The sequence below is a fragment of the Haliotis rubra genome, unplaced genomic scaffold (genome assembly GCF_003918875.1).
Source record: "Haliotis rubra isolate DU_JTF1 unplaced genomic scaffold, ASM391887v1 Scf146, whole genome shotgun sequence".
Taxonomy (NCBI): domain Eukaryota; kingdom Metazoa; phylum Mollusca; class Gastropoda; order Lepetellida; family Haliotidae; genus Haliotis; species Haliotis rubra.
The window spans coordinates 1,567,819-1,699,731 of NW_025765403.1; the positions used below are offsets into that span (position 1 = coordinate 1,567,819).

The window sequence follows — 131,913 nt, forward strand, 5'->3', positions numbered from 1 at the left end:
ATGGGTCCTAACGCCCACAATAACATCCTGCCATGAAGTGTCGTCCACGCAAAGCAAACCTTCCCCTCCCCTTATAAATAACAAATATAAGCGATTGACGGAAGATCTGATGTCTGACATTTTTTCGCGTGAGGGTATCCCTAACCTGCTTTTTTGTCTCGTCCAAACACAAGACTACGATAGGGAGGGGAAATCTTCGCTATTTCATCATGACTTAAATGTATATGTAATTATAATTCATAATTCATATGGCAAATATGGATTTCCTGTGAAATTACCTTATTAAGCTAATTACGATCGAAAGGTGAATATGCCTTTGCTGTAATACATCCAACAATTTTACAAACGATGATTCACGAATCTTTGTGAGTAGAAATGACATGGTTATATTGTGAGCAGCTATAGATTAAGGCCGTGGGTTACGTTTGACCTAGACAAACGCCTAGTCTCTGAATGCATATATCTGAATGCATATAATTTTGATAGTAACAAATAAACCCATTCAAACTGAAAAGGACTGCAGTGAGTAGGGAGATTCAAACCTGAGGAAATCTAGACTTGCTTCTTTTAGGGCTTTAGCATTGCAAGGAGTGCTGGGCAGTACGGAAAATACTATGTTTGAGGGACAGATCACTGCATTGTCTGGTCCAGACTAGATTATTTACAAAGCGCCGCCATATAGCTGGGCTATTGCTTAGGACGGTGTTGAACAACCAGCAAAATAGTAGTGTAACTATCTAACATCTAGTCTCTGAAATGAACATATTTTACAAAAGAAATGTTCATAAAAAACAATCATAGAGTATAATGAAAAGGAGCCCATGAAGCAGATGAATCTGTCGTTAAAAAGTGATAGGGCTAATTTCAGAGGTCATCGACCTAACAGTCGACGAAGCCACCATCAGTGAAACGCAAATATCATATGTCAAATATACTGTTCTTTCCTCAGGTTGAAGGTAAATGGAAATATGTTATGAAAATAAGCGCCAGGCTGACATTCTTGCAAGGACGTTTACCGAGATATCTATATGATATTTGCGTACAAATTCAAGCATCAATCTCTCAAAGATAAAACCAAGTCATCGTTTTGCAACCAGAGTTGTAAGGCAGCTACAGGGGTCGGTGTCGGCTTATGACCGTTGCGATAGCGCCGGTCTGCTCTCCTGGAGCGGAACCTGAGATAGCGGCAAGTGGGCAGAGGCAGGTGGAAGTGTCAGGGACGGGCATTCACCCGCACACACAGGATATGATGCAACTCAACTCGGTGGAGGTATATAAGGCGGAGAGAGAGAGGCCATCATATGCTTGTATTTTGATTATGGTTCATTTAAATGTGAACTAAGTAGTTCGCCAATAGACCCATGTTATGTTCTTATATGTTCTTATTATAACTCGTTCATTTGTCTTGTTAATGCACAGATTCTTCGTAGAACAATGAATACATGTGACATACCGCAGCGGCATGTTTGTGTGACAAGTGACAAACCGTAACGGCATGTTTGTGTGACAAACCGTAACGGCATGTTTGTGTGACAAAACCGTAACGGCATGTTTGTGTGACAAACCGTAACGGCATGTTTGTGTGACAAACCGTAACGGCATGTTTGTGTGACCAGTGACAAACCGTAACGGCATGTTTGTGTGACAAACCGTAACGGCATGTTTGTGTGACCAGTGACAAACCGTAACGGCATGTTTGTGTGACCAGTGACAAACCGTAACGGCATGTTTGTGTGACACACCATAACAGCATGTTTGTGTGACAAACCGTAACGGCATGTTTGTGTGAACAGTGACAAACCGTAACGGCATGTTTGTGTGACAAGTGACAAACCGTAACGGCATGTTTGTGTGACAAACCGTAACGGCATGTTTTGTGACCAGTGACAAACCGTAACGGCATGTTTGTGACAAACCGTAACGGCATGTCTGTGTGACAAACCGTAACGTGACAAAAACCGTAACGCATGCATGTGTTTGTGTGACAAACCGTAACGGCATGACAGTGACAAACCGTAACGGCATGTTTGTGTGACAAACCATAACGGCATGTTTGTGTGACCAGTGACAAACCATAACGGCTTGTTTGTGTGACAAACCATAACGGCATGTTTGTGTGAAAAAAAGTAACGGCATGTTTGTGTGAACAGTGACAAACCGTAACGGCATGTTTGTGTGACGTGTGACAAACCGTAACGGCATGTTTGTGTGACAAACCGTAACGGCATGTTTGTGTGACCAGTGACAAACCGTAACGGCATGTCTGTGTGACCAGTGACAAACCGTAACGGCATGTTTGTGTGACACACCATAACGGCATGTTTGTGTGACAAACCGTAACGGCATGTTTGTGTGAACAGTGACAAACCGTAACGGCATGTTTGTGTGACCAGTGACAAACCGTAACGGCATGTTTGTGTGACCACTGACAAACCGTAACAGTGACAACACGTAATGAAGTGTTTCTTTTTCCAGTGACAACATGCTTCTTGGACCAATGGACAACCACCGGTACCGCTCGGCTGGTGAATAGAAAACAGATTCTACAAATTACTATAATTGAGGAGCATAGAGAATCTCACCCAAGTGTTTACTGATATCAATTTATCAACGAGTGTTGATATAATTGATATCAGTAGACACGAGGGTGAGATTCTATTTATCATCAAAAATCATTCTTCATTAGTTTTTAATGAAAAATGTACATCTCTCAACACTGTACTACCATTAGACTTGCAGTGCAGAGATGTCAAAGCATTGTGAGGTCATCAAGTTGATGACGTCATAGCATTGTCAGGGCATTGTACAAAATCTACTGTCAAACCGATATCTCCTAGGAGATATCATTTGATCTCACACAAGTGATATCTCCTGTGGGACACAGTTTTGGATGATAAAAAAACCTGAACGTCTTCTATGTGTGGGAGGGAAGATGCCACACAAACACAATGATACGTCTACAGACTGTACAAATATATGAAATGATTACTTTTCTAAATGCCGGAAAGATACAGATTGGATTTCGTGTATGTCACGTGATATAAAGAAGTTATTAGGTTTTTTTTTAATCTTTTGGCAAATAAAAACAAAAAGCCAAGAAAAAGGCAGAGTCGAATGGATAATTCCGACAATATCATGAGCTTATGAATCACTATTAAATAGCGACATTACCAAGGCCCGGCGGAAAGGAGAACGTATCCTGCCCTACCGGTGGCACCCGGTATAAAGATAAACTAATGATGGTCAGTTGTTCACCTGAAATATGTAAGAGGCGACTAATGGGATCGGGTGGTCAGGCTCGCTGACTTGGATGACACATGTCATCGGTTCCCAAATGCGCAGATTGAGGCTAATGCTGTTGATCACTGGATTGTCTTGTCCAGACTCGATTATTTACAGACCGCCGCCATATAGCTGGAATATTGCTGAATGCGGCGTAAAACTAAACTCACTCACTCACTCACCTGAAATATAACTCGAACCTATAGTATATGTCAATATAATGAATTGCCCAAGACATAATTTGTGTCACTGATGTCTCAGATTTGGTGATACCCTCCACCTATCTACCATAAAACTTTATGAAAGATTTACCGGGGCCTTGAATGTTGTGAACTTGATCGACCAAATTCTGTGCCACTGTTTAGCGTGAAGGTCCCGGATAGAATGTACCTTCAGTAACCCATGCTTGCCGTAAGAGGCGACTAACGGGATCGGGTGGTCAGGCTCGCTGGCTTGGTTGACACATGTCATCGGTTCCCAATTGCGCAGATCGATGCTCATACTGTTGATCACTGGATTGTCTGGTCCAGACTCGATTATTTACAGACCGCCGCCATGTAGCTGGAATATTGCTGAGTGCGGCGTAAAACTAAACTCACTCACTATGCCACTATTTGAAATTGTGATAAAATATCACGCTCAATTGCTCGAGTGTACCTCAAAAGCTGTGAAATATAAACAACAAAGGCTAGAGCTGTTACGTTATTGATCGACTCAGAGGGAAGGTTTACTATTGGAAAAGTAAAGTCATCCCTCTTGTCACAGCTATTTGTGTAATAGCCTTGTCACAGCTATTTGTGTAATTCATATCAAATTGGCATCTGCCCAGGTTTGCAGAATTTGTTGTACTCGAGTCATTTTCGGTACATTCGAGAGATCGAGACATTTGACTAATCTGGTTGGATGATATTATGTCAGATTTTTATGGTTTTAAAATGTACTCCCATTTCAGTGATTAAAAATATCAATATTTTTCAATATTCGGCGGTGTTAACACGGTCACATATGTTCAAAGTGTTCACAGACATTTTCACGTAGAGGTCATTTAGTGCAAAACTGCAATTGGCGTGTTCAGCCTTATGCTAAAAAAAGGGCTTGCATAAAAATGCCGTTTTAAATCGTGACTGTCCAGATATGTGCATGTGATAGTTGTTGACACCATTGTTTTGTATTTGCAAAAAAACAACGTTATTACAGAATTCTGTGGCACAACTTTCGGTTTTGTCTATCCTACAGGGCTACAGGGATCGTAGCGCTAATCATCGACCCGATAGCGCTTACGATCAAATAGTGCTGTGGTCGTTTTTTTCATCAGGGCCCGGATCTTCCAGTGCCGACCAGATTACTCGTTTCAGAAGGGTGGAGGCACAATTAAAGTTATGGAAGCCAATCTGGAACCCAAGCCGGAGGACCAAGCTCGCTCATACTGACTGTGTATGCTCCTCGCAACTTACTGCATACATAATTTTTAATAGAAATAAGTTCGATTCGCCTCTCGCTATAGTGCAAAGGCGGAAGTCGATGCAGATGATAAGAAATATTTCGTCTCTGCTACAACAATGGGCGGATCCAGGAATTTTGAGAGGGGGGGGGGGGGGGTTCCGACCCCCTGGCTCCGCCAACGCAAAACATAATCTTCAATGTGGTCTTAAGTCATTTTCAAAAGGGGGGGTTCGAACCCCTGGGGACCCCGCCCCCACTTGGATCCGCCCATGGCTACAACAGTCTTCCTGGTTCGACTACGGCTTTGTTTACAATGTTTAACATCCCCGGCTTAACCACGGCAGTACATATGACGTCCGCGAACTGGCTGATGGATAAACATTCTGCCACTGCACTCGTTAACCAGTGTTTTGCCATAGTTGAACACCTACATAAGAGAAAGTCGTAGGTATGCACTCAGACACCCACACTTACGTATGGTGTAGCTCGTGACTCAGCACTCGGTACCGCGGTCCGCCCACGCTCCCTAATGTTGGTAAACACCACAAATTCGGCCAATGGCCACGAGGGCTCGAGGGACATCAAAGATACGACAATGAGAATATGCCTTTACCATCTGGAAAAGGTCAGTTACATCCGTCTTGAAGGTTCGCCTACACTGTTTCACATGCAGCCCTTCAATGTCTATTGCTTAGGGCATGTTATAATTGGTCTTCGTTCCAAAACATGCTGGCAGTTGATGATTTAAAAAAAATATTTTTGTTTGTTTTCAGTAATTTTGGGAGTGGGCATAAATTATTAAAAGCGGAATATTTCTTCAACTGGGTTCGGCTTGAATAATGTCTTATTTACAGTTGAAAGATGTACGATCAGATTCAGTATCTGAGGGAAGTAATCCCACAGCAGGCGACACGGAAAAAAGCGCCTCTCCTTCTGTAATAATGAAATATGCTTATAATATACTTCCTTTCAAAATTTTAGACTCACTGAAAACACTCACTATATGTTATATACATGTATATGGTTACATCGAAGAATGATTTATCCACTAACCTAGGGGAACCAACTGAAAACCTTAAGCAGATGAATTGCACAAGGATCATGCATCAAATTGCTGAAAAGCAAGTGCAAATATCGTGCATGTGAAGAGCTCCGTTTTGGTGTAAAGTTTTGTTAAGAATTCGCCAATTTTCACAGATTTTGGTCATTTATTGAACTCATGACAATAATCTTTTCACCGTTACGAATTTGTTTTACAATACATACCTTTAAACAGTATGGAATATTTTGTAAAATTTAGTTTAGAACAGTTGCCTGAAGTAGGTAGCTATATTTACACTAGTGAGTCTAAACTTTTGACAGGAAATATACGAGTTAAACTTTTCATTCCACGGAAAATATACGACGTTATCGAGCGGGGCGGTATAATGGTTAAAGTTCGAATTCATTCCCCACGTGGCCCCGCCGTGATGTTGCTGATATTGCTAAAAGCGGCGTAAAAACCAAACTCAGTCAGTCAGTTATCGTGCGTAGTAAGACTGTTATAGTGTGTTGTGTGTCGTATATAGTTTAAACATACGTTGTATATAATTAAATAAAGTATAATCTACGTAGATATCCATATTAATATTCTATCCTAATAATGAATAATGAACAATAACAACCATTTACCTACATATAACCGACATTTATCACAAACCGAAACCTACCTGTCAACAGTAAAGATTTCAAATACTCTGACAAGTTTCAAATCTCGCTTGAAAACGAATCTTTTCAACAGCAGTTATTGCTCACTCTTTTAACCCTCGATTGAACCAAAATGTGTTCCCGTAGATGTGTATCGTAGTCTATAGATACATGCGACCCCGCTTGAAATAGGTTGGACCCGTGAAGGTCCGATTTAGAATGAATCTTCAGTAACCCATGTTTGTCGTAAAAAGGCGACTAACGGGATCGGGTGGTCAGGCTCGCTGGCTTTGTTGACACATGTCATCTAGATCCATGCTCATGCTGTTGATCACTGGATTGTCTGGTTCAGACTCGATTATTTACAGACCACCGCCATATAGCTGGAATATTTGCTGAGTGCGGCGTAAAACTAAACTCACTCACTCACTCTTTCGAGCGTGTTTCAATCCGTGCAGGAAGAAAACAAAAACTGTGGCCTCATAGACATACTCAGTTGTTCCTGCAGTGGTGCCTAATGGTTAAAGCGTTGGCTCGTCACGACGAAGACCCGGGTTCGAATCCCCACATGGGCACAATGTGTGAAGCCCATTTCTGGTGTCCCCCGCCGGGATGTTGCTGGAATATTGCTAAAAGCAGCGTAAAACCAAAACTCAGTCAGTCAGTCAGTCCTGCAGTGGTTAACGTGGCCTGGGATTTCTGCAACTGTTCAGTGTAGATCTACAGAAGAGAATACGTCGATATATATAATATTCTATCGTGTACATTAAAAAACATTTCCCCTATATATAACCGACTTTTGTCACAAACCGAAATATACCTGTCAACATTAAGAATAACAATGAACAATATTAGAGTAAATATTGTTTTACGCCTCGGCCAACAATTCACTTATATCCCCATCGTATGGAGACGATATACCCGAGAACAGAATGCGAAAGAAGTATATCTTTAATATCTACATATCACTCACTCACTCATATCTGAAATGCTTCTATTTTAGGATACTTTTTAAAGTACTTCATGAGGAAAAACATGTGGAAAATACAACATGGATCTTTATGTGGAACTATATACTGGGAAAAATATGTTAGGGATATTGGCATTTTTATGATTAATATTTCATCAGTGTGTCAATGAATAAATAGATCAGTATTCATAATTTCAAAATTTACATATATCCCTAACTATTTTTGTCCAGTATATTCGTTGATTCGTAAACGACCGGTAACCATTTTGAACTTGGATGCGTGTATTCCCAGTGAAAAAAGTGTATTATATTCAGGGAAAATTTAAGTTTGTGTGTGTAATGCGTATCACGTTGAAGGTGATAATGAAACTTTAAGGAATCTTACTCCTTTTCACGTCAATGATGTTCTTAAGAATAATTATCAATGCATGTATTTGTATGTATATAGAAATAAATAATGGCAAATAATAGCCGTTTCTTTAGATAATGCCCGTAGACAAGAAGACATTTTTACGATTGGGTAATTCAAGTTTCATGATAAGTGAAAACAAGTTTATGCGGAAATACCCTTGTTCGCTCATGGCCTCAAGTCCTCACAGAGTTACCCCCCTTACACCGCTTCAACCGGCAGCAAACTACGCAATATTTATCTTCTTGGTGGAAATGTGTTGATGCTGTTGTAAGTGATACACTAAAAACACTATGACGTTTAATGTCCTAACTGTTTAATATTACAGTTTATAAAAGACTACTTTTATAACTAAAAATTATGTTGAAGGCAGAAAGTCAAACACGACATCGGGGTTTAAGTATACTCAGATTATAAACACAGTAGACGGTAATATGTGACTTTTGTTACAACAGTAAGATGTTTACAGTAAACACACAGCAAGGAATGGTCATCACCAGAATACAGGGCAATGCCAGAGAAATTGGTAGGCTTAACTGGCATTATGCTAAAGTTTAACTATGAAAATTGAAGGGGAATTTTGACTTTCCTAACACATCACAGTAGGGATTGTGAATACTGCCACACATCTCCGGGGGGTTAACGTCACTGTTTGAACGGACTGCAGCTGTAAGTCAGTGTGGGATAAGTCTTGTTGTGGATGTGTTGCTATGTCTTGAGATATATCCTAACTCGAAATCATTATATGGAAATGAGTTGCTAAAATGCAACACAGCCCATTGCATTATTTCGATGGATAAACGATTTAATACTTGTGAGGTGGATCATTTCTGAAAATTGTGTATATGATAAGGACCAATATAAATAACATCGATGGCTTTGCACATTCACAAAACATGACATCTTATAAGGTTGACTGTTTTCTGCACAAATGGTATGTTCAGTGCTAACTGACAATACTTGGTACGGATTCTTGGAGATGAATGAACATGTCCAAGTAGAAATATTTGCATTCGTTCATATAGGAAATTGAGAAATGTGGGTGAAGGGTTGTCACATCTAGTATAGCATGGGTCCACACACACACACACACACACACGCACGCACACGCACACACACACACACGCACGCACGCACGCACACACACGCGCGCGCACACGCATGCACGCACACACACAGCTACAACACGTGATGAACGTTTCCCCTCTATTGGAATATTGGTAAAAGCTTCCAAAGCCTCTCAAACTTACCCGCTCACCCGACCGTGCCGACACCTTCCCCGTCAACCCACATACCCACCCAGCCACCCACTCACTTACGTGGTCACTCTAACCTTATTTTTAACACACTTTTAATAACTTAGGCTGTATTTTAATAAATTTAAAGAACGGCTGAACACACTTTTATGCTTGGCGAGACAGGACGTATGTTCACGGGTTTTCACGATTTGGTTTGTGTGAGGGAATGCTATATTAACATAGTAATAGTTATTGCTCTTTTAGCAGAATTTGTAACGAGAGAAGAGTCTTCCTAGGACGGGTGCAAATCAAAACCAAAACATACTTTTATGTTTCGTTTGGCGTTGAGCTTTTTTCAAAATGTATAACTCAAATGTGTTCCTCAGTTATGACATGCACCAGCAAGATATTGTTGAAGGTCACATAATAAAAAAATCAGACTTTTAATCATTACAACATGCACATTGAAGGCAAGTGATCCATTAATTGTACACCAATTATTATCAAGATGATTAATATCAATTTTGTATTAATTTGTGAAAACATACATACCTCAAAGAATTGTAGAGCAGCAATCTCTTCAAAAGTTGAATATTATTTTATCAACAGCAAATATGACCACTATCAAACACTTAAGCATGTTTGCCTTCCATGCAAACGGTTTGAGAGATGATTTTTAGTTTTGGTTTTGACTCCCAATAGAAGTCTGTTGTATATGATGTACTTTGTCAACCGCAGGGTAATGATATTTGTACATATTAATATGGACTAACATTGTGAATGTTGACCAATGTTGTATAAAGGCTACTATCTACTTGTGTGTGTACCTACATGGGGTACCTGTGACGATCCGGGTTAGAATTGGTCTTCAGCAATCCATGCTTGTCGTAAGAGGCGACTAACGGGATCGGGTGGTCAGGCTTGCTGACTTGGTTGACACATGTCATCGGTTCCCAGTTGTGTAACTCGATGCTCATGCTGTTGATCACTTGATTGGTCCAGTCTCGATTATTTACAGACCGCCGCCATATAGCTGGAATAAGGCTGAGTGCGGAGTTAAACAACAAACCAGACAACCGACCTGCGTGAGAGGAGAAGTGTGAAAACAGGTTCGGTCACAGTTCCAGCACAGAGTTACTTCCCTTTGACCGCACTGATAGTTTCGTTGTGAAACATCCAAGGGCGACATTTGAAAACAAACTGTTATGTACAGCAGTTTCTTACGGAGAATAAAACCACGCATGCTGGCTGTATTTGTTACCTGAACAGAGTATCTATACCTCACCTGCACATTAAGCTGATATTGTATGTTCAGATGTACAAGGCGACTATGCTTGTCGTAAGAGGCGATCGGGTAGTCAGGCTCGATGACTTGGTTGACACATGACATGTCATCGGTTCCCAAATGCGCAGATGGATGCTCATGCTGTTGATCACTTGATTGTCTGGTCCAGACTCGATTATTTACAGACCTCCGCCATATAGCTGGAATATTGCTGACTGTGGCGTAAAACTAAACTCACTCACTCAGTCAGATGTACAACAAACACGAAGAGACAGTTAGCACAATTAACAATTAAACAAATCTCCGAAATCCCGATCGAATCGAGACTTGCATCACTTTAGTTTCTCTACCGACAGGAAACCAACACGCAATAATAAAACAGGGTTGGAGCCGGTGTTATATCAGATTCAGTCGGGGCGGTGGGGTAGCCTAGTGGTTAAAGCGTTGGCTTGTCACGCCGAAGGCCCGGTGGGCACAATGAGCCGGTATTGCTGGAATATTGCTAAAAGCGGCGTAAAACTAAACTCAGTCAGTCAGTCAGTCAGTCAGTCAGATTCACTCATGATCACATCACTAATAACAATCATAATTAATAAATTACACCTGATTCCATGCTGGATGTTTACACAGACTTTGGCCACATTCACAAGCCGACTGTTTCATGACTGACTGGTCATAGGTGTATAACCATATGTTTTAGGTTCGTTTTTCCAACAAACTTTTTCCAAGTCGTGAATCTATTCATAACAAGGCAGCTGAAATCCAAGTATTCCGTTTGCCTATCGATTGTCGCTTCATTCAGATTCACGCTTGACCTGTTTTGTACAGCCTGCTTCAAATACATCTCTCCTTCACTAAACAGTATTGGAGAGCTACTGGTATTGTTTGAGAACACGCACAACAAGTAGATGATGACACTTAACTTTGCTCTTCCCTGTACATATGGTTGTAACACACCGATGTTAGTACTGATGTCAGGATCACACAAATGACGACTGTGTTTCATTATTGACTGTTTGTGTCCTTGTCGACAGACAACTAATTACCTGTAGTGTTAGAACAGTCATACCTGTAGTGTTAGAAGAGACATACCTGGCATACCTGTAGTGTTACAACAGACATACCTGTAGTGTTAGAACAGACACACCTGTAGTGTTAGAACAGACATACCTGTAGTGTTAGAACAGACATACCTGTAGTGTTAGAACAGACATACCTGTAGTGTTACAACAGACATACCTGTAGTGTTAGAACAGACATACCTGTAGTGTTAGAACAGACATACCTGTAGTGTTACAACAGACATACCTGTAGTGTTAGAACAGACATACCTGTAGTGTTACAACAGACATACCTGTAGTGTTAGAACAGACATACCTGTAGCGTTAGAACAGACATTTAAAATATGCAATTTCTGCTTCACTGACCCATCTAATTAGGGAAACAAAACATTCTGCGAACTTGATTGTATTTCGGAATATGCGTCTCACCATGTACACGGGGACATTCTATGTCCGCTTCAATCACTTTCACCACATCTCTTCACTGACATCAAATGTGACGTATGTGGATTCACAACTACAATAATTTCATCACAACTGTTCATGTGGGGATTTAAAACATTTACATTACAGAGTAGAAACTAAACATGGCAATAAATTCATGATTTGAAACAACTTTTGATGAATTTGTGGATTCAGTTATTTGTTGTGACATTTCCCAGACATGTATGAAATGTATGATAAACTGGTCAACTACTGCAGAATAATAATCATAACAATAGTCATGTGTGGATGTAAAATGTTTGTAACATCCCCCTGAATCCAGTCAAGTAGAAAAACATCACATTTAGCTGACCTCGTTACATTCTTGTACACAACAAACAGCACATAGACAGACAACTTATACGTCCGCCTCAATCACTACAATTACATTTGACAGTTTAAATAAATAAGTCACACTTACAAGTTTACACAATGTCATGTTTATTTTATTGTCTAATTCAAGGCGTCATAAATAAGTGACTTCTTGGTGTCAGTCATGGTGATATCTGCCCCACTTATCACCTTCATGTTGACTGTGTAGCGATCTGACCGCCCAACACTAAATATGGGAAGAAGAGACTCGCTCCACTCACCATCCACCTTGGCTAAAACAACCTCTCTGTCGAGGTCTATGAAGGCGAGTCTCCCCCCTCCCCACATCCAGCACAACGCCATAGTGGAGGGTGGCCTGTGTGCCGGGTGTGTCAGACATTGTGTTACTGTAACACTTCCCCTCCTCCCCTGCTGCCACACCCTGGTACAGAGACTCCCCTGGTGTGTGTTACAGCTCCATACACTGACACACCAGGAGCGGCGCTGTTCACAAACATACCCCACTCACTGTCTACCTGGCTCTCCTCTCCCACACCCATCTCCAGGACAAGCTACCACCACCCTCTACCCACCACACCCACCACACCCACCCTAGAGTGTGTCTCCCAGTATCGTGGTGTGTGTGGGACAGGGGTGACAGTAGAGGGGGATGGAGGAAGGGGGATGGGGGTGGAGGCACATGTACCCTGATATTCCCGTAACCTGCCGCTGTGTCTGTGTTGTGTGGCGGGCGGCGAGTTCACCAGCTCACCGCCTGTAGTTACGTGGCACATGTCTGTGTTGGCTCGATCAGCGGACAGTTGTAGTTTAGGACCTGGAAATATACATTTTGTTTACAGTTTAACAAATTTCCCGACTTCAGACAACAAATTAGACATTTTATTGTCAACTTTGTTTCAATGTTTACAAAACAGCGCACTGAATATCGGCTGCCATTTTCGTCTGTGTGTGAATTGTGTCATAATTGTGCTTTAAATAGAAATTATAAAGCTGTAAAATCATTTGTATGGGTATTCTAAATGTTTTTCATACATTTTTATATTGATTGACAATGAAATAAACACTCTATGAAACATTTCGTCAGAAATTGTCAGTTGAGCTGGTTAGCTGTCAGTAGTCAGAAAAAGACACTTGCCGCCTGAAAACACATATGTATAAACTTCATATCATGATAAAACTATCATTGTTAGTATTCTAAACTCTTCTTATACGATTTACGAAACAATGAGACCGACAAAGTAGTTGTTTGACGATATTTTTACATCTGTGTGTTCAACAGACACATTGTCAACAGGTAACTTCTACGTCCGCTTCAATCAATCTCGCTGTGTTGGGAGCTGATCGTGTTTTGTGTATCGGCTGTGGCATGTACTCTCACATATTCTGTATCGACTGTGACATGTACTCTCACATATTTTGTTTTTATAACACAGTTCTCAAACTTGTCATTTTCAGGTATCATTAAGCTTTTCGGTACAGATTAACCAAGAAATAAAACATGTTTCATACAAGTTTTGACTTTGGTAATGGGTGATCATTCATCTGTAACGATGTTGTATGAATCATCTTTCCTTAACAGATCTGAAATGTAGTCACACAAATCTTAATACACGTTTACATATTTGAGTAAATATTTAATTAAACATATAAAACCTTTTATATATAATTTCCATCGGTGAATAATTATCAAGCACTTCCAGAACTGTTCCTCTGCAGTAAACTGTGTTATCTGCCTCATTGCTGAGCGGAATAATATAACTCCGTGGATGTAATATGAGGACATATTTTGTTAAATATATTTTCTGCTTATTCATTACAGCATATCATTTTCCCCCGCATCTTATTGTTATAATTGTAGGCTTTCATCTTACACATTTCACTGACATTATACAAAATGACACTGGAATTTGATAAGTTTATGATGAACAATACACATTATAAGCTGAGAATTTATTCTAATTGTTAAAGATAATTTAACGAATATTCTGTGTCAGGCCGTTTGTTTAGACATTGTAAAAGTGGAACCATTTTAAACTTAACAGAGCCAGTTAAGTTATGAATCGTGCAGAGTATAGACGGTGAGTATCGAGAGCCAGATAGACCCTCCGGGTGCTTGTAACGTGAACCTCCAGTCGTCGGTGAGCAAAATCACGGCTTGTGTTCCTGTTTCGTGTAGTTCTCGTTTACTAACAACTAATGTAATACCTCCGTTTATTGTTTTTGATAAAACTCAACAAGAGGAGGATGAGTTTTAACTGAAAATATGGTTGTCTGGTTGGTTTGTTGTTTAACGCCGCACTCAGCAATATTCCAGCTATATGGTGTCGGTCTGTAAATAATCGAGTCTGGACCAGACAATCCAGTGATCAAGATTATGAGCTCGATCTATGCAATTGGAATACGCTGACATATGTCAACCAAGTCATCAGATCCGGTTAGTCGCCTCTCACGAGCGAGTCTGACCACCCGATCCCGTTAGTCGTCTTTTACGACAAGCATGGGTTGCTGAAGACGAATTCTAACCAGGATCTTCACGGGTACACTGAATATATGACATGTTTAGGCTTTTCTAGCCCACAAACGCTATACGTCCTCAACCATTCTATGACGTGCAGTGAGGCACCGTGTAAGCAGATTCCTATCAACCTGCAGACGGGGACATTATCTAACATTACTCCAAATGTTGGCATCGGCCCCACCGTTAGCGTTCACGCCCACTCCGAAACACGGTAAAACACTTTCTTTTAATCTTGAAAATACCATTCCAGTGGGTATTAACTATATTACATCACACGCAGAGAATTTAATACCAAAGATGTCATCTCTCAAAGCACCCTAAAATAAGGGTCCCCATATTTGTATACAGCATGTGTATATGCGATTACCAGAAGAGCTGCCATTTCCCAGCTCAAAGATTATTTTCTCGAAATCCACCATTGGGGAGGGGTGTTCTCAAATCAACAAAAATATGTCACACGCGTGTGATATGCCATGGATTCATGTTAACTGGGCATGCAGAAATAGGAACAGTTTAAGTTAATCCTGTCTGGTGAATAGGATATGTGAATAATGAAAACAACTCTTTGAATTGTTTGATGGCCAGTGATCGATGTTATGAGCAACTCTCTTTTTTTAAATGTCATTTGACGACAATCATCGTAAAGTATTGCGTTATATTTTTTTCGGGTAATTCTTAAAAAAGGACAGCCGACTACTAATGAGGTATATGGTAAATATGACGGTTCATAAGTCTTATGAAATATGGTGTAGCTTTCATTTCTGAAAATATCTCCTTTTCCAACTTCATTCGATCTGAGATACATCTTATTTCACGAAACACACAATATATTCTCTACAGATTGGGGTAGCCTGGGGGTAAAAACATTCGCTTGTTACGCCGAAGGCCCGGGTTCGATTCCCCACATGGATACAATATGTGTCTGGTGTCCCCGCCGTGATGTTGCTTGAATATTGCTGAAAGCGGCGTAAAAACATACTCACTCACTCACTCTCTACATTGCATATAAAAGTCCAAGTAGATCGGCAGTTCCGAATGTAAACATGCGTCACCTGAATCATTAATGCACTAACTATATATTGGATTGTGGGGGCCGGCCATTTTTGACGAGAAATCCGGCTGAGCCATTGTATTACGTTTTTAGACCATTACACACATACCACATATTCTAAGCGAACTATCAACTCACATTTATTAAATCATCCGACAATGAATGCTCGTATCTGTGTCCGTTAAATGACACCAATAAATAAGAACTTTGATCAATGATCTAAAAGAATCATTTAAAAAATCGAAATCAGATGACAAACGTGTGAATGGTCATCTATCAATAGCATTCCTGTACCTGATGTCTAAGGATAGTTTTAGTGAGTGAGTTTAGTTTTATGCCGCACTCAGCAATATTCCAGCTATATGGCGGTCTAAGGATAAGTCATAATAGAGTATACCTACTACCAAGCCCAAGAAACGAGGATAGTTCTACAAACCCAGTTCAAAGTCATATCTTTAAATCGTGGAAAGTATTTCTACAAACCAAGTACCAAGTTCAGTGTTTATAAAGCTAAGAACACAACAACACACCATGTCTTGTGTTCGGGCCGTGATCTTACTGGAATATTGCTAAAAGCGGCGTAACATCCAACTCACTCACTCAGTTTTGTGTTCAAAGGACAGACCATTACACCACAGTATAGTGGTGCAACCAGGTATAACTAAACCGCATCTATTACTATATCAGACTTAAGGCAAACACCAAGTTTGGAAGGGATTCAGCAGCAGCGGGTTCATCATCCCATGTACAGCACGCACAGTACAGCCAACTGTGTACAGCATCCCGTGTACAGCACGCACAGTACAGCCAACTGTGTACAGCATCCCGTGTACACGCACAGTACAACACAGTACACAGCCAACAGGTGTAACTGTGTACAGTATCCCGTGTACAGCACGCACAGTACAGCCAACTGTGTACAGCATCCCGTGTACAGCACGCACAGTACAGCCAACTGTGTACAGCATCCCGTGTACAGCACGCACAGTACAGCCAACTGTGTACAGCATCCCGTGTACAGCACGCACAGTACAGCCAACTGTGTACAGCATCCCGTGTACAGCACGCACAGTACAGCCAACTGTGTACAGCATCCCGTGTACAGCACGCACAGTACAGCCAACTGTGTACAGCATCCCGTGTACAGCACGCACAGTACAGCCAACTGTGTACAGCATCCCGTGTACAGCACGCACAGTACAGCAGCAACTGTGTACAGCATCCGTGTACATGTACAGCACGCACAGTACAGCCAACTGTGTACAGCATCCTCGTGTACAGCACGCACAGTACAGCATACAGCCAACTGTGTACAGCATCCCGTGTACAGCACGCACAGTACAGCCAACTGTGTACAGCATCCCGTGTACAGCACGCAAAATACAACCAACTGTGTACAGCATCCCGTGTACAGCACGCACAGTACAGCCAACTGTGTACAGCATCCCGTGTACAGCACGCACAGTACAACCAACTGTGTACAGCATCCCGTGTACAGCACAGCACAGTACAGCCAACTGTGTACAGCATCCAACTGTGTACAGTGTACACGCACGCAAAGTACAGCCAACTGTGTACAGCATCCCGTGTACAGCACGCACAGTACAGCCAGCTGTGTACAGCATCCCGTGTACAGCACAGCACAGTACAATCAACTGTGTACAGCATCCCGTGTACAGCACGCACAGTACAGCAACCGTGTACAGCAAACTGTGTACGGCATCCTGCGTACAGCACGCCAAGTACACCATCCCGTGTACGGGATCCCGCATTACAACACGTCCAAGAGAGCATCCTGTGTACGGCATCCCGCGTACAGCACGCCCTGTACAGCATCCTGTGTACGGCATCCCCGTGTACAGCACGACCAGGAGAGCATCCTGTATACGGCATCCAGTGACAGCACGCCCAGTACAGCATCCCGTGTACAGCACGCCCAGTACAGCACGCCTGTATACGGCATCCTGTGTACAACGGCATACCGCCGGTACAGCCATACAGTGTGTACGGCATCCCGTGTACAGCACACCCAGTACAGCATCCTGTGTACGGCATCCTGTGTACGGCATCCCGTGTACAGCACGCCGTGTACAGCATCCCGTGTACAGCATCCCGTGTACAGCATCGCCCAGTACAGCGTCCTGTACACGGCATCCCGTGTACAGCACGCCCAGTACAGCATCCCGTGTACAGCACCCGTGTACAGCATCCTGTGTACGGCATCCTCGTGTACAGCACGCCCTGTAAAGCATCCCATGCACGGCATCCCGTGTACAGCACGCCAAGTACAGCATCCTGTACGGCATCCATGTACAGCACATCCTGTACAGCATCCCGTATCATCCCGTGTACAGCACATCCATCCTCTGCAGCAGCCCTGGCATCCGTGTACGGCATCCCGCGTACAGCACGCCAAGTACACCATCCCGTGTACGGCATCCCGCGTACAGCACGACCAGAGAGCATCCTGTACAGGATACAGCATCCCGTATACAGGCATCCCGCGTACCTGCACGCCCGTACAGCATCCCAGTATAGCGTCCTGTATCCCGGCATCCGTGTACAAGACGCCCATTACAGCATCCTGTGTTCGGCATCCCGTGGACAGCACGCCCAGTATAGCATCCTGTGCACGGTATCCCGTGTACGGCATCCTGTGTACAATCCAGTGATCAACATCATGAGCATCGACCTATATAATTGGTATACGATGACATGTGTGAACCAAGTCAGCGAGCCTGACCACCCGATCCCGTTAGTCGCCTCTTTCGGCAAGCAAGGGTTACTGAAGACCAATTCTAACCAGATCTTCACGCCTCGTCGGGTATCCTACCTATGAAGTGCGGACAACGGCGACTCATCAAGTGTTGAAGACAGTTAGCATCTGATTGTACTCACACTGCAGAGTCACCGGCGTCATCGTCCCTGTTTCACGTTTGTAGGTTTCACGCCCAGCATCTGCAACATACATCCTGGCTACATGTCGAAGGATCACAGAAAGAACACGTGCTAATACATATTTAAATGTAAAAACTGAATTTGGTTTTAAGAATTATACAATTATGTAGATGGTTTAAAGATCGGGGTAATGCTCTTTTGAACACACCATAACATCTACCAACACAAATTCTCAGTCCATTTAATTTCCGAAGTGGTTTTCACTGGTCATCTGCAGTTCAACTTGCTATTCATTTCAGCTGCTGACCATTTCTAAACGGTACTGATGATGTATAAGATTACAATGTAGCCTTATCAAAATGTCGTGTCAAAGTGAAAGCTAGTCTTACACTGAAACAGCTTATAATGCAATTTGAAGTCCATTCACAGCTATTTCTATTCAAATGATATGGCTGCGTCCTTTTGTTATGTCCTTTTGAAATATTTGTGAACATTTATCCAGTCTCAAACATTGCTCCTTCTACCCCGAGAGGAATCTTTGTCTGACCTGAATCCAGGTCCTCCTGAAACATATCACTTGAACACATCCAAGTTGTCACCATCCCATTGTTGTACTGGGAACACAACAAACTCAAGAATCCCGTGCGCCCTTTTATCTACGAGACCTATTTCTGTCATTGCCTTTTCAAGCACAACCAGGGATGAGTATGCTGACACAGTGCTTTTAGTGCGATAAATTGCCCTAAAGAGTGAAGTTTCTAGGAGGGAATGGTCTCTGACTCTGATTCAATCTTGTTGATGAAGCAGTCTTTGAACGAAGTGAAGTTGTCTCTTGAGAATTGCTGAATCGGTTTGAGTCTGAATATGTTTGCTTCCAGATGGATGTCTGGATGATGAAGAAACTAGCCAATGGGCCTGATGACATGGGTGGAAATGCACAGGAGCACTTTCCATTGATATTGGATCCTCTGAATTATGAGTCGGAGATGTGTCTTGAATAACCACACTCTGTGAACTCATGTAGCGGCAGCAATCAGAGCCTTTGCTAGAGAATTGATGCCGCTGGAGGATAGTAAAGACGACTGAGTCCTTTCATCCCGAAATATGAGAAGTGTCGACCCTACCTGACGAAATACCATACGATCCGCCCCACGTTTAGGCTGAAGATAATCTAGGCTTTACAATAGTCGATAATAGGCTTTATCTCATGTATCATGATGATTAAAAAGACGAGGGTCGTCTCAAATAGACGATCGCGATCTTCTCGAACCTGTTTCTCCAAACCATATATGTATCTTCAAGCCCGTTTCGCGAAAATCATGGAAGCTTTCACTTCCACAACAAGTGATCTCCGTCTGGAAATGGGAGTCAAATCTTTGGTAACGATAACAATCGTTTTCATGGCGACATCTGGGATGTGTCCATGTGATGTGTTTTTTCAGAGCTGGTACATGTCAGACCATTATTTCCTATCTAAGTGTCATCAAAATTATTCTTACCAAACCCTGGTGGTGGTGTTGGATCGGTAGGGACCTCCAAGAATTCAAGCTTGAAACAAAAGAATGGACATTAATGTCACAATTCAAGATTCATACAACCGTAGGTTTGTTCGAAATCTAAGATACAAACATTAGTTTAATTTACAGACAACAATGACATTATATGTCGTCGGAAGATCGTAAATTGTTTTTGATAAATACTTATGAAAGAACAAAACATATATACTCATGTTCACTAATTAAGAAGTACTTACATGCTCGCGTGTTCTCTCTGCATCAGTTAGATGACTGTCATCTGTCTGTGTACCTTTGTCTGTAAAATGACCAACAACAATTACAAATCAAACAGTTTACGCTTCACTGAGTTGTTGTAAGAAATATATAGATAGAACCTCATCATACCATCTTAAAGTGACACTCAAGTAAAAAATCCACAAGAAGGCCATCAAATATTTACTCTTGATATATTTTCGACAAAATTTCAATCAAAAGTTGACATATATCGATATATTGTCAGAGCAAGTAAGTACCTGATGGTAATGAGCCATAACCACTAATACATCCGAATTCGGAAATTTCGGATTTCAGCTTATCCAGTCCACTCGTGTTGAAAGCGGCTGCAGGTGTCCTGTGCGTGTCTGTAGGTAGTGACGTGAGGTGCGTTTTCGTTGTGTCTTGTATTGAACTCTCCAGTGTCAGAAAGTCCGAGTTTGAAGCATATCTTATCACTGTATTAATGTAGTCTGAGGTCCACTTGCATCTTTGACTCTCTCCTTCAGAGGTAACTTTTTCAATGTGTAGATTTGACAGTTCCTGCTTCGTTTTATTCTCAAGATCGATGATCAGCTCCTTCTCTCTTTGATCGAGCTGTGTCCTCAGAGAATGGAAAGTGTGGTGGATGGCCTCCTTCAGATCACTGCTTGTCTTCTTGGTGTCATTCACGGCTTTGCTGATGCTGTTCAGATATGCTTGATGAGAAGTATGATGTGCAGTCACGTTCTTCCCATGTTGTTCTATCCGTCCTCTAGCAGCATCAGCAGCCACACCTAAATCCGCAACGTCGTGATCAGCATGCTCGCCAAGTCTGCATTTGGCACAGATTACACTGTTGCAGCTTTTGTCAAAATATTCAAGAGGATAACGATTGTGCAGTTTACAAACTGATTCAGCATACATACTTCCCGATGTTGTATCCGTAAAGGTTTCAACAACATGTCTTCTGGTAGCTTTAAAACGATTGTGCAAGTTCTGGCAGTATTCACAAAGGAACTCTTCACACTCTGGACACCAACACACAGCCTGGTTGCCGTCATCATTTGTACAGAGGAGCTCGGTGTGGCGATGTTTGATTGTCAGGTGGAATATTTCCTTCTGTCTCACTGCGTCTTTCTGGAGGCTTGTGTCTGTGAGGTTGACCTCCCTCTGACATGTGGAGCATGATATCACACCACCAGCTGCAGATGTCACACACGTCTCACACACGGCGTGTAGACAGGGCAGTAGGTAGGGGGCGGGGCCCTTCAGGGTAAACTGCTGCTGGCAGACAGAACATTTGGGGAAGGCGTCCATTCTGAAACAGATAATATAGTTGTCTCTATTCCATCTATTGCACTTCACAAGAAAGGCATATTGATTCCAGGAAAATGCGCTGAATCGAAGTACCTGATCAAAATTGCATTTAAATTATATATTCACATGCGGTTAATGTTTTTTTAAATTTTGAATAGTTTCAAATGTTGCTAATATATTTCTTTGATTGTCCTTCTATTCCGGTGTCTGCATTATATATAAGAAATGCATCGCTCATGAGGGCAATTATAGATATAATGATCGTGGGATACACAAATGTTAAAATTACAGGCATTATGCATACTTTTTTTGCCTTTTTGCCACATTGAACTGATGAGAAATATCTTAATGAGTTGGTTTTATGCCCGATGCGATCATCATTTTATTATAGCCTGGATCATATTGACATTTTGTAGTTTGCAGGGATATTGCTACACCATGCATAATTGCACCACCCGTATGTATCTTTTCTGGTTCTCGACGCAGTATATACTATTTACTCAACCGTATCTCTAACGCCTTCTGCTTTCAACAAATATGCACTAACTTCACTGTCCCAATATCCCACACTATATCATATTTTTGTCTGCATTTAGAAATCGCCTAAGAGATATTTATTTCGAAACATGAAATCGCAGGTGTCATGAGTCGTCTACTTTATAAGTGAATTATGTCGATATTAAAGTCTCTTCTGTAAGCCGTTACTGTTATTGTAACCCGAGACAAATGATCAGTTAGAGCAATGTGTAAACTTCGAATATCACCTCACAACTTTAGTGTCAACATTATTTGTAAACGATCATTGTTTAATATGCCTCATACAGAATTTGTATTAAAAAAACTGTGACCTTCATTCCGTAGAGGATGAATACAATGTCTTTTTATGTGTAAAAATACCTCGTTACAGAAATATTTATAAATGTAGAATTGTGTTCTAAAAGTTAGTTAGCTTCTTTGATATTAACGTACTACGCTCGATAACTTTATCTTTTGATATGTTATTTAAAATGAGATCGACAGAGATGTAACACGCTGGATATGAGACCTAAATATGCTTTATCTTACAACTGTACTACGGGCCATATTGCCTGAATTACGAAATAAACTTGATGTTGATGATATCTCCCACACCCTGCGTCATCTGCCTGCAGACGCTACTCATTCCACCCGCATCTCCCACACCTTGTGAAATCTACCAACAGACACTATTCACTTCATCCGTATCTCCCACACCTTGTGATATCTACTAGCAGACACTATTCACTTCATCCGTATCTCCCACCATCTTGTGATATCTACTAGCAGACACTATTCACTTCATCCGTATCTCCCACACCTTGTGATATCTACTAGCAGACACTATTCACTTCATCCGTATCTCCCACACCTTGTGATATCTACTAGCAGACACTATTCACTTCATCCGTATCTCCACCATCTTGTGATATCTACTAGCAGACACTATTCACTTCACCCGTATTCCCCACACCTTGTGATATCTACTAGCAGACACTATTCACTTCATCCGTATCTCCCACACCTTGTGATATCTACCAACAGACACTATTCACTTCATCCGTATCTCCCACACCTGTGTTATCTACTAGCAGACACTACGCACTATACCTGTATCTCCCACACCTTGTGATATCTACTAGCAGACACTATTCACTTCATCTGTATCTCCAACACCTTGTGATATCTACCAACAGACACTATTCACTTCACCCGTATTTCCCACACCTTGTGATATCTACTAGCAGACACTATTCACTTCATCCGTATCTCCCACACCTTGTGATATCTACCAGCAGACACTATTCACTTCACCTGTATCTCCCACACCTTGTGATATCTACTAGCAGACACTATTCACTTCATCCGTATCTCCCACACCTTGTGATATCTACTAGCAGACACTATTCACTTCATCCGTATCTCCCACACCTTGTGATATCTACTAGCAGACACTATTCACTTCATCCGTATCTCCCACACCTTGTGATATCTACCAACAGACACTATTCACTTCACACCTTGTGATATCTCCTAGCAGACACTATTCACTTCATATCTATATCTAGCAGACACTATTCACTTCATCCGTATCTCCCACACCTTGTGATATCTACTAGCAGACACTATTCACTTCATCCGTATCTCCCACACCTTGTGATATCTACTAGCAGACACTATTCACTTCATCCGTATCTCCCACACCTTGTGATATCTACCAGCAGACACTATTCACTTCATCCGTATCTCCCACACACCTTGTGATATCTACTAGCAGACACTATTCACTTCACCCGTATCTCCCACACCTTGTGATATCTACTAGCAGACACTATTCACTTCATCCGTATCTCCCACACTTTGTGATATCTACTAGCAGACACTATTCACTTCACCCGTATCTCCCACACCTTGTGATATCTACTAGCAGACACTATTCACTTCATCCGTATCTCCCCACACTTGTGATATCTACCAGCAGACACTATTCACTTCATCCGTATCTCCCACACCTTGTGATATCTACTAGCAGACACTATTCACTTCATCCGTATCTCCCACACCTTGTGTTATCTACTAGCAGACACTACGCACTATACCTGTATCTCCCACACCTTGTGATCTCCAGACACCTTGTGATATCTACTAGCAGACACTATTCACTTCATCCTTCATCCGTCTCCACACCTTGTGATATCTACTAGCAGACACTATTCACTTCATCCGTATCTCCCACACACTTGTGATATCTGCTACCAACAGACACTATTCACTTCAACCCGTATCTCCCACACCTTGTGTTTCTACCAGCAGACACTATTCACTTCATCCTTCATCCGTATCTCCCACCCTTGTGTTATCTACCAGCAGACACTATTCACTTCACTCCGTGATATCTCCCATATCTCCCACACCTGCTATCTACCAACAGACACTGTTGAGTTCACCTGTATCCAATGTTCGAAATAGTTAATCTCCAATCCGACCGACTGGCTAGAGACTTTTCATGGAGTCATTTTGTAAATATATAACTTCCTCCGACTTGTAAAGCTATAACACGTTTAAATCATTCAAGAATATGGCTTAATAAAAATGTCCAGCATAAAAGCAGCTTAATGATGAAATCCGTGTCTACATTCAAATTATTTTGCGGGCTAGTAACTTTCAGCTAGCCTAAATGGCTAGAAAAATGTGGAAAATATTTCGCACACTGCCTGTATCCCCACACCTGCTATCTACCAGCAGACACTATTCACTTCACCCGTATCACACTCCTTGTGGTATCTACCAGCAGACACGATTCACTTCATATAATCTCCCACACCTTGTGTTATCTACCAACAGGCACTATTCACATCACCCGCATTCACATCACCCACCTTGTTATCTACACGATTCACTTCATCCGTATCTCCCACACTTTGTGTAATCTACCAGCGGACACTATTCACTTCATCCGTATCTCCCACACTTTGTGTAATCTACCAGCAGACACTATTCACTTCATCTGTGTCTCCCCAACGTGTGTTATCTATTATCTGCCATACCCGGTACCCGCTATCTTAATCAAATTTGCAAGAAATGGCAATACATTCCTCAGGTCGGAGGCTAAAATGTCGAGTTTTTCAATGGACTAACCATGTATTATATTCAAAAGGAGTGACTGTAAATTATGTCCAAACCGTCAAAGACAATACAACCTTTTAATCATGAAAGAATATCATATTACACTGTTTCATCTATTAGTCACATGATCATAAAGGTCCGGGTATTGAGACGGGTACACAGGTCCAACTCATTACCCACCCGTCCCGGGTATCCGGGTTACCCGTCCCATTCCTACCACCCACCCCCGCATGTACCCAACCCGGCACCATCCACCAGTACACACCATTTACTACACACGTAACTCCCACAATTTGTGCTCCCTAACAATAAAAAACTATTAACCCCAACCAATTCTCATAACATTCTGCTATCAACCATTTTACATTATGTAAATCCACCAGTATCTCCACTAAACACTGGTCGAGATCGTATCACCCGAATCTTCCAATATATCTACTACTCCACCCGTATCTCCCACACACCTTGTGCTGTCACCCGACTCGCAACTCCGACCTACATAACCTACTGCACAATCGCCGGGTGTTTAGGTCATCGTGACATGTCTCCAGCATTGTTAATCCTCTAAAAATAGCCTGTCCTACCTGTCGCGTTGCTACGTTTACGCCCCTTGAAAGCATTCATAGCGACGATATTGAATACTTCAAAGTAATTTCACAACTAGAGGTTTCAGGTTATTCCTTGTAAATTATGTCCAAATCAATACCCTGTTTAACTGCCACAAAGTCAGACAGATCTGTTCTTGCTTTTTAAGAGTTAAATTACACGGATCGTGCACAACACACTGCGAGTAATGGCGTCTGAAGTAGGACTGACAAGTTTTAGGTTTTACTTGTTTGATTTGACGCTTTAAGCATGGCCAAAGTAGATAATTTATGATCTACCATCTCCGCGTACATATGTCTCTGATTTCCACTGCAACTATATCTATATCAAGACAGATTTACTGAGAGGTGTTGAGACAGAAGAGGACACACCTACCTGGAGGTTCGGCTTCCTTGTTGTACATGTCACTTCCGGGTCAGATCTTTATGCGCGAGTTTTATCGGAATAGAATTGCAACCTGTTGCATAATGCATTGTCATGGTCGCCGTACAAACTGAAGCATTTGATGACACTGCGCGTTATATTGAGATAAATGTCTGCCAGTTTTACTATGGTCTCATGGCGGGTCCATGTGGTAAGAAAGTCATGTACAATATGTATTCCAAGCAAAAATCTCTACTGATGTATGCACTCTGTGACTATATGTCAACACAATGAATTAATTTTATTACTAAATAAATTGAAAATTGTGAGATGAATATTTTTTTCTAAATATCTACGTTGGATGCTGGCACATATAACTTCCCAAGCTTTGTACATTTGTAATAACTTTTGACTTTAACCGTTTCATATGTTATCCGCTAAAAGTAAACATTTTTGTTGTTTCGTGGTACATGGCAAGATACATGAGTATATTATCCCTGTGTTGAAATTCCCAGCAAAAAGTATTCAGACATTTTCTCCTGTACATCCTCAACGGATGGCAAACTTGTTTATGCGTCAGCTCGTCACGAATACGTCCCTGCTTCTATTCCTTTAAAAAGGGATGCAACATGTGAAGTACATTTCATCTCTCCCTCGCCGTGATCGGATTGGAAGATGTGTAAAGCGCATCACCCTGCCAGCTTTCTCTCACTCTCACTCACTCACTCAGTCACTCGCCAGCTAAATGTTCGACTTTTGTTCGCATATAAGTTGTAAATAAACATTAGCACATTTCTGCAAAATAATTCTATTATGTTCTAACAGTGTGTCTACGTACTTTAATCTCAGACTGAGAGAATTGCGACAGTCGAGGCTACCCTCACAGAGTTACCTCCCTTCGGCCAGAAGCTTTCTCGACAAAATGTGGTGTGAATCTTGAGTGCCCTGATTGGGCAGTTTTATCGACTGTCATAATAATGTTTGCGCGGGGAATTACATCAGCTGACGCCACCTTTTCGCAGAAGACATATAGCTTGGGTGATATCAGCGATATTTCATGAGAGACATCCCAATAGTGTAACTACATCACAAGGCTTTGGAGAGGATAAGGTCACAGTCATGACTGACCTAAATCACTGACTTTGTGTGCTGGCGATTGGCGATTCACCCTGAGGCAGGACTCAGCCCAAAGTATGCTCTAGAATTTATACTTTACTGATAAAGTATATTCCAAAACAATGCATATATTTCATTATACTCCTTACCATTTCACCTCAAACGGACATCACTATTTTCATATACTGTGAACCCGTGAAGATCCGGGTGGTCAGACTTGGTTAACAGTTGTCATCGTATCCCAATTGCGTAGATCGATGCTCATGATGTTAATCACTGGATTATCTGGACCAGACTGTCATAAAGCTGGATTGTTGCTGAGTGTGGCGTTAAACAACACACATACAAACAAACAAAATATATACTGTGAGATCTCCTGACACACAAACAAACAAACAAAATATATACTGTGAGATCTCCTGACATGACCATCATTTCGTCCACCCATGAAGATCCGGGATAGAAGTGGTCTTCAGGAACACTTGCTTCTCATTTTCTTGTAGTTTTAAACTAGCGGCGTTAAACAAACAACAAACAAACAAACAGATCATGAGTTTCGTCTTTATGTTGCTTAAAACGATAGTAAGTCTTGATCCGGACATGTTATGTGGAATTGAACAGATGTCTTCTGGCCACTTGTCAGCTTCTCTTTCAACCGGAGCAGTCTCCCCTCAGACTCTATGTACACCTTCTTCCTGGATGGGGGAGCGGCACCTAAGTCAATCTGCGTTATTGTAGCGCCTCTATGCCTTGGATCAGGCCCGCAAATTGGTACAGGTTTGGGTGCTGATGTGGGAGACTTCTGTTCACACGAGCATGAGAGCCCTCGAAATTGTCGTCGTCAACCCATGTCGTCACCCTGTAGTCATTGAAGTCTTGGCATACTTGGCATGACTTGATGATACATCTCCAGTGTGTGGTCTGGCCGCTGGTTCTTTTCTTCGAGTAGGTGAAGCCATCAAGAAGTACTTGTGGTGTTCCTCTCTGAGACTTAATGACTTCAACTTTGGGTGTACCAGCCATTGCAGCCATATCTTACTGACTTTAGTGTTCATGTTATATAGTACTTGTGAGATTATACTTATGTTTTGGAGAGGTTCAATCCATTTAAGTAATAAAATAATGCAAAACAAATTCAGTTTAAACCTTATTGATTAATCTTTACTGAGCCTCACGTACTTCCTGTATTCCATATAGTTGTACAAACTACTCCAAATGTCGTTACTGCAACACAGGCAACCCGTCACACTGATTAAAAGCAACTTACAAACACAATCATAATCTGGTTAATCTGTATCACTTATCGAACTTGAGAGCAGGGAAGTAGCCTACTCTGTTCACAGTTTGGAGCAGCTCATTAATTAGTGGGTAAGTCCAGGCAGTTACACTGGTCACACTTGACTGGTCTGTCTGATGATTGGGCCGTCTGACAAATGGGACGTCTGGCAAATGGGAGTGAACCGTTCTCCTCATCACAAATTATTGAAGAAAGTGTCATCCCAAATATAACATATTTTACATTTGAAAGGCTTTCTAAAAATGACATTATGTAATCATGGCTTTCGGCCGTGGGAGCCATGCCAATTTACACTTCTCAGAGGGGTACACAAAGTCCGCAGTCTAGGCTACCAGTTGTCCGACTTCCAGTTTTTGGGAAGTCTGACTCTGAGGGTGTGGGTTCGAATCTCGGATGGGACTGAACCCAAAAGTGTGGGTTCGAATCTCGGAAGGGACTCAACCCATAAACGTACTACAATTTGTGCTTTACAAAGAAATTGTCATCACAACTTTAACATATGTTACATTTGACCATTTTAAAAAAAATTGGCAATGTTCAATTATTGATATCCCGATGAAAATAATAATGAAAATAATTGCATCGATATTCAGAAACCTGTGCACTGAAACAACAAGCTGCAATTTATGTCTTGGTGTGATAGAAACGCAACAACTCTTGTGAATAGAGACATTAATACCGACAGTGTCAGGCCGGAGTTCAGGGCAGTGACTAAAGGTTGTGTTGCATTTCCATGTCAGAATGTTTATTGATGATCGCGATGATGTTTAGCCACAGTAGACAGAAGAATGGTATGGAGATTGCCCACAATGGTGATCAATTATCTAATTCAGGGCAGTCAAATGTCACGACACCAATTACATCTCCGGTTCGTGTGAGCGTATTATGACGTGATTCAAAGAGCAGCATGGTTGCTCAGATCCTGAAACGTGGGCAGACAATCTTTCCGATCGCACAGCTTATACAGGGGTAAGTTTCTGTTTTATCTCATCTCGTTCAGGACGGTCTTCCGCCGCTAAATAGCAATGCTTTTGGTATATTTTGTGTCTAGATTTAGTCCTAAAAAGAAAGGCGATACCACCCCTCCAGACTACAAATATCGTCTAACATCCCAGCAGCAAAGTTTGTGAGAATATATTGAGTAAATATACTGCATAAAAGGAAACTTGACATGCGTTTATGTCACAAACATACCCATATATGACAAAGTGTGCTGCAAGTGGATGAGCGTGCACTAAAACAGTATTATGCATTAAGGTGCGCTTGGTGCGACCTGCAGAGTGAATAGTGATAGGATCACTATAATAACCGAATATAATATTATATAATTAATTTCTCCAAGTGTTAAGTTTCAGTATATATCCACATAGTATTGGGCTTCGTCGATTGTAGTTGACTGCATTTCATATATGTATATCTTAAATGTCGACGCCACAGAATGATCGATCCGAAACAAATGACAATGGGCATGGAAGGCAAAACACTGTCGAATAGTATTCCAGTGGGATCACTGAAAGTAAGTGATGGCAACATATGGAAGCGACCAGTGAAGATCCGTGTCAGAATTGATCTTCAGTAATCCAGGCTTGTCATAAGCGGCAACTAACGGGATCGGGTGGTCAGGCTCGCTGACTTGCTTGATGCACGTGATCGTGTCCAAATTGCAGGTTTTAAAGGTTCTCTGCTTACGTGTGATTATTAAGTTGATATAAACGGTGTCCATTTAGGGATCATTTGCCGGTAAATAAGAATGCTGGAATGCTTGGGAAGTACTACTTTCACTCATTACAAACAAATATGACCTCCCCTCTTATTGTATATTGGGCCAGCTTTCTCCATATGGAAACTGAAAAAGTCGTGTAACGATAACAGGAAAACAAGAGCTATCAGATTCAAAATAATAATGTAGTGTACCTATCCTCAGCTTGTGGAATAAGTTTCCATATCTGTGTTGATTGAAAACACTAGACATTTCAGGCTGGTTGATTTTCGCTGAGTTTCCATTTTGACACAGTATGATAGGTCAAACTGTTCCCGAAGAACTGACATAATCTCAGTATACGGAGCTCAGCGACCGTCTTGTCGCTGTAGGGAGATTGCACGTTATAAGACTAGAGTAATTTCCCCTTACCAATGTCACTTGGTTGAGCTAGTGAATCACGGAGAGTGAAAAGGTACGCAGCTGTCTGGACCTGGGTTGAGTTTGAACTTTATAGGTTGTAACTGTCAGACTGACTAATCTCTGACCTTATGACGTATTATAATTATGCTCACATTCCAGATACAAAGTTAACTTTTTATGTATCGTGCGTGAGAGACAAAACTCTTGCGACGAAATAATTTCACTTGACATTGTGTGAAAAAACGGTTATCATGTTTTAGTGTTTTTGAGATAGTTAACGTCTATTAGAAACAAACACCCCATATATTAAGTGTACCATTTGTCACTGGATATGATTTGTCACTGCGAACTAACTGGTAAATTTTCCTCTGTTCCCATTGGTTACATTCCCTATACACCAACAAGGGGCGTAAACCAATGACGTGCGCTCTTCTATGAGTCTTCTATTTCTCGTCCAGCATGCTTGTGGGATGAGCAAGTGGGTCAGGAGTCACGCGCTACGAAGTCTTAATCAAAGAGACCCAGGGTTAAAATTGATTTTCAATAACCCATGCTTGTCCCAACAGGCGACTAACGGGATGGGGCGGTGAGGCTCGCCTGTCGTATCCGAAGGCATGCGGACTGAAGTCACGTCATACCTTTGTGATGGCGTGATGTAGTTCACATGTCTAGTGTTACAGAATCTTCACTGACATACAAGCATCAACTTCCTACAAATATAACGTGATAGACTCGTTAGGTCAAGCCATTTAGCAAATTGTACTTACATTCCTAATATTAAATGTTTACCATACTATACCATACTCCCATGAAAACCTTCTTTCACCTTTCTTGAAATTGGTAAAAGTTGAAGCTGGAAAGCTAAGAATCAGGGAGACAGGCAGCAAAGATCCGTTGTGTAAATGTGCAAAATAATAACCCGTTTCTTCTCACATCAAGCATTTTTAGAATATAAGACAACAATTGAGACTGTTTCTGGAGTATTTATTTGAATTATCTTCGTATTTATCCATCGTGGACATTTACATAGTAGATTGAAGTAGTGGTATCAAAACAAATCAGTTATATACACAATGAAACATTGATTGGAATGGGAATGAATGGATGATATCCATGCATGTCAGTTTAATGAAACTCTTCACATTAGCTGTTGAAAATAGCATGATTTATTGCTGAAAGAAAGTCACGCTTAATAGAAATATACCATGAGATGACAATACGTCGACCGTTCTAAAGCAGAATTTGTAATCAATAGCTGATAACCCAAAACTTATTCGGCACGTCCCTTAGAATAAGAAAAACAAAAACAAAACAAAAAAAACAAACAAAACAAACAAATAACCAAACCAACAAAACACAAAACTTTTCCAGCTTGTACTGATGTGGGGAATAGAAAGCGGATCTTCGGGCGTGACGAGCGACTGCTTAAACCACTAGGCTACCCCATCGCCCCTATTTGGGGGAGAACTGAACTGAACCTGAAGGCTTGAGGAATGTTTGATGCATGGTGTAAAAAAGCACAGAACCATCGATGTACTGAACGTTTGATATTCCAGATACACGAAAAATAGTTTTATGATTACAGCAATTATAATCGTGTTATTTAGAGAGAAAAAATGTTTATTCACATCAGGCACAGATTTGATAATAACGTTGATGAAAGCTGAGGTATTGTTTGATCCCAACTTTGTGTAATGTAATCAAAACGCATCAATATTCGTTTGTCTGAGCCATTGGTGAGGATAAGAAAGTCTGATTAGTGTATCTTAACGTCAATGTTACACGATGTTACAATAATCATACGGAGAGGACGATACGTGACAGTGAAGGCTTTGGAAGTCGTATATGTATAAAATGGAAGATGAATAGTCTCTTGTATGTTCTCAAGGAATGGCGATAAAACACCTTCATTTGATTGTCAACATCAGAACTCACAAACACAACTTATTCATGTTTATAACATACAATACCACACCTGCATTCGTTCATACAGAATCGACCCGTGAAGATCCGGGTAAAAATTGGTCTCCAGTAACCCATGCTTGTCGCAAGAGGCGACCAACGGGATCCGGTGGTCAGGCTCGCTGACTTGGTTGACACATGTCATCGTATCCTAATTGCGTAGACCGATGTTCATGCTATTGATCACTGGATTGTCTGGTCCAGACTTGATTATTTACAAACCGCTGCCATATAGCTGGGATATATGGCTGAGCGCGTCGTTAAACAACTATCAATCAGTCAATCAATCAATCAAACAACATCATTAGTGTACACATACACAGCTACATGTATTCATGTGACCTTGATAGCAGATTAACTGTTCAATGCTTTGACCTCTTCCTCGTTGGCGTTGGTTTTCCTGGAAGAGTCCCATCTTCTAGCAAGAGGCTCGAAGAGCAGGAAGACAGACGATATTATGGCGCAAGCACCAAGTAGATGAGAGGATGCATGGTATGTTCCCGTGATGTCTCTTAAAGCTCCTGCAAGTAAATACAGTGATGGGTAACAAAAGGCAGCACAAACTCCTGCAAGTAAATACAGATATGGGTGACAAAGGCAGAACAAACTCCTGCAAGTAAATACAGAGATAGGTGACAAAGGCAGCACAAACTCCTGTTAAGTAAATGCAGAGATGGGTGACAAAGGCAGAACAAACTCCTGCAAGTAAATACAGAGATGGGTGACAAAGGCAGCACAAAGTCCTGCAAGTAAATGCAGAGATGGGTGACAAAGGCAGCACAAAATCCTGTAAATAAATGCAGAGATTGGTGACAAAGGCAGCACAAACTCCTGCAAGTAAATGCAGAGATTGGTGACAAAGGCAGCACAAACTCCTGCAAGTAAATACAGAGATGTATGACAAAGGCAGAACAAACTCCTGCAAGTAAATACAGAGATGGGTGACAAAGGCAGCACAAACTCCTGTAAGTAAATGCAGAGATTGGTGACAAAGGCAGCACAAACTCCTGCAAGTAAATACAGAGATGTGTGACAAAGGCAGAACAAACTCCTGTAAGTAAATACAGAGATGGGTGACAAAGGCAGCACAAACTCCTGCAAGTAAATACAGAGATGTGTGAGAAAGGCAGAACAAACTCCTGCAAGTAAATACAGAGATGGGTGACAAAGGTAGCACAAACGCCTGCAAGCAAATACAGAGATGGGTGAGAAAGGCAGCACAAACTCCTGCAAGTAAATACAGAGATGTGTGAGAAAGGCAGAACAAACGCCTGCAAGTAAATACAGAGATAGGTGACAAAGACAGCACAAATTCCTGCAAGTAAATACAGAGATGGGTGACAAAGGTAGCACAAACTCCTGCAAGTAAATACAGAGATGTGTGAGAAAGGCAGCACAAACTCCTGCAAGTAAATACAGAGATGGGTGACAAAGGCAGCTCAAAGCTACCGCATGTGAATACAAAGATCTGTGACAAACTCAGCTCAAAGTTCCTGCAGGTAAATACAGAGATGGGTGACAAAAGTAGAACAACCTCGCTCAGTGTTGTGCTATGAAATATTCCTGACTGATACTGTTTGTCAGAAGCACATTATGAAAATCATTGCAGATGCAATGTCATCACAACTGGATTATGCTGGCATACTTTGTCACAAGAGTATAGATCCTAATCTGGCATTTCATCTCAGAGGAGAGAAATTAAGTTTGTTTTATAACTGACTGAACAATATTTGATTTATTTAACAGTATGAATATTATAACATATTATGGCTTCTGTGGGGAGACTCAAACCTAAAACAATCTGCAAAGGAACATGTGCGATACAACTAATACCTAATACAGGGACCCTGGTCGAGTTGGATCTGCAGCGAGCTGAACATCTTGGTACAGTTTATGTACCTCACTCTTCCTTAGACACCAGAAACAGTACATTCTGTCCTAATGTCTCAATTTCATCCAGACTAATTAACATTACCAACAAGCTTGATAGTAATAAGCTTGGTGGCTTGAAAGGTTGTTAAAAAGTTCAGAACTTCACATCGAGATATTGAATTGAAGAGATTCAAATGACGTATCTTAATATCCTAATCCCCTTCCTCCCTGACATTGACGTCTGGTCATCGAGGTGGCATTTCATCCTCTTTTTTGTAGAATACCTCCTCTTAGCAGTTCAAAAGGCAGCTGCCATAACATCATCACCCGAGTGGAAAGCTTCATTTATATTGGATGATAGATCGAACAAAGACAGGATGCTGGAGTTCAAAGCCAAAGAACTGAATTGTAACCTTGGTAATGACTGATTTGTGCAATGGTGAATTGTCCCGATGGATGAGCAAACGTTTTCCCATGCTTGTATTGTTTTGTCACCGAATAATTACCTTGAAAGAGCAACATAATAACCGCAGTTTATTGTGTGGCTTTTTAGAAGATACTTCAGCATGATGACTCCCTCTGAATCCTAGGCACGGAGGCCTAACCTTTACAGCTGGAGATGTCAAATACTTCCACTGTGTTTTGGGAAGTGAATTAAGATATTTATCCACAGTCATAAATCGTTGCATGAACCTTTCTGAATCAGCTTCAAACAGAGCTAGATCATAATGAAACATGCCACGGTACTTAAACGTTGCACTTAGCTCAAGATTTTTCTTTTAACAAAGCCACCGTCCCTGACAAGTAGTGGCTCCAAACCACAACTCAATCATTACAAAATCCCGTCTTTTATGAACCTCAAATCTTGATTAAGTGTCATATCGTATACATGCATCAACATAAATGGTCTAAAATGAAAATACTCACCCAGCACAGGATGTATTGCAGCAAGAGACACACCAGTGAAGATCTGTACAAATCCAAGAGCTTTAGGAAAGGTCTCCAAGCCAAGAAGGTCAACCATCACCACAGGATTCATTGAAGGGAAGCCACCAGAGAACATTCCAAAGAGCACAGCATACATGATCAGAAGGTTGAAGGAGGTATAATATTTAGTCAACTGGTACAGCACACCTGTAGCAATCATGAATATAGCAAGTAAATGCTGAGCCTTGATTTTTCCAGATTCAACTATAATTCCTGATAAAAATCTGCTAAAACAATCGACTCCAGCATATATTGTAATCAGCAATGCAGATTCCACATTTGTAAAGCCAGCTTCCTCTACGGCAGCTGGGAGGTAGGCAGCATAGAGTGAAACTGCACAGACACCGAAAAAGTTGAAAAATGCAATCAAATAAAAGGTAGCTCGTCTCAAAACAGAGAAATCTAGTGATTTTTTTAACCTTTGTAAAACATGACACATTTCCTTCATATTGTTTCACATTTTCAGAACAAGTTATGATGTTATTGAGACTGAGGGTTGAGATCATATTAATGTCGGCATTGCTGGCATATTTTAGATAACTGGACTGAGACAGTGTGTCAATGAAACTTCCAAAATAGTTGGCATGTCCTTTGTCTGTCTGGCGAAGACGGTTTGGAGACCGTGGGTCCTCATTATCCCCAGGAGAACTGCTCTCGTCGGAAATGTTTGTTTCACTTTGCGAAATTTGGACACAGTCGGCGGATCCATTGGCAGGAAGATGTTCATTTGGAACACGAAGAGAACGTTGGAAACGTTTATGAATTTGAATTGTTGGGTCAGATTCTGTTCGGATACGGAATGGTTCCTGTTTCTTCATGAGCATTTTCGCAACAGATGTGTTCGCATTGGGATGACTGTTCACAGCGGCAGTTTCAGTGTGGCCATTTCTGATACCATTTCCAATGTGGCCGATACGTGACAGAGTGACTGGTGTAGGAGGAAGGGAAACATTGTCATTTATAGACTCTATAGACACAATTTCAAAATCACTTTTAATATGTTCCTTAAACTTCTCCAGTGCAGCGATTCCGTTAATGTCTTGGGGTTCGTGACTCTCCCTACATGGCGCAGGTCTGTATAGAAGGACAAAGATCAGAATTTCCATAAGTAGACCTCCACTTATCAGAAGTGTGCCTCTTAGTCCGTACTCGTTCAATAGAACTCTTATGAGTTGTGGAACGATCATTCCCCCAAGGCTAACTCCACAACTGCTCATTGCCTGAGCAAGGGCTCGCCTCTTCTCGAAATACAAGCCAATGATGACTAGCCCGGGACCATAGAGCAAAGCGGAACCCATTCCTGAAAGAGACAGGTCATGACAGAAGATATCTGTTAAGTAAAATGAAAAGATATGTCACTAAAGGAAATTTGAGAGTAATTTACGAATTTGACCCTTTTTGAAAACTAACACATCATCTTCTCTGCTGATCTCGAACGAATAGGTAATTGCTTATGTTTTACATTGTATTAAATTCTTAAAGGGATATTTCAAAATGTTTTATGAGGAGGTACAGGCTTGCAGCATGGGCTCACCTGTGAGGATACTTTGAGCGAAGATGAGGAACTCAATGTTCATGGCGAAGAAGCTGAGGATGCCACCGAGGGACATTAACATTCCACCAATCAAGCATGTTGCACGGATGCTGAGCCTGTCCAGAACAATGCTGAGTCCGAACAAAGCTGAAATGAATATTCATTCAAAGTTTACATGTCTCATATTTCAACTAAGGAATGTATCAAAAGTTAATTATAAGAATACTCAAGACTTAACTATAGAACACGGTATCACCTATGAGCGTGTTACAATTTAAGAGACCCCGTCAGTTTGGATTTCTCAAGTCAGACAAGCGACATGCAACAAACTTCGCCATTCTTTCGGAGAACAAACAAAGCAAGACGAAACCTAATGGAGTCAATGCTACTGATCATCAACATTGCCTGTGCAACGCATGTGCACATGGGTGCCACGTGTTAATGTTCCTGAAACATTCTAAATAAAGCCAATAACACAATATTGAACAGTTTCAACAGTGTGTCATTTCAACCTGAAATGAAAGATATTATAACAGCTTCCCATGCGTAGCCGGGGTGTTCGTCACGCCGAAGACCTGGCAAGACAGTTCGATTCCCGATCATGGGAACACAACCCTGCTTGTTTAACGCTAAAAAATAGCGTCGCTCGACATAATAACCGTTTGCATCATGATTGCCATATATTTGCTGTGATTTTGTTTTCACTGACGGGGTCTTAGTACTATATAAAGGAAAGGGGTATGTAACGAGGTCTATACACCAGGTTCGCTTCAAAGGACGAAAACCAACAATACTCAATGCATTTATCCCATTTAAAGTTGCACACATACGTGTACATTGTGAATTATTTATTGAAGAAAAACATAGCAAATCACATAATTCCATTATATGTGCTGAAGTAATGCAAGTAATATGTTGTAAATAATGTATTGACCAATACATCTTTCGATTCAACTCTGGAGGAAATAAATAAATTCACTTATTTATTCATTATTGCAATCTAGAAATCCAAAACGTTAACACAAAAAATCGATGGCATATGTTTACATCACAAATAAATAGCCAATTATGCAGTACGGAGCAACAATATGCAACAGAAAACTGCTTTGGTCATTATTGTATATTTCTGCCAACTATAGCATTACATATTGAGCGCGCGATGTCTAATAAAAATTTTTTTTTCACATTTTATGACTGTGAAATGAATGATATTTATTACTGAACACATGCAAGTGCAAGGCTCTGTACTACGTTAAACTATTTCTTTCAGTTTAGATGGGCCACAGTCCCTGTGTAATTCGCACAAACCTGTTAGACTATAAGACGCAGAGTAGATCCCCATGATTAATGACGTCACAGATGTTGACGCTTTGAATTCCTTCAGGAACTCCACGAAAAGGATGCCAAACGACCGGTACATGCCAACTTGAATCAGGTTGATGCAGAATGTAGCTGTTTAAATATAGAAAACAATGGCGGTGAAGTCAGTACATACATCTGATACACCACTGGATCAGATATACCACACTGAAAAAGAATGTATGAATTTCATCTGTGTCACACAGACTGCAAGACCCCAAATTAGAAATACGTATGGATCTTCTAACTGTGTAGCTGTAGAAATGTGCTGACATCGGCTTCACTCTCATGAATGTCTTTAAGATATACATGACGCCAATATGTGCCTTAAACGTGGACATTAACACACACTGTCGGTAGGCTAGCGTTAACATATGTACTTTTCAACGACATAATATTGCTCTGGTGAGAAAGGGTGTACAATTTTCAAAGGCGGAGAGATATTCGTCCCTTTCGAGTGTCATCATCTAAACGTACAATATGTCTCTCTCTTATCGAGTTGACACTTCAGGGTACCATTGCTTCTATATCAAAGTCCGTGTTCATGAACTCTCTCAGTTTCTCAATTATGTTCCGTATATATAAATAATTGTCTAACTCGTCAAACACGGTAACTACTGTTGGGACGAAGTACAAACCATTTCAGCTGTCATTGTCCGAGAGAACAATCATTGACTTGGGACGAAGTATATTAATGTGCCTATTAGCGTTGTTAAGATACCACTGGTTCTACATTAGAATATGTTGTCTACTGCAACATTTAAGAATGACACCATTACTATTACTGCACGGTATTACCGGTATACCGGTATATTGCAATACGCTTTTCAAACGGTACGTATCTTTTTCTGAGGACCGGTATATTGGGTAAAGTACAAATATGAACATTTTGTGATTATCTTTATGGTTGAATTTGAAATCTACACACTTTCATTCACAACAAATATTTTCCGTCGTTATTCAATCACGAAACGGCATATTGTAATGAAATAATTTGTATAAAAAATAAAATAGAATCTAGGATTATGCAACCTAATTTTGAGATTGTTGTTATCATAACATGTATGTTTAGGGACTTACAATGTAGAAAATAGGATCGACATGTACAATTAGTGTCACTTACTGGTAAACACTTAAGTTCCAAATATATCGCAAATACGTATCGCAACAGGGTACCAGAATCGCAATATATTGCAATACAATTTATTTGCCAATACACAGTCCTACTCAGTACAGTACTTATATGACGGACAATACACAAAACTGTTCTCTAAAACTTAACTGTATTTAAAGCGTAAGTAAGCAAGACAACCAGTACAATTCTCGTTGGTTTGGGTGTCTAAGGATCATATTCTCATTTTACCCAACCTGATAATTGCCGCAGCCAAAAATACTACATTTTATGACCGCTTCGACTAATATCTCCAGCAAATTTGCCCATATTGGTGTGCAACTTTGCTTTAAATTGTAATCATAGGGTCTCCATAGGTTTGTTACAAATAGTTTAGAAATTTACGGAATATGTTGGTTGTTGGTTGGCTGGTTGATTGTTTAACGCCCCATTCAGCAATATTCCAGCTATATGGCGGCGGTCTGTAAATAATCGAGTCTGGGCCAGACAATTCAGTGATCAACATCATGATATGATATGATGAATCCCTTAAAAATGGCCAAAATAGCAGTTAAATGAAACAACAGTAGGGAAATGTATTTGGAACATGGAGGTGTTTTCTGCGCACACTCTGACCAGTTTCAATGTATGGGCGTCGACTGAGTCCCATTTACATTGAGTTGAGGCTATTACCCTTTCCCTTTCGCTCTTTCCGTGGATAGAATATTGTTATTGTTTTTTTCGACACCCCTCTCGATTTGTAAGGGCTTTCCGGTTGACAGTTATAGGTCATCGGATAGATATTCTCTTAACCTGAAATAACCATAAAGTCAGCATTAGGGTGGTTATAATATAATTCTGAGATAATGTCGAATGTACGTTCCCACGAGCTATCACATTATCTGCAGCTCTTGCTATGGTTTCCAGGGACGGTAGGGTAGCCTAGTGGTTAAAGCGTTCGCTCGTCACGCCGAAGACCCGGGTTCGATTCCCCACATGGGTACAATGTGTGAAACCCCTTTCTGGTGTCCCCTGCCGTGATATTGCTGGAATATTGCTACAAGCGGCGTAAAACCCAACCCACTCACTCACTCGCTATGGTTTCCAAACGAAGACACGTGAAACACCCATGGTGCATTGTGGTCGGAAATGACGTTTCAACCGGATGTGGACATGTAGGGGATAATAGTAGGGTACACTTTCCGGAAATATGTTGAGATATGCATCAATCAACATACCAACCAACGTATGAAAATATAATGTAGGTCTATGATGGAAATAAATACGAACGGATTTCGATCATCGAGGACTGATAAATATATACATAAAAGACAAATTGTTGATAAATACAGAAAAGAAATGAGAACTGAAATACCAGAAACTGGCAACAATTAAAGTATAGTAGACTTGTGGGAGTTTTCGGTTATTTGTGTATCGGGTCTGTATAAAAGACGAATAAGGAACTCGACGGCGAGACCGCAGCAGGTGTTACTCTGAGAAGGGAGCTAACTCTGCTTGGCTTAGTGCAAAGTGGGCCGAAACTCCAAACAACACGTTGCGTCTCGGCTATATACTGCGCCAAAAGACGATAATTACGGACTACTATTTTGTCAATTTAATGTAAGGTAATCTTTGTTTAAATTGCGTTGGAACGTACAACACTTCGAAACTAAAAGAGAATTCACATAGACGAACATCGCAAATCAGGCTGTGGATGTTTGAACAGTTTACTTTAATTGAACAGTTTCCAGAAGGGAATTAGATTGTCGCCTTGTTTCGCGACCGATATATATATATTCAGGTTTATATATAGATTTCTTGTTCATGTGGATTCTAAGATTCAATTAATTTGTTGTTTTGAGAAAGGTGTACAAGGTGGCCTCTCGAAATTGAATTTTAATCAATTTTCCCATTGTGACTGGTTTTGCATTGAACGTGAGCGATCAGCTGGTGACACTATGTAAACGTCATAGATTTTGTTCACCTATCGTGGACCTCATGTCAAACTGACAAATTTTTAAGGCATATCTTATCTAAAGCCCCATGAAGAAAGGCTAAGAATTGGTCCCTAGCAACCCATGCTTGTCGTAAGAGGCGACTAACGGAATCGGCTGGTCAGGCTCGCTGACTTGGTTGACACATGTCATCGTATCCGAATTGCGTGGATCGATGCTCATGTTGTTGATCACTGGATTGTCTGGTCCAGACTCGATTATTTACACACCGCCGCCATATAGCTGGAATATTGCTGAATGCGGCGTTAAACAACAACCAAACCAAACCAAATCGTATCATCTGCTTGATAACGGCGTTAGAATCTACACCGAAACGTCGCATCTATTGCAATAAAGAAATTGTCTATCCATAAAAAATTTCCTCTTGAAATCTTATCAAAAGAACAAATCGAGAAATCAAAATGCTGCTCGATACCTATGGGAAGAGTCGATGTTACTGATGAAACAAAACAACTGATCACTGGAATGTCGGCCCATTTTCAGCAATCTCAATTCAGAAAACTCATTTTCTCGACCTTTTAGATTAATTAGCAAAACTATATTTGTTTTGTTACGGAGGTTACGGACGGAAAGATGAAAATTGAATATTTTCATGCACTTGATCAAGGAGTCTGTTGATCTCCCTAATTTATCCAAACAAATGTAACAATAATATTCTACTCATCAGTTTTGGAACACCAACAATTTAAAGGCTGTATCAATCGCTATTTTGTATGACAGATTTAGAATGCATATGACGAACGTTTTGAGTACTATCATCACATAATAATACAATAGTCAGCATGGGCTGACGCCATCTTGCGCAAATACGAAATTTATGGTGATAGCTCTAGGGTGCCATTTGAGTGACCTCCCTTTCCCAACAGTAACCACCCATGATGCGGTTTCGAAAACTGACATTTCGATAAACAACATCAGTATATTGCAGTACAAGGTTAAACTATTGAGACCAGAGTATAACCTCTTTCTCTTTTTGGCACAACAGGGCCTGTTGAAAATGTATCAAATGTAATGTATTCAGTACCAACGCACCTCCAACAATGACCCATGCCCAGCCGCGATCTATTGGTAGCTTGTTCTTTATCTTCCTATCCACATCGTGGTCTTCTATGGATGCTCCTCCGTTCTGCTCCCTGACCTTCGCCATTGCGCTGCTGAGACGGACTGGAATACAAGAAGATGACATAACATATTTTGAGAGCCAACTTATCTTCATCAATGGATGAAGTAATGGTTTTAGTTAGAGGACAACACGAGTAAGTGAGTGGGTTGACCACAACTCTCATCTGTATTTCCCGTGTTTAGCAGACTCTCAGAGTCTTGTGGAAAACAAGCCCATCGAGATGACAGGTCATTGACATGCACTTCGTTGTGGAAGTCAGTTCACATCATTGTGGTCATATGATACTGACAAGTTCAAGGTCTTTATTTAACTCAACAACGCCACCAACTGTGGTTCATGAGCTATAGTATTATATCATAAAAAGATAAGTTACAAGATGGAAAAAGGTAAAAAAGTAAAAGATAGGTTAAAACAAACAAAACAAACTAAAAACAAAACAAATAAAGGCCAACAAAAAACATAGTGCAGTGTAATAAAATTTAAGGAAACACATCATGATTAAAGAAATTGTCTTAAATGATCTACAGTATACATACAATTACGATCAATTATCGTGCAATCAAATTCAAATCAGGAGTTTTTGAAAATATTTATATATTTTGCTAGATTGTTTAATTCATTGATATTCTTAGTAGATATAAGTTGTTTTGTTTTTTAAAAAAACCCAGATTGGGCCAAACAAAGTAATAATCACAATAATCATCGATCACACCCGGAGCAAACTGTGGATTCGACTCAACGATCTGTGATTTGGACGCCAACTAACGGGCAACTGCACATTGACACACGTCATATCAAACATCAGATTGACGTACGCCACATAATTTCAGGGTTCGTTTGCATTTCTTAGCAATATTATATAGGAATATTATGTCACATTTTGGCATTTAATTTCTAATACTGTTCATTGTGTAAACGTCGAATTCGAATGAATTCGCTTCAGTGGGATTAGTATTATAGTTTATAATGGGCGATGTGATAGCCAAGTGGTTTCTATATTCGTACAGTCGCCTATCAATATCACGGCGGGGACACCAGAAATGGGCTTCAACATTGTGTGTAAAGTTGTTTGTTGTCTCCCGTCATGATATTGCCGTATTGATACTTATGCTCAATGGTGTGTAAATGTCTACACTGAGTTTTACAGATCCTTTTGCATGATTTTTTATTTTGTTCTTAAATAACAAATGAATTTCTGAGGATAGTAATGCCTGAATAGTAATGCCTGTGTATTCTTTTGCCCAGACGTGTTATGCTTGGAGATACATCTATCATAACTTTTGATGGAAATTGTTATATATATATAAAGCGAAAACGGAATAGATTGCTCAAAATATATTATTGCTATTTATCTTACATCACTCATAAATGTCGTTTTCTGATTGGCGCTCTTCTATTATTATCAATGTACCGCGCTTACAAAGGAATAACATTTTCTATGTTACCCGCTAGGAATGCCGAACTGTGGGAATTCATTTGGTACTTTGTGCTGGTAATTTGGAATAATTGAGCCACGTATGATGTACGGAAATTACCGACGTTTTGCGAATGCAAATCGATGGAAGGGAGATAACTCTCACTTTGTTTTTCTTGTCGCCTGATGTTCTCGGTATTGGCAAATTACCTAACTCTGGTACTCCTTATAACGATCCAACACCCGTGCTTCAATCAGTTAAAAATTAACATTCAGATGTAAGCCAGAATCGAATTCAAGATCTTGACCATTGTGTTCCAATGTCTACATGACCTAGCGCCTCAGTACCTCTCTGAACTCATCTCAGTGTACACACCACCACGACAGCTGAGATCACACCAACAGTTTCTCAACACTATCCCTGTCCATCTCAAGAACTATGGTAACGATCAAGCTATACTGTCCTTCACTGTGAACAGTCTTCCCATAACCATCAAAACAACATCCCTTTACAATTGCATCTATTCAGGAAATATACGAGTGAAAATTGCGCAGGTTTACGCCATGAAAATGGTGGATACGGCGCCATACAAATTTATTATGATTATTTACTTGTCTCGCTCGTGACCAGGAACAACTTAAAAACGCATCGAATCGATTAAACGAATTCGCATCAAAATGCGATAGGTCATTTAAACACATGCGTTGGGCAATCCTTTGAGATAATTATGTGATCAATAGTATAATATACAATAAAAGCATGCATCTCTAATTACCTATTGTGTTCAAACAATCGTCAAAATATTGTTGATAACATGATTTTACACTTGCACAAGTTAAAATCGGCCTGAAAATGGTGATTTTGATGAGTTTCACAGGTCAAACAACGCAACAAAAGTCACCTTCCAGCCAACAAAGATCATGCACTGTCTGGCTAATCGAAGGAGTTTCAAGGTCAAATCACTCGCCATTAAAACACGAACATCGCATGAACATGTGCACGCTGGAGATTACGGATATTCTATCGCCAGGCGTCTGAATGTTGGTCTGAGCACGATATCACTGCTTGCAGCTCGTTACAACCATGCAGCTATAACAAATGACCGTCCCCGTACAGGCAGACCTCGAGTCAACACTGCAGCCCAAGATCGGTACATCCGGGTACTACATTTGCGTGTTCGTACTGCCACGGGTGAGAGCACAGCAGCCAGGGTGCCTGAACTTCCGAGGATATCCAGTCAAACTGTACGGAACAGGTTAAGAGAGATTGGACTGAGAGCCAGGAGACCCGACTTCGGGACCGTGCTACGCCGTCACCATCGCGCTCAACGTCTCAGTTGTCCAAAATTATCCACTTGGTAGTATAGACATTTCCTTGTTCTAAACTGATTTAAAAAAACATACACTAAAGTCTATTTGTGGACGAGTTATACACGTTTGAAAACACAACATTTTCCCAACAGATTTCTGGCCTATGCGTTTCTTTTTGGGGATAGTACAGCTGATTATTACAGTTCCTACTGGCCCGTAAGAAGGTCACGAGACCTTGACACTCCCGGTAACAAACAACGTACACTTGGTCCGGTCTAATAAAGTTATATTAAGCGGTCGCGCAATTTGGAACCAGAACTGCTTTTTGAATATACGCTTGTTACCGGAAATCTTGTACCGGAAGTGAGCTGGTCCCCGTCTCCCATGTCGCAAGTTGGCGCGCGCAAAGGGAGCAGGGAACAAGTTTAATACCGGAAGTAGCGCCTCGCGAGAATTCCAGGGCATTCATATAGATTAAGCTAATCAGAGTCAGTAGTTTAACAAGTAGTATTGTAGCCTTCAACACAGACTGAATCATCTGACAGTCGTGATTGGATGATTTTGTGTAAGACCTTGGTGTTTTACAAATGTATATCCATCACAATAAGTAAAACTTACCATATTTTTCAATATTTGGTGTTTCCTTTCTTAAACATGATGACTTAAGCATGTACATGTGCATGTAATAGCTATTGGGGACTCAAAGTTTAAAATAATAAAATGTAGCGTTACTATAGAGGCCATTAGGGAAATATGGTATTTATTCTATAGTTATACATGGTGATGTAATGTTATATTTTTGACCAAAACCACAGATGGAACAGGATACTTTCCTTTCGTGAACAGGTATTATCAATTTTTAATAGTGATGCAAAGTTCATGATCATCACCATCACCGTCATCACCATCATTACCTGTTGAATAATAAATTATGCTAACATTGAGTAAGTGAGTATCGCTTTAGTCCACTTTTGACAATATTTCGGCAATATTACGGACGGGGACACCAGGAATAGACTTCAGACATTGCGCCCATGTGGGGAATCGAATCCATTTCTTCGGCATAACGGGTGAACATTTTACCCATTAGGCTAGCTCACCGCTCCGCTAATATAAGTCCGGGAATTCACATAATGCAAGATAAGCAGGTGAACATAGATAACTCTGTGTAAATCCACAGTTGTGCCTTAAGCCAAAACCAGGACGCGATTTCTTATATGTAATTGTAAAGGGACGGCAGGGTGGTCTGATGGTTAAAGCAACCACTCGTAACGCTGAAGACCCGCGTTCGACTCCCCATATGAGTACGAAGTATGAAGTACATTTCTGGTGTACCCCGCTGTGATTTTGTTCAAATATTGCAAAACACGGCATTAAACCTCACTCATACCATTTTGTATGTAAATATCAGCTAAAAATACAAATTATCAATTTATTATTAGCTATTGATGTCATGAAACCTACATAATGTAAATGCTGAATTCACTGATTCATCCCCGCAGCGTGCCTCAATACTGAAAGAGGGCATCAACTGCTGTCGATATTGTTCAAATAAACATCTTTCGCAATCGGTTGGAGAAAGGTGGATAGAGCTGGAGTTCGGATTTCCTTTCAAGGTGACACAGTGACGCTAGCTGTGCTTGTCAAGCCACCATCCCTTAAACATCCATGTTGACACAGTCTAGAGGGCCATGACATTTTCAGCAAATATTTGTAGTGGAGTTGGATGATACCCGTGGCCTACATTGAGCGATTAGAAAATGGCCTACCAGAAAAAGGGGAGTTTGAGACACTATCGTTTCTGGCACTGATCTCATCACAGAATGTAGGATTATGAATGTTGACATCAGAGAAGGTCTTTTGATATCCGATCAAAGGTAGGAACTTTATAATAATGCTCATAATATGTTCAGGAAAGAAGAATATAAAAAGAATTTAAATTTCAAATGTTTTCAAGCACACAAATAACGCATTTTTTATTGAAATGTAGTTTCAGATCTATTTTTAATTGTTGTAAACTATTCTTTTCAAATTCAAACTGCACCAATGGTTGCGACATATGTGTTCATCCGACATGCTGTGTTGTATGTCTCAGCGTGATTGTTTGGCTACACGTGTATAATAGATCACATTTGTTTCCACTTCATCATGTCCATAAATCGCGCATGAAATATATATACTAGTCACACCTTGCTAAGGATCAAATCATGGATTCAGCAGAAAACTATGATGTGGGATCAAATTTGGTTTTAATATCTAAGCTTATTGTAAGCATGGTTCCTAGGTTTCAGTATGTCATTGCATCTTGTGGATCCCATACCTGCTATTGACAGGTGTTGTGTACTTGTCAATGACTCGTTCCATGATTTTGAAAATGGTTGATTGGTGCCATGAAAACCATTTTTATGGTTACTCATGTATCAAGTGCGTGAGGTTAGATTAAAGTGGCTGTTTCCATAAAGAGGGGTTACCATATTATTATTTAACCAGTTTTAAATGGATACAATTTCAAATTATAAATCTACGTTTAAGTAAAATTGTGAATTTTTGTGATCCTTATCGAAGTGTGAGTAGTATATGCCAAACACTGATTAATGCAAGTCGCGTGGCCATGATGGGTATCTATGTTTCATTTAATAGGGGAAGGGTGTGTGTGTGTGTCCATATACAGTTTAATTTAATAGAGGAGGGGGTGCCCATATAGAGTTTCATTCATTAATAGGGCAGGGGAGGGGTCCATAAACACTTTGATTTAATATAGAAGGGGGAGCAAAGCAAAACTTTCCCGCCACCCCGATTTCCCCCAAACACACACACGAAGGCAAGCACACACCAGCATCTCAAATATATAGAATGTGAAATTGTCAACACCTTTCACGCACTATATGCTGCTGTCCGGAATACCAGATGTGAATCAGTCAGTCGGTTTTTATCATCTTAAGCTGTATGGTTCTCAGTGCACTTATAATAATACAGTTAATATGATATTGCTGTCATAATTAAAAAATCAAATAACCTTATGTATATGTTAATATTGATTTAAAAGCATCTATTTACCTGTGATCAACAGTATCCGTCTGTGGCCAACGTCGGGTCTGTGCATATAGGCTGACGAACAGAGAGTAATTATTCATCGAATTTGAACTCTTCGCCTGTGTCAGTGGCCTCTGGATGACAATGCTGGCTTCGAATTACACGACTAACATTTAGGCTCACCGACAACGGCCTTTGTTCATCTTACCGTCAAATTCTCTGGTTTCTAAACATGATATTCTTTGAAGTTTCATTTGTGAAACAATATTTGCACAAATGCACACCGGATCTGTGAATGTAGCCTTAACAATGAATAGTATCACTGATGGAAATTGTTCCTGCTCATTTGCGTTTAGTCGAGAAGGACAAGTAATATTGGAAAGAAAACACACCGCTCACACATAAACTGAGAGCCAAAGTCAACTAAATTTTCCCTTGGGAGTGTTTCTGTATTTTAGGCTTTAATCTTTGCTAACTGTCTTCACTTTAGGGTTCTATAGGGAGGTATCTGATCAACACCTCCAAGATATCTACCCTAGCGTACAGAGGGGATGTTCGGACACAGTGGTTCGATCCAGGTTCACTCGAAATGCAATTTTATACATATAAATATTTAGAAATTATGCTTAAAAATTATGGGAAGTGGGTGGAGGGTTGGAGGTGGGAGTCATTGATTTGTACACGACGTGCAGGAGGGCACTTACCTTGTAGATACATTTTAGGGGGGTTATTCACATTGTACATGCTTCTCCATAAAATTCATCATCACTCCCCCTAGCCATAAATTATGAACGGTCCCTTAAATAAAGATAACACGTCATGCTTTCATCCTATCCAACGTTTTCGTAGCATACACATGTTAAATATATTTTCTGATGAACCGTTACAAACATCTGCAAAGTACAGTTTGCTACTGCCATTCACATATTTTTTCACATTTCATTACACGTATATAATCTCCCATCTGCATCTGAAAATTTACATGACCCTTACCTTTTCGCCACACCTTGATAAGATATGATGGCGGTACGAAATCCAAACATTCAAACCCGTTCTATTCCGTTTGAACCAGTATAGACCTCGCCACCGTGTATGTTTCAATGTAAATAGATGGTCTGTTATAGCACAAAGAACCAGATATAACTAGTCACTCTTATCACAAAGAGAGTTTCCCTTTGCTCCCGTACACAGGGCGTTACGTACACCTGCCGCACAACCAGTCACATGTTATGCACGTGCATTGGTGCATAGGTCGCACGGTATGTCTTTGTTTGAGAGAATTTGTGTTTTGCATTTATATTACAAGTATCAGTTGACGGTCTCTGGCTAAAACAGTTAATTTCAGTGTGTTATGTGTCTTTTTCAAAATGTGTCTACTGATAAGCGTATAGTGGCTACGCTTATCTATTTGCTAGAACGAGTGAGTGAATTAGGATTTTAACGCCTCTTTGGACAGTATTTCATAATTTATTATAAATTGTTAAATAAATTGTTAAATAATTGTTTTTCGCCCATGGGCGAGCTTTTTTTAAACATCGCTCTAAATTAGGCGAATTAAGTCAAAATGAGTTGAATTTTGTGTCATGATACTTATAAACATACATTCATTCATTTACAACCTCCAAAACATGAATTCTGAGCGAAACTAAATACTCTCGCCCATGGGCCCCTGTTCGCCATGGGCGACCGAGTTTAAATTTTGAGTTTTCTATTTTTCATCCTTAGCACATTTTCATAACAACTGCATGTTTAGTTTTGTCAAATCCTTTGTCAGAAAGTGGCTACGTATACAGTGCGGAGCGTTTCTGGACGTTTGGGTGTCCCGAATTAAATTGTGACGTGTTAAAAGAATTGCATTTAGCGTGAGAGAAAGTGGCAGCCTCAGACATAATGTATGTTGCTGACACAGACGTCATAGTCCACATGAAGCTCAGATTCCAACCCACAACGTTATCCCAGGATAAGCTCAGCCTGACGATGCAGGGGTATTCATGTCATGAACGATTTTGACAGCCAGCTAAATCAAAAGTCAGTATTATCCAATTAATTATTTCACAAAGTTACGTGTACAATAGAGAAACCCCGGACAAAGTTATATACTCTCGACTTAAAAGATTTGTTATACACATAGCAATTGAAAATAATTTCCGGTATAGGAAACATGGCTCGAACTGCACTGAAACAAAACAACAAATTTCGTACTCAATGTGATGGAACAGTTGCTTGACAGTTTGCAATTTGCACAGTTTTTGACAGTTTTTGAATTTTCAAGTAACGCCAGTCGGGCGGTGTCTTGTTCCATTACATTGAGGCCGCCTCCGTGGTGTAGTGGTTAGAGCGTCCGCCCGGAGAGCGGAAGGTCGCGGGTTCGATCCCCGACCGCGTCATACCAAAAGACGTTAAAATAGCGTACTTGTTGGTCCCTGCCTGGCGCTCGGCATTAATGGGTACAGCAAAGACTGGTCGGCTCGGAGTCAGTATAATGTGTCTGAGTGGGGTATTCATGCTTCACTGCGGCATGGTATCTCAGTGGGCTAGCACTATAAAACCAGCTTCAGTCTGGGATAGTACAGCCGCACATACATATACACACGCATGCACGTCGTCATATGAGCGAAATATTCTCAAGCACGACGTTAAACCCAATTTCACCTCACCTCACCATTACATTGAGCATGCATTATGTCGCTTTGTCTCAGTACAGCAGGAGGCGTATTTCTCATATCGGTGTGTGAGTGAGTTTAGTTTTGACACCGCACTCGGCAATATTTCAGTTATATGGCGCCGATCTGTAAATTATCGAGTCTGGACCAATCAATCCAGTGGTGAGCATGAGCACCGATCTACGCAAGTGATCAACAGCATGAGCATCTTGGGATACGACAGCATGTGTCAACCAAGTCAGCGAGCCTGACCACCCGATTCCGTTCGTCACCTCTTACGACAAGCTTGGGTTACTGAAGATAAATTACAACCCGGATCTTCACGGGTTGTATATCGGTAATTATCTTCAGTTGTTATGTGTGCTATTTTGTGAGTATATTCTTCATAATTTCTGGAGATAAATTATGCTTTGCCCTGCAACAAGTAATTGCATTCATCAATCCGACTATGTAAATGTAGGCCCGTGTTGATCTGAAGTCCATGAGTCTAATGTTGCTGTTCATAATTCTATATACGTTCAAACCGCGGTCCCTGCTGTGTTCAAGAAAACACACACGCATGTTTAATGTAGGTTTGAATATGGAAAACAAGAAATGGTCATTCGATGATATCCAAACAGTATTTCAGTCTAGTAATTAATGGTATAATAAGATAGTATGCAATAGTACGATACAATTTTTAGGTGAAATGCTCTTTTGTGTGTGTGTGTTTGTTTGTGTGTGTGTGTGTGTGTGTGTGTGTGTGTGTGTGTGTGTGTGTGTGGGGTGGCTTAAACATTTAAAGGATCTAACAGACATGCGTTATCTCCCTTTAGTTGTAATCCACTCGGATTACAAACATCTGTTACAAACATGATACAATCTACTGCTCTCTCGCCGTCTCACACCTATCAGTATGAATAGTCTGTGTTGATGTTTGTTTTCACCGGAAAAAATGTTTGTTATGAAATTGGGATGTCATGAGGTAATTATAAAATAGCTATTTAATATTAAAAACGCGATGACGAATTCAACTGATTCTGTATTTTACGTATGCAACATTTTCTATTCATGTGATGTTACCGTAGCGGAATATACTTTCTGTGATGGGATTTGAACCACGTGAAGTCTGAAGTTGGACTCCTTTACCAAATGCCTAAAAAGACGAACCTCGTTGGGATGCCATTTGACGCCACATTTTACTACCGTTATTGAAGGAAATATTATCCCATTGTTTTCTATTGTAACGGTGTATGTATTGGTATAAAATGAATTCAACCCATTTCGCTATTACATGCACATAAATTGGTCCGGTCTTACAGCATCAATAACAACCAAAACAATTTCTAGCTTAACCACCTGACTCTCTAAGAATTCTAAGCAACTCAGGCCAACCCGAATCCATACAAAATGTCAGCCGTTTGAAACTATCTGAGGCCACGTTCAGCACAAGCCACAATACAAAATATTTAAAAACATGGTTTTAATAACGGGAAGGATGCACATTAAAAATACTTCTTACACACAATCAACAAGTGGATATATGCAGGATAAGAAAACTGCATATTAAACCATTGCTTCTGATTTGGTGTATGGAACGTCAACATACCGTTCTTCAAAGAGCCGTTTGTGCAAGTGCTACATCAGTTGCAGTATAATGGACAGACAGATTTGCAAAGTACATGTACACATAAAAAGTTGTGAACGTGAATTCCTCTTTATTGTCCCTTACTTTTGTCATGAAATGGGAACGGGTTCATCAAAGATCTGTGATATTTACCTTTTACAAACGTTTCTTATCAACTATCAACGACATGCCTCTATATCTTTGCGTTATTACAGGGATAAAGTACGCGTGAACATAACGTGAGCTACATGTCTACACCCGGACGCATCACATCGGGCATGCTTATCTTAACATCCCTTCACACAGAATAAAAGAAACCACTGACAATCTTGTGTCGACTTTAAACCCTTCTTCGCTATTTATACCTTTCAAACACGACGATATATCACGTTTTACAATATAGTGCACTCTTTGAAGTTTCTATGTAATTGTGCATCTGTAAATACGCACATGGGTGCACCATCTCTGCCTTTCAAAGGCTACTATTGTGTGCTTCACATTATACTCAGTAAGCAAACCTTTAATTCACCATATCAGCGACGCATAGTGAGGGCAAGTAAATATAACGATTCCGTTAAAATCCGGACATCCCCGGCATGCGAAGAAAGAATGTAAATTATCGGATTTTTTACGGGATAAAACCAAATGTTATACGTACCATTCACAAAAAGATTTCACATGGCCTTATATGTATGACTCCCACTATACTAAGCCACGATACTCAGCCACGATACTAAGAAGGTGGTGTATGCTTACGTGTTTGCTGAAATCCACGAGGACGACTTCGGAATGACAAACATTGACACATGATCAGAGAAACCAGATTCGAACGTCTCAGATACCCGTGGCCCCCTGTCACATTGATAAGAGTAGACTAACGCTAAGTGTCTGAAAATATATAATTTTGATTGTAATAAATAATCCCATTTAAATTTAAAAGGAGTTCCAGGAAGACCAGAGATTCAGAACCTGAGGAAATCTAGACTTGCTTCCATTCAGGGCTTTCGCGTTGCAGGGAGGGCTAGGCTGTAAGGGAACTAATCAGGGACTGTGAGACAGACTATGTTGAAAGTTGTATACAGTTTATGTTAAAACCTTGTTCGATAAAAGGGCATCAATATCATTATAAACATTTATCCTCTCAAGTCAACCAAGAAGAATAATTATGTATCTATAGCCCATTTTGAAAGGTAAGGTAAGGTGAGGTGAGGTGAGGTGAGGACAGGGGAGGGAGGGAGGGAGGGGCGAGGCGGGGTAGGTGAGGTGAGGTGAGGACAGGGGAGGGGAGGCGAGGCGGGGTGAGGTGAGGTGAGGTGAGGTGAGGTGAGGACAGGTGAGGGGAGGCGAGGCGGGGTGAGGTGAACCACGGATCAACTTCACGTTCATGATTATTGCCCTCACTTAATTTAATGAATATATTTGAACGTGCTCACGCGCGTCTGTGTGTCGGATCTTGCAAATTGATTGTCAGGACTCTCCCAGTTTTCGGGATCCTTCTGAGAGATACCATGCCACGATTTAGCATGGAGATACAACATTCAGGCACAGTATACTGACACTAAGCTGATAAACCCGTGTTTTATTGCTGTAGGTCAGGCGGACGGTGGGGGTAGCCTAGTTGTTAAAGCGTTCGCTCGTCACGCTGAAGGCCCGGGTTCGATTCCTCACATGGGTACAATGTGTGAAGCCCATTTCTGGTGTCCCCCGCCGTGATATTACTGGAATATTGCTAAAAAAGGCGTTATACCCAACTCACTTACTCACTCACTCCTCTCTCCCGGGAATACTCTCGAACAACAAGGGCAGGTAGGATATCGGAATTATATACTGATAAACGTTTGGGTGAGCTTTTTGTTGAACAAATACACACTGATGACAAAGAAACTGGACTCATGACCTAGTACAACTAACGGTCCACGGAGTGTGTACAGAAGAGCGTCAAATTCAACTGCAAATAATGTAACTTGATAGTGTCTTGAACAGTAACATTAAAACCAGTTCAAACTGTACTGAATAAACATCACGATATCGCATTACTCGACTGGGTTCACATATCCTGACTGGGAGCCGGTCTCACGTCAGCAGAATATAGCAACACAGTTGCAGTTGTATAATGGAATGTTTTCGTAAGATGCCCTGTTTCTTTATCTAAGGTCACCACATGTGATTTACCCATGCACCCCTGATGGCGACAGATATTTATCTCAACCTCTTCTTAAAACACAACCTGACTTTGTTCGCTGTTATCTCAAAGCTTTTCTTCAAATAGATTCACATACAGAAGGTCACTTATAATCACATTACTTTTGCTGTATGTTAAACTCTTGAGATCTAACAATTAGACACACACTAGTTGAGTTTTGGGCAACATGTTGGATAACATGATGATGTATCTATGCCTTCAATAACCTTATTTTATTTCATGTTTTATGGGGGCGGTGGGGTAGCCGAGTGGTTAAAGCGTTCGCTCGTCGAGCCGAAGGCTCGGGTTCGATTCCCCACACGGGTACAATGTACGAAGCCCATTTCTCGTATCCCCCGCCGTGATATTGCTGGAATATTGCTAAAAGCGGCGTAAACCAAACTCACTCACTTACTCATATTTTATGGTGCAAACAGGCGATGAACAACATATCTCAACATGTATGCATGTTCACTTCACAAAGTTGTGAAAAAAATCCGATTTGAGTATTATGCGTAACACACACTACTCTATTTCTCTCAAACCAATGCAGATGTCATGATATTTGCATACCGTAAAACCTCAGACAACGTTAGAATAATAATTTTTACAATTTTTGTTGCGGTCCTTGTAATTCAAGCATTCTGATTGGATGATCTGGTCACGTGGTGTTGCATTCATTCCCAAGGAAGTAAAATGTTACGCCCTTCGAACCGGTGCACACTACTTGGCGGGCCCGTGTGCAAAATGCGCATAATGTCGGAAAGCGCACGTTAAATCTCCAAAGCATCATCATCATCGCCAGGGAATAAAAATTACAGTCGGGAGAATTCCCCTTCTGCTTACCAGTATTATCATTCAGCGGACGTAATTAGAGAACATTGATGCATATTCCGGATCATCTAAACCACCCTGTGAGGCCAAAAAGAAATGAACAACGGGATTGTCTAAAACCCGGGCCGGACCAGGCCGGGCCAACGATGTTACTGGCAAATTACTCCAATACTGACAACCATGCCTACAATTCAGTAATGCAACATTCACACATGACAATAATAAATAATCCACAATGTGCAGCATAATAACGTTCATGCGACTTAATCACTTAAAACTCCGGCCAGTGAACTTGGCTGTGCAAGGTTACGTGTAAAAGAGGAATCATTTTACGAAACAGGATTTGAAACGTACGAATACTCAAATCTTGAATATCTTATCACTGTTGTTATTTCACATGTACTTTTAAAGCTGTCTGTTTCCTAGTTTTGTTGTTTTCATTCACCAGATGAAAGAGTAAGAATATACTCCGAAACGTCGTATTCCTCAAAATCAAGAAGTTGGCATCCATAAATGCTTCCTTTTACGTGTAACACTTCTAAATCTGCAAAGACTGTATCTTTACACATTTCCGTTTGCCGGGAGAGAGCTTTCTACCTATTTCCAAGCAAACATCACAGTAGAAGGTCACTGTTCGTGGTATTTAGAGCACGCCTACTGGTAAAAGTCCCCACACTCTCAGCAATATATCCGTCACAATTGTTCGGTCCTGTCCCGAGCGGTTAAAAAACAGCTAAAACTCCTTTAAATTATATCTGCATAAACGCCACTTTATAGTCACAAAGTCTGAGCCATTTAAAGCAAAATGGTTGATCGAAGTGAAGCCCTTTTTCACATTTACTCAACATACTCTTTATTAGTGTTCGGTCCGACCTGTCCCAGGCTGTTAAAAGCAAGTTAAAACCTAGTGGTTTCCTGAAATGTATTTACATTTACAGATTAACATTATACCCACTTGGTATGGTTCTCGCTTTCTCGCCTCCGAATTTTAAGGCGAGAAAGCGATGGCCCTAATCAGCCACCATAACTTGGATACCACGTTTCAACGTAACTATATGTAGCGGCCATAAAATATCCCACTTGCGTGCTGGGATTCGAACCACGGACCTTCTAATCCGAGGACTGGAGTGTTGTCCATATGACCAAAAAGGTTAACCCCGTCAGCAAGCTGACAAGAATATTTACCAATCCAGGCCAGAATGGTGACGGAAGGATTACTGGCCCCAAAATGTTATTACTGCAGGGTCCCTAAGCCACAATACAAGTTCGTACATATATACCATTTGGTACAGTTCTGATTAGAATACATGGGCTGTGTTACCAAGTGCACCAAGCTTTCACATATTGTACGTTTCACATATTTGAAAATATACTCCTGTACCTAGGCTTATCTTGCTGTGATTTCTGTTCTGTTTCATAGCTATTATCAAACCGATATTCATCGAACGTATCATTGAAAAGGTACGTATGACAGGCACACAACATGAACAGTTTCCAACATAAGGTAGTATTGGAGTGTTGTTCTGTGAAACTCTTACACATAATATTATAGTAATATGTATCATTCGTACTTGAGGATACTCTTTCCGATGCGTTTGTAAAAAACTGATGTGCGTGCATCCAAATGTACATCCTAGGAAAACAGAATTAGGTGAGACGGTTGCAGTTTACCTCCACGGCATCGTCAAGCAGCCTCTTTTAGACGAAGTCCACACGGTAACAACAATCATAACTTTTTTGAGAGGCAAATTAGAAGATGTAAAGATGAAGGAAAACCAAGTTCTATGGATAGTCAACTTCTTTATTGCATTGAGTTTCGGTGTAGGTACTAACACTGTCATTCATCGAGCGCATAACACTGTTAGTACCTGCACCGATACGTCGCACTCATTGCAATAAAGAAGTTGACTATCCATAGAACTTGGTTTTCCTTCAACAATCATCTCAAAATCCTGAGTTGGACCTCTCAGTATTATGCTCTTTGTGGTATTTGTATGCTCAAATCATATCACTATACTATATCACGTCATACCGTCACGGTATATACCTCACATGTCTTATTCACCTTGAGCAAAGTGTTTGCTTGAAATACCTGACTTAGAGACTGTATAGAATACTAATAAGGTCGATATATGCTATGCTATAAATATTGACTCAAGATACATCTATGACGTCTGAGTTGTTCTTGACAGCCCGGGCCAAATCGGACCGATTGTGATATAGGGACTATGTTCAGAATGTGGGAAGAGAGTCTCACCATCAGCAACCTGGCTTTACAATTCTTGGCTTTGAGACTATGTAAACTGATATATAGTCAGATATATGGGTGTAAACACAATTTAGGATACATTGATGACGTTTAAGTTGTTTTAACAGCGCGGGTCAAGTCGGGCCGAACAGAGACTAAACATTTTGATTGAGGCTATGTTGGGGATATATAGAGAGAAGAGGTTTACTTTACTTGGCCAACTATCTTATCTTTACATGTGATGTATTTGTAACAGGGTGTGGAGTCATCCCACAAATGACATCCTAACCTTGTAAAGGACAATGTCGTTTACAAACGATGAACAGTCATGTGTTAGTGTGGTATTCAGGTAGATATACTATTGGTCTATCAATGTCAACAGATAACATGTCACATCTGGTAGGTTTTTGATGTCGTTTAAAGCCCGGCCCACTCGTACTGAACACAGGGCAAACACTTGTATCCTGAGCATACATGGTAATGGCTCCATTTGCACCAACGTGTTTGTTTTATCTACGATGGACCTTGATATTATACTTTGGCATTTAGGTATATAATACTATACATGTGTACATATTTGTTTATACATTTGCGACGTATCAGTTGATTTTGAAGCTATGGATGCAACTAACAGCTTTGTCAATATGACAGGCCGGGCGAAGTGGGTCAGGGACTATCAAACACACACACACACTTTCGGTATTGTGTGTTTTGAAAAGGCTTCACTCTAGTGGATGAATTGTCAGGAGTCTTTATTGTGGCATTTCAGAGTGTAAGACAAATTAATCATCAATGGACACATAAAGAGAAGCATTTATTTATTTGTAAAAAAAGTACTGTGAACAGTTGCGAGTAGACAGGCACGTTAGTTTATGGTGACAAATGTTGTCTACGACGAAGAAGACAACGACGACAATGACGATACTGCTGCTGATGATGTTTTTCTTTTTTTTTTTTTATATATTGTTTTTTATTTATTTATTTATTTTTATTTTTATTTTTTAATTTTTTGCTGCTGATGTTGATGATGACGATGATGATGACGACGATGGTAGTGATGATGATGGTGATAACGACGACGACGATGATGATGACGACGACGATGAAGGTGATGTTGATTATGATGACGATTTGGCTTTCCGACATAACGCGTATTTCGCACACGGGCCCGCCAGGCCATTTACTGTTTGAAAGAGGGGTGATTTGACAGAATGATATGGCAACCTGAATGGGGCGTTAGGGTTGCATGAGTAAATTTGTATGAATTTTTATCTGTCTACGAAAGCACATTGGTTTTCATTTGTAATTTTAGTCATTTTAACAGTGCTGGAAGAGCTTTAACGCATGTTAAAACAGGTCGTATCTGTTCCAGTGACATTTATCAGCACCTGAGAGCTTGTTTGCTGTCCTCATTCAAATCGAGTCCAGGAGACGACTTTATGAACATTTTTTAGAATATATATTTGTTTTAAATTTCAAGACAAACATATTTTTTTAATTTTATATGAACCACTGTTACTTTTTCCCGTCAGTCTATTTCGCAAGACAGATTATGTATTTCGTCAGCTGTTGTTGAGACCTTGTTGCCCCTTGAAGAAGAATACAACGTTAGAGTATATATTGGATACTCATTGCTATCACTAAGAGGAGGTCGACAGCTAGACACACACAAGAATGACTAGAGTAGCGGCAACGACCTTTCCAAAGTCCACATACCAACAATATGTAGCGTATATAAGAACTGAAGGAAGGCAAGTCTAGCCCTGTCGACTGAAGTCCCTCATTAAAACTTTCCAGTGTCTTGAACTAAGGTTACAAGCCAACTTCGCCTGATTGTGTGTCTAGATGTGTCACTTCCAAATCTGATCTCGACCTATCCTATTTCGGGCTTTCCTTCCATGACTAGCGGACGTTACATGACTGAAATACTACAGATAATATCCTGGTCATTAGTTTTGGGCATCAACAGGTCTGGCGTTAGTCGGGAGAGCGTAAATTTGGTGCATTGATTTCCTAAGTGCGTTAATCCAAAAGGAGTTAATAGTTTTACTTGATGTGCTCTGGCTCTCGCAGGAGATTGAAAAAACAAGATCGACTGACACTTATCGGGTGTACTTATCGGCAGGCCATCCTTGGGTTAGTTCATACCGACAGACGATGCCCATGTTGTTGATCACTGGATTGTCTGGTCCAGACTCGATTATTTACAGACCGCCGCCATATCGCTGGAATATTGCTGAGTGGGGCAAATAGCTAAAGTCACACATTCGCTCACTCATACCGAAGGACGCCTATAGATAATTGTTTACGTGCCTTGCGTTACATATTGTGGATATAAAGTAAGGAATGGTCATATAATGGTAAGGAATGGTCAGTATAAGACGTCACAGAAGTATCCACTAACTGCGTTATTAGTATATCGGTGGGCTTGCACTATGAACCGACAGTTTTTACGAACTAAAGGTTTCCGTTGAGTTCGTTTTAACCGAAGTTAAAAGTACAATGAATGTACAATGTCACTGTAACATTAGAAGGTAATAAATTACCTTCCCTCACCCGAAACAGCTTATAAGGCCAAAGCCATAACTCATAAATATGTAACGAGGGTGAGAGAAGAATGGATATTCACTGTGTCCGGAAAAAATTGCATCTGGAAATACGAATCCTAAGCCGGATTGTGAAGTAATCACAAATAAGAACTTACCAGAAGCTTACATCACGTTCGGACTACTTCTCGTGTCCACGGATTTACGTTTTCTGTAGATAATGACCTGTCATTTTTTCAGTCGTGGCTTAAACATAGTTTGTACTTACGGTCTTCACGGTGTTTTATCTTCAGACTGGCTGATGTTAACCAGCAGGTGCCAATACAATTTTGTGTTGGAATTTTCGCCATAGAGGTCAGTGATTGTATTGTATTTCATACTAATGTGTTCATCACACTGATACCACATGATGGTGTCTTGTTTAATTAATTTATAACACGAACGGTCATCGTTTTAATGTTGCAGTACAACACACAGTGCTTCAAATGTGTAAACAGGTCGACACCTAACATGTGTCTGAATTGCAAGGACTTATTTGTTTCCGAGGAACATTTAACCGAGACATGTTGCCAGAATTTTATGGTTTTATTATGCAGTTGGCTGACGTTAATTGGTCTGAATGAAGACAGCTGCCAGATGGATTGTGACATTGTTAGTTGTTTGTTATATATAAATGTACATAATAATACGGACTCACTGAAGGAGGAAATAATGCACATTGAGAAATGCTTATACAGATGGGGTAAGTGTTTGTTATCTGCTTCTCTGTGGATATTTCGTCATTTGGATTTCATTGATGGGTGCTGTAATGTATCACTGTTACAATGCCTCTGAAACAATGCTCATTTATCACATGTAGTAGTATTAAGTGTTCCTAGAGTCGTTGTATTTAACCTTAGAAGTGATAGCCATGTTTTATGAATGCATGTGACATTCATTGGATTCCTGTAGCATTCGTGTTTCAAATCATCCGGTACAAATGCTAAAATGTACATGGTCACATTCGTGTGGACTTCAAATTATTTAAAGTTTCCATCAAAATGTATCTTTTAAGATAAAGTATATGTACACACGTTTGTTGCCTGCCTTTTCTAAATCATTAAAAACGTAAACGTGACCACTTTCTTGGAGGATGTCACGTCTTGATACAATGCATCACGTCATACACTTCCGTGACACATCCATGAATCGAGATGGTCTAGGCAATATTAGAATAGATAAGCTGTCAGAGTGTCACAGTGCAAAATGAACACGATTTCCGGGTTCTAATTACGTTAATTAATGTTTGAAAGCCCAGCGGTTGCAGCATGCATGACTTGCATGTACCAAATAGTCTGGCGACACACCTATTACGCATGTTACACACAAACATAAGGTCGCATGATCGTAATTCCGTTTTATGCATATTACAGTTGAATGCTTGGCATAAATAATGATTACATGAATAGAATCATTACAAACTGGGTTGGCATTAATCATTCCGCAACGTTTTAACCATAAACTGAAGAATATCTCGACAGAGATCGTTGGATGGAAGATGTGTTATCTAAAATGGCGATGGACAAGACTGGTACTGAAGTCTGAAGCTATTGACAAATAAGAAAAAGGCGTACTCCAATGATTGAAATCATGAGCAGAAGCACTTTCATTAACATATCACAAACAAACTATTTCCTGCATTTGCGCGTAATTCCGATCAAAGACAAATTCGTTTGGGTGTAAAAGACACAATCGTGTGTTAAACAGAAACAGCCAATGATCTACCAAAGCTTCCATATCATGTTAAGTCATTGCGCTTCTCACCAAATACACATCGATATATCGGTTCCCAATTGCGTAGATCGATGATCATGTTGATCACTGGATTGTCTGGTCCAGAGTAGATTATTTACAGACCGCCGCCATATAGCTGGAATATTGCTGAGTGTGGTGTTAAACTACACTCGCTCACCAACCAGATACAGAGCACGTATATACGGCTGATAGAGGTGAGCCGGAGCATAAGGATGTAAAGATGCAGTACTGCACGTCCTCAATGGATGTGTGTGTGCCAGGGACGGGGAGGGATAACGGTAACCAGCCTGTTAGTGGATCCACCGACATAAAACACGTCTATTTGTATTCGTTTCGTAAGCACACACGCTAATGCAATATTTACGTGACTCACATTGTGCATTAAATAGTTAACTCTGGAAGTGCCATTCATGGCAGGTTAATTTGATAGCATCACAACTTTTAGATCTAAATTACTGCGCCATACTAAAATCTGTTAAAAGTACATTTGAAAGTTATTCTTGTCTGTTTGGTTTGTGTATGTTATGCTATTTCAAACCAGTCACAAATATAACATAAGGATATCTGTAAATAACATTAACTATGATGTTATTAATGATCCATTCCTTTTGTGTATCATACAAGTACATCTAATGCTCATTTTAGCATTCGGAATCTTCCTCGGCCCTTCTAATGGCTTCTCGTTCTAATGGCTCTTAGAGCCATACGGACAATGGGTATCATTGTGACCTCAGACTGTATGTTGGCCTACTAGTCCTCGAAGTGCTGATGTCAATGTATGTCTCTTATCAACAGCGTGCGGCAGGCGTGTATGTATGGTTTAGTTTAACACTCGCTGTGGTCGTGTTGTCAAGACCTTACCTATCATCAATTTCAACCAGGAGTTTTAATGCAATAACAGATAAAACCTTATTGTGTCAGCAGATGTACGACACGTCATTGTCATCGACATGGTATCTTGATCCCGCCCTGCATTAGTCTGGACAATTGCAAGAATCCTACGCACACGCACGCGCACACGCGCACGCACATTTACGCAGCTATTAAAGCTATAAACCCATCCGAACAAACTCAATAGTAGCAAACCTAAAGACACTCTCGATGTTAAGATCCTCCCCAGATCCCCAGGCTCACATGCAGACATACGCAACCAAGCACACACACACATACACATACACACATACACACACACACCCTTCCACACACACAAACTCCCTCATATACCCACACACTCCATCACACACACACACACACACACACCCTACACACTCTCTCTCTCTCGCACACACACACACACACACACACACACACACACACACACACACACTCGCACACTCGCACAAAACAAACACACGCCACACAAACACCATGTTCATTAAACCAACATGTCCATTCCCTCAAATAAAAACAACACGGAAAAATCAACAGATACGAGAACAGTAGAAATATCAATTTTTGTCTATACAATTAAGATTGATTTTACGACTTGTCACCACCAAAAAGAATGTGTGAAAACAGCTGCGGCACGTGTTCCAGGTCGACCCTGACGTTCCAGTTTTCCGGGTCAGAAAATGATAACACCCCAGCTCCAGGAGTATTGAAGTCGTGAAACTCACAGCGGAGATAAAGAACGCCTCGCACTCACAAAGCCAGCTGGACGCGAGTCACCGGCTGGTTTTGACACTGACGGTCACATGATCCTGGTGGAGGTATGCTGTATTTGCCATACGTTATATCATTGAAGGCAAGGAACCTTATACTATATATACTGTATATGTAGTCTGGGTACCTAGAGGTAAGTCTTGATTCAGAATCTTTATTAAGTAAATATGAGAATATTTGGGCGTCTCTCTCTCTCTTACTCTCTCTCTCTCTCTCTCTCTCTCTCTCTCTCTCCTCTCTCTCTCTCTCTGTCCTCTCTCTCTCTCTCCCTCTGTCTCTCTCCCCTCCTCTCTCTCTCTCTCTCCGCTCTCCTCCCTCTCTCTCCCTCTCTCTCCCTCTCTCCTCTGTCTCTCTCCCTCTCTCTCCTCTCCTCCCTCTCTCCCTCCCTGTCTCCTCACTCTCACTCTCTCTCCCTTTCTCTCTCTCTCTTTCTCTCTCTCTTTCTCTCTCCCTCGTAAGAGACAAGACTGTTCCACTTACTATATTTATCTATGGCATTACTTAAGACTGAGGGCGCTTTTATACATACATAGGAACGCGCACACACACGCACGCACACACACACACACACACACATATCCACACCAACGAAGACGCATTCAAAACTTTATTTGTTACCTTCATATGTTTGTATTTACATTATGCTTCACTTTCACACGCATGTACGTCTCTGTCCAATGTTTTCAACCCGACTTCATCAAATTCACCAGATTAAACCATAATAACCAAATATAAATATTATTTTTTTCCTTTACATCCTTTGATGATCTAAAGCTGGGCATGGTATCATTCTCGGGAGTAAAACCCATAGTCGTTGTAAAGGACCCGTAAAGCTCGGTGTTACGTGTACACAACTGCGATATACACGTGTTGTGTACGAGTTGACACCTTTCAGTCCTTCTACACGCTGACAACGCTCTACTTGATCATACACCAGCTGACGTTTGGTATTAGTTTTTACACATTCACCCAGATATCGCCGATATGTTAGTTTACATGATATGAATAGATGTATGATGACATTTGTTGTTTAATTGATTTGTTGTTTAACGCCGCACTCAGCAATATTCCAGCAATATTCCAGCTATATGGCGGCTATGATAACATAACAATTAACCGTTCACCTAGACATCATCGATCTGTTTGGTTACATGGAATACACAGATGTATGACATTACAGAACTTAAACCCCAATAAGTATGACATTCATAATTTATGTTATGGAATGTAATCGTCATACAGGACATCCGTCTCGGTTAAGTGGATTGGACCTAAGTTTGGTGGTGTCATTTCCCGACCGAGTCATAACAAAGACGTGAAAGGACGGTACTTGTAATTACTGCCCGGCATTAAGTGATAAAACCTGGTCGGCTCGATATACTGTGTCTGTACATGTTAAGACTATCTTGATCCTGTCCTACATTGGTCAAGACAGTTGCAAGAATCCTAACGCACACGCGCACGGACACACATATGTACATTTACTTTTAAATCAGAGAAAACCGTAACGTCATATTATACACAATTTCGCCTCGTAATTCATCATACCAATTATTCATAATATATTACAGAATATTGAAAGGTATCTATTCTGTACTAAAGTTTAAGAGGAAAATCAGAAACACTTCATACTGGCTTAGGATACAGTAAGTGAGTGAGTTGGTTATTACGCCGCTTTTAGCAATATTCCAGCGATATCACGGCCGTAGACACCAGAAATGGGCTTCACACATTGTACCCATATGGGGAATCGAACCCGAGCCTTCGACTGGACGACCAAACGCTTTAACCACTGGGCTACGCCACCGCCCCATATAGGATATAATTATAAACTGAACGTATTTGTAAAACATTTTGACATATTTGTACATAAATCACAAATTCAAATGTTTCTTTGAAGAAAGTTAATTTGTGCTGACAAAGAAGTTGCACGGCCTGAAATATATCTACCACTTCCCGTGGTCTACTCCCATTTGTGAGAACTCCCAGTTGTGAGACTCCCAGTTATGAGACAGTGGCGTAGGTAATTAACAACGAAAACACACCATACTCCCCTGTCTGATAGAATGGATTCACCCTATAGCTAATTACTGATTTGCTATGTAACTGAATCTTGTGGAGGTAATTAATGAAACTTTATAAGATAAATTGATTAACATACATTCTGAATCTTCTTAACGATGGATGTCTGGATCAAACTGATGCCCACATATACCGCGACAGACCGGTGACTGACCACGCAGCTCAAATGATGTATTGTTCGGTGCAAAACTGTGAAAGTATTGTTGCTCAATCCCAAGCTGCTCAATTGCTGGGTAACCGGCAAATCTGCGTTTATGGGGCGTTACGTAATATTGCAAGGAAATCATCGCACTATAGTCCCTCGCTTTGTTTGGATGAGCCACCGGCCTGTTTGCAATAGGATGAAGGTGTAAGTGGGCGTTTGTCAAGGCTACTCTCTGCAACCTATTTTACACTGCCTCTGCCGCAGTATATCAGTACGTGGACATGCCTGGGATATCTGATGTTACGATAAAAATTAGTATTTGTCGAGAGACAGTGTTACATATATGTATTAGTGAGTGAGTGAGTATGGATGTACGCCGCTTTTAGCAATATTCCAGCAATATCACTGCGGGGGACACCATAAATGAGCTTCACATATTGTGCCCCTGTGGGGAATCGAACCCGGGTCCTCGGCGTGACGAGCGAACGCTTTAACCACTAGGCTACCCCACCGCCCCACCTATATGTTAGCTGGCATATGGATACTGAAACAAATATATCCAATACAGCCCATGCACGTCTAGATTATGTGGCACGTCTAGTTTTCTGTAGTATCTCGACTGCTTTTTATAGTATTTCATTGAGGAATTTGTAGACCTTTCTTCGGTGAAATATGTTCATTTCAAAGACTAAATGTTACTAAATATGTAAGAGGTTGGAAAAGTTATTTTAGAACGTAAAATGTTTAGTGGCGAACTCTTGCTTTTCTACATTATTATAATATATTCTGCATATCATCATCACTATCACCATCATCATCACCACCGCTACAACCGTCATCATCGCCATCATCAACTTCTTCACCACCACCATCATCATCATCACCATCATCATCTGCCCATTGAACAGGGTATTTTCAATATCAGCACGCAAGTTGTACATTGATCTTATATAAACAAATCGTATGCACTAGTCTATGTCGGTGATATGTAATCAGTGTCCGTTGCTGACGTATTTCATACGGGTATCACGCATGTATGGTAACTCCATATCCAAAGATCAAATGTCACTTTTCTTTCGCATGATTTATTGTATCCATACAAATGCTCCCTCTCACCCTTTATTCTCGTTGTAGATACACAGCGCCGTTCTTCTAGACGACCACACCAATTACGTTACATCATCCAGCCAATCAAATCGTCTCCTGCGCGTAACCTTATGAAAGACTCTAATGAACGTCTTCCACCCACCATCAAGCAAGCTCACTGGCGAACTCAGAAGCTAACTATTAAACTAAATAACACTGCATTAAGGTTGATGATGGACAAACACCTTAATGCGATGTGACTGAACCACTTTCCAGAGCAGTCCCGAAAACAAAAGGGCACTGGTGCTTGATCGAAACGTGCATGAACAAAGAAAATGGTTAGTACAAAGGAGAACGATGGTGCCAAAGGGGGCGTGGCTGAGGACGTTGATCCAGATCTACCCATAGACAGAGGATGGGCATGGTTTATACTGATAGGTGAGTGACAGCTTGTTTTGTCCATTGCAATCGTGACATAATATATATTTTTATAAACGTTATTTGTGGAGACTGTCTTTTGACGTATTATTATTATGGTGGTTGTGTAAAGTAGAGATAATGTGTATCTATGCAGTCTCTAGTTACCCAGATAATACTTTAGCAAGTGAATTCCTCTTTAACACAACACTAATAATTGTGTCTGGAGTTATCTCCCCCTGTGTAAATGGTGATAGTTGCGAAAGTGGAGTTGTCGAACTGTATAGAAATGTATCACAAACGTTCCGGCCGATTGCCAATGAACTGTGGTACGCTCTTTTTCTAAATACGTTAGCTAATGCTGATATAGATCATATCGAGCTGGTTGTCAAATCCCGTTAATCCGAACCCTGTGTGATGTACATTCCACAGTGCACTTTAGTTAGTTGACTGGATAATATCCAATAAAATTGGGAAGTAGTCCTTGTGAGAAGGTGATTGCTATTTCCAAAAACAACGGGGCATGGATAGCTAATTATAAGTCGCTGAAGGTACGTCAGTTTGTTTGGTAGAGTTGCCTCCCTTATAATGGTGGGTTAAAATCCTGTTCGTCCTCATTGTTTCAAAGTTTATCAGAGCCAGGCCTAGAGTCGTGGTCGTTTTCAACAATTTCGTTACGTAAATATTCCACCCTTTGTTTCAGTGTGAGTCAGTTCACAAATGAACTACAGACCAGATTATATGTCAAAAACTTGGTGTTTAAGGGGCAGGCTCAGTTCCTGCATTACGGGGTTGTTAAAAAGAAATGCCGTTCTTACTTGAGTCACGTAATTATGTACTCTTGGGTAAAAGACATTTATTCCCTTCTTATCCAATTTCATCAGATATGAAATACTTACCAAATTTATGTAGGAATATTTCATTGAAAATTGCATAAATAAACACACATAAAACCTGACTGTATGATCCGAGTCACCGCATCCATGAATGGTTACACCCTAACCATTAGCACCACTTATGGCGTGTCATTATGACGTCACATAACGTCATTGTGACGTCACATAAAAACATTTAATTCCGTAAGTATATTTGATAGCGTACTACTGCAATGAACACTTGTCTCCATTCTACATGTAACATTTTTTGTGTACGGCATCAAAAAATATTCACTCTTTGTCTTACTTGAAGGAGTAACTGAGTTACATAACCGACAGCTGTGGGGCAATGCCCTACTCGTTTCCCCATGTGTAAGACATGTTGGTGGGGCAAGGGTTGCTGTGACCCCCTCCCAAGGCACTGATGAATCACCCCTCTCGTCATATGCATATCCGACAACGTGTCCTACTTCGCGTGTACACGCCTCTGGAACCTGCACTGAGGTCAGGCGCAATGATAAATGATATGCTGAAATATTGAAATGAATATGTGTCCTATATTATAACTGTGATAACCAAAAGGCATACAAACCCGACCACATGTTAAACATGGGACATCCAGATGGTTATTTTCAAGAAGATTGGATTTTTGTTAAAAATGAGTAATAAAATATTTTATAGATACTATCTTTGTCTAATACATGCCCCAAAGTGTGTTGAGAATGTATGTTTTGTGGTATTATGAATATGAACCTGTAATATGGATGCTCTACTAAGTGTGCATGTGTTCGTGCGTGCGTGTGTGTGTGTGTGTGTGTTGCCAACATATTATATCATAATATCATTATAAGCATTCTAGTGAAAGGCTGCACTGAATAATAATAATCATTTGTCTTTGATGAAACCATGATAAAAAGGTCATTTTATAAATATATAATACTATCATATATACAATGTATATGCATTGTGTTTCAAAGATATATCAACATTTAAATCAGAGCTCATTAACCACTAGCTATAGGCACACGTATTTCCCAGAATGTGACATCACCTGCTAAAATACGTTCCTTTGTTTTGCTCGTACATTTCAATAAAATTCGTTAAAATGTTTTCAGGAACTGTCACTTTCCTGTTAATTTCAGACTGTTCATTACAACGCGGGGTTGAGCAATTGCCCTGAAACGGTGTGTTCGCTATTCAAATAATTATAATATTGATAGATATTCAATAAATACAAGCCTTACCTCACACACCTGTTTCTTGTCAGAGCCACCGTGTGTATATGTCACAGCGTCCATCAGCTGACTTTTGTAGCACGTGACAAACAATGTCAGGAAGCTAGACTAATGTCTATTCACAGCTGTTGCAGCTAATTGCCGTCGTGCTGGTATAGGGCTAACATCAGCAAACCGATAGGAAATGTGCGAACATGTGGTGTGCTGAAGAAGAAACTGTCATATTTAGCCGTAGCCGAGGTCACCACACCTTTTCTCTAAGCGGGTTATTGATAATTCCAGTATAAACGCTCGTACAGTTACAGGGTGAATCGTGTAATCTTGCCTGGATCAATTATTGACTGATTGTCACTGTCAATGGTTCTACCAATCATGTGTCGCAGGAACATGGGTAATCGTCATTGATTGTGGATTTCATCGTAGAAAGTTGTGATTATGAATATATGCTTTTTATATATTTAGATAGTTTACTTTAATATATATTTAAAAATATGAATTTTAATCTTTAGGGAAATATTAGACGCTCTTACAGTTTTACTTTACCACCATTGTTACATGTTTTTAGGAAACCGGATCTGAATTATGGATTTTAATGCACACCTTCGCACATTTTCGACAATATTTTGGCCTAAATTATATATTGCGGCATATGCACTTACTTTACCTTCTTAAAGACTTAATATCCCTTACGACTTGCCTAAATCGATAATTGAAACGTTGAGGCGGACAGTTCTAAACAGAGACCACTTGCCATATATGGAATGTAAACAATTGCCCCGTACATCGAGAACCGTCGCACGCGGCGTTGTCGGAGTTTGCCGAACTGGTTTCAATCACAAGTTGTGTGCAGGAGGGACATAACTCTAGGGGGTTCGCGTGAAATAATATTCTGCCGCTAGAGGGCGCTAGAGTCGATTTAATGCAACGTTGCATTAGTTTCTTTCGAACTTTTTAAATTTATTGTAATCTAAATTATATGGTAAATCTAAGTTATATGGTAGCTTCCCTGATGGCTGATAGTTAGAATTATTCGGAGAAAGGCATTATTTATTTTTAAAAAGTGTGGTCTGATATAGTGCCTTTAAAAAGCGATGGTCATAAAAATACTGGCATGAGGACTTTATCCCGGTAGTGACTGTATTCGCCCTTGCGCTGCCTTCACCAAGTGAGGATGATATGTGATCACAGCTCGGTGCTTATTGGGTGATCCTAGCATAACCATTCTCGAAACTATTCATAAGTTGCGTCAGTGAGCGAGTTCTACTGACCGTGACCTGACCATTCTCGAAACTATTCATAAGTGGCGTCAGTGAGCGCGTACAACTGACCGTGACCTGACCATTCTCGAAACTATTCATAAGTGGCGTCAGTGAGCGCGTACGAATGATGGTGACCTGACCATTCTCGAAACTATTCATAAGTGGCGTCGGAAAGGGAGTGAACTGATGGTGACCTGACCAGTCCCGAAACTATTCATAACTGGCGTCGGTGAGCGCGTACTGACTGTGATCTAACCGGGCGTCAGTGAGCGCGTGCAACTAATGGTGACCTGATCATTCCCGAACCTATTTACAAGTGGCGTCGATGAGCGAGTAAAAGTGACGGTGACAGACCATTCCCGAAACATTTCAAGAAGGGCGTCTGTGAGCGGATGCAACTGACCACTTGTATATTAATTTTACATGTTTGTATATACGCCTACAGTTAAAGTGAATTTGTTTAAATTTGTTCTATATTCTTTCAGGATCTTTCTTGAACATTGTGCTCATGGTCGGCTACATCAAGTCTCTGAGCATCCTGTTTGTGGAATACCTTCGACTGTTCGAGGCGTCTGTAACAACAACTACCCTCATCATGGGGGTATCCTCCGGCGTCTTCAGTTTATCATGTTAGTTCTTCTTGGAAATATTTCTTGTTGTGTGGGGGCGGTCGGGTAACTCTGTGGTTAAAGCGTTCGCTCCTCACGCTTAAGGCCCGGGTTCGATTCCCCACATGGGTACAGTATGTGAAGCCCATTTCTGGTGTCCCCCGCCGTGATGTTGCTGGAATATTGCTAAAAGCGGCGTAAAATCATACTCACTGACTCTTGTTCTGTGTCCTCAGCGTTTACCGCAACGTATACTTAGAGGATCATGATCGACCGGATAGTGGAAAAACCTGCAAGTCCCTGTGAGAGTTGTGTCCCTTAGATATGTCCGACTCTGCACAGGCCTACCATGATCAGGATTTTTGGTTTTTCATGATAGTACTATCTTCATCGGTTTGATTGGCTAACGTCTAAGACCATCTATTCACCAGTTGCTCATATTTTGCTGTTTTAGAGACACAATTGAATACTAAAAGTTTTAAAGAGAAATAATTCAGTACAAAATGAAAATCATATTAATGAATTACCGTATTTGGTAGCTTGACTCCTGAGTGTTTCTAGGACTTTAGTCCTTCCTCACAACGAAGCAAATGTAATACATGTGATCTCACCTTAGGCAAGTGAGTTTGTTCAAAATTGCCACTGTTCATTTAGCAGAGAATGGATACCCGGTAAGATAAGTAATGTGACTATTACCCATCAAGCGCCTCACAGGCAGCTTGGGTTATATGGGGTAATAATAATCAGATTGTGTGCTTTGAGCAGGATATAAAGCCTGGAATGGCGCGTTATAAATATTCATAAGTAATTAATCAATTATTGCAGTATTGTGTCGTTATTGTTTTACAGCGTTATTCAGTATGCACTTTGTGCTGGAGAAACTGGGTGTAAGGAGGACGGTGATGCTGGGAGGGGCCATATCATCAGTGTCTATGCTGACTGCAGTCTTTGCTCCAAGTCTCACGTTCCTCATCTGTGTTCATTGTGTACAGGGGCTTGTAATGCTAAAAACTGCCATCAAGGTATAAACTGTCACTGACGGGGTCTTAGTACTTTTTAAAAGGAAAGGGATGCAACGAGTTCAACACACAAAGTTCGTTTCAGGGCGAATTTAACAATACTCACTGTATTTATCCCATTTAAAGTATGCACACATTTCAAGCCAATAGATTTACCTACAAAATGAGACATACAGCACAAAAATCGAAGCAGTACTTTGGGAGCTAGGGTCTTCGGAAGCTCGAAAAATCGTGATTTCTCGATTCCGAGCCAAAATCCCTGCTCAGAATTTGTAGCGGTAACTCACCCATTTTCTTGTTTATTTCACAGTATGCACAAACGACATGCACCAAAACATGTTGAACTGATGGCGCCTGTCAGCGCGCTAGTCGCCATTCTTTCGGAGACACTTACATCTCACTGTCATAATGAGTTTACGTACATTTATTCATCGCAAACAGAATTGTATCGTGCCCGTTCGCCATTGACGACCTTGGCCTTAACCTGCCCCGCACTTAAAAGAGCAAGGGAGCTCATTGGCTAAAAATAAATTATGTCCCATCAAATCGCTGACTCTTTTCAGTGTGGGGAGGTTAAGGCCAAGGTCGTCAATGGCGAACGGGCACGACACAATTATCTACATGACATCGCCCATGGTTTGTATTGCACGAACTAGATCTATTCAGGCCGATTATTATTGATAAATGTTCAAGAGACGACAACAACCACTATCGACTCTGACCTTATGGGCATAAATATCTCTGTTTTCTATCTTCGTTGTCTGGGTGCATTCCTTTCCTGTTGGATACCTTTCTGGTTTGACTGATTGTATCTTTATTCATCAGAGTGAGTGAGTGAGTGAGTTGCGTTTTACGCCGCGTTTAGCAATATTCCAGCAATGTCACAGCGGGGGACACCTGAAATGGGCATCACACATTGTACCCATGTGCGGAATCGAACCCGGGTCTTCGGCGTGACGAGCGAAAGCTTTAATCACCAGGCAACCCCACCGCCCCTTTATTCAGAAATATATCTGCAATACATCATTAATATATCGGAAATACATCATCGACATAGTGATTATACACTTAAAAGAGCAAGGGAGCTCATTGGCTAAAAATAAATTATGTCCCATCAAATCGCTGACTCTTTTTCAGTGCGGGGCAGGTTAAGGCCAAGGTCGTCAATGGCGAACGGGCACGACACAATTCAATTTGCGATGAATAAATGTACGTAAACTCATTATGACAAGAATGGCGACTAGCGCGCTGACAGGCGCCACCAGTTCAACATGTTTTGGTGCATGTCGTTTGTGTATACTGTGTAATAAACAAGAAAATGGGTGAGTTACCGCTACAAATTCTGAGCAGGGATTTTGGGTCGGAATTGAGAAATCACGATGTTTCGAGCTTCCGAAGACCCTAGCTCCCAAAGTACTGCTTCGATTTTTGTGCTGTATGTCCTATTTTGTAGGTACATCTATTGGCTTGAAATGTGTGCATACTTTAAATGGGATAAATACAGTGAGCATTGTTGAATTCGCTCTGGAACGAACTTGGTGTGTTGACCTCGTTACATCCCTTTCCTTATATACTGTAGTACTAAGACCCCGTCAGTGACAGTATATACCTTGATGGCAGTTTTTAGCGTTACAAGCCCCTGTGGAAATTTTGACTTTTTGAGATAAGCTAAACATCCCCAGAAAATAACGAGAGCAAATTTGCGGTACAAATATACAAACACTCGAAATAAGAAGAAATCTCTGTATATGGCCGATTTCCAACATCATACGCTAACACAAACGTATATGACCCATTTCAAGAAGACACGTGATATTGTGAGCCAACATCACCCTGCTCCTTATCATACAAAGTGTGTTAAGATGATCCTGCTTGCTGACCTTTGTTCTTTACGTGTTAACGTGACCCATGGTCGATCTACATGACATCGCCCATGGTTTGTATTGCACGAACTAGATCTATTCAGGCCGATTATTATTGATAAATGTTCAAGAGACGACAACAACCACTATCGACTCTGACCTTATGGGCATAAATATCTCTGTTTTCTATCTTCGTTGTCTGGGTGCATTCCTTTCCTGTTGGATACCTTTCTGGTTTGACTGATTGTATCTTTATTCATCAGAGTGAGTGAGTGAGTGAGTTGCGTTTTACGCCGCGTTTAGAAATATTCCAGCAATGTCACAGCGGGGGACACCAGAAATAGGCTTCACACATTGTACCCATGTGGGGAATCGAACCGGCGTGACGAGCCAATCACCAGGCAACCCCCGGCGCCCCTTTATTCAGAAATATATCTGCAATACATCATTAAATATCGGAAATACATAATCGACATAGTGATTATAAATGAGCGATATATCGGTATTAAATCGGCAATATATAGGCAGTAGGCAAATTAAATATCAGCAATACATCAGCAATATGATGGCTGTATGTCATTAGTATATCGGCAATACATCATTGATATAGACATAGCAATGAAAGGGTATCTTCCTGATTATGACCACTCCCCATATCGGAAATACATCATCGACATAGTGATTATACATTTTAAAGAGCAAAGGGAGCTCATTGGCTAAAATAAATTATGTCCCATCAAATCGCTGACTCTTTTCAGTGCGGGACAGGTTAAAGGCCAAAGGTCGTCAATGGCGAACGGGCACGACACAATTCAATTTGTGATGAATAAATGTACGTAAACTCATTATGATGTAAGAATGGCGACTAGCTGCGCTGACAGGCGCCACCAGTTCAACATGTTTTGGGTGCATGTCGTTTGTGTGTATACTGTGTAATAAACAAGAAAATGGGTGAGTTACCGCTACAAATTCTGAGCAGGGATTTTGGGTCGGAATTGAGAAATCACGATGTTTCAGAGCTTCCGAAGACCCTAGCTCCCAAAGTACTGCTTCGATTTTTGTGCTGTATGTCCTATTTTGTAGGTACATCTATTGGCTTGAAATGTGTGCATACTTTTAAATGGGATAAATACAGTGAGCATTGTTGAATTCGCTCTGGAACGAACTTGGTGTGTTGACCTCGTTACATCCCTTTCCTTTTATATACTGTAGTACTAAGACCCCGTCTGTGACAGTATATACCTTGTTTACCAGGTTTTAGCGTTACAAGCCCCTGTGGAAATTTTGACTTTTTGAGATTAGCTTAACATCCCCAGAAAGTAACGAGAGCAAATTTGCGGTACAAATATACAAACACTCAAAATAACAAGAAATCTCTGTATATGGCCGATTTCCAACATCATACGCTAACACAAACATATATGACCCATTTCAAGAGGACACTTGATCTTGTGAGCAAACATCACCCTGCTCCTTATCATACAAAGTGTGTTAAGGTGATCCTGCTTTCTGACCTTTGTTCATTACGTGTTAACGTGACCCAGAAACCATGGTCGATCTACATGACATCGCCCATGGTTTGTATTGCACGAACTAGATCTATTCAGGCCGATTATTATTGATAAATGTTCAAGAGACGACAACAACCACTATCGACTCTGACCTTATGGGCATAAATATCTCTGTTTTCTATCTTCGTTGTCTGGGTGCATTCCTTTCCTGTTGGATACCTTTCTGGTTTGACTGATTGTATCTTTATTCATCAGAGTGAGTGAGTGAATGAGTTGCGTTTTACGCCGCGTTTAGAAATATTCCAGCAATGTCACAGCGGGGGACACCAGAAATAGGCTTCACACATTGTACCCATGTGGGGAATCGAACCGGCGTGACGAGCGAACGCTTTAATCACCAGGCAACCCCACCGCCCCTTTATTCAGAAATATATCGGCAATACATCATTAAATATCGGAAATACATAATCGACATAGTGATTATAAATGAGCGATATATCGGTATTAAATCGGCAATATATAGGCAGTAGGCAAATTAAATATCAGCAATACATCAGCAATATGATGGCTGTATGTCATTAGTATATCGGCAATACATCATTGATATAGACATAGCAATGAAAGGGTATCTTCCTGATTATGACCACTCCCTATTTGACTATTCCTATTTTGTCTACTAATGAACATAAACATATAATGGAGCAGCTCTAAATAATGCATTGTACCTGCAATAAAGGGGCCATATGTAGGCAATACGCTAGTTAAATATCAGCAATACATCAGCAATATGATGACAATATGTCATTAGTATATCGGAAATACATCATCCATATACCGATTTTACATGAAGACTATATCGGTAATAATCACCAGTATATTGGTATGTCAGCTAGATATAGACGATGAATCGGTAATATATCGGCAATGCATGAGCAATATATGACAATACATCGTCTGGATATTACATTGAGTGGGTGAGTTTAGTTTTATGCTGCACCAGCAATATTCCATTTATATGGTGGCGGTCGGTAAATAACCATGTCTGGACCAGCCAGACAACTCAGTGATCAACAGCATGAGCATCTTGGGATACGATGACATGTGTCAACCAAGTCAGCGAGCCTGACCACCCGATCCCGTTAGTCGCCTCTTACGACAAGCATGGGTTGCTGAAGATCAATTCTAACCCGGACCTTCACGGTTCTGGATATTACATTGACAATGTTTCGATGTATTGCGGCAATACCTTAGCAATAAACCAGCAATATCACACTTGAACCTCTAAATAATCAATTGCATGAACATATTTGTAACAATGACGTCTCTTTTTTCAGGGATAGGCAATTCAATGATCCCAGGTCCTGCACTTGTCATGATCGGCCGATATTTCAAGAAGCGTCGCGGCTTAGCAACGTCAATCTCAATGTCAGGAGTAAGCATTGCATCTGGCGTGTTTCCAGTGATTATAAGGCTTTTACTGGATGAATATGGCATACGAGGCACCATGCTGATATGCACAGGGATGACGATGAACGTGCTCGTGGGAGCAAGTCTATTTAGGCCAATAGAATCCTTCAAAAAGAAGAAAAGTCCTATCCTTGACGTTGAGAAACAAGAAAATCTAGACAAAATAAATCAACAGCCTTCTTCAAACAGTGAAAACGGAAATGCCAAATCAAATCACAATGATCAAGTGAAGGGGAAGGTGGATGAAGGACAAAAAGATTTGGAGGAAGTTCTGGAAACTGCACTGTCTTGCTCTGCAGATTCATGCAAGGACAACCCACTGTCAGCTGGTACTTTCACACGCCAACGAACAGTTTCGGTATCTGAGAAAAGACTTTTCACAAGTGATCCAGAGTTGTTATCGATTTCAATTTTAGATCTAGCTAACACAGGGGATGAGGAGTTAGAGGAAAATACGTCCTTTGTGAAGGAAAAATCCAAATGTTGCAAATGCGCAGGTGCTATTTTGGACCTCTCCTTGGTACGAATGCCGATGTTTCAACTTTTTGCCATTACTGCCGTGTTTGGAATATGCAGTAATTTGATCTCGAACTACATACCTGCTTTCGCCAACGAGAACCATATCAACAAGACAGATTCTGCTCTTTTACTGCTCATAATGGGTGCCATGGACTTTTTCTGCCGGATACTTTTGGGCGTGTTTGTTGACTTAAAGTTGATAAAAGTAAACCAAACAATGGCGATCGGTTTGATTATAGCTAGCACCATGTCCCAGTTCACCAGTTATTTCACTACGTATCCTCTGATGATAATGTTTGCTGTTTTCAACGGAATCTTTGGAAGCGCTTACCAAAGTCTCGTGCCAGTTCTGATCGTGGATTATATGGGCTTGGAGTACATGGGAAAGACCCTCGGTTTCTCCTCCATGTTTCATGGGATGTCAGTTGCCATCACTCATCCAGTTCTAGGTGCGTATCAACGTATAGCTTGTGTTATGCATCCCCATATATACTGAGAGAAACAAATAAAGGATCACAGGAACAGCGCTGTGGTGATCAAAACTTGAAAATATTAAAGGAACGCTTAAATTTACCTGTGATCCTTTAATTTGTTTCTCTCAGTATATATGGGGATACATAACACCAGCTTTGAATAGCGCTGTGGTGATGAAAACTGGAAAAATTAAAGGAACGCTTGAATTTTCCTGTGACCCTTTATTTGCTTCTCTAAGTATATGTCGATCTGTTATGAATATCTCTTCGTGTAAACACTCATTTTTCCCGATCCCCAGACGCCCAATGGTTATCGTTATCCTCTTTTAGGTCATCCATACCCAACTTTGTTTCTCCACATTTACCTTTTACTGTCATATGTAGCCCCACGTCATCTTTTGTGTTCACTTGAAGCTTTGCGTCATCTTTTGTCTAACATTGGTAGCGTGGCATCATCTTTTGTTTTCACTTGAAGCTTTGCGTCAGCTTTTGTTTTCATTCGTAGCTTGGCATCATCTTTTGTCTTCACCTGAAGCTTTGCGTCATCTTTTGTCTTCACTTGAAGCTGTACGTCATCTTTTGTTTTCACATGTAGCTTTGCGTCTTCTTTTGTTTTCATTCGTAGCTGGCGTCATCTTTTGTTTTCACTTGAAGCTTTGCGTCAGCTTTTGTTTTCATTCGTAGCTTGGCATCATCTTTTGTCTTCACTTGAAGCTTTTGCGTCATCTTTTGTTTTCACATGTAACTTGCGTCAACACTTGTTTTATGTAAAGTCCTGCATCTTCTCCTGTTTTTATGTACCCTCATGTCCTCGTTGACTTTCGCTTATACTCCCATGTCATTTCCTGTTTGCACATGTACCCATGCGTCATCGCCTTGTTGATAAGAAGTCTTTTACCAACACTTGTTTCATATTTTTAGTAGTGTCATCTCTTTTTTTATACGAAGCACTGCGTCAACACTTGTTGTTATATAAAGCCTTGCGTCATCTCCTGTTTTCATATGTACCCTCATGTCCTCACTTGCTTTCGCTTATAGACCCATGATATTTCCTGTTTGCCCATTTTCATATAGGCATTGCATCAACACTTGTTTTCGTATTTTATCTGACGAACACGTCACAATTTAATTCTGGAAACCCGAAAGTCCAGAAACTCTCCGCACTGTGGCCACTTTCTGACAAAGGATTTGACAAAATTCAACATGCAGTTGTCATGAATATGCTAAGGATGAAAAAATGAAAAACATTTTTTCGAAAACTCAAAATTTAAACTACCTCCCCATAAGACGATTCCTCGTCAATATTGGCTCTATGTTCCCACACGCAGTCTCTTCTGTTCTATCAAGCCTCATTATGCCAATGTATCCTTTTAGGCAGCATCAAGGAAGCCAGTGGTTCCTACAGCTACTGCTACACCTACCTCGGATGCGCCGGCTACATAGCATCTCTCCTCCTGCTGGTCGGAGAACCATTGGTCAGGAGAAAGGTCAAGGCCAAAGAGAAAGAAAATGAGGGAGACAAAGAAGCAAACACTCCCTTAAAGGCTAACTCATAACAATTTTCATGTTCATTTGCCTAATGTTGGACAAAACTGTAAACCTGTGACAGAATGAACGTTATATCATGATGCAGGTACCTCCAGCGGCTTTGAGCATTACTCCAGGTGTACTTCAGCTTCAGCGTCAGCTGTACTTGGAACTCAATCTCGGATCTTCGCCTTGACCAGCCCATGGTCTAGACAATGCAAGTACACGCAGGAATGTACTTAAAATCCTACCTTATAACCCTTGAACGTAAGCGTGAAACAAAGTATAACAAGTAAATAGGCGATACCCGGGAGGTCACACGATGGTAAAACCGATTACATCACAGTCTATTGAATTCCAATTTGATCGATTAAAACTTGTATATAAGTATTTTATTCAAGGGATAAAATATGTGAACAATATTTACAAAACTGTATTCCACTATCTTGATGAAGTGGAAGGCATTGATCGAACATAAGTGAAGTCGATCCACGGATTAATCAATGTTAAGCGCCTTTGCAACATGAATGCTAGTTTGCTGAACTAGGACAGATGCAAATTTAGGGTCCATTCATAATATATGGTGTGGGGTGGGGTGGGGTGGGCGGGGTTGTTGATGATGATTTAAGAGGGGGTCACCAATTTTGTTCTGAGGAGCTAGGGAGTCATCAATTTTGTACATCAAATTTGGGGGTGGGGTGGGGTCATTCACATTGTACATGCTTCTCCATAGATATCATCATCACCCCACGAGCCATATATTATGAACGGTCCCTTATAGCCTTACGTTTATCATCAAATTATTAGCGGTACGTATGTGGAATTATGGGAGCTCCCACACAGTACCGATGTTGATATCGCTGACAGATCGCCAGTACTTAGTAGCAATTTGTATATTCGAATTCCGAACCGTTTGACATTACACCAGATCTATCATGCATGATTCCATAAAAATATCATTCTACATACACTCCCTGTCGTTCGGTGTCTCGTTTTAGACTGACGTCAGCAATTTTTGAATGTTTTGATAAACTTTGTTCTTGAACTGATGTTTGATATTTTAATATATATCCTCAAGTGCAGCTAGTTAATACTAGCGACCAAAAATGTAAGTAAAGCTCGACTAACTGAAGCTCCGCACATAACTTTAGACGTGATTATATATTTGTATATTCTTGTCATATGATTAAAATATGTTCATGGTTTTTTGCAGTTTTATTGTTTTCATCGACGCAATATGTCATGTTAAATACACGCGCATGAACGTGTACGTGGACTCTAAAGTAAGAAGTTTAATTTGAGAAAAACGATCTTTTTACACCGTGTGGACCTTGATGAACTAAGATCTTTAAAATATTTGGCCAATTGGCGAAGAGATCTTTCTTCATGGATTCTAAATTTTCATCGATGAATCAGCGCCATGCCTCGGGAGATACAAGCTGCTGATGAATAATCTACAAAAACCAGGTTGACTCTTCTTCAGATTAGTACAGTGGCAGCAACTGATTGAAGCGCTACTACAAGACGGCTTTCGGGATGAGAAAGGCCGAAGTGTACTTATATGTGGGCGATAACAGGCCATTGAACGGCCTCCCTAACTGTTTCTATTTGGATTATTTACATTATTCTTTTTAATTCCAAGCTTCAAGTCGTATAGGAATGACAAGTGTTTATGGATGATCAACTTCTTTATTGTGTAGTAGCGACTTTTCGGTATAGACACTTATACCGTTTTCTAGCATATATATTTCCTGACTCGTTGTAATGAATGAATCTGGAGCGTGCTGTTTTGTAATAAGAATATACTGATAGAATCTCGGAAAACAAACATTGCGGATCGGAAGTAATCAAATAGGAAACGACGTTATAACTATGTGGCTTCCCTAGACGTCCCATTGACGCCAGTGGTAACGTGTGGTGTCAACGACGACATCTGCATGCTGCGGACAATTCTAAAGAGTGTGTGATATCGTGGCTACACGCGTCATTATCTTACCTTCATGTGCAATACTTTAATTTCATTGGTCAATGACGCTTCCAACAAGTTTCCGTGTCACCCCTCCCAGGAGGGTGACAACTGGAAAAAATATTACCCGCTGCCACGGTAACCGCCAAACTCTCCGCCAAGAAGCTGTATCGCTAACAATCGTATGACGTCATAATATGACGCATGCAGTGCACGGAGTTCGAAAACCGTTCGATTAGCTGTTTTGGAGTTCACTGTGTACACATTTAATTTACCGACTTTCACTGCTTTATTTAAACTATTTTATACATTGAATCGTTTGCACACTCCACGTAAACAAAATGAACCATTTTTATAGCAGTTTTAAGCTAGTCAGAATATGTTTCACTGATTTTAAAAATACAGTCGAGAAACAGACGCTATTTTGTTTACATGTCATATAATCGGTAGCGATCTCCAAATAAATTATATTTTGTACATTTAAGATAAATACGTTGTATGCTTCTAACTCGGGTAATACGGTCTGATGTACGGCTCTTTGAAGCAGTGTCACCCGAGCCGGTAGACGAGGGATGACACTGCTACAAAAGGCGTACATCAGACCGTATTACCCGAGGGAGAAGCATGCAACTTACATTAAAATTGGTATTAAAAATGGAAATGATATCACCTGCTGAGGAGTACGCAATCTAATGTGTGTTAATGGTTGGTGTAATGGGAGGGTGGTGCACTTGCTCGATTATGAAAGAGGTTGGGGTGAAATTCCGAATTTGCATTTGCAACCAACAACACTTATAACCATTCTAACCGCCAACTAACCACCTGTGTTGGCCAGGCATACACGGATTCGTCATCTTGACTCATGTTGTTCAAATCCTTAGTGAGCGCAGCAGCCAGTTCGCTGAGAATGCTTGGTGGATTTTGGCTTGAGGTTAACGTCTTAAAGTGACGTCCCAGACGTGTTCAATGGCTGGAAAGGTCCGAAATAACTGCTAACCTTGCCATGTCACGTCACATGACGTCTACTCTTTCCAGTCACCGAGTGATCTTTTTGTTTTGGAGATTTGGATCATAGTCCTGGCAAGATTCACACGTGCATTGTCATCAAGAGTACACGTTGTTCTGCACGTTGTAGAGATGACACAAGGACTGACGCAATGATGCTGCCCCGATAACAATGCCATGCACTACCACAGACAAGGTGGAGCGCAGTTCGTCCTTGTGATGCCGACCAATGCCATTATTAACCCAGCTCCAAAACAATCACGTTGTTTGACATTAACGTCCATACAACGCTCATTTAGACTAGTAGTCTCCAAACACGACTCCTGTGGTCCAGGAAAACATGACATTTGTCCAGTGTAGATGATCCCAGTGGCGAGTCAGACATTCCACCGCTGACGCCAGTCATATGACGTGCAGTTAGTTGTGGATTGACATGCGGACGCCTTACACAGAGCTATCGTGTATGCAGACTTTTTTGCAACCTATGGACATGAACACTTGCACCAGTTACCCGTTGCAACTAATCTCCGAGACGCAGTTATCACCCTGCTTGGAGGTGCCCTTGGCACGTCATGTATTTGTTGGTATCGGGCTACCAATCTGCAGATGACTGACCGGGAACATGGAGCGTTTGGCACCTTCAACATGAACAAAACACGTAAAAGTCCAGCATTTTGGCAAAAGTTACTTCCAAAACGTCTAACTATATAAATGTGATGTATAAAATGTCTTTGTACTTGGTTCCAAGAAAACAATATGCGTCAGCTCAAAACCGAGTCCCAGTGACGATTGGACATTTGCCATATCAACCCTGGCATGTGCCACTGAGGTCACGTGCTGCATTATTGTCACGATGTGGTTTTGGGGAGCTTGCTATAAAACGTGTTTCCTTTCATTGACAGATATTGCTGTATGCTAATGTAGGGTCACGTTAAAACAATACATTTTGAAAGCATTATTTTAACAGTACACTAACCATCACTTTAGCATCTACACCGACACATCGCATCCATTGCAATAAAGAAGTTGTTATCCACAAAAGATCGTTCCTGTTTATTCTAACCAGTTAGTTTTGGAACAAGGTGAAATGGTAATTCAGGCAGATAGTAAAGATGTAATGAAAATGTTTCATAACAGTTGTCATCAGCCTTGTCTCGTTAATGTGGTGGTGTGTGGTCCTCTGCGTAGAGCTCAGGTCACATATCAATTAAAGTTAAGCAACGTCGAGCGCGGAGAGTCCTTGGATGGGTGACGTCAGTGTATGGAATAAGGCCCGTCCCATCGCCCGAGACGGGCTAGATTTCTGACGGACGGTCTAGATTTACAGCTGGCCAGCCCGATGGTCTGGTAAAACTTTTGGATGTTCCATACATATCTTGGTGTCTGGTCTGGTTAGATCCATTTTGGGCTGGTAACATTTTGAAGTTACCAGCCCTGATCTCGGGTTGGGTTTTGGCTTATTTCATACACTGCAGCTGGTGACGTGCTTGAAAGCTTGACTCCTGAGAGTTTCTCGAACTTTACTCCTGCCCCTAAACGAAGCACATATGATACATGTGGTCTCACCTTAGGCAAGTGAGTTTGTTCAGAATTGCCTCTCTTCACCCAGCAGAAAATGGGTACCCGGTGGGATAACTCATGTGAGTATTAACCTTCTAGCGCTTCACAGGCAGCATAGGTTATCCGGGGTAATGATAATCAGATTGTCTGCGCTTTAAGCAGCCGCAACGGATGGAAAATAGCGCATAAAATTGAACATATTGTTATCATTAATGTTTGTTTGTTGCAACTTAATTTACATGGACGGTGGGACATCCTTTGTATCTCCTTGATTAATTCCTGTGGTTGTTGCAAATTACCCGCCCTTGATTTTCTTTAACACGTCACAGATTAATCAAGAAGAGTAAGGGAGGTAACTCGAGTAATATAGAAACCAAAGACACTGATACTTGAGGGCTTTTTTGCATGTCAGTCAATTTTTCAGTATTGGTTTATCTCGCAATGTCGATCGTCATCAATATGTCTGGCCGCAATGTTGCCAACATTGAGGCAACTACAATACAGCCCTGACTCGATTCCACATGGGTAGAATGTGACGCGTCTCTTTCTTATGTCGTGATGTGATATTCCTAGAATCGTACAAATCCGATCTGAACCCATTCACATGCCTCCATATACATGTATGTACTTGTAGTGATGTAAAAGAAACGGCTTACCTGTTAGTACACTTGCCCCCAAAGCCAATGGGACATAAATAATGACGATGACATTACGTCATTCCTATCCTGACGTTATTGTATGACGTAATCAATGGTCTTACCTGGGTATCGGAATGTCGAGAACTACATGTGCGTGGTATAACGTCATTTAACCCCAAATGAACAAACTATTGTTTATCATGAGTGAGTGAGTTTAGTTTTGCACACCGCTTTTAGCAATATTCCTGCAATATCACGGCGGGGACACCAGAAATTGGCTTGACACATTTAATCCATCTGCGGAATCGAACACGGGTCTTCGGCGTGACGAGCGAACGCTTTAGCCACTTGGCTGCCCCACCTCCCCTTGATCATGGACAATATGACACCATTTTGTATAGTGAATGACGAATTCAGACTTATATATTACACCGTAATAAAAAATAAATGTACTCACCTTATTTCAATACACTACTACAGGTACTGTGTTACAACGGCATCGAAGACTTGGGAAGCATTATCCATAAGAAGAAAAGAAGGCTTGCGGACGTTTAACTTCCAGAAAATGTATTGAGGATATCTTGAAACTCTCATGATAACGAGATGGACAAAGAACCCTTATCACCAAATTAGCAGGTCAATACACGTTGGCCCTTTGTGACTGGATGATGTTCCGCCCATAAAATGCAAAATAAATCCATTTGGAGTTCCCTTATAGCTCACAGCTCGTATGTCTCTCAAACATGAAGCACCATGTTCCCATACGATATCAAGTAACGCCCATGCATAATGTATGCTCGTTAAAACGATACTTGCATGTGAAATGCAATGGCTGCTGTCGCTGTTTGTATGTGACAGGTGATCCTGTCTTCTGTGCGGCGACAGTAAAGGTGAAGGTCACGTGGAATCACACACAGACATCATTACAGGGTTCATGGTCGATAACGAGAATCTGCCAAGGGAAGGTCTCACCAGAGGTCAGCACTGGCGTTGGTGGACATGTGTTGGGCATGTTATCGGACATAACACTGATAGGGGTACTGCCATTTATTGATTGACTTGTCGCCATGGGTACAATTTCAGAAACCATTGGAATGGTACTAATTACTTTCAGGAAGAGCGTTTTCATTTGTAGAGGACATTGCAAGGGGTTGATGTTAATCCTGAAACGTAATTCGTCCTTTAAGGCCAAATTGTGCTAGCGAAACCTGTATTACCTAACTGTTTTACGGAATAAAATATCCTAGGAATAAGACATACGGCAACTAAGTGTGTTATTATTGATTATTTTTGTTTAACCCATATTTCAACAATAAACTGCATAATATTTGCATATGTGCAATTTGTACACGTCGGTTTAAATGAGAACTGTATATTATGCAGCCAATGTGTATTTCAGTAACATCACTGTTCGATTGTAAATTGTTCATTTCATGTGTGATGTGTGTGTGCGCGTTTGTATGCATGTCATAATAAGGTCATGTTCGTTATATTGTGTGTCAGTGTAGATGCATATGTAACTAATGTGTATTTGTGTGAGTATGTCTAAATATAGACTGCATAATGCGCTATCCACTATGTAATTTACCTATATATAATGTAATGTATCTGTCTACCATGTAATGTGTCTATCTACTATGTAATGCGCCAGCCTGATATATATTGTGTCTATTTCCCATGTAATGAGCCCTTCCATCATGTAATGTGTCTGTCTACCGTGATATGTGCCTATCAACAATGTATTGCTCCTCTCTACTATGTAATGTACCTGTCTACCAAGTAATGTGCCTATCTACCATGCAATGTGCCTATCTATCACGCAGTGTGCCTATCTACTATGTAATGTGCCTGTCTTATTTGTACTATGCCTATCTACTATGTAATGTACCTATCTACCAAGTAATATGCCTATCTACCATGTGATGTGCCTATCTATCACGCAATGTGCCTATCTACTATGTAATGCGCCAGCTTAATGCGTACTGTGCCTATCTACTATGTAATGCGCCAGGCTAATGTGTATTGTGCTTGTCTACTATGTAATGTGCCTATCTACTATGCAATGTACCTGTCTACCAAGTAATGTGCCTATCTACTATGTAATGTGCCCATCTACCAAGTAATGTGAGTATCTACTATAAAATGTGCCTATCTATGCAATGTGCCTGTCTACCAAGTAATGTGCCTATCTACCATGTAATGTGCCTATCTATCACGCAATGTGCCTATCTACTATGTAATGTGCCAGCCTAATTTGTACTATGCCTATCTACTATGTAATGTACGTATTAACCAAGTAATATGCCTATCTACCATGTTATGTGTCTATCTATCACGCAGTGTGCCTATCTGCTATGTAATGCGCCAGCTTAATGCGTACTGTGCCTATCTACTATGTAATGCGCCAGCCTAATGTGTACTGTGCCTAGCTACTATGTAATGCGCCAGGCTAATGTGTATTGTGCCTGTATACTATGTAATGTGCCTATCTACTATGCAATGTACCTGTCTACCAAGTAATGTGCCTATCTACCATGTAATGTGCCTATCTATTATATAATGTGCCTATTTACCAAATAATGTGAGTATCTACTATATAATGTGCCTATCTATGCAATGTGCCTGTCTACGAAATAATGTGCCTCTCTACTATATAATGTGCCTATCGACCATGTAATGTGTCTATCTACTATATAATGTGCCTTTCTATGTAATCTGCCTATCTACCAATAATGTGCCTATCTACCATGTTATGTGCCTGTCTACTATATAATGTGCCTATCGACCATGTAGTATGCCTCTTCATCATGTAATGTGCCAGTCTTCCATATAATGTGCCTATAGACCATGTAATGTGCCTATCTACTATGTAATGTGCCTGTCTGCTCTATATGTGCCTATTGACCATGTAATGTGCCCTTTCATCATGTAATGTGCCAGCCTACTATATAATGTGGCTATAGACCATGTTATGTGCCAATCTATCATGTAAAGTGCACATTAACCATGTAATGTGCCTACTGACCATGTAATGTACCATTCTATCATGTAGTATGTCTATCTGCCATGTGATAGGCCTATCCGTCATGTCATGTGCCTGTCTACCATGAAATGCACCTATCTGCCATATAATGTGCCTATCTGTCATAACGCAATGTACCTATCAAACGTGTAAAGTGTCTATAGACCATGCAGTGTACCAATCCACTATGTAAAGCACCTATAGACCATGTAATGTGCCTATTCATCATGCAATATGCCAATGTACCATGTAATGTACCTATCAACTATGTATTGTGCCAATCTACCATGTAATGTGCCAATCCACCATGTAATATGTCTATTTATCATGTAATGTGCCTGTAGACCATGAAATGCAACTGTCTTCCATATAATGTGCCTATCAAACATGTACTGTGCCTATAGACCATGTAATGTGCCTATCCATGCGCCGTGTAATGTGCCTATCTTCCATGTAATGTGCCTATCCACCATGTAATGCGCAAAAGGAATAGTGTTACTTGATTTTCTAATAATACATATTTTGTGTGACGTCCATGCGCCAACTGTGCTAGAAGATTTTTTTCTGAATGATTTAACATATATCTTAATATCGTTATGCTTACAAGTAAATGCGTTTCCACATTTTGTAAACTTACAAACATAAACGTGGATCCGCTGTGACAATATAATAAATTTGCATAATACAATCTCTATTCATTCCTGACATGTGATATTTATGATACTGAAACATATTGGTCTGCAACATTTATGAACAAGTATACTGAAAATCAGATCGCTTGACATGACACGAGACTGGCAATATGTGTATTGCGAGTTATGTAAAGAAATTATGTGAACAGATGTTTGGAAATATAGTTCTATAAGTACAAGTAGTAATACACAACCAGAAACTGTGGGTATCATCTGTAAGGGACATTCTCGCGATCTCGCATTCTCGCGATCTCGACCTTTGGAAACAAGCTAAAATGCCCAAAGTGCGAGAATGCGAGATCGCGAGAACGCGAGATTTGGCCAAAATCTCGCGTTCTCGCGATCTCGCATTCTCGTGTTTTGGGTACATAGCACATTTTGTCAAAAGTCGAGATCGCGAGAGTGCGACATTTGTACATGCTGTCAAATCTCGCACTCTCGCTATCTCGACTTGTCAAATATGGCCACAAAAATACGAAATCGCGAGATCGCGAGAATGCGACATTGCATTTTCTCGCGATCTCGCGATCTCGCGTTTTAGACGCTGTCGTTGCGCATGCGTAATATCATAAGGTCAAGGCGCATGCGCATCTTAGTAGTGCTGTGGTCATGCTTCTTTCATGCTTTTCATTTCCCAAGTAGCATTTAGCAAAATTATGACATAGCTTAAAAATGCTATGTAATTTACATACACGATGTGTAGGGTAGTGTTTATAAGTACGCTCCCGTTGTTACAATTTCCTATGTACTTAAAAATCGTCAACGTGTAAAATATAATTTAACACACGAAATTGTGAATATGAATGTCCAGTAAAAGTCAAAACATGAAAGTGTCCGGAAGCTGGAAATATATTATCGTCAGTGAGTGATAAAATAGTGCTTAAAGCCGCATCAATTCGCAGCTACACCGTCAGTTATACAAACAATCACAGACCAGTGGGTTTCTCCATGATGCAATATCATATACGGCTAGCATATTCATTCAAACAAAATTCTAACAGGCCAATTTGTAGCAGTCGGCTAAAATGAGCATGTCTGATGTTTTACTCGACACCATATTCGCTACTTTAATAGATTTTCTTCCGTTCCCGCCTGACTACAAAACATCCTGCTTTATACTATTCTTTTGTCTTCAAGTTCCAAAAAATAGAAATACATTTGTATAGCTAATAGTTGTGTTCCTGTGGCAGCCATGATATGGCGGAGTTCCAATGTGTTATTAACCACAGACTACGGGTTACGAGTGAGATATCTGTTTATTTCCATATCGTGGTGGAAGAAGACAACCTGTAATAAGAATACTATTTTTATACACAACAAACATAACATAAAATGACATCCGATGAACATGTCATCATAATAAATATAGTGCATAAATGTGCATATAAAAAATCATATACAGGTATTACGCGTCGCAATATCACACAGGTGACTTACGTGATCAGGTGTTTACAGTGATATATAAAATGAGTGTTGACATAAAGACTTATAATAATACATAGTATAATGATTAAATATACTGTAGATACTGTACAAAGAAACCAATCCTGTGGGTTACACGAGAATGTGTCTGCACATTCAGCAGGCGCACAGTCAACGCATGCAATAATCCCATATAAGAACCACACACTGATCAAATGTAATCTTTGTCAAGTACATACAATATACATGGTAGATGAGATGTGTCAATCTTACATGATACAGAAAATAGTTACCAAACAACAACTACTAGCCAACATATTGACTGGACATATAAAAAACTATCATAAGCATGGTATATTGTGTAATGACTTTTATTTTGTTATCATGGGCATATTTATACCTATTTTGTGTAATGATTAATGTTAGGGTTTAATTTACTATGTATGTAAAATTATAATGTATAATAACTAACCTTTGATTCTGACCAAACTGTCACACAGAACTGTACATGAAACACAAAGACACCCTTGAAGGTCCGGGTTCGAATGTATCTTCAGGAACTCATGTTTGTCGTAAGAGGCGACTAACGGGATCGGGTTGTCAGGCTCGCTGACTTGGTTTACACATATCATCGATTCCCAATCGCACAGATCGATGCTCATGATGTTGATCACTGGATTGTCTGGTCCACACTCGATTATTTACATACCGCCGCCATATAAACTAAACTCAATAACTCACTCACAGAAACACAAGGACAAGAGACAGCTGAACTGACAACTAATTGCAACTTAAATGCATAAAGAAGTCGTCGTCTGCGAGACCACTATATCCTGATAATGATGATTAGTTATTCATTTACGTACACAATATACAACTACTTAATTCACCCCTGTTACATTCCTACTTTCTTTACTTGATGAAATGCTCCACAAACGTAGCCCTACTGAACATGCATGATGCATGTGAATCGAATCCTTCTACAGTAAATGTACACGGGTGCCTTAAAAAGTTCAATTAGACAAAAAATAAATACAAATCAACATACTTCCCGCCTCTCATGTTTTTTTTAGAAATTAATCAAACTCTGTCTATTAATTTATTGCGGCCTTACCTTTACAAGCTCGGCATGCTAATATTGGAAATTAACCCCCATTCACAGCCCGGGGCACGTGCATTGCTCTAAAGAAGTGAGTGAGTTTGGCTTAACACGACTTTCAACTGTATTTATCTTGCAGTTATGTCACGGATTATCAGTTGGATGTAGTATGAAACCCACCAGCATAAGTTTCTGGCACGTTCAAGGGACGCAACTCCATTGCCACGACTGAGCTACCCGTGATCACAGTTCAAGATGTATTGGCAGAAAAACGCGAGATCGCGAGATCGCGAGATTTGTCAAGTGTCGCAATCTCGCGTTCTCGTGTTTTTGAATATTGTTACATAAAACTGTATGGGCAATTGGCACAAAAGCACGATAACGCGAGATTGCGAGATCGCAACATTTGTCAAATCTCGCGATCTCGCGTTCTCGTGTTTTTGAAAATCGTAACATAGAACTGTATGGGCAATTGGCACAAAAGCACGAGAACGCGAGAACGCGAGATCGTGAGATCGTGAGATCGTGAGATCGCGAGATTTGTCAAATGTCGCAATCTCGCGGTCACGCGTTCTCGTGATTTTGAAAATCGTTACATAGAACTATATGGGTAATTGGCACAAAAGCGAGAACGCGATCGCGAGATTTGTCAAATGTCGCAATCGCTCGCGTTCTCGTGTTTTTTGAAAACCGTTACATAGAACTGTATGGGTAATTGGCAAATGTCGTCAAATGTCGCAGTCTCGCGTTCTCGCGTTCTCGTGTTTTTGAAAATCGTTACATAGAACTGTATGGGTAATTGGCACAAAAGCACGAGAACGCGAGATCGCGAGATTTGTCAAATGTCGCAATCTCGCGTTCTCGCGTTCTCGTGTTTTTGAAAATCGTTACATAGAACTGTATGGGCAATTGGCACAAAAGCACGAGAACGCGAGAACGCGAGATCGCGAGATTTGTTAAATGTCGCAATCTCGCGTTCTCGTGTTTTGAAAATCGTTATATAGAACTGTATGGGTAATTGGCACAAAAGCACGAGAACGCGAGATCGCGAGATCGCGAGATTTGTCAAATGTCGCAATCTCGCGTTCTCGTGCTTTTGTGCCAATTGCCCATGCAGTTCCATGCAACGATTTTTAAAGGGGCACTGAGCCAGAGCGATTAATGTTTCTAGCCAACAGTCTTATTTCAAATCCTAGCTGCAAGGTGGTCAGTACCTGCTCCCTCGACCGTGACGGGCACTGGGCTACTGTCCACAATTTCTTCAACATAAACAGTGGGACATTAGGAAGGGCAGATGCAAATCAGATGCCGTTATTTGAAAATTAACCCTGTAGTTCTTATAAAGTATCCCAGCAGTGTAGGCTTTTCGGATTTTCTAATGCCTGGATTTAATCATGTCATGTAAAAATTGGATGTCTATTACCAGTGTATGAAATAATGCACGTCCGACCGCCCGAGACGGGCTAGATTTCTAACGGACGTTCTAGATTTACAGCTGGCCAGCCCGATGATCTGGTAAAACTTTTACATGTTCCATACATATTTTGGTGTCTGGTCTGGTTAAATCCATTTTGGGCTGGTAACATTTTGAAGTTACCAGCCCTGATGTCTGGCTGGGTTTGGGGCTTATTTCATACGCTGTCAGTATCACCTATGATATTAAAAACACACTATTTTGTACTTGGGTATACTACGCTCGAAACGAAGCACCCGGATACCGAACCCAGTCTGAGCGGGTGGGTGTACACTCAAGTATAGTGAGTGAGTGAGTGAGTTAAAATGTAAAGTCACTTTGGCAATATTTTAGCCATAGCGTGACTAAATCAAGTTATACATTAATATAAATGAAAGGTAAATTATAAAAATCTGTCTACGAAGGACCGTAAAACAACTAGATTATCACAGTTAGAAATTTAAAACTGTAATTAAATATAAAACATTTTAACTATACATGACAATACAATATAAAACAGGCTATAGATTGCCAACAACTGAAGGTAGATCACCATACTGGGGACCATTGGGACTTACAACACATTTGCTTCCTGCATGGATCCTATAGCTGGATGTACATCTTCCCTTCAGCTGTTAGAAATTTACACACATCTAGCCATACATTAAAAATACACATATTCTACGATTACAAAATTGAGAGTTTAAATTTACTTTGAATGTTTTGGTACTTACGTACCCTCTCAGGAGGACAATCAGTTTACAGTATTTTAACCTGTGTCGGCACGGGAAAGCGAAATTTCTATATTCCCTATTCCCGGTAAAGCGAAAACCAAAGTTGTGCTAGAAGTGCCGCCAAAGCGAATTGCTATGAAAACATCGGATTACCGTACTTCAGATTAGCGCGCGACCCCAATACTCGTTCTGTGAGCCTCTTACGTGAGATGAAGTTTCAGTTGTTTCAAGTTTCAGACCCTTCTTATCTATAGTTTTATTATTCATGTAACGAATTAGTATCATTGTTAAACGAACCTTACAATTACATGGCCGAATTTGTCAAAGTTTCGTCAACCTTTTTCAAGTAACATATCTACTCTTAAAATGTATCCAAGTTCATTTTAAGATTGTTTGTAAAGACTTTTATTGATGTATCATTTAGTCATCTTGTTGTATATTTTGTATGTACTCCTTTTGTTATACTCAAGTACCACCGATATCTGTTTTCACGCGTGAACGGGTATTTCATTGTTAACTACCTGAGGGGAGTTGATCTGTATCATAAATTGTAACGATGTAATGCGAAGAACGAATTGAGTGCCTTTAAATTAATTGCTATGACATTTTCTGTTTTTAAATAACAATGTCATTAATAAATATGTTTTTAAAGTAAACTCATTTGGACTTTGTACTTAAAATGTTTATGAATGCAGACTTGATTTCGTCACTAAATGGCTGGAATAATGCCGATGTGACGTAAAGCATAAAAAGACGTGTTTATTATCCCCTCAAAGGCTAGAAATCGCCACATTCCTCTCGATTGTTTGTTTAAATGTTTTGACTGCATGATCCTACCAATCATGTTATATGGTTGCGAAGTGTGGGGACCTTCAAATATAAACAATTTAGAAAATGTTCACAGGTTATTCATGAAATCTGTCCTGAAACTATGCAAGAGTACATCATTCTAAATGCTCCACGAAGAGACTGGACGAATTCCTATCTCTGTATATATTAACAAGTGAATGATTTCAGTTTGGTTTAAACTTGCTACTAATGTACATCAAAATAAAATGTCAGTCATAATTCACTATGTTTTATCACACAAGCTTGAAAATAGTATGTATGCTTCACCATGGCTTGCTAATGTTAAACGTATTTATTTATTTATTAAATTTCTACCATGACTACGGTATCAGACGACTACTCACATTTCTTTGTTTTTCATGTGTATTGAGAGTCCCGGGAACGCTAAATTCAGTGTTCACTGTAGCTTGACCGTTCCGCGAAAGCGACACCTAAATGAGGAGATTTGGTCCAGATTTCGCTTTCCCGGGCCATAACCCTTTAACCCCCCTTGAGGATGCACTCAAGTCTAACGAAGTCTTTCATTGGCTGGTTCATTTGCCCATACGCTCAGCCGGCTCTTTGTTTATGGCATATAAGCCCGATAGGTGTTAAGTTCAAATTGCATGTGGTCAATAATTTAAGTTGTGTATTGCATATTGTTATTAGTAGACAGGCAGGCAGACAAGCAGACATAACAGACATTGAGTTTTGTCTGTGCCAATCAACATGGTGTTTCTTGTTTTATGTTGCTTTTTTATGTAACTAGTAGATTATTTACTTGTTTGTGTACACAACCAAGATAAGACTACTCCTGCTCACGACCTCATTATCCGGGAATGCGAACCTATTCACTGCGCATGCGTTATGAGCGCAGCATAGCTGTTGAAACCACTTTTCAACCCAGCGCTGCGGTGAAATTAGTGAATCGTTTGGGGTTTTTTAATCGCGTTATTTTTCAACTTTATAAGTTGAATTTGCATTTTTGATGCATTGCAGTTTCTGTAAGTCCATACCGAAAGGTATCAGAATCTGCAAAGTTGTGTTTTGCGTTGCATGTGACCAGCAAATGCTTATATGTATTTCTTATGCAACAATGAAGTTCCGTTCGTATCCTCAAAACAGTGTTGGCCATAAGTTTAAAACAGCCACTACTACTCCCCAGCTGTAACTCGTGTTTGGTGGTATAAAACATACACATGTTCTTTGTCATCATTCACTTCATGGTCAGTTATATCAATGAATTTATAACAGATATCATTAGTGGTAACACCACTTAGATTACCTGACAAATGTTCCCAGTTGGCATTTCACGTGTCTGGAGTAAATACTCCAAATTATAAATTAAGGTCTGATGCGACAAATGTATTACATGTTATGTAATATGCCCATGGAAGTGCAGGAAGAGGAATTATCACCTGAATTATAAAAACAAACATCGATCAAAGGATTAACCGATAATACGCTGATTGATTGATTACTTTTATCTTGCACAGAGGATTTGTCAAAAGCTAGTGTTTATGTAATGCTGCGTTTACACTAAGCCACGATTAGGCCACGATGGGGTACTAGTATTCCCGGGAAGTAGAATTTGGTTCTTACAGTATAGTCTCCTTGATGTTGTGCCGGTGTTGTTATAAGGGATTAAGTCACTGGGGTGTTGTGAATTCTGAACTATGTTGTGGAATATGATTTCAATTTGAGTACTCACTGAGATTATAATGGTAATGATTAATGTGTTCAATCAATCAGTGTCATTCAGTACATACATGTCTTACATATTGTATAAATACCATCAAGTTACAACAGCTAGTATCATGGAAAGTTAAGAGTTCAATTACAAGTTCCTTCCTACTTCACGTGGTGGTAGGTACTTGTGTGCTGAAGGATACATGTACAGAGTGAACAAGGGGATAAAATAAAATTCTTGTTGGAGGAGCAAAACATTAATGAACTGAACATGCTACAATACAGTGCTGGCCAGAGACTCCCCCAAAAGTAAAGAAAGATCAAGACCTCCAAAGAGAACTGTCCACCCTGAAACACACACTTGAGGTTGGCAACATAAATATGTTGTATTACTTAGATAGGGTGTTTCATGGAATGAAACATGCTTAAAATAATGTCATTTGTGTAAAATGAATTGTGACTTTATAGTTATATTGAAAAGTAATTACTTAACTATGTCAGAATTGAATTGTACATATAATAGAATAGGTATTCGAAATTAAATCTTTGAAGGGCATTTCATCAGGTGAAGGATCCGGAGCAAGCATACGCTCCGAAATGTCGTGTTAGTCGCAATAAAGAAGTTGACATCCATAAATCTTGCCTTTCTTATATTTGTTATTGGTAATGACTGGTGCAATATTTGATATATTGATATTTCATATGATATGTTTTTATCTTGTGATTAATAATGGTGACACAAAATAAATTATGTCATGAAATGTCAAATATCAGTTTAGACTTGTTTCATTTCTTGACCACTTCAACTTTTCTTATCAACCTTGTGCCTGTAAAAATATAGAATAGCCATTGTACGACTTGAAGGTAATCAACTGGATGTCAACTTCTTTATTGTGACTGACACGACGTTTCGGAGCGTATGCTTGATCCTTCACCTGATGAAATGCCTTCAAAGATTAAATATTTTGCCACGATTATCAAGATACCTCACGATCATGGATATCTCTTGCGATCACCAAGATTTGCATCTGCGATCTCTCACGCTTTATGAGATAATCTATACTGAAAACACCCTTTCTTAAAGTGCTTGTGTAAAAACAACGTCCTTCCTTCAAAGGATTAACCGCCAATAAGTTGACTGATTGCTCATTACTGGCTAAGTAAATGTTTTTAAAAAACGAATGGCGGACATCATGCAATTAGTTGCCAGGTGTTCTATCTTGGGTGACCAATGAGACTATACACCAATGTGAAAAACCTGAAACGATATATCGCTTTTTCGCATATAACACTGTTAAAAGATACATGACATGGAACAGGATTTTTTGTCAGCTGCAGATGAATGGCATATCGTCCCTTGATGTGGATATTGATAGAACATGGTAATAACCTGGCATTGTTGCTGTACTTTTAGTTTATTTTAAGTTAAATGTTTGATATTACAGTCATGTTATATATTCACTAGAAGTATAAGCTGATCGTGCGCTTCTTATTAAGTTTCAAAATGCATAAAAAATTGATAATAAACTAATTAGGATTATAATTTTTTTTTATAAAAACGTACATTGACTTCGTTATTTTTTAGTCCTAACATTTTACTGCTGGCAGATGGTTAAACTTCAAATGTTTTTATTTCTTATCATCATAATGAAGATGGAAATATTATCAAGTAAATAAGATTTCATCTTTGTTAATCAATCTATACTTATACCATCAACTCGGCATGCGGGTTGCGCAACAGATACATTTCTATGTAAGGATTTTCCAAAACACGAGAACGCGAGATTGCGACACTTGACAAATCTCGCTATCTCGTGTTTTTCTGCCAATTGCCCATACAGTTCTATATAACGATTTTCAAAAAAACACGAGAACGCGAGAACGCGAGATTGCGACATTCGACAAATCTCGCGATCTCGCGTTCTCGCGTTCTCGTGCTTTTGTGCCAATTGCCCATATAGTTTTATGTAACGATTTTCAAAAACACGAGAACGCGAGAACGCGAGATTGCGACACTTGACAAATCTCGCGATCTCGCGATCTCGCGTTTTTCTGCCAATTACCTATACAGTCATATTGAACCGGGATCACGGGTAGCTCAGTCGTCTGAGGCGTGGCAATGGAGTTGCGTCCCTTGAGCGTGCCAGAAACCTATGTTGGTGGGTTTCATCCTGTATTGAACTTACAAGCCGTGACATAACTGAAAGATAAATACAGTTGAAAGGCGTGTTAAGCCAAACTCACTCATTTATTCAGAGCAATGCACGTACTCCGGGTTGTGAATGGGGGTTTATTTCCAATATTAGCATGCCGAGCTTCTGAAGCTAAGGCTGCAATAAATTTAAATACAAAGTTTGACTAATTTATAGAAAAAACATGGGAGACGGGAAGAATATTAATTTACATTTTATTTTTTACTTTGTACAACTACTGTCGAAGGATTCGATTCACATGTATCATACATGTTCAGTAGGGCTGCGTTTGTGGAGTATTTCATCAAGTAAAGAAAGTAGGAATGTAACAGGGATGAATTATTTTATTATTAATATCATAGGATAATTATATTTATATAGCGCACCTATCCACGCAATATCAATTTCAACTCCCTTGGGAGTATACAACTCTTACTGCGTCTAGGCGCACCGAGTTTATTGTGACTTTCTCATCCTAACGAGGTACCCATTTCCAGCTGGGTGGACTGGGACACATAGTTCACAGCACGTTGATGTACCCGCAACTAGGTGTTTGCACGTATTCATGTGGCCACTATATGGTCATATACCAATGGATTTGTGGGTTCTTTTAAGTGCACGGGGTTGTGTACTGTACACTAGGGGTTGTGACAGCACAGAAAGAGTCTGCACACAAAGTTGACTGCAAGGTTTTTACACCCGGTCACAGATGGGCTCGATCCCGACACCTCAACCTCGCTGGATCACTAGCCGGCGCTTTAGCCAGTTGTTTGTGTTTCACTGACTAAGTGAGTTTTGTTTTACGCCGCACTCAGCTATATGGTGGCGGTCTGCAAATAATCCATTCTGTACAAGAGAATCCAGTGATCAACATCAATCTGCGCCATTGGGAACAGATGACATGTGTCAACGAGCCTGACCACCCGATCCCGTTAGTCGCCTCTTACGACATGCATTGGTTGCTGAAGATACATTCGAACCCGGACCTTCACGGGTGTCTCTGTGTTTCATGTACAGTTCTGTGTGACAGTTTGGTCAGAATCAAAGGTTAGTTATTATACATTTTAATTGTTACATACATAGTAAATTAAACCCTAACATTAATCATTACACAAAATAGGTATAAATATGCCCATGATAAACAAAATAAAAGTGAATACACAGTATACTTATTAACTTGTATGAATGTGCTTATGGTTTGCCTTCTATATGTATAGTGAATATCTAGTGCTGGCTAGTAGTTGTTGTTTGGTAACTATTTTCTGTATCATGTAAGATTGATATATCTCATCTACCATGTATATTGTATGTACTTGACAAAGATTACATGTGATCAATGTGTGGTACCTATATGGGATTATTGCATGCGTTGAATGTCCGGCTGCTGGATGTGCAGACACATTCTCGTGTAACCAACAGGATAGGTTTCTTTGAGCAGTATCTGTTGTCTATTTCATTATTATACCATGTATTATTATAAGTGTTTATGCCCACATTCATTTGGTATATGACTGTAAACACGTGATCACGTAAGTAACCTGTGTGATATTGCATCGCGTAATACCTGTATATGATCGTTGATAGGTACATTTATGCACTATATTTATTATGATGACATGTTTATCAGAGGTGATTTTATGTTGTGCATATCGTGTATATTATTGTTATTACAGGGTGTCTTCTTCCACCACGATATGGAAATAAACAGATATCTAACCCATAATCCGTAGTCTGTGGTGAATAACACATTGAAACCCCACTATATCATGTCTGCCAGAGGAACACAAATATTATTGGTACAAATGCATTTTTATTTCTTGGAACTTGGAGACGAAAGAATCATGTAAGACAGGGTGTTTTGTAGTGAGGCGGGAGCGGGAGAAAATTTATTAATTAATATTTTATGGCCTAAAGTAGCGAATATAATGTCGAGTAAGAAAAATCATCAGACATGTTCATTTTAGCCGACTGCTACAAACTGGTCTGTTAGAATTTTGTTTGAATGAATATGCTAGCCGTATATGATATCGCATCATGGAGAAACCCACTGCTCGGTGATTATTTGTATAACTGACGGTGTAGCTGCGAAATGATGCGGCTTTAAGCACTATTTTATGACTCACTGACGTCAATATTTTTTCCAGCTTCCGGACACTTTCATGTTTTGACTTTTATTGGACATTCATATTCACAATTTCGTTTCTTAAATACAATTTTACATGTTGAGGATTTTTAAGTACATAGGAAATTGTAACAACGGGAACGGTCTCATATACTCTACCCTACACATCGTGTATGTTGTAAATTACATAGCATTTTTAAGCTATGTCATAATTTTGCTAAATGCTACTTGGGAAGTGAAAAGCATGAAAGAAGCATGACCACAGCACTACTAAGATACGCATGCGCCTTGACCTTATGATATTACGCATGCGCAACGACAGCGTCTAAAACGCGAGATCGCGAGATCGCGAGAAAATGCAATGTCGCATTCTCGCGTTCTCGCGATTTCATGTTTTTATAGCCATATTTGACAAGTCGAGATAGCGAGAATGCGAGATTTGACAGCATGTACAAATGTCGCATTCTCGCGATCTCGACTTTTGACCAAAAGTGCTATGTACCCAAAACACGAGAATGCGAGATCGCGAGAAGGCGAGATTTTGGCCAAATCTCGCGTTCTCGCGATCTCGCATTCTCGCACTTTGGGCATTTTTAGCTTGTTTCCAAAGGTCGAGATCGCGAGAATGTCCCTTACAGTATTCCATAGTATCAGGGCCACATTGGGTGAGTTAGTCTCACATCCTCGTCTACACCAGAGTTCCTTTTATCAAATGACAAAGGTCCGTGCTGTCAAGTAGGCTTGGTTACCAAGATAGGCCGATGTTCAAAACAAGGTTACAAGAAACGTTCATACCTCTCACCCCATAACATTTCCAAAGTATCAAATCTCTTGTTGTTATGTGTACTTTTACAACAAAATGGCGAGGGTGGGTATATCGCCGAAATATCACCGACAAAATCAAATGCGAAAACCTATTAACGCAAGCAGCGATGTAAAGTAATTATATATAATGTGTTTCTGCAGACAAACATTCTCACTAGGTATGTTAGAATCAATTCGATATGCAAGAAAGACAGCCATCGGAGATCTGTATAGCGTAAAATGAACGTATTAGGAGGACGTCCTGACTTGTAAATATTATGTTTGGATAAATAGAAATTATTAACCGAGTGTGTTTCCGTATGATTAATATCATATATTAGGAATAAAATTATATTATGCGAGCCTTTGGCGGGTAATCACCTCATCAATATCAGTTTCTGATACCCGCCGGAATCGATTCGTCGTCTGTATTTTGATCGATAGATCGCATTCTTTTGTTGGTACCTTTCTAGGAAGATCGCCTTTCATTCGTTTTAAGATTCGCATGGCATGTGTGGAGTTTTGTGAAAGTAGTGCGTGGATTGACGTAATTTGCATAGTTATATATCAGATTTGGATACCAAGCTTATCAGATTACTATATTGCACCGATAACACCCTCCATTAGATGATTAACAATGATATTATTTTATAATTCGATAATTAATTATTTGTATAAAAATGTGAACATAATATAAAGGTTCTGCGTATTACACGGATCAGTCGAACATAGGCTGCCATGCCAGAAAAAATTCCTTTGTTGTAGATAAAATTCCCTCACTATGTATTTCATGCTTGTATGGTTGGCATGTATTTATTTTGTCATTACGTTTCGTTGTGGGTCAGTTCTAATGGAGTTAATTGTTTTTTGTTTGTTTCTTTGATTTGCTTAACCGAACACTCAGCAATATCCCAGCTATATGGCGGCAGTCTGTAAATATTCGAGTCTGGACCAGACATTCCAGTGATCAGCATGGGCATCGATCTACGCAACTGGGATACGCTATGTGTCAATCAAGTCGGCGAGTCTGGCCATCAAGTTGCTTGGGATTGGCTCGTCACACTAAAATATTGTCTACAATTCCCCACGTTTCCCCACTGCCATTATATTATCGGACACAAGCTAAAAGCGGCTTTAGGCTTAACAGTCATTTCTGTTATAGCTTGACAATTTTGTGTAGGAGTTTGGGTTGTTCTCCAAGAACTCATGTTTTTCGCAAGAGAAGAATAACGGGATAAGGTAGTCTTGCCTGCTGGCTTGGTTGACGCATTTCATCGATTCTGATTTATGGGCTACACAGATCTATGATCATGATTTCAATCACTGGAATTTCTGGTTCAGACGCAATTACGAACAAGTGACTGTCACCTTGCTGAAATATTGCTGAGTACGGTGTCAAAATAACGACAATCACAAACAGGTGTGTGTGACTTCTTTGAGAGGCATTTTAGCAGTTGTAAAGATGAAGGAAAACCAGGTTCTATGGATAGTTAACATTCATGTTTTGCAATAAAGAAATTGATTATTCATAGAACCAGGTTTTCCTTCACCGGTGAGTGAGTTTAGTTTTACGCCACCTTTAGCAAAATTCCAGTAATATCACGGTGGGTGACACCAGAGATGGGCTTTACACATCGTACCACAAACAAGAGGAAGTAGGCCGTAGATGACACAGGTCCTCATCATAAACCACCCTTACGGTAGGGAATAACAATATTCTCACAGGGGAATAATATATTATTGGATTCTTGTACGACTAATGGAAGCATCTCTGAACTCGCGACGCTTGCCATCACTTTGATTTACATGGAAGGAAAGTGCACTGCTTCAGGCAACGAATGTTACCGATGCTATATTTTATATTCAGTCAATATATATTTTGAATTTGGATACATTGAACTTAACCTTGTCTCGAAGTAGAAGTTTGATCCCTGCATATTCAATGTTTTTGTCATTGTTGTGTCGAACATCCGATAACAGATGCACGTATGTATGTCCCTTTAACCTCGTTTCAACGGTGTGTGTCTTTCAGTCGACAGTCACATTTCGAAAACTATATGCTCAACATTTTCAAAATGTAATTGAACAAATGTTACAAGTAACATCAATGAACAAAGTTGTAAAATCATATCCGCATGTAGTCCAATTCGATGTTTGTCCAATAAACTATACATATAAAGGTTTCGTTAAAATATACATCGTAGTACAATTCCAGACACGTTTCCTTATAGTTCTATACAGACGAAAGACGACTCTACATCTTGTTACTGTCAATAACGATCTCAGTTTAATCAACTCTTAGCAGCAAATGGTAAGCTCAATACATAATAATTTCCACAGTTCCACAATTGTTGTCAATAAGTTCTGCAATATGAAACAAATAAGCACCGATTTTGTCAAATATTGTTTGGTATAAGAATCATATGTTAATCCATTTTAACTTATTTGCTTTAAGTACTGAAATAAAGATTGATTGAACTTATTTGCTGTTGATCATGAGCTTGCACTGTGTGAAAACAGTATTTTGAGTTATAACAAAGAAGAACTTGTCATAGTTTATACATATTGTTTTATAACTAATGTTTTTTTCTTTGTCATAATTAGTTTCGAGAATAATCACAGAGGTCATATCAACGTATTACAAAATACATAATCATAATAATGCATTGAACATTACAATACAACGAAAGTAAATATTCCTCAATAGAAAAGACTGAGAGGGTACGTAAGTCCCAAAACATTCAAAGTAAATTTAAACCTACTACTATTTTAATCGTAGAATATATGTTCGTTTAATTTATGGCTAGATCATCTAACATTGCTAATAGCTGAGGAGATGGTGTAAATCCAGCTAGGGTCCATGCAGGAAGCAAATGTACTATAAGTCCCCATGGTCCCTAGTATGGTGATCTACCTTCAGTTGTTGGCAATATATAGCCTATTTTTACCTTGTATTGTCCTATAGTTAGACTGTTTTAGATTTGATTGCTAGTTTTAAATTCGAATCTGTGATAATCTAGTTATTTTACTGTCCTTCGTTGACAGGTTTTTATAGTTTACCATTGTTTACTACGCATAAAATTAATTGTTCTCGTCACGATATGGCTGAAATATTGCCGATGTGACGTTAAATTATAACTCACTCACTCACTCAATAGAAAAGAAGACAAAACCCCCAAACTAGTACAGCTTAATCATATACAAGTAAACATCCAGTTCGTATGACCAGTCTCATTCAGGTCACATTGAAGGATTCTCTTCTTTAGCTCAATCTGGGAAAGTCCCTTCTTGTGAACCACCCTCAACAGTTACCTCCCTTTTATTGATGCACACGCTGTATATAACACCAGTTATATAATTTCATTCACTGTTGATGACGTGACGTCAGCGTATGCCTGCTCGCTAACCGACTCTCATACATTTCTGTAAGTTGTTGTTTTGTTGTAACAATTGGCAGGTCCAAGCGTGGTATCGCTCTCGAAAGTGTTTGATCTCAAAGCGCCTGGCAAACTGACAATGACACTTGCATGTCCCGCTAAGAATACACAACCTCGCATTGGTGCAAGTAGGAAACGAAAGCCTGTAAGCATGCACGTTCGATTCATTGCCCTCATCTGATAAACACATTTTGTTGCACACAATAATACTTTAAGGACATGCCAGGATAAAGAAACCCGAAGTGAAAGTTCGCCATTTTTTCATCATCAGACACATATTGTTTTTGATGTAGATAGCAGGCTTATTGTGCAATTGAACCAATTCTATATAGAAGTGACAAAACCCTTCCACGTCTTTCTAAGAATACACAACCTGGCATTGGAGCAAGGAGGAAAGCATCGCCTGCATGCATACATGTTCGATACATTGCCCACATGGAAGACATCTGATAGAGGCATTTTGTTACGCACAATGATACTTTAAAGACATGCCAGGATATGGAAACCGAAGTGAAAGTTTGCCGTTTTTACAATATTAGATACGTATTGTTATTGATGCAGACAGCAGGATAATTGTGTAATTGAACCATTTCTACATAGAAGCGACAAAACCCTTTCTACATCCAGAAGAAATCTCTGATAAAAGCAGAGTCGACTGTACAATTGTGACAATATCATATTTGTGTCAACAGTATTACAGCTCTACGATGTTGTTTGTTAGCACCGTTTATCATGACATTTATATGGCTGTTATGAAGATTTCATTTTGTTTGATACATCTATAACCAGGGCCAAGTATTCGTCATGAAGAGCCATTTCATTTATACGTGTATTGATCTAATTATGGTCAACTACAAGGACAGAAAGTTTAAGAATGCAATACTTACTGGTTACGGAATGAATACTGAGCACATATTACATCCACGTTTTCACAGGTCTCATGCGTCAGCTGTTCTGGGGGCTCGAGCTCGTATTGAACAAACAGCCACTTATGAAAGAGCGCCATCCAACTGCTGATAGTACTATTTGCTCTGTTATTCTACTAGCGTCTATCAGCTGTGTGTCTGACCGCGAGAATAGATTCTCCAGGTACTCTGCTCACCGACGCTACACACAACCTTCATGAAGGTTTCCTGATAACATCCTTCAGCAAAATGCGTTACAACGCAACAATGTAAAGAGCTTACATTTGAATTGCACTTGATCATATTCTAACAAAGATACATCTACAGAAAAATCGCTAATGTCATACTGTATACAAATATCTATCACGGCACAGCGAAAGTCGTATAATTACTTAAAATGCTTTTGCCAGATCTGCGATCCAGCCACAATAAGACCCCTACTTCCCGGTCAAGCTGTCTGTGATCAGTATATATACCGAGTGCTATGGTTACTATGTAGTCACTCACTAATGAAGACATTCCTCTTTGCCACGGGGTCAAGGGTGCGCATGGTACCTATTCGTGATGTGCTGGACGCTCTGCTGTTAAGGTTCATCGTGTGTGTCTGGCTAGCTGGTCTGGGTTTCTTTTGTGTTTAGGACTTGAGATAAAAAGGTTTTATATCTGGAACTAAATGTTCAGTGTCTGGCATTAAGTGCATTATTGAGGTATTTCATTATGAGGATAGAATAACAATATGTAATATTGCCGCTCCAGCCTATACATGTACATATTAATTAGGACGAGGGTATAAGTTCCCGTATATGTGATGGACGAGGGTATAAGTTCCCGTATATGTGATATGTGATGGTTCGTTCATGTTCATGCATCATGTAAATTGGATGGGAGTATAAATACGAGTATGTGTGATGTGTGTATATTTCGTTTATATATAATCTGAGTTGGTTGGGAGAAAAGATTCCCGTATATGTGACATGTGTGTATCTTTCGTTCTTGTATATGTATAATGTGAATTAGGAGCAGAAAATCCCGTATATGTGACTGCGTTAATATTTAGCGTTACATCGGCAATATTTCAGCCATATCGTGACCCCGTATATGTGTGTGTGTATCATTCGTTCATGTATATGTATAATTTTGGTTGGGAGTATAAATTTCATGTATATCTAATGTGTGCATATTTCGTTCATGTTCATGAACAATGTGAGTTGGTTGGGAGTATAAATTCATGTATATGTGATGTGTGTATATTTCGTTAGTGTTAATGCGAGTTGGTTTGGAGCATAAATTCCTTTATATGTGATCTGCGTATATTCCTTCATGAATAATGTGAGTTTGTTTGGAGTATAAATTCCCGTATATGTTATGTGTGTACATTTCGTTCATGAATAAGGTGAGTTGATTGGGAGTATAAATTCCAGTATATCTATTGAGTGTATATTTCGTTCATATTCATGAATAATGTGAGTTGGGTTGGAGTATAAATTCCTGTATATTTGATGTGTGTACATTTCGTTCATGAATAATGTGAGTTGGGTTGGAGTATAAATTCCCGTATATCTAATGTGTATATATTTCGTTCATGTTTATGAATAAAGTGCGTTGGCTGGGAGTATAAATTCATGTATGTGCGATGTGTGTAATTTTTATTCATGTTCATGTGAGTTGGCTTGGAGTACAAATTCCAGTATGTGTGATGTGTGTATATTTCGTTCATATTCATGAATAATGTGAGTTGGTTTGGAGTATAACTTCAAGTATATGTGATCTATGTATATTTCCTTTATGTTCATGTACAATGTTAGTTGACTGGGGGTATAAAATCCCGTATATGTGAAGTGTGTATATTTCGTTCCTACATAATGTGTGTTAGTTCGGAGTATAAGATCCCGTATATGTGATGTGTGGTGCTTTGTACATGTTCATGAATAATGTGAGTTGGTTTGTAGTTAGATAAATCCCCGTATATCTATTGAGTGTATATTTCTTTCATGTTCATATATAATGTGAGTTGTTTTTGGAGTATTAATTGACGTATATGTGATGTGTTTATACTTCGTTAATGTTCATGTGAGTTGGTTTGGAGTATAATTTCAAGTATATGTGATCTATGTATATTTCGTTCATGTTCATGTGTAATGTGAGTTGATTGGGAGTATACATTCCCCAATGTGATGTATGTATCTTTCGTTCATGCACACGTACGTTCATTATAAAATGTGTTCATTCTAATTTTGGAAGCAGAATAACTCATTGTGTTTACCTGACATGCATACAAACTACACGTAATAAACATGGCCTGTTAAAAACCCGAAACGCTTTAACCGCGTGTTCGTACGCTTCCAGCAGGTATTGTACTCATATTACACACACCTGATCCAGAAAACCCCAGAGCAATGGGGAGTTGAGTTGTATATAGTTAGTTCCAGACTTTACCAGTGAGTGTAACAATCCAGCTAACATGAACATTACTTCTTTTGCCATTATTCACTTGGTGCATTCTCAAAATCTTATTCAGTTTCATTTGGATGATACGTTTACCGAATGAGGATCAATCATATTACACAAGATGTATAGGTACAAGCACCACAGTATAAGTATATGTAACACTTTCACATTTCACAAGGATTAGGAATAAAATCTAACGTTGAGGAGCATTTACTATTTTGGAATGACACCTTCGCTACTAAACACTAACAGCATTCATAAGAAACTGAACCAGGAAAATCACGATATACATTTGGATAAATACAGATACATTTATGCTGAAATAGTTCAGAGGTGAGCGCAGTTCATTTCCTGAAGAGACTTGGCTGGCTCACACCACTCGCCTAACGTAAGGTCAACAGTCAAGAGTGGAACAAACAATAGCTTTGAAATCACCTCACCATTAGTTCTAATCCACCCATCCTGCAATGAGAATGATGAACGATGGACACAGATCATCTACTGGGAGATATTGATATAGATAAATATAGAACAACAAGTCTCAAAGACACGATGTCCGTTGGTATAAAATTCATAAAATAGCAGTAGATCTCACACCATTAGTACTTTCAAAAAGGCTTTTGAAGTTGTGTGTATAACGACAAACTTAACATGAGATTTACCTGAAATAACGATAAACAGATGAGGATATACACAAATTCACACCTAAAGTGTCATGTTTGTCAAATAGTAGCATTTAATTAAGTTTTGTCATCATTGATATTCTTTTCTTGATAACACCTTTGGTTTACTGATCTTACATATGTAGGTGTACGACTGTCGATGAGGAATGAAAGACCCGATGAGATAACAGATCACCTGAGAACCTTAAGACCCTGAGACATATTGTCAAACCGTGAAACATTACCGCGTCGATACGGGAACTCGAACCCACAACCCACAAACCACAACCCATAACCCACGACCCAACTCGACACAGCGAATGGTGTCAACCTATACGATCATATTACCCCTTACCCCATCCTAGTTGTGATCGTGATGTACGTCAGTGTATATGAATGCAACGTGAAGCAACGGTTTGAAGTATTTTGCAGTGAGACTGACTACTTATCACCCGGTTTGGTTAACTGATTTGAAACGACCTCTGGAGCCCCGGCTCAGTCTACCCAATCACATGACCTGTCACGTATATTTCTGAGTATATATAGGGAGAGCATTTTGATCTTGTGACACCTGTTACTTTGCCATCTGCTGGACATACATTGAAGGCCGCACTGATTTGGCAAATAATCGAGTCAGCAGGTTCATCGATCTGCGCAATCGTGACATATAATAAATGACCACCCGATCCCGTTATCGCCTCTTAGCCAAGTAGTGTTCAAGCACATGGGTTGCTGAAGACCTATTCTATCCCGGATCTTCACGGGTCCTGCTGGAGAAATCAGTATTCAGTGTCGGTATAATACATGTGAAGATAACAATCAGAGAAATGAGTATCTAAGTGAAGAGTGAGTGAGTGAATATGGTTTTACGCCGCTTTTAGCAATATTCCAGCAATATCACGGCGGGGGACACCAGGAATGGGCTTCACACTTTGTACCCATGTGGGGAATCGAACCCGGGTCTTCGGCTTGACGAGCGAACGCTTTAACCACTAGGCTACCCCACCGCCCCTCTAAGTGAAGAAGCACTATAGACGTTTGGACAAAAGCGGACACACACCCACGCACACACGCATGCACGCGCACGCACGCACACTCACGCACGCACACACGTCGATATATAATTGGAAGAATATGTCATGAGAACATGCTTTTTGTGACAGTATGATTATCAGAGCATGAAAAAGCAGCCGTCGGTAGGATAAAAATGCTTGTTGGATACATGACAAATATAAACAATCTGAAATGATATTTGATTCTCCGACAAAAATTAAATCTCGCACTTTGTTTTGTTTAAAAGATAGGACGAAACGAATGAAACGGCAATATCTTGATTAAATGGTTTAAACATTCATATTTTGTTTCCGCAACTTGTAAACGGACTGGATTGGTAAACAAGTATTGCGATTTACATAAATACTGCTCAAGTAATACACAAATTAGAAACGAAAAGAGAATTAGTACAATCAAGGTAGAAATATATAGCCAATAATAGATAATACCAGTGAATATGATGGAGGTGTGTCGGGTATGACTGACTGAGTTTGGTTTTACGCCGCTTTTAGCGATATTCAAGCAACATCATGGCGGGGAACACCAGAAATGGGCTTCGTACATTGTACCCATGTGGGGATTCGAACGTGGATCTTCGGCGTGACGAGCCAACGCTTTAACAACTAGGCTACCCCACCGCCCCTGTCGGGTATGAGGACTAAGAGGAATAAGCTACATATTCGTATATATTTCAGGGATCAATATAAAATCTTGTTGCCTGTTCAATGAAATCATGAACAGATGCCAAAATCTTAACGTCTACGGTTTCTGCGGAATTTCCATGCAGTACAGAAGTGAGGTTAGATTCCACGGTATAAAAGTATGAATTTGATCTCGGATGTTATATTTCTTACAGAGGTAATAAGTATTATCCTTACGTATTGAACCACAGGAACACTGAGATCTGTCTGTCGCACACGTGGGCATGCAAGTAGCCACATCCTGAGTCGAGAGTGAAAGATTTGACACATTCTTGATTCATAGTCCAGATCAAAATGTGGCGTACCCGTTGTTACTGATAAGTCGGTTGCTATGGAACCTGCATTCGTTACAGAATATATCAAACTCGTGAAGGTCCGGGTTAGAATATTGATCTTCAGTAACCCATGCTTGTCGTATAGGCGACTAACGGGATCGAGTGGTCAGGCTCGCTGACTTGGTTGACACATGACATCGGTTCCCAATTACACAGATCGATGCTCATGCTGTTGCTCACTGGATTGTCTGGCCCAGACTCGATTATTTACAGACTGCCGCCATATAGCTGGAATATTGCTGAATGCGACGTAAACCTAAACTCACTCACTCACTCACTGAATATATCATGTCATATTTTCTTTTTGTGAAGTTTTCATTTTATTCGCTCTTAAATCATTGGCAGTTATGCACAGTTGCTAAGTTACATGACATGTTAGGCTTATCTCTGAAAGTGGGAATCAAACTTATATTTGGCACTGTTATTTCCAGACCATTCAGCATGTCCAACTGAAGTATTGCAATCGCTAGAAGAGAATTCTTGGCTTCATCAATAAATGCAATGAAATAACTGTGTAAAACGCAGTTAGGAAAAACAATTAACTTAAACTAACCTATTCTTACTGATACTGTGGATAACCCAAAAAGGTAATTCTACAGATAAAATGGACATAAACGTGACTGTTGGCACGAAGGTATGAATCGGCCGGGGTCTGAGGTAAGTACATGTACATAACACCTGTCCCTGTGACCTCAAACCGGCCCGTGTATTTTGACAGGTGCAAATGTCATCTGATTTGGGCCGGTCTCCAAATATTTCTGCTGTTGCTATTGACAATTAAAAAGGGTTGTCAGGATAGCAGTTATGATAATCATGTACCACAGTATACGTTATATTTGGTATTGCGCGTTTTTTATTTACACCTCCAGAACTTAATATGTTTTGGGGTTGAGTCCCATCTGGGATTCGAACCCACATTCTCAGAGTGAGGCACATAATCGCCAGCGTGAAGTGTACTGTATTATATATGCTTGGAAGTATGATGCAATAATTAAAAGCTATGAAACAGAATGGTTATTAGAAGGTTGTGATTTTTCTAAATCAGGTAGTATTTTTGTTCTGTGTGCCTTATCACCCTTCTTCAACGTTGTCCATTATTATTTTATTCTCCTGTTTTTAGAAGACCTCTTTCTCATTTCTATTTATCATACCGTAAAGTCGTTGTTCTGGAAGAGCTCGACCTTAGGCTAATCGGTTATACGATCCGTGAAGATCCGGGTTAGAATTGATCTTCAGTAACCCATGCTTGTGGTAAGAGGCCACCACTGGGATCCACGGCAAACGGGCTGCCCAATTCGGTCTAAAGACCAGCAATTGGGTGCTGTGGACCACTATGCCCCCGGGGCCACACGGGGATTGAAGAGCGCTTTGCGTCACCCAGCACCCACCAGGAGGAAGCGGCTCTTCACGGGTGCCCTGAAAAATATGATATCTATGAAAAATATGATTTTGCCCAGCCACGTTGCCTCTGATCCATTACATTGCTTCACACACACACGCATGCACGCACGCAAGAACACGCCGCTTTGCATGCACGCAAACAAAGCACACACATAAATACGTGTGTAAACCAATGTGAACGAAAGAAACCCGTTTTCGGACACAGATGACATGAAAGCACCTGTCGGTATTGACACAAATCTACTTTGCGACATGAGACAGGACACGCCACCGACACGTCCAGCCCGATAACAGCAGTAGGTCACCCGGGATGTCTCTGACCTTACTATGACAGGGACTGCTTAGAGTGTCGGCTTTGTCAAGGGTGAGGTGACAGGTGGCTTGGTACACACAGTCTTCCTGAAGTTATAGCAATGAGTAACGGTAAAGAGGGTGACCACAACGGGAAGGTTGGGAACTCAGAAACACATCATCCAGATGAGGATAACAACTTACTGCCTATAGACAGAGGATGGGCTTGGGCGATACTGGGAGGTACGTATACATTGGTTGTAAGTGTATAGAGCTCGAACATAATCCTGTATTAACTTTCCGGTGCTGCACATTTGTTTTGAGTTTAGGATATAATATGTTTCTCGACAGTCGAGCGTATTTCCTCAAAGCATTGCCCATTCTCATACAAATAGAAGCGACATGACCCTTTCCACATCCACAGAAAATCTCTGCTACAAGCAGAGCCGATTGTACAATTGTGACTATATCATGAGTATATATTTGTTTAAGCAGTATTACAGCTGTACGAGACCGCCTCCGTGGTGTAGTGGTTAGAGCGTCCGCCCGGAGAGCGGAAGGTCGCGGGTTCGATCCCCGACCACGTCATACCAAAAGACGTTAAAATATGGTACTTGTTGGTCCCTGCCTGGCGCTCGGCATTAATGGGTACAACAAGGACTGGTCGGCTCGGAGTCAGAAAACTGTGTCTGAGTTGGGTATTCATGCTTCACTGCGGCATGGTATCTCAGTCTGGGCTAGTACAAGCAGCCGCACATACACACACACACATACACACGCATGCACGTCGTCATATGAGCGAAATATTCTCAAGCACGACGTAAAACCCAACTTCACCTCACCTCACCTGAATGGTTATTCCTACTTGCTAACAGATATGATATGTCAGGTTATCCTGCATCGATGTCAGAGACGTGCTTTTACACCAAATTCTGTAACAATCCAAATACAGACTAGTGTGGTGTCTTGCTTTATCGCTATACTCACTAGTTCAGCCACTGACTGACGAACTCAGTTTCAATCATTCTGCTGTGGTAGTGAACCATGCGCTCTCTCGTTTACCCCTTTCTTTCAACAATATTCTTATAACGTCAATACCTATTGTAAACTCAAAGTGTTAACAATATTAACTCAATTTCACCTCACCTCACCTCACAGCTGTACGATGTTGTCTGTAAACAAACCAGACAATCCAGTGGTTGTATGACACATTCGTAAAGTATCTGTTTCAGGATGTTTCCTGAATGCTATGCTAATGGGTGGATACAACCAATCTATGGCGCTGTTCTTTGTGGAATACCTTGAAATGTTTGGTGCATCTACAACAAGGACAACCCTAATCCTTGGGGTGAAAGCGATGTCCTACAGCCTAATGTGTAAGCAGACCAATCTTAACTAATCTGAAAAAAAGTTTAATCTTGAGATTAATGCGTCCACAAATTAATGCCACTACTGACCATAAGCCAAAAATGCTGCTCAATATATACGTGACGCTTACTTGTCAAATTATGTTTCTACTCCGTGTTTTCACTGGTGTATACGTACTTACACATTTCTACATACGGAATGCATAAGACAATTTATCCCGTGTGTCCTTCATGATGAACCTATATCAACCGGGTTGATATTAAATTGCACCAAGGAAGTGCAAATGAGGACTAAATGTGTATTTCTGACGAGGTAATGTATCCTGTGATTCAACATGGAGATAAAACATATTTGTAATAGGAAGGGCGCGATTGATATTTGGAAATCTCCGGTTCAACTGCCAGTCATGCTATATTTAGGTAATTCATCAAATGTGTGATTGTGTCTCTATCTTCAGAATGCAAGATCACCTATAACATTTTCGAATGTATAAATGTTATAAAATAAACGGATGCACAGCTATATCCTGTTCCTGGTACCTTACACTGAATTGTAATTTGGCTGAAGGTTCTTTATATAACCAGTGTGATTATATTATATAGATATGTTTATGCTCTGTGATGGCTTTACTCTTCTAGCACTGGTTACTATGCACGTTGTGTTGGAGTTTCTCGGGACGAGGAAGACAGTCATGTTGGGCGGACTCCTCACAGTGTTAGCTATTCTCTCAGCCACCTTCGCGCCCAACATAATGGTCATCATATGTGTTCACAGCGTTCTTTTAGGTATGTGCTTATGCAAGTCTTGTGTCCACTAAATAGTAGGAAAGAAAAACAGTTCCTTTAAAATAGGTCCTCTGATAACTGCTTAGATGGTGTTCTCGAAAGGCTCCCAAATGGACGGACAGTGCACAATGATAGCGTTTGCCAAACTCCAAGGTACTGTACGCCTATAGGTCTTAGGAGAGTAGACAGTTCTTGGAACCTCCATGAAATGAGGACTTGTATCATGTCCTAATCTTGATTTTGCATCTTTACGAACTAAACTCTAACAGATCCATCAGATAGCATAAAGTGACAGTGTCTGTGTGTTCCAATATTATATCGTCACCAAGACAATATATCCCATACCACAATCCGTACAAGTATACAATGACAACACCTATTCTTCTGTTTCAGGAATGGGGAATTCAATGATACATGCACCAGCTTTAGTGCTGATTGGAAAATACTTCAAGAAAAGACGAGGCCTGGCTACAACAGCTGCAAGTTCAGCGATGAGTTTAGCAAGTGTATTCCCAATATTTTCTCAATATCTGCTTGATGAATATGGCGTTCGGGGAACAACACTCATATACACTGGTCTTACTATGAATATATGGGTAGGGGCATCCCTGTTTCGACCTCTTCACTTCTATGCAAGAAGAGTGAAACCCGAACGCATGCAGGAAGATACAGTGGACAGTGGTGGTTCTGAAGTAAGAAAGGACATCAGGAATAATGATGCTACTTGGTCTGACAATGGACACACGAAACACACAGAGAACATTCACAATGGAAGTGTCAGGAGTTGTAACGTTGTTGTTAATGACACCTTCAATGGAGTCCTTGATCCCCAAAGCGACGGTTCCTTCAGGAAAAGAGCATACTCCGAAGGTTCTAAAAGGACCATAAAGCAGTCTGATTCAGAGTCTGACAAACTGGTATACACAAGTAACCCAGACCTCGTGAGTCTCCCAATAATCACACCCACACTTTTGGATGCAGTTTCGAAGGAAATACGTGTGGACGACCCAAAATCATCAATCGCGAGAAATATTGGGAAGGTTTTCAAAGCTTTTGACTTTTCTTTATTTAAGAATCCAATGTTTCTTCTTATTATGGTATTCTGTCAGTTCGGTGTTGTTGTGAGACACGTCCCAACCTACCTCCCGGCACAGATGAAGGAAATGGGATACAGTCAGTCTGATGCAGCGTTTCTGCTGCTCATCTCTGGAATTCTGGACTTCTTTTGTCGACTGTTTTATGGTTTTGTAGCTGATCTTGGATATCTTCGTGTCTGTCAAATCATGGCTTTTGGCCTTTTGATCGTAGGAGTGGCATCACAGTTAATAATGTTCTACACCACATATCCTCTTCTTGTAGCCTACTGTGTAGTGGTTGGCGTCTTCGGATGTGCCTTCCCGTGCCTTCTTCCATTGGTAATAGTGGATTTCATGGGGGTCGACTGTATGGGAAAGACTCTAGGATTTACAGCGTTATTCCAAGGATTTGCAGTTGCACTGACCCATCCAATTTTAGGTAACAGACCTTACAAATTACCTTCTTATCATTTCATTTTGACGATTTCTAGTCGACATCCATTGTCGGACAGTGGAAACCCATAATATCAAACCCTGTCATGTCCAATAAGCATGTAGCAATCCAAAGGACAATTCTAACAAGGCGCCGCAATCCGCTGTACAAAGTAGGACACCTATGATCGTGGTTTCGTATCTGAGAGTCTTACTGCTTATTGTTCTGGCTTCGTTAGCTCCATTTGTACGGTTTTTGGTTTCATAAATGCAGTAAACATCCAATACTTCTAGGTTTCTTCTTACACGAAGTTGACACTCCCGGATGTAAATGAATTAATCTGAAAAGCGGCGTGAAGCCAAACGCATTCCTAACAAAATATAATGTACTTGTGTGTGCAATCTACATGAACATCACGTCATGTCATTATTAGACCGTGTTGAACAAGTCATGTCTTCATTTTTTCTAGTAGACAGGTGTGTGTGTTTTCAGGTGCATTACGTGATTTGACCGGATCCTATCTACCCTGTTTCCAGTACCTTGGTGCGACATCTTTGCTTGCCGCAGCACAGTTGCTATGCGAGCCTCTTGTACGACATTATACAGCAAAAACCACGGAAGGATCACTTTCAAAGGATGAAGAATGTCTGGAACCACTGAAATAGGCAACTGAAGTTCTCATGCATATGCTCAGTGTTTACTTGCCCTAAGTGTATGTGCTATAAAACCCAACAATTTGGATCCTATGCTCAAAGTGTTAATTCACTCACTCAACATACAACATCAACAGGTTTGAAGGGTAAAATGGCTAAACCTTAATAGTAAACCTGGTAGTGTTGTTTTATGTTAATCAAATAACAGTTTGTTTATCAGTTCAACGAAAGAAAAGCAACCTGGCAGTTAATGATTACGGTCAAAGCTCAGTTAATGTGCCTCAGTTGTTCTATTCAAATGCCGTGTATCAAAATTGGAAATTGGCACTAGTAAGTAGATCATACTCCCACTTGAAGTGATGCCATATTTATGTGCATGTGATTATTTCTGTGATTATGACTGTGATTTGATCGTGCACAAATATTGGTGCCAGGATCCGATCGTTGGTGTTTTGGGTCAATTTAATGTTTGCATCACAACCAAACTGGTATGCAAGTTGCAGTAGGCATGGTCAATAGGCATGGTCATGTAGGTGACAGTATGTCAGATGTACAAAGCGGTGGTAATCCAGCACACGTCACCCACTGGCTCAGAACACGGTATTCTACACTTGTACATAATGTGTCCTGAATTACAGACACTGTGTCGAAACAACCGAAACACCATGACTATATAATGATGGGCCACATCAAATGGTGCCATAGTATGCCATGTAGCGTTGGACATAATACCTAAGATTTGCATTTGAAAGTTTGCCTTGACACTTTTGTTAATAACGTCCCTTTATTAATTCATTTGCATAAATGAGCTATCAGGAATAATGGCAATAAAAATGCAAGAGAAACAGCTTTATAGAAACCTCTTTATATGATTATTTCGGTTTCGGTTAACATCATCACAAACATTGTCCTAGTTTGAATTGTTTTACTGTTAACCTGCACGGTTTCCTTTCTTTGGATGGTAGACTACTTGAGGGTTATTTCTGGAAGTATGTGATGCGTCTGCAACTCCCGATGAACTACAGCAATGAACTGCAGCAAGATGCGGAGTAGAATGTGGCCAATCTGATATAAATAATTAGAAAGCTGACATCCAGTGAATCCTACCACTACCTTACACAGTGACGTCACTTAGTCTACATACCCAGCCTTGTTCCCAGTACAGACGGGTAACTCGTGTTCATAAACATGGTAATTAAAAACTCTGTGAATTGAAGATCCACTCATCTTGACTCCTAACGCTATGGTTAACTCGGTTATCAGTTTTTAATTGTGTATGAGAAAATCATTGTAAAATACAATTATGACCTTCTTCCTTATCGGCTTGTGAAAACCGTTATATGTAGACAAGCCGATTCACATATATCACTTACATAATGTTGTGACATTACTTCATTGTCACGCTGCAGCTGATCCCATTAGGTCTACAGTTACCAAACTGCTCGTACGATCGTGGCTACACACAAATAGTTCACTATTGATTCATTTTTAGGAAATTATATTTATAAATATTTAACCTCTAAAAGTATTCTTACAAATTTACTACTCAGGCGTACAACTTTTGAAATAATGATCCGATTGTGACCATTTATAGCTCATTTTGTAGGGAAATCATCTCGCTTTTGATCCGTAGGCCTCGACGGGGCCTTACAAAATAGTTTACGTGGTGAAATCTAACTTAGATTGAGGAGGGGGTGGTTCCGTCGTTACATCCCTTTCCTTTTATATAGTACTAGGGTAGGGTATATTTACCTATATGCCTTTCTAACGCTGTTTCTAAGCGTGACACGCCCCTGTGGGTATTGACACACTGTACTGGTGGGAGACGACATAACATATCTGACTGGGGTATCAATGTCAACGCTGAACTGCGGCAAGAGATATCAGCGGGCCTACCCTGGAGACTCACATATGTACTTACCCACCTGTACTATGTACATATACCAGCACTCTGCACATCCACACATGTGCAGTGCAGACGATGTATATATATTTCAAGCACCGTACTTCCTCTAATAAGTGCCGGGTCTTTATTAAGCGCCTGGCCTCTAATAAGCGCCTGGTCTCTAATAAGCGCCGTGGACGTTTTTCTATAAATGTGAATTGAAATGTAAATTGGTGAAGATGAAACTGGTTGACAATGAAATATGCTCTTTTGGAATGATGTGAATGAGAACTTATGCCGTGTATACTGGAAATGTGATGGAACCAAAACCTTTTGGAATGACCTTGGGATTGGATTATTCAAAACATACAAGAACTGCAACTGACAAAATTCCTTGTTTGGTCTGGTATTTTAGAAAAAGACCCACTATTAAATCATATAACCCTCTCTGCAATAAGACACATTTACATTTGCACTTGTCTAACATGACTTCGTCTAACTTGTGATATTTTACATGTAATAATTGGAGAACCCAGTTGTATCAAAAATGTACACCTGCTTACATATTTCTAGATGCACTGTATAATTACTCTGTATACCTGATTTGGGGATAAAAAACCCAACAAAACCAAAAACATCGAGATTTTCATGAAGGAACTCCAAAGGAGATAAACATCACACCAAACCCCAACAAGTGACACCCGCGTTGGTTAACAGCTGGCAAAGCAATTTGAACACAGTCATCATCAACGTTTCGTTAATTATTATTATATTTTGAACATTTACACTCTTCCATAAAGTATGAGCAGCTAAATGTAACAGTCATTCTTCCTCCAGCAAAGGACACTCTGATTAGATAATGAAGTAGGTTAAAAAAGTCCAATGGTAGCCTCTGTGGTTTTATCTACCGAATTCCACAATTGCGATTTCGAGAGATCGTATATACCGCTCTGATATCTCTGACGTCAGACTGCAATATATGTATTGTATAGTTGTACAGACACCAGTACAGTATACATGGGACGTGTAAGAGTAACGTAAAACTTCACTTTCTAGTCCACAGAGTAATTGAATCGACTTGGTATATTCACGCCTATCTACGTACTGCAGTACTGTAGAATTCATTCGTGTTTTACATTATCTGTCATCTGCCCTGTATTTCTGAACCTGCATTTATGTCTCCTTTACGTACGTGCAAAGATATCGACATACCTACCTAACTGTCTACCTACCGATGTACCTACCAATGAAAACTGACGTGAATGAATGATACCAGTTTTCGAATTCAGATGGCACGAGAAAACCTCAATGCTATCACAAGTTGACCTTACGTCATAAGATAGGACACTCCGATAACAGCCGTAGATCACATGGGCTGCATTTGACCTTACTATGCCAATGACAGACTTGCTGTGCATATTATTATGTAACATAGATAACGAGTGTATTACTACACACAGTCGTTTTGAAGTTATGGCAATGAGTAATGATCATGGAGATGACGACAAAGGGAAGAGTGTGAAAACTGAAGTAAAACCTCCAGAAGATGATAACACAATACTACCTATAGACAGAGGATGGGCTTGGGCGATACTCGGAGGTACGTATACATTCATGAATACTTACAGGTGCGTATAACTCAAACATATGTACTGATGAAAGTACACATGAAAGTACAGTTGTTCCTTAATCTTTCCCAGGTTTATTCGTATGCTTTGTATCGAGGTATGTGTGAAAATCTGGAAATAAATAAAGGGTCACTCAGACAAACAGATCCTTCAGATAGCATAAGGTGTCACTGTATACTCCGGTAGCATATCGTCTCCTAGGCAATGCGAACAATATCACCCATACAACATACATATATACGCATGTCGACAGTGACACCTTCCATTCTTTTGTTTTAGCCATAATAAATGATCATTCTGCGTTTGTGTTTTGTTTAGCACGTTATGTATGGTGTTTGGCAGTCCAGCGTATGTCCACATGAGAATTTCCATCGTCCCTCACAAAAAAATAACAATGGTAAAAAATATATTTATTTAAGGGTGTTTCCTGAATGCTCTGCTGACGGGTGGATACAACCGATCCATGGCGCTGTTCTTTGTGGAATACCTTGAGATGTTTGGTGCATCTACCACGGAGACAACCCTTGTCCTTGGGGTGAAAGCGATGACCATCAGCCTAATGTGTAAGCAGACCGTTCGTAGCTAATGACCAGCCATAAACAAAAATACGAAAAGCTATATGTTTCTCGTGCCTTAAATTGTAAAGTTCTGTTAATGATCTGTGTTCAGTACATGTCCATAACAACGGTTATATACGACATACATAAAATAGTTTATATTGCGTGTCCTTGTAGCACATATTATATTTGGGATTATGACATCGCATATTCATTGTGTGTCCCTAATTAAAGCTGAGCAGTATCACTTTGCACAAAGGAAGTGAAACCAGAATAATTGCGTATTTCATACTTGTTAATGTATATATTGCGATTTAACACGAGGGTACAACATATCTGGAGAGGGATACGGCAAATTCTCTTCCACTTGTCATGTAATATGTTTGACATTCATCAGTGCGTCTTTTTTATCTTGATCTTCGGGATACAAGAGCACCTATAGCCTTTTCGAATGTATAAATGCTTCATGTATCGAACAGAAAATAGAAACAGACACACTTATATCTTACTGCTGCATCCAAGTGACTAGAATACCAAATTACAAAATACATCGAATTCCCATTTTACTAAACGTTAGTCTAAAATTCCGTGTGATTTTATTATATTAATATGATCGTGTACTGTGATGGTTTTACACTTTTAGCACCGATTGCTATGAACGTTGTGCTGGAGTTCCTCGGGACGAGGAAGACAGTCTTGTTGGGCGGACTCCTCAATGTGTTGGGTATTCTCGCAGCCACCTTTGCGCCGAACATACTGGTCCTTATATGTGTTCACAGTGTTCTTACAGGTACGTCCCCATGCCAGTTTTTGTCCACTAAATAGCAGGAGAAGAAAAACGCTTCCTTTAAAATAGGTCATCTGATAACTTACTGTCTAATGCTAGCATAGATGCGTTTTCGAAACGCGTCCAGAAGGAAGGTAGTGCATAGTTATAGCGGTTGGCAATTTCTAAGATACTGTTGGATTATTGTAGATACGGCCATTCTTGGAACTCCTGGCATGATATGATTGGATGGGAATCACGCCCTAATCTCGATGGTGGCAATTATATTTTGTCCATGCGAACCACACTCAGACAAACAGATCCTACAGATAGCATAAGGTGGCACTGTATGCTCCGGTATCATATCGTCTCCCAGGCAATGCCAACAATATCACCCATACCACATTCATACATACGCATGTCGACAGTGACACTTTCCATTCTTTTGTTTTAGGAATGGGCAATTCAATGGCACACGCGCCTGGTATTGTGCTGATTGGAAAATACTTCAAGAAAAGACGAGGCCTGGCTACAACAGCTGCGGGTTCAGCGATGAGTGTAGCAGGTGTATTCCCAATACTTACTCAATATCTGCTGGACGAATATGGGATACGAGGAACAATGCTTATATACACTGGTCTAACTATGAATATATTTGTAGGGGCATCCCTATATCGACCTATTCACTTCTATGAAAGAAGAGTGAAACCCGATCGCATGCAGGAAGATACAGTGGACAGTGGTGGTGTTGAAGTGAGAGCGGTCATCAGGGATGAAGATGCTACTGGAGCACACCATGGCGGAGAGGACATTCACGGTGGAAGTACCAGGAGTTGTAACGTTGTTGTTAATGATACCTGCAATGGATTCCTGGATCCCCAAATCGACGACGATTCCTTCAGGAAAAGAGCACACTCTGAAGGTTCTAAAAGAATCATAAAGCAGTCTGTTTCCGAATTTGAAAAACTGGTATACACAAGTAACCCAGACCTCGTGAGTCTCCCAATAATCACACCCAAACAGTTGGATGCAGCTGAAAGGGACATACGTGTCGATGATCGAAATCACAGAAAATCCGCAATCGCTAGAAATATTCGGAAGGTTTTCAAAGCATTTGACTTTTCTTTATTTAAGAATCCAATGTTTCTTCTCATTGTGGCATTTTGTTTGTTCGGTGTTGTTGTGAGACACATTGTAACCTACCTCCCGGCACAGATGAAGGAAATGGGACTCAGTCAGTCTGATGCAGCGTTTCTGCTGCTTATCTCTGGAATTCTGGACTTCTTTTGTCGACTGTTTTATGGTTTTGTAGCTGATCTTGGATATCTTCGTGTCTCTCGAATCATGGCTTTTGGCCTTTTGATCGTAGGAGTGGCATCACAGTTTATAATGTTTTACACCACATATCCTCTTCTTGTAGCCTACTGTGTAGTGGTTGGCGTCTTCGGATGTGCCGTCCCGTGCCTTTTTCCATTGCTAATAGTGGATTTTATGGGAATCGACTGTATGGCAAAGACTATAGGATTTACAGTGTTATTCCAAGGATTTTCAGCTGCACTGACACATCCAATTTTAGGTAACAGACCTTACATATTACCCTGTTATCATTTCATTTTCACTCTTTCGAGTCTCCATTGATTGATTGTTCCTTCGGACTATGGAAACCCAAAACGTGAAATAGACATGTAGCAATGAAAACGTGACACGGTAAAGTTATCTGCCAATCCGCTTCACAAATTAGAGGGTAGGATACATATTACAGTGGGTTTGTAGCTGAGATTCTGACTGATTTTGGCTCTGGCTTTGTCAGCCCCATTTTCATGCTTGTTGGATTAAGAAAAGCAGTAAACATCTAATACGTGGGGTTTCCTCTTACACGAAGTTGATACACCCTGATATAACTGAATGAATGTGAAAAGCAGAATATAATCTACCTGTGTCAGCAATATACATGAAACTTTGGTCAAAGATATTTGAAGTACCTTCAGAGCATCACGTCACATCAGTATTAGACCAATAATCATGAACAAGTCATGTCTTCATTTTTTAGTGAATACGTATGTTTGTTTCAGGTGCATTACGTGACTTGAGCGGATCCTATATACCCTGTTTCCAGTACCTTGGTGTGTCATCCTTCTTTTCCGCAGCACTGCTGCTATGTGAGCCTCTTGTACGACGTTATGCAGCAAAACACCCACAAGCATCACCATCAAAGGATGAGGAATGTCTTGAACCACTGAAAGAGGCAAATGAAGTGAAGTGAATGCAATATTTTTAACGGAAGTGTACATGCTATCTTGAGCTCATGGGTTAAAAAAAATCAGCAATTCGGGTCCTTCGCTCGAAAAGTTAAGTCTTGATATTTGAAGCAGCTTGACAGTATTTACGAATCACCTATAAGACTTCGGGCCTTGTCCCAAGTCAAGCTTTTGAAAGGACTATTTAAACGGAAACAGACACTCTAAATGCAACATCAACAGGGTAAGGGTAAAATGTCTAAGCATCAATGGTAAATTAAATCCTTGCAGTTTTGTTTCATGTCAATCAAATAAAATTTTGCAAAGTATAGCAATCTAGCAGTTAACGATTACGGTCCAAGCACAATTAATGCCTCAGGTGTTCACGTGGACTTGTCAGAAAGTCTGTATCTAGATTTGAAATTGGTACCAGTAAGTGGAACATACTACCCTTTGAAGTGATTAATTGGAAATACAATACTTTATCTGTGGAGAAACAGAAACAGACTGTGAACTCATCATGGATAATTAGATGCCTTATACATGCCAGAATCCGCTGGTTGGTGTTTTGGTCCATTGTGTGCATCCAAACCAAGCTGGGATGTTACTGTGACAGGAGTCGCCAGTTGAAGTAGACACGGCCATGCAGGTGAAAGGATGTCATGACCATTTGTACAAATCGGTGGTAAACCTAAAGATATCTCCATCTGGCTTTTAACGCGATATTCTAGTTTTTTACAGAAAGTGTTATGGATTACAAAACACTGTTGTGTCGAAGATTAAGGCACTTACCTAAATACTTCGAGTCATCCGAGTTTCGAAACAACGCAACACGATGACTATAGAAATTATACGAAAGGAACTTGTATTTTGTGACAACCTTAAGTTCGACATATTAAAGTTCGGCACAACAGTGTTTGATTGTACTTGGTAAAGTTAATATAGTGTGTTATATATCATAATTTAACAGCACTAAACTGTATAACTACACTGCCGACCTCCTTGTGTTATTGCTTGCAGGTTCCAAGACTTCATTGCAACAGGTTTCTACCCGTAAAGGTCCGGGTTAGAATTGATTTTCAGTTACCCATGCTTGTCGTAAGAGGCAACTAACGGGTTCAGGTGGTCAGACTTGGCTGACACATGTCATCGTATCCCAATTAGATGCTCATGCTTTTGATCTCTTGATTGTCTGGCCCAGACACGATTAACATCTTTGAGCGGCATTGTTTAGAAGTTGGAGAGTAATATACAAACTTTACTTGCTTGAAGACGATACAAGAAACTGTATCAAAACGTCGCATCTACCGAATAAAGTTTGTCTGTATACAGACTCGATTATTTAAAGACCGCCGCCATATAGCTGGGATGTTGCTGAGTGTGGCGACGAACGGATTTCCATCAAATAATCTTCACTTATCATATCGAGGAGGGTTAATATCATACATGACAAAAACACAAGAACATACATGCGTCTCTAGTGTTAGTTCAGTGAAATATGGAGCTATCTTACTCTGTCAGACCACGGATAATAATAATAAGAGAGTCGTGCCTCCTGGTGGGCCGATGGTATGCATCTCTGCATAGCGAATTGACTTATGTGACACCCTCGTCAACCTGATGTTAAAACGCACGGAGAAACGCCATATATAAGCACATGACTTGCAAACATCATTATATTCTACAGCTTGTTCAGCTTGACATGAGCTACTCTACAAATTCATGACCCGGGAGGCCAAATGGCACAAACGGGAGGCTGAGTTAACCTCATTAAATAGGGGAGCAGAGAATGTTATTAATGTTGCCTTCGTGCGGATCATGCATGCATGGATTCGTTAGAACTTGTCCCGGAAATCAACACTTCTGAAAAAACAATCTATCTAGTTTGCAACCTCAGTTACTTTCACAATCCAATTCACTCTCGCTATCATTCTCTACACACAGCAGTGATATCACTTTTTCTATTTCATGTTCAACTGCAATATGTCTGTAGCTTCTTTTTTAAAGAAAGTTAGGACATTGCTGAAGATTTCTCGAAACTGAGATGTCAAACGGCGCGACCTTCTCTCGGCTGTGTTGTCTCGGACATGTTGGCAGTCAACTGACAAAAGTGCACCCCTTCACAATAATAGACCCAACCAGTTCTGGTTATTCACTTGATCTATTATTCACTTGATCAGGTCAAGCTGAACAAGCTGTAAGTCAAATGAGCGATATTTACGATTCGTTGTGAGAAGAGGTTTGGGATAGGGGGCAATCACGTACCACCGATTTATGTCTGGAGTTGTTTCAGAAAGACCCAATGATGTATGTATGTGTATATTGGCTTTATTTGGAACGTATGGATAGCACAAGGACATAAGAATATAAGCATAATGTGATACATGTAAACGCATCTTTATATTGTTCTATTATGAATATTGTTATGTGACTGTTTCAGCGTTTCTCACAATTTCCCATAGCACCATCAGATTACGCGTATATATAGTTAAGCGCCAGCCTATTTCAGAACTAAGATGTGAAGCTGTGGAAATGTTAGGCTAAAATAATTGGGAAGACCAATCCATAATTAGAGAAGGTTCATCTGGTAACTGATTTAGGGATATCATAAACATTTGTATTTACAATTAAACTTTTGTTAAAGGTATCATGGCACAAAGTTTTAAAGCAAAATAACTATTCCTATTCTGCTCATACAACACTATTAAACTTAGGTTTCACTTGTCAAAAATGACAATCATGTGACCATATAACAGTCATTTCTGATTTTCACTTTTCAAAAGAAGGTAACCTTTTTGAGGAAAACAAAATGCATGTATTTCCAAAAGCGCATACATCCTGTTTAAAGGAAAAGATAATTTCCATAATGGTTTTGTTTTTAAACTAAAAGTACTAAACCAAATTATGATAGTTGATTTTTTTCTGAAAGATATCCTATGAGACAACCTATATTGGCAAAATATACTGGGTGGCGCTTAACGTTTTATTCACAGTATATTAACTACATCCACAGAGACTATCGCGATATCATCCTATGTTAGGCTGCCACACGAAGAGACTACCTCCTGTATCATATAAGCACACCATCTTGTACAGTGTCAAACATCATATATCACCGTAATTGGGATATGACACCAGAACAACAGAATCTTATAATTGTTTTCCGTCTAAATGTTCCCAAACAGAATTATTTCTTTCAATATACAATTTTTGTCGTTCTAGAACAGTAATTAGAACATAGTTGCCTGTGTGTTGTTTAACCCCGCACTCAGACATTTTTTTATGGGACAGCGGTCTGTAAATAATCGAGTCTGGATCGGACAATCCAGTGATTGACATCATAAGCATCAATATACTCAGTTGGGACACTATGACATGTGTCAGCCAAGTCAGCAAGTCTGACCACCCGACCCGTTAGTCGACAAGCATGGGTTGCTGAAGACTAATTCTAACCCGTGTCTTCACGGGTCATCATGTCTAACAGAACCGTTGATAGCAAAGTAGGTCAAAGTCGTATATTTGGATGAGAGGGCTGGGTGTCTTATCGCACCTTTATAATGTCACTTGCCACATGTACGTATACGTGTGTGGACTGTAACGTGTACGTGACTGTCCATCTTGAAACAACACTGAAATACATGTACTGCTTGTGTTGCTAAGGACATGATTTGGCGAAAAGCATAGTGTATGAACGCAAAGACAGTTTGGTTAGCAACATTTGAGCTGAGACTGTGATGATCACCGTTGAGCATGCGAAACATTGTGGCACTGACCTCCGACATGGATATGTTATGAAGGTGCGAGGGAAAGAGTTCGTTGAACTGTTAACTGGAATCCGGTAGGTTTCACTGTCAAGGAATGCGATATAGAATATATAACATTTCGACGTCAAGTTTAAATATTCCCTCGGTTTATTTGATTCTTGTTTTGAGCTGAAGTTAGCAATATTCCAGATGTATGAGGAATGTTCCCATTTCTGTCTTTTTCCCGTTTGAACTATATCAGAAGCATGTCTCGAAAGCATAAGAGTTTCTTGTATTTGTCCTCTTAACCCGGAGGAAACATTTCAATCTCGCAACCAAAAATCACGATATCGTTATGCAACTTTCTTAAAATAAAATGCTCAAACCTTTGCTATCCCAGAACTCCTTCACAAGGGCGGTGGTATAGCCTAGTGGTTAAAGCGTTCGCTCGGCACGCTGAAGACATGGGTTCAATTCCCCACATGGGTACAATGTGTGAAGCTCATTTCTGGGGTCCCGGGCCGTGATATTGCTGGAATATAACTAAAAGCGGCGTAAAACCAAACTCGTGCACTCACTCATTCATTCACAAACAATTTGTGGTATGACAGTGACATTCGAAATTGAAAATCATACTAGTAATCCCTCACTTTGGAGATAAATTTTGTCAGAAATCACATGCAAAACAATCCATACGTACACGCTGATGATGTGCATGGTTTCTTTGCTTATTTGCCTCAGCTCTTTCAAACACATATGTAGGCGACCTACTAATTGGGCATCTTGATGTCAGGCACGTTACCTTGGCTGAAGATGAACCAGTCTTATGGTCATATGTATTGTGTAATCGGTTACTTTTGAAGAAATGGTTATCATGGAGTAATAATTATCCATTTTAAATTTTAGTTATTTTCAGTCATAATTCATAGATAAATACCAGTCTAGGGTGAAAGAAACCTATTTCCCCTACATACATTTAAAGAAAACACAGTTACGTCTGATTAGGTAAGATATGCTTCCAGATAAAAAGCAGCCTAATGTTACAATAGTCCATTTACATGACACAAGATCCAAAAGCACAAGATGTCTAGGTAGTTACATGATTATTAATTAAGTGAGTGAGTGAGTTGGATTTTACGCCGCTTTTAGCAATATTCCAGCGATATTACAGCAGGGGACACCAGGAATGGGCTTCACGCATTTTGCCGATTGATCGTGGATGGGCCTGGGTTATACTTTTCGGTAAATTTGAACTTGATAGACGATTGTTGAAACCCACGTGGGGATTCGAACACGGGCCTTCGGCGTGACGAGCGAACGCTTTAACCACAGGACAACCACACCTCCCCTCTTAATCATTAATGTGCTTTTATATATCTGCAAAAACTTATTATTATCTATATTAGAAAAAGACAACCCATGAAGCATATAATTTATGCTGAGTAGGGTTTAAGTCCTCATACGTGAGTCATGATCAATTGGACGGCCTCGATCTATTCCTAGGCATGCAGTGATTGTGTCAACAAGATTAGTGCCATTTTAGGGGTGGGGTGGGAGGTCACCCATTTTGTTCGGGGAGGTAGGGGGGTACACATGTTTCTAGGGGGTTCAACAATTTTGTACATAAAAATATTTTAAAATTATGCTTTAAAAGTGTGGAAAGGAGGGGGTACATGACATGCAGGGGGGAGCACTTACTTTGTACATAAATATTAGGGGGGGGGTGTCATTCACATTGTACATTCTTCTCCATAAAAATCATCATCGCCACCACCACCTCCAACACCCCACCCCCAGCCATAAATTATGGCTGGGACCTAAAGGATTCAAGTAATCGTGAAATTATCTGAATTCGTACACAAATCCGAAGAGTACAAAATGCCTCAGCTCGGTTAAATCATCGCTGCAAGAAAACATCCAATGTAACACCATTATTGATGAATCTCCACTGGCTCCCAGTACAAGCTAGAATCGAATTCAAAGTGTTATCCCTGACCTACAGCTGTTACCATGATGTTGCACCAGGATATCTGAAAGAACTTCTCCAGAAATATACTTCAAGCAAAAACCTGAGATCATATGATCAACTTCTATTTACCATCCCCAAGATCAAGCTCAAATCCTTCGGCCAAATACCATTCTCATTCTGTGATCCTTTTCTCTGGAACTATCTTCCTTTTGATATCAAAACCTCCCCATCTTTAGCTGTTTTTTAAGTCTAAACTTAAGACCCATCTCTTCTCCAAGTACTGCCCTTGATGCCTGCGCTTTGCGCAACTGCAACGGATGGAAAACAGCGCATAATAAAAGGGCTTGTTATTATATCATCATTAAATGTAGTATATATATATAATGCTATTACTATGTATACCCTACATACATATATACCGTACACGTCCAGACCTCAACACTAGTCATTAGTTTCGAGTACACACTATTAGTTACACTGTGTTTTGATACGGTGTACAGGACTGTAAGACCCTTGTAAATTCCGTATTTCCTGAGACGCAGCCAAAGGGTCTAACAATCCCGTACACCCTTTCAAAACAGTGTGACGAATTTATTACCCTTAAGATTTTTTATTTTGCTTATGTTTAAACAACAACATTCAATCATCGGCAGAATGAGACACAAAACGTTTTGCCATGATTTTCTTGATAAAAATTATCGACTTTGAGGTTTTGTTAAACGACAAGTGAAATACAGAAACATTTTATTATTGGATACTTCGGATACATTTATTGACACAAACAAATAAGAAATTATGGCAACAATGTTATTATTCTGTTTATTCTGTATACTCATAATTGTATACGTCAGCTCTAAACTTTCGAGCAGAAGCAAATGCCATATTAACAGCTCTTAAATATATTAATAAACATCGTGAATATAAACAATACATAATCTTCTCTGATTGTCTTTCGTGCCTTCAGGCTATTAAAAATCATTCTTGTAAACATCCACTTTTAATTTAATTATTGAATTGTATAATGATCTTGCTACTGGCCAATGCGACATCGTCTTTTGTTGGTTACCCAGCCAATGCGACATCGTCTTTTGTTGGTTACCCAGCCACGTTGGCATTTCTGGGAACACAATGGCCGATCTTGCTGCCAAGGCAGCACTCAACAAATCTGTGACACCACTTCTTATCCCATACTCTGATTACAAAGCTAGCATTAGAACCTACATCCGTGATCTGATGCAGAAGAAGTGGGACACCCAAGTAGGTATCAATAAATTACATGCAATAAAACCCTATATCGGTTACACCTACTTGGGTTGTCAGTCCAGATTTGAAGAGGTCATTATGCGACGATGTCGCATTGGCCATACTAGATATGCCCACGAATATTTATTGAGAGGCGAAGATCCTCCGTTTTGTATCCCTTGTGATGAAAGAATCACGGTCAAGCATGTCTTGCTTGACTGTGTTGAATATTCCATCACAAGGGATAACTATTTCAAATCACGAACAATGAAGGATCTTTTTAATAATATAAGTTCTCATTTAATTATTGCATTTTTAAAAGAATTAAATTTGTTAAAGTGATTTGTAAATAGATATTTTTTTATAATTGGAAGTTTAAATTTGTAACTCAGATTGTTAGTGGCAGTATCCTCAAGGGAGGTTAAAGTACTGTATAAATATTGTCCTCCCGAGAGAGTACGTAAGTCTCAAAATATTCACAGTAACTTTAAACTCTCCACTTTTTTAATCGTAGGATATGTGTATTTTTAATGTATGGCTATGTTTGTCTCAATTGCTAACAGCTGAAGGGATGGTGTAAATCCAGCTGGGGTCCATGCAGGTAGCAAATGTGCTATAAGTCCCCATGGTCCCTAGTATGGTGATCTACCTTCAGTTGTTGGTAATCTATAGCCTGTTTTAACATTGTATTGTCATGTATGGTTAAACTGTTTTAGGTTTAATCACTAGTTTTAAATTCATATATGTGATAGTGTAGTTGTTTTACTGTCCTTTGTTGACAGGTTTTTATATTTTATCATAAATAACTATGTATAACAATTAATTGTTCTCGTCACGATATGGCTGAAATATTGCCGATGTGACGATACATTTTAACTCGCTCACTCTAAAATTTCGAAG

The 131,913-nt window shown here is 40.1% G+C and overlaps 5 protein-coding genes across 6 annotated transcripts; 3 read left to right on the forward strand and 2 right to left on the reverse strand.

Moving 5' to 3' along the window:
- Positions 1-12,281: 12,281 nt before the first annotated feature.
- On the reverse strand, positions 12,282-26,387 carry LOC124269643 (E3 ubiquitin-protein ligase TRIM33-like). 2 transcript variants are annotated; one of them, XM_046704680.1, is made up of 6 exons: positions 26,349-26,387; positions 20,687-21,726; positions 20,411-20,469; positions 20,157-20,205; positions 18,658-18,717; positions 12,282-13,004 (listed from the first exon to the last, which is right to left on the reverse strand). In XM_046704680.1, the coding sequence occupies exons 2-6, from the start codon at positions 21,723-21,725 to the stop codon at positions 12,742-12,744; spliced, it is 1,470 nt and encodes a 489-aa protein (XP_046560636.1). In that variant the 5' UTR covers position 21,726; positions 26,349-26,387; the 3' UTR covers positions 12,282-12,741. The 2 variants fall into 2 exon arrangements, with proteins under 2 accessions (XP_046560636.1, XP_046560637.1); XM_046704681.1 differs by lacking the exon at positions 18,658-18,717.
- A 5,452-nt stretch (positions 26,388-31,839) lies between these two features.
- LOC124269644 lies at positions 31,840-70,043 on the reverse strand. Its single transcript, XM_046704682.1, is given in 7 exon segments — positions 31,840-33,354; positions 35,633-35,910; positions 35,912-36,992; positions 37,227-37,373; positions 38,535-38,678; positions 42,744-42,875; positions 69,977-70,043. Coding segments are annotated over 6 exon segments (1,932 nt in total). The 5' UTR covers positions 42,859-42,875; positions 69,977-70,043; the 3' UTR covers positions 31,840-33,187.
- Positions 64,015-80,805, forward strand: LOC124269642 (monocarboxylate transporter 12-like). The gene is made up of 6 exons (XM_046704679.1): positions 64,015-64,260; positions 67,489-67,878; positions 71,712-71,855; positions 72,684-72,821; positions 77,552-78,661; positions 80,060-80,805. The coding sequence occupies exons 2-6, from the start codon at positions 67,776-67,778 to the stop codon at positions 80,239-80,241; spliced, it is 1,677 nt and encodes a 558-aa protein (XP_046560635.1). The 5' UTR covers positions 64,015-64,260; positions 67,489-67,775; the 3' UTR covers positions 80,242-80,805.
- A 31,988-nt stretch (positions 80,806-112,793) lies between these two features.
- Positions 112,794-116,195, forward strand: LOC124269614 (monocarboxylate transporter 4-like). The gene is made up of 5 exons (XM_046704643.1): positions 112,794-112,914; positions 113,904-114,047; positions 114,678-114,824; positions 115,218-115,765; positions 116,184-116,195. Exons 1-5 carry the CDS (start codon positions 112,794-112,796, stop codon positions 116,193-116,195), a joined length of 972 nt encoding a protein of 323 aa, XP_046560599.1.
- Positions 116,196-120,326: 4,131 nt separating this feature from the next.
- LOC124269615 (monocarboxylate transporter 1-like) lies at positions 120,327-124,366 on the forward strand. Its single transcript, XM_046704644.1, has 5 exons — positions 120,327-120,471; positions 120,919-121,062; positions 121,700-121,846; positions 122,199-123,398; positions 123,895-124,366. The coding sequence occupies exons 1-5, from the start codon at positions 120,345-120,347 to the stop codon at positions 124,083-124,085; spliced, it is 1,809 nt and encodes a 602-aa protein (XP_046560600.1). The 5' UTR covers positions 120,327-120,344; the 3' UTR covers positions 124,086-124,366.
- Positions 124,367-131,913: the final 7,547 nt, after the last annotated feature.

Coding starts and splice junctions, on each gene's coding strand:
- LOC124269643 (XM_046704680.1), bottom strand. CDS start 21,725: ATGGACGCCTTCCCCAAATGTTCTGTCTGCCAGCAGCAGTTTACCCTG. Junction 20,470..20,686: donor TTATGGCTCATTACCATCAG/GTACTTACTTGC, acceptor GTCATTTTACAG/ACAAAGGTACACAGACAGAT. Junction 20,206..20,410: donor CAGAGAGAACACGCGAGCAT/GTAAGTACTTCT, acceptor TTTTGTTTCAAG/CTTGAATTCTTGGAGGTCCC.
- LOC124269642 (XM_046704679.1), top strand. CDS start 67,776: ATGGTTAGTACAAAGGAGAACGATGGTGCCAAAGGGGGCGTGGCTGAG. Junction 71,856..72,683: donor CGGCGTCTTCAGTTTATCAT/GTTAGTTCTTCT, acceptor ATTGTTTTACAG/CGTTATTCAGTATGCACTTT. Junction 78,662..80,059: donor CATCACTCATCCAGTTCTAG/GTGCGTATCAAC, acceptor GTATCCTTTTAG/GCAGCATCAAGGAAGCCAGT.
- LOC124269614 (XM_046704643.1), top strand. CDS start 112,794: ATGAGTAACGGTAAAGAGGGTGACCACAACGGGAAGGTTGGGAACTCA. Junction 112,915..113,903: donor GGCTTGGGCGATACTGGGAG/GTACGTATACAT, acceptor TATCTGTTTCAG/GATGTTTCCTGAATGCTATG. Junction 114,048..114,677: donor GATGTCCTACAGCCTAATGT/GTAAGCAGACCA, acceptor TTACTCTTCTAG/CACTGGTTACTATGCACGTT.
- LOC124269615 (XM_046704644.1), top strand. CDS start 120,345: ATGGCAATGAGTAATGATCATGGAGATGACGACAAAGGGAAGAGTGTG. Junction 121,847..122,198: donor TGTTCACAGTGTTCTTACAG/GTACGTCCCCAT, acceptor ATCGTCTCCCAG/GCAATGCCAACAATATCACC. Junction 123,399..123,894: donor ACTGACACATCCAATTTTAG/GTAACAGACCTT, acceptor TGTTTGTTTCAG/GTGCATTACGTGACTTGAGC.